Source organism: Tamandua tetradactyla, chromosome X (assembly GCF_023851605.1).
Source record: "Tamandua tetradactyla isolate mTamTet1 chromosome X, mTamTet1.pri, whole genome shotgun sequence".
NCBI lineage: Eukaryota > Metazoa > Chordata > Mammalia > Pilosa > Myrmecophagidae > Tamandua > Tamandua tetradactyla.
The window spans coordinates 5,998,952-6,139,322 of NC_135353.1; the positions used below are offsets into that span (position 1 = coordinate 5,998,952).

General features: G+C 49.3%; 5 protein-coding genes and 2 pseudogenes across 9 annotated transcripts; 4 read left to right on the forward strand and 3 right to left on the reverse strand.

Annotated features, from left to right (window-relative positions):
* Window positions 1–4,774: 4,774 nt before the first annotated feature.
* Window positions 4,775–22,481, forward strand: LOC143671661 (ER membrane protein complex subunit 4 pseudogene; annotated as a pseudogene).
* A 596-nt stretch (window positions 22,482–23,077) lies between these two features.
* PLXNB3 (plexin B3) lies at window positions 23,078–38,099 on the forward strand. Of its 2 annotated transcripts, none has more exons than XM_077145502.1 (36): window positions 23,078–23,187; window positions 24,581–24,701; window positions 25,931–26,983; window positions 27,374–27,553; window positions 27,906–28,034; window positions 28,111–28,211; window positions 28,606–28,738; window positions 28,910–29,066; window positions 29,161–29,269; window positions 29,373–29,487; window positions 29,592–29,717; window positions 29,799–29,915; window positions 29,998–30,091; window positions 30,199–30,368; window positions 30,580–30,731; window positions 30,923–31,028; window positions 31,484–31,614; window positions 31,873–32,049; window positions 32,137–32,338; window positions 32,443–32,682; window positions 32,773–32,934; window positions 33,113–33,264; window positions 33,427–33,527; window positions 33,638–33,861; window positions 34,040–34,218; window positions 34,340–34,406; window positions 34,725–35,034; window positions 35,145–35,248; window positions 35,342–35,435; window positions 35,723–35,895; window positions 36,183–36,343; window positions 36,656–36,803; window positions 36,991–37,055; window positions 37,129–37,204; window positions 37,352–37,426; window positions 37,713–38,099. In XM_077145502.1, the coding sequence occupies exons 2-36, from the start codon at window positions 24,642–24,644 to the stop codon at window positions 37,815–37,817; spliced, it is 5,748 nt and encodes a 1,915-aa protein (XP_077001617.1). In that variant the 5' UTR covers window positions 23,078–23,187; window positions 24,581–24,641; the 3' UTR covers window positions 37,818–38,099. The 2 variants fall into 2 exon arrangements, with proteins under 2 accessions (XP_077001617.1, XP_077001618.1); XM_077145503.1 differs by having other exon boundaries at window positions 30,019–30,091.
* Window positions 38,100–39,016: 917 nt separating this feature from the next.
* On the forward strand, window positions 39,017–43,857 carry SRPK3 (SRSF protein kinase 3). The gene is made up of 15 exons (XM_077145504.1): window positions 39,017–39,390; window positions 39,461–39,591; window positions 39,698–39,806; window positions 39,938–40,025; window positions 40,345–40,432; window positions 40,819–40,925; window positions 40,999–41,164; window positions 41,282–41,307; window positions 41,883–42,012; window positions 42,097–42,336; window positions 42,417–42,517; window positions 42,849–42,956; window positions 43,025–43,094; window positions 43,172–43,264; window positions 43,436–43,857. Exons 1-15 carry the CDS (start codon window positions 39,350–39,352, stop codon window positions 43,618–43,620), a joined length of 1,683 nt encoding a protein of 560 aa, XP_077001619.1. The 5' UTR covers window positions 39,017–39,349; the 3' UTR covers window positions 43,621–43,857.
* Window positions 43,858–43,917: 60 nt separating this feature from the next.
* Window positions 43,918–54,426, reverse strand: IDH3G (isocitrate dehydrogenase (NAD(+)) 3 non-catalytic subunit gamma). The gene is made up of 12 exons (XM_077145505.1): window positions 54,181–54,426; window positions 48,919–48,960; window positions 48,255–48,352; window positions 47,711–47,823; window positions 46,372–46,432; window positions 46,143–46,275; window positions 45,738–45,871; window positions 45,306–45,408; window positions 45,061–45,207; window positions 44,576–44,670; window positions 44,421–44,481; window positions 43,918–44,123 (listed from the first exon to the last, which is right to left on the reverse strand). The coding sequence occupies exons 1-12, from the start codon at window positions 54,259–54,261 to the stop codon at window positions 44,022–44,024; spliced, it is 1,170 nt and encodes a 389-aa protein (XP_077001620.1). The 5' UTR covers window positions 54,262–54,426; the 3' UTR covers window positions 43,918–44,021.
* A 22-nt stretch (window positions 54,427–54,448) lies between these two features.
* SSR4 (signal sequence receptor subunit 4) lies at window positions 54,449–59,260 on the forward strand. Of its 2 annotated transcripts, none has more exons than XM_077145507.1 (6): window positions 54,449–54,703; window positions 57,501–57,619; window positions 58,329–58,403; window positions 58,573–58,662; window positions 58,891–58,956; window positions 59,089–59,260. In XM_077145507.1, the coding sequence occupies exons 1-6, from the start codon at window positions 54,637–54,639 to the stop codon at window positions 59,191–59,193; spliced, it is 522 nt and encodes a 173-aa protein (XP_077001622.1). In that variant the 5' UTR covers window positions 54,449–54,636; the 3' UTR covers window positions 59,194–59,260. The 2 variants fall into 2 exon arrangements, with proteins under 2 accessions (XP_077001622.1, XP_077001621.1); XM_077145506.1 differs by having other exon boundaries at window positions 54,533–54,703; window positions 57,504–57,619.
* A 4,669-nt stretch (window positions 59,261–63,929) lies between these two features.
* On the reverse strand, window positions 63,930–97,301 carry PDZD4 (PDZ domain containing 4). Of its 3 annotated transcripts, none has more exons than XM_077144985.1 (8): window positions 97,216–97,275; window positions 68,791–69,026; window positions 67,914–68,004; window positions 67,371–67,469; window positions 66,473–66,535; window positions 65,889–65,990; window positions 65,595–65,690; window positions 63,930–65,462 (listed from the first exon to the last, which is right to left on the reverse strand). In XM_077144985.1, the coding sequence occupies exons 1-8, from the start codon at window positions 97,273–97,275 to the stop codon at window positions 63,930–63,932; spliced, it is 2,280 nt and encodes a 759-aa protein (XP_077001100.1). The 3 variants fall into 3 exon arrangements, with proteins under 3 accessions (XP_077001100.1, XP_077001099.1, XP_077001101.1); XM_077144984.1 differs by having other exon boundaries at window positions 68,773–69,026; XM_077144986.1 differs by lacking the exons at window positions 67,914–68,004; window positions 68,791–69,026 and having other exon boundaries at window positions 97,216–97,301.
* Window positions 97,302–135,413: 38,112 nt separating this feature from the next.
* On the reverse strand, window positions 135,414–135,894 carry LOC143671662 (cAMP-regulated phosphoprotein 19 pseudogene; annotated as a pseudogene).
* Window positions 135,895–140,371: the final 4,477 nt, after the last annotated feature.

The window sequence follows — 140,371 nt, forward strand, 5'->3', positions numbered from 1 at the left end:
ACTTATAAGGAAATGTATGGCTTTAAAATGAATGAGTAAGTGCCAACTCAGGAAGTTAGAAAAACCACAATAGAATGAAATAGAAGGAAGGAAATCATAAAGACAGCAGAATTTAATGAAAGACCAATAAAACCAAAAGTTAGCTACACAACCCTCTGGCAAATACAAAAGGATCCTCAAATAAATACAAATAAGCAATATTGGAAAGGGGAAAAGGAATATAACTACAGGTACCACAACAATTTAAAACCTAATGAGAGACTTGGAGTTACGCATGGTAGATTGACCTCAGGTTTGTCCTGGGCTTCCTCTAAACACATGGCTAAAATGACAGTAAAAGATTAAAGTTTTTTTTTTTCAAGTAGGCAGGCTAATTGGTTTATATATGCAAGCAAGAGAATCAGTCCGTGGATACATTTAAAAAGACACAAAAATTAATCTTTACATTTAGAAGTGAGTATAGAAAAGGTAGATTAAGAACATTTTTGGGATTCTGTTTTTTTCTATTAGAGTGGCAGTGGAGGTGCTTAAAGGAGACACATTATAATGGAAGAAGTTAGAAAAGTGGTTTTACAGTAAACTCTAGACTACCAAAATCAATCCAAAACATTGTTGTTTCATTCTTTTGGCAATTAGTCGTATGCTGCTTATATTTCTGAGGTTGTTATGTTGAATTATGCTTTAGTTCTTGAGGCTTTTAACTGTTCCCATTTTTAGCATGTGAGATTTGGGGAGGCAATAGACTGGAATGGTAGATTAAAGATTTTTAAAGTAGCATTTTTACAACAGAAAAATGAGAAGAATACCTACCAATAACATTTTGGAATCTGGAAAACAGGTGGAATAATAGTAACTAGCTTAGGAGACCATAGCAAGTTTTAAAAACACACAAAAACAAAGAATAACAGGAGGAAGGGAGGAAAAGCTGCCAGATTCCAAAATTGTCTGCTCTATTTCATGCAGAAGTCCAGACATGACTCTCTGGAGAGGTTGACGCCAAAGGTCTGTGGGTCTGGGGACACAGGCCCAGCTGAGGGTCACCACACTGAGAGCCACGTGTCCTCTGAAGAGCAATCCAAGGACTCTGACCTTCAACAGATATCAAATCACCCCGGAGTGAAGCAGCCCACGGGCCAACAAAACCCGCCCCACACGCAGATTCTAGTCAGCTTTTAGTGCCCCACTCTAAATATGAGTGCACAGCCACGGGTCCCACAAAATATTGGGGGAAAGCCTCTGGCACAAAAGAGAGCAAGGTGCATGGGGGGCTCAATGGTAGAATGCCCATCTTCCATGCGGGAGACCCAGGTTCGATTCCCGGACCATGCAACCCCCCAAAAAACAAATAAAAGAGAGCAAAGCACACAAAACAAGTGTAAACCCAAAGGAAACATGCAAAACACAGGAAGCAAAGGAAACTTACTGGGGATTATAGCTCCCCTCTTTGGACAGGTCAGAGTCTTTTATGTCTATAAAATAAGACTGGAAAAAGAAGAAGAAAGTAAATTTTTGAGAATTAAAAAGAACTCTTGAAATTAAAAATCTGAGAGCAGAAATGGGAAATAAATTAACAGTTGAGTTGGAAGATGAAGTTGAGGAAATCTCAGAAAAAAGAGAACATGCAAAAAAGAGATGGAAACTGAGACAGATAAGAAATTCAGAAGAGAAGGCTAGAGGTTCTGGTAGCCACAGATGTATTTCCAGAAAGAACTGAAAAAACACAGGGAAGGAAGTTATCAAAACTCATTCAAGAATGCGTCCGAATAAAATGAGTAAAAAATATGGATAAGAAATAAACACATAATAGGGGGAACAAAGGTTAAAATAAATTGAGTAGCTTGAAACACTAGTGGTCAATGAAAGGGAGTGGTAAGGGGTATGGCATGTATGAGTTTTCTCTTTTTTCTTTCTTTTTCTGGAGTGATGCAAATGTTCAAAAAAATGATCATGGTGATGAATACACAACTATGTGATTATATTGCGGGCCATGTTTGTATGTCAAGAATGTATGTTTGTTCATTGTTTATAATAAAAAATAATAATAATAAATTAAGAAAAAGAACATGTCCTGGGCAGTGGAACGGTGGCACAGCGGCAGCATTCTCGCCTGCAATACCAGAGACCGGGGTTAGATTTCCAGTGCCTGCCCATGTAAAAAATATATATATATTAAAAAAGAATATGTCCTAATGAAAACAAAACAGAGTATACAGCTACAGATGTATGGAAACTTGGCAGATGACAATCAGTGGAAAAAGGAGAAATGGTGCTGGCCCAATTAGTTAACAATTTGGAAAGAGACAAAAAAAAAGTCATTTTCAGGTGGGAAATAGACTTAAATTATGAAAGGCAAACCGATAGCACATTGAGAAGACCATGACGTGGAAATAAGAAAGGATTCTTAAATACAAATTATAAAGGAAAAACTTTTATCAATTTGATCACATTAAAATTAAGAACATCTTTTTGTGGAAAGACGCCAAAAACACGACCAGGCTCTTTACAGAAGAGGAAACACCATCAGCTAATAAATAAATGAAGAGCTACTCAATTTCACTGGGAATCAGGGAAATGCCAACTAAAGCCACAATGAAATATCCTTTTATTCCTACTGATTGGCAGAAATTAAAAAGGCTGACAATACCAAGTGCTGCCAGCGATGTGGTGCAACAGGAACTCATAATGCTGGGAGGTGTAAAAGGGTGCAACCACTTTTGAGGACGATGTGGCATTATCTAGTAAAGTTGAAGACACAGAAATGTATCATCTAACAATTTCAGTGCTAGACACACACCAGAGAAGGGCTTTCACAAATACACCAGGTTACATGTTAAAAAATATTCACAGAAGTTTAGTTTAAAAAAGGCAAAGGCCAGAAACAACCCAAATATCCATGAACAGAACAGATGAAATTAATTATATTAGGGCCATACCTTGGAATATTATACAGCAATGAAGAAGGCTAGGGTAGAGCTATAGGCACCAACTTTGATGTATGTCACAAACATAATGTGGCGTGAGAAAAGCAAGCTATAGAAAAGTAAGTCTAGTATGATGGCAAGTATATAAAGTGGAAAAGCATGCCTAACATATTGTTTAGGTATAATTCAAACAGGACACAACTGTGAAGAGTAGCAAGGAAAGGCTACAGTGGCCTCTGCAAGGAAGAAAGACGGGTTCTCAAGGATTCCAAGGCATTAGAATGTTCTGTTCTCAAGCTAATACTCGAGTCATAGGTATTCTCGTGTATGTATTAGTTTGAATGAGATGAAAATGCCATTTTGACGGGTCAAAAAACGGTTGAATATTAAGCGATTTCATCTGATTTTGACCTGCTATAATTCAATCATGAAATAAATAATGAGATAAAACAAAAGAACTTTGTGCTCATGGTTTGCAAAGCTTGATGAAATGGGCATTTTCCTAGAAAACTATTACTGATCAAATATTGACTCGTGAAGAAACAGAAACCCTGACCAGCCCCGTAATTATTACAGAAATGGAAGAGCAGTTTAAAATGTATGGGGGGAGGGGCCGGAGGCTGCCCAAACCAGGCCGAGATGGTTTTACAGGCAAATGCTATCAGAGCTTTAAGGAGCAGATAAGCCCTACGTTACACAAACTGTTCCAGGGAACAGCAAAACAGGAAATGCTCCCCGACGCATTTTATGATGTCTCAATACCAAAACCAGACAAGGATAATGGAAGCCAAAATGTAAGCCAAGCTAGAACAGAACGACATATTTTTAAAGTATATCACTATGAAGTCATGTTTATCTCAGAAAATGTGGGGGTAGGTTTAACATTAGAAAATCAATCAATTTTACCGCCTTAATGGATTAGAAAAAGAAAAGTCATGAGATCATTCTCAATAAATTCAGAAAAAGCGTTTGATAAAATTCACTGCACAGCAAACCAGGAATGGAAGAGAACTTCCTTAAACTCATACTCTAAAGGACTGAAAATGATGAGCCAATGGACATTGCTTGCAGGTGATGAGATTGTGTAAATAAAAGAGTGCAAAGAACCCACAAATAATTAGACTTAATTCGGGAGTTGAGCAAGTTATCTTGATACGAAGTCAATAGACAAAAAAAAATGTTTTGCTATATACCAGCAAAACACAATTAGAAAGTGAATTAAAAAGAATTTACAACAGCATACAAAGTCAATAAATCTAACAAAGGATATGCAAGTTCTTTGTGGGAAAAGTTATGGAAAGGGTTGAAAGGCTGTTAATACATAGAAAACGCAGTATGTTCACAGATAAGGAAACTCAACATTTTAGAAATGGTTATTCCCCAAAGTAATCTAAAATTCAAGGAAATTTGGCCCCACCTTCCCCCCCCGAAAAAAAATCCCAACTGAGTTTTTCATAGAACTTGACAAGCTGTTTCTTAAACTTCTAAGGACTACTATAGCACCTTGAAGGGACAAGATAGTTTTGAAAAATGAGGAAGGGAAGGAGCAATACAAGTAGGGGGAGAGCGAGGAAGAGAAAGAGAAGACGCAACTTCCAAGTACAGGATTTCCTTTAAAGATTTAGTGAACGAAACAGGAGTATATATTCATGATCTTGGGTAAGGAGAACTTCTTAAACAAGACAGACATTACAAATCATAAAGGACAAGACTGATAAATGTGACTATGTTAAAATTAGGAACTTCTGACTTGAAGCGGGAGACAGAGTAGTCGGTGGGGAGACACACTGGCACGCTGCAGTTTGGCAATCATTTTGGAAGAGGCTTCGTGGCTTTTGGAGGTGACTGTTGCCATGACAGCCCAAGGGCACCCGGTGGCCAACCAAGGCCAGTGCTTAAAATGGGCCATTGAACTGAGTGGTCCTGGAGGAGGCAGCAAGGGCCAAAGTGACTTCTGACAGTGGCCAGAGGGATCCTTGGACCCGGTCGGTTACTTGGAAAAGAAGTGCCCAATACCAGTGTGTAAGGGACGCACCAGATCCTGATGGAGAAACACTGCTGGGCCATTGCCTTGGGTCCCCTCGAACAGATTCCCATAAGCCTCTTCGTTATATACGTGACTGGCAATACTATGCCCATCATTCCTACTGTGATGGCGGGTATGATGGCCTGGGGACCCATTTCAGCCAACTTCAAGTTGTTAGAAAGTTCAAGCCAGGAGTTTCCTTGGTCTATGTCATTGGGAGGGAACCTTATGGGTTTGGCATTGGCTGGTGACAAGTGCCAGTCTATGGTCTACTGCCTACACGGGCATCAGATTGGTGAGCCTTCATCGAGCCCCCCGAGAGAATGGAGTGCAGTGGCGGGGGCGGGGGGGATTGCTTCTGTGAATCTGAGAAAGAAGTACCTGGCACCTTATGTATTTGGATCTCATTTACATACTTTAAACCAATGGCTCCTGAACATACGTGCCCTTGCAAATTGTTCTCATACTGAATAGAACATAAAGCTCTCTTTTCTCCATGATAAGGAAACACATCATAGAAGGACGATGTCCATATTGCTACAAACACAGAGAAACGATTCCACGATCCTGAGTAAAGATAATGTAGAAAGACTTATTTATGTTTCCAATGAAGAGCATGACAGCAAATAAAACCATAACTCTATGTAAACAAAGAATAGTTGCTGCTAAATGAAGAACCATGACAGTATCTCCTCTCAGTAAACTAAATGGCTGAGAATATAAAAAAAAAAAAAGGACTTTGGATCATCAAAGGATACCATAAGCAAACTGAGAAGAAAAGTAACAGACTGGGAAAGCTAACTAAAGAAGGATAGGTCTCTAGAATAAATAAAGAATGCCACTGAAATAATGAGAAAACCACAATTTTAAAAGAAATATTCACAAAGAAGTCCTGAAAGAATCTGTCAACAAGAGACCGGCCCTACAAGAAATACTAAAAGGAGTTCTGCTGGCTGAAAAACAAAGATAAGGAGAGGGAGGTCTGGAGGAGGGCACAGAATTGAAGAGTACCACTAAGGGTAATTTAAAGAATACAAAGAGAAAGAGGGAAAAGAATATATAGATCTTTTTAATTTTTAAATAAAATTAAAAAGATAAGATGGTGAACTCAAGAAACAACTTTTCAGAAATTTTTAATATTAATGGACTAAACTTACCAATTAAAAGACACAGATTGGTAGATGGATTAAGAAATGAATCCAGCTATACGCTGCTTACAAGAGACTCATCTTAGACACAAGGATACAAACAGATCGAAAGTGAAAGGATGGAAAAAGATATTCCATGCAAGTTGTAACCAAAAGAAAGCAGGAGTAGCTATACTAGTATTGGACAAAACAGACGTTAAATGTAAAGACATCATAAGATTGATAAGGCAGTCAAGCCAACTCACCTGGGACAGAACAGTCTCTTCAATAAATGGTGCCTAGAGAACTGGATATCCATATACAAAAGAATGAAAGAGGACCCGTGTTGCTTCCCATGAAACGGAGCTCGAACGATATTAAGGAATGATGAGAAAGAAAAAAAGAAAGAAAGAGACAGACGGGTTCAGGGGGTCTGAAGCTTAGCCATAACAGACAACAACAACTTTATTCTTAACTAGTTCCTGCTTATATAGTGCAGGGTTTAGGTAACTAAAAGCATGCTTACATTTCGTGAAAAAACAGAGTGCCTACTTCTCAGTATATCACTCTCTACATACAAGAGATAGCTAACAAGACCTTGGGGCTTAAGAATAAACATTCTCTCCCTCTCAGACTGTCCTCCAATTAAGCAGATAGCAGTCTCCACAGTTTACTGCCAACGCCACTCTGAAGCCAGTTGCTCCCAACAAATTCCGCAGGTTTTCCATTAACCCTGGCTCCTACAGACCCGTATCTCACACCCTATACAAAAGTTAACTCAAAATGGATCAAAGACCTAAACATCAGGTCTAAGAACATAAAACAATCAGAGGAAAATGTAGGGAAATATCTTATAAATCTTATAATTGGAAGCAGTTTTATAGACCTTACACCTAAAGCAAGAGCACTGAATAAATAAATAAATAAATGGGAACTCCTCAAAATTAAACACTTTTGTGCATCAAAGAACTTCATCAAGAAAGTAAAAAGTCAGCCTACACAATGGAAGACAATATTTGTAAATGACACATCAGATAAAGGTCTAGTATCCAGAATTTATAAAGAGATTGTTCAACTCAACAACAAAAAGACAGCCAATCCAATTACAAAATGGGAAAAAGACTTGAACAGACACTTCTCAGAAGAGGAAATACAATGGCCAAAAGGCACATGAAGAGATGCTCAACTTCCCTGGCTATTAGGGAAATGCAAATCCCATCTCACACCTACCAGAATGGCCATTATCAATAAAACAGAAAATGACAAGAGCTGGAGAGGATGTGGAGAAAGAGGCACACTTATCCACTCTTGGTGGGAATGTCAAATGGTACAACTGCTGTGGAAGTCAGCTGGCGATTCCTCAAAAAGCTAAATATAGAATTGCCATATGACCTGGCAATATCATTGCTAGGTATCTACTCAGAGGACGTGAGGGCAAGGACACAAACGGACATTTGCACACCAGTGCTTATAGCAGCATATTTATAATTGTGAAGAGATGGAAACAGCCAAAATGCCCATCAACAGACGAGTGGCTAAACAAACTGTGGTATATACATATGATAGAATATTATGCAGCTTTAAGACAGAATAAACTTATGAAGCATGTAACAACATGGATGGACCTTAAGGACATTATGCTGAGTGAGATTAGCCAGAAACAAAAGGATAAATACTGTATGATCTCACTGATATGAACTGACATTAGTGAATAAACTTGGAATATTTCATTGGTAACAGAAATCATCAGGAGATAGAAATAGGGTAAGATATTGGGTAATTGGAGCTGAAGGGATACAGATTGTGCAACAAGACTGATTGTAAGATGAATTTACTGATTGTAAAAACTCAGAAATGGACAGCACAACACTACCTAACCGTAATACAATTATGTTAAAACACTGAATGAAGCTGAATGTGAGAATGATAGAGGGAGGAGGGCTGGGGGCACAAATGAAATCAGAAAGAAAGACAGGTGATAAAGACTGAGATGGTATAATCTAGGAATGCCTAGAGTGTATAATGATAGCGACTAAATGTACAAATTTTTAAAATGTTTCTGCATGAGGAAGAACAAAGGAATGTCATTACTGCAGGGTGCTGAAAATAGATGGTAATTCATATTTTAAAACTTCAACTTATGTATGAAACTAAAGCAAAAAATGTTTATTTGGTACAAAATTTATATTTTGACTAGTGCATTTACTAATATAACTTATGTAGACAGCTTAATTGAACACCATGAGTACATGGAACCTTGAGTAGGGCATGACATTTTGTTGGTTTGTCCAACGTAATGCCCTGATAAATCCCAGAGTGATTTGAACAGTGAATAAAAAAAGTATTTGGAAAGTCCCCTTCGGGGAATGGTGAGAACCGGGGAAAATTCAACTTCCCCAAGTTGAATTCTTGATATTCTCACAAGCAGTGTGGACAAACAAAGCTGTAGGCTGAGCCCCCAGCCTTGGGGTTTGTTCATATGAAACTTAACCCCACAAAGAATAGGTCAAGCCTACTTAAAATTAGGCCTAAATCCAACTAAGTGATGATATTGTGAATTACTGATTATATATGCTGATGTTTTATTTGGTTTGTTAATTTTTTAATTAATAAATAAATTTTTAAAAAAAAGAAAAAAAATCTGGGAACTATACCCTGGCCAAACTGAAACATAAAATTAACCATCACATTGAGGTATAATTTACATACAATGAATTGTTCAGGATAAAATGTACCACTGATGAGTTTTGACATCTGTATGTGCCTATGAAACCCTCACTACAACCATAATGTGGACATTTCCATCACCTCCACTCCCCCCAGGCAGTAAAGGATCTGCTCTCTGTTATTATAGATTAATTTGCATTTTCAGGATTTTATAATAGGTGTTTTGGATGAATGAATGATGCACAGGGAAGTGAAATAACCTGCCCAAGGTCACCCCACTAGGAAAGGATAGTGCTAAGATTCAAAACCACATCTGGCAGGCTTCTGAGTCAATTAACAGATCCATATCATCTCCACCGTGAGGGACTCTTCTGGAACCACAGAATGTCAGCTCTTCAAGGATAGGGCCTGTCTGGTCCCTTGTGCGTTCTGATTTCATTTTCCCCCTCCCCAGCATCCCTAGGGACTTTATAAGACCAGGGACTTCAATAAATAGTCTCTTCTCTGTGTAAAAAAAAAAAAAAAAAAAAAAAGGCCTAAGAGTCATCCCCCAGAGAACCTCTTTTGTTGCTCAGATGTGGCCTCTCTCTCCAGCCAACACAACAAGCAAACTCACCACCCTCCCCCTGTCTACGTGGGAAATGAAGGTCCAGGGGTGTGGACCTTCCTGGCAACATGGGACAGAAATCCTAGAATGAGCTGAGACTCAACATCAAGGGATTGAGAAAAACCCTAGAATGAGCTGAGACTCAGCATCAAGGGATTGAGAAAACCTTCTCGAGCAGAACGGGGAAGAGTGAAATGAGACAAAGTGTCAATGGCTGAGAGATTCCAAACAGAGTCGAGAGGTTATACTGGAGGTTATTCTTACGCATTAAGTAGATATCACATCTTGTTATCTTACGCATTAAGTAAATATCACATCTTGTTATTCAAGATGTAATGGAGAGGCTGGAGGGAACTGCCTGAAAATGTAAAGCTGTGTTCCAGTAGCCATGGTTCTTGAAGATGATTGAATAATGATATAGCTTTCACAATGTGACTGTGATTGTGAAAACTTGTGTCTGATGCTCTTTTTCAACAGATGAGTAAAACATACGGAATTAAAATAAATAATAGGGGGAACAAATGTTAAAATAAATTTAGTTTGAAATGCTAGTGATCAATGAAAGGGAGGGGTAAGGGGTATGGTATATATGAATTTTTTTCTGTTTTCCTTTTATTTCTTTTTCTGAAGAGATGCAAATGTTCCAGGAAATGATCATGATGATGAATATGCAACTATGTGATGATATTATGAATTACTGATCATCTATGTAGAATGGAATGATCAAAAGTTAAGAATCTTTGCGTTTGGTGTTTTTTGGTATTTAAAAAAAAAAAGAATGGCTGGTATTAAACAAACAGGAAACTATAAATGTTGGAGAGGATGTGGAGAAACTGGGTGTTCTGGTTTGCTAGCTGCGGGAATGCAACACACCAGGGATGGATTGGCTTTTAATAAAAGGGGATTTATTTTGTTAGTTCTTCAGAGGAAAGGCAGCTAACTTTCCACTGAGGTTCTTTCTTATGTGGAAGGCACAGGATGGTCTCTGCTGGTCTTCTCTCCAGGCCCTTGGGTTCCAACAACTTTCCCCGGGGTGACTTCTTTCTCCATCTCCAAAGGCATGGGCTGAGCTGCAAGTGCTGAGATGAGGAATGCCAAGCTGCTTAGGCTGTGCTACATTGCGTTCTCTCATTTAAGCACCAGCCAATTAAGTCAAACGTCACTCATTGCAGCAGACACACCTCCTGGCCGACTGCAGATGCAATTAGCAACAGATGAGGTTCACGTACCATTGGCTTATGTCCGCAGCAACAAGACTAGGTATGCTCACCTGGCCAAGTTGACAACTGAATCTAACTATCACACTGGGACACTCATGCACTGCTGGTGGGAATGTACAATGGTGCAGCCAGTACGGAAGACAGTTTGGCGGTTCCTTAGGAAACTAAATATCGAGTTGCCCTATGACCCAGCAATAGCACTACTTGGTATATACCCAGAAGAGCTGAAAGCAGTGACACAAACAGCCCTTTGCACACCGATGTTCATAGCAGGATTATTCACAATCGCCAAAAGATGGAAACAAACCAAATGCCCATCATCAGACGAGTGCATCAACAAAATGTGGTATATACCTACGATGGAATATTATGCAGCAGTAAGACAAAATGAAGTCCTGAAGCACATGACAAGATGGATGAGCCTTGAGGACATAATGCTGAGTGAAATTAGCCAGACACAAAAGGACAGATACTGTATGATTCCACTTTTATGACCAGCATAAAGGTATAATCAGAGGCTTATAATACAGAATATAATGGAGTTAGAGATACAGAGAAGCTAGAGATGGGTGAACCATTAGCTAATGAGGTTGAACTCCAGTGTAAGGGAATAGATAGAAGCGAAGGTGATTCTCTAGTGGGTCTAAAAGTAATATTACCATATTGAAGATGAACAAGATTGAAAGGGGTTGTATAGACCTACGTGTCCCACGGACTTGTACTAGAAATATGAATGCGTTCTCGTAAGAATTATTTCAAAGATATGATTCTTATATAAAGAATGTTTAAGTCCAGGGTACAGGGTCGAAAACTGCTATTGCATGCTATGAGCTATGTTCAAAAGGAAACCATCAGCACTACCACAGCAACAGCAGAGGTTAAATAACGGGGTGAGGGACAAGAGTTAAGAGGAGGTTTAGATTTCCTATTTGGTGAGGGTGTGTTTATTGGTTTTCTGTCTTTTGGGAACAATGAAATTATCTAAAATTGAGAATGTTGATGGACTGTGGACCTTGGGCCCTCTACATGATGCCCGATGAATGCAGGTGGCTGAAGGATGCACTGATGGAGAAGTAGAATGGTGAACAATGGTGTATACTTATGAATGAAGGTTGTGCTGCTACAAAAAGGAACAATGTCATGAGGCATGCAATGATGTGAATGAACATGTGGGACATTTCGTGAGACAAAATGATCCAGAAACAAATAAACAAGAATGGTATGGTCACCTTTAGGAAATGCTTATAAGAAAACAGGGGCCTAGGTTGTAAGCTTTTAGAACAGACACATTAAGTCTGGAGTGGTTATTATTATTTCTGGATTTTGAGAGGCTAATTTATATATATATACGACCTGATATTTAGAGATAAGAACGAAGCCGAACAGGTTGGGGTCAAAGTAATTCAGAACATAGGGGCGAGGAAGACAGTGTCTATATTTTATAACCACACATACTCTGAGACCAATGGAAGAAAGGTTTATTTGATCTGGAACTAAAATTTACTGCAGTGCATAATCTAATACAATCTATCTGTATAGCTCATTTGAACAACTGAAACAGGGAGCCCAAAATAAGAAAGAGGTTCTATAATCCTGTATAGATTATTGTAACGCCTGGAAACATCCCAGAGTATACTAAGCAGATAATCAAAAAGTATTGGCAAAGTCCCCTCAGGGAGGGGAGAAAGTATAGAACTATTAAACCTTACTATCAAGGAAATCCCCTTATACTGTGTCAAACTTTTGGGATTCCCAAATCAAAAGGCCATGCCCTCGATCATGAGGCTTACTTACTCTTGTGAAGCTTATGTAGGTAGTGGAGAAGCTCAGACTACCTATAGGCATGCCTAAGAGTTACTTCTGGAGGACCTCTGTTGTTGCTCAGATGTGGCCTCACTCTCTCTAAGCCCACCTCTGCAAGTGAAATCATTGCCCTCCCCCCCCACCTGGGACATGACATCCAGGGGTGAAAGTCTCCCTGGAGACATGGGAGATGACTGCCACGGATGAATCCTGACCTGGCACCATGGTATCAGCAATTCCATCATGACCAAAAGGGGGAAAAGAAGTGTAATTAATAAAGTATCAGTGGCAGAGAGAGTTCAAACAGAGTCGAGAGGCTACTCTGGAGGTCGCTCTTACACAAGCTTCAGGTAGACCTTGCTACCTGTCATAACCTGCCAACCCCCAACCAGGACCATTCCAGCCAATCCTAAAGAACACCTAGGGCAATATATAAGATTCCACAAGGGTTCCAGGCAGTAGAGTAACTTGCCAGAAACCTACAACCTCCAGATGGGTCTCTGGTCCAAATAAGTCCTGAAACCTAGCCCAGCCTCTCCGGATCATCAGATAGTTCCATCTCCCTACCCCATATGATTGACAGACCCTTCCAATATCAAAAATTTAGAATTGCCATAGCCCAAGCAACCCTAAAGAGAGGTATGAAAATATCAAAGGTGATGGTGGAATTATACAGAGAAGATAGGACTTAACAAATGAATATTTGTTAAGAATGCTGAATGATTAAACTGGTATCTCTTTTAGTCTCCAGTATTTTAGAGCGGCTAGAAGTAAAAACCTAAAATTGTGAAATTGTAACCCATATCAAAGTCTGAAATATGTTCTACAACTAATTGTGGTGCTGTGCTTGGAAATGTATAGCTTTTTTGTATATTATGTTATTGTTCCCAAAAAAGGAAGGAAATAAAAGTTGATTGTGATGATAAAAAAGTATTTAAGCCCTCTAGCCTCCTATATTCTGGAACAGCTAGAAGGAAAGATATGAGAGAGGATGGTATGGTAGCCCATGACAAACTCTAGGATCTGTCCTGTAACCACTTGTTGAAGAGTGCTTTGAAAACTATTCCTTTTTTATTTCTTTGCTTTGTATGTTATACAATACAATAAAAAGATATTTAAAACAAAAAAGAAATATTGACAAAAGATGTGAATGGGCATTTCACAGAATAGGAAACATGAAAAAAGGTCAATATTACCAATAATTAGGAAAATGCCAAGTAAAAGTCCAGCAAAAACACCAATCCTGAGCGGTGCGATGGTGGCTCAGCAAGCAGAGTTCTCGCCCGCCATGCCAGAGACCTGGGTTTGATTCCCGGTCCCTGCCTGTGCTAAAAAAAATAAAATAAAAACCATCAATCCTTCTGAAATTCTCCTCTTAAAAAAAAGAATAGAGAGAAGACAAAGGAATACTTCCTAACTCGTTGTATGAGGCCGGCATTACCCTGTACCAAAGCCAGTAAAGACAGCACAAGAAAAGAAAATCACAGACCTATTATATTCAAACATACTCAACACAGCTAAGAGGAGGGGAGCTGTAGAACTGAGCTCAGCTTTGGCTACAAGTGTATTCAATTTGCCTCACTCAATACTTATTTACCTTTGGTTTGGCATTTGAAACCAGCCTCTCCTGTTCTCATTCATTCCGTTTTTCTACCTCTGGCCTTGGAGGACTTTGATTAGAATTTTAAATGTCCCAGCTTTTCCATATGCTTGACTTTGAGCTCCAATTCTAATACTGTTTGAATCCAGGCAAGTTCTCTAAATAACTTGAGTCTCAGGTTCCTTAATCTGTAAGTGATTAATTCATTCATCACAGACTTATTGTGATGGTTCTGTGAGGTGACATTTGTGCCCAACATAAGAATCTCAAGTAGACGGAACATATGCTTACTAACCAACCAACTCTTTTAACTCTTGCAGAAAGTTATTGCTTGGATTGGGGTGGGAAAGTGGGTTGGAAAACTGGTGCTATTAATCAATAGCTGCATTATTTACTCTACTGCCTTGCTTTGCTCTGACTTACAGTTTTTTTCTTTTTATCGTGACATACGATAAAAAGTCTGAACAAGGGACTTGCAAAAATAGCAGCGTTCTATGGACCTATCACCCCGCTTCCCCCAATGGTAACACCCTTTATCACTAGTATAGTATGAAACTCAGGAAATTAACATCGGTGCATGTATTAGAGTAACCGCATGTTTTAGGTTTACGTGGTGGCTGTGACAAATCACCACCAACTCAGCCCAAGGCCTGCCCCATCTCCCACCCCCATTCCCATCTCCCCCGGCCATGAACGACTCAGGTAAACTGAGGGCCTCCCACCTTCTCTGTTTTGGTATGGGGTTGGGTAAGTTCTAGAGTTGTTTTTTTGTTGTTGTTTTGTTTTTTTGGCATTTATAACCTAGAAGGCTGTTGGTTTAATTACAACAATGCCCTCCTTTGGAAAAAAAAAAGTTTATGCAAAATGGTTCCATTGTTGGTGATTTGATAAAGGCAAAACCGTCCTTTTTGGGGGAAGAGTGAAATGAGACAAAATAAAGTGTCAATGGCTGAGAGATTCCAAACAGAGTCGAGAGGTTATCCTGGAGGTTATTCTTATGCATTAAGTAGATATCACCTTGGTATTCAAGATGTAATGGAGAGGGCGGGTCGTGGTGGCTCAGCAGTTAAGAGTGCTCGCCTGCCATGCCCCAGGACCGGGGGTTTGATTCCTGGTGCCTGTTCATGTAAAAAAAAAAAAAGGCTGGAGGGAACTGCCTGAAAATGTAGAGCTGTGTTCCAGGAGCCATGTTTCTTGACGATGATTGAACAATGATATAGCTTTCACAATGAGACTCTGTGAATGTGAAAACCTACTATATCAACAGAAGAGTAGAACATATGGAATAAAAATAAATGATGGGGGAACAAATGCTAAAATAAATTTAGTTTAAATGCTAGTGATCAATGAAAGCAAGGGGTAAGGGGTATGGTAGGTATAATCTTTTTTTTTTCTTTTTCTTTCCTATGTTTGTTTTATTTCTTTTTCTATTGTCTTTTTATTTCTTTTTCTGAATTAATGCAAATGTTCTAAGAAATGATGACTATGCAACTAAGTGATGATATTGTGAATTACTGATTATGTACGTTGATGTTTTATTTTGTTTCTTAATTTTTTAATAAATAAATAAATTTTAAAAAAACGTCATTTTTTACCCACAAATTTCGTGTATCAGGCTTGTCGAATAAAAAGAATGATTTAAAAAAAAATCTGCAACACAATTCTGGCAAACTGAATCCAACAGTATACAAAAAGGATTACAATAACCACGACCAAGTGGGATTTAGTCCAGGAATATAAAGGTGGTTTGATGTGTGAGAATCAAACTATGTAATACACCACATTAATAACATGGAATGCAGGAAAAACTACACAACCATTTCAGTTGATGCAGAAAATCACTTGACGAAATGCAGCACCTTTTCATGATAGAAAACTAGGAATAGAACGGAACTTCCTCAACATGACAAAGGACATTGATGAAAAAACCACAGTGAACACACTCAGTGGTGAAAGACTGAACACTTTTCCCCGTTATAAGTTATAAACTTTCTCATAAGGAATGAGAAAGTGAGGATGCCCACTGTCACCACTGCTATTCAACATTGTACTGGAAGTACTAGTCACAGCAATTAGCCCAGAAAAAGAAATAAAAGGTTGCCGAATTGGAAAGGAAGAAGGAAACTATCTCTATTAGCAGATGCCATGATCCTTCATGGAGAAAAGCTCAAATAGTCCACAAGAAAGCTACGAGAGCTAATAAACGAATTCATCAAAGCGGTGGGGTACAAGACCAACCCATAAAAGTCTATTGTGTTTCTATAAACAGGTAATGAACAATCTGAAAGGGAAATTCAGGAAACAATTCCATTTACAATGGCATCTAAAAGAATAAAATATTTTATTTTATAAATAAATGTATAAATTTAATCAGTGAGTTGGAAGACATATACATTGAAAACTACAAAATACTGCTGAAAGAAATTAGAGAAGCAATCTACAGACTCAATGCAATCCCTATCAAAATTCCAGCAGTCTTTTTTATGGAAATAGAAAGCACGATCCTCAAATTTACATGGAATTACAAGGGGCCCTAAATAACCAAGACAATCTCGAAAAAGATCAAAGTTGGAAAACTGACATTTTACAGTTTCACAAACCACAAGGTTCTATTAAAGTCTTTTCGATGGGGAAAGAATAGTCTCTTCAACAAATGGTGCTGGGACAAATGGAAATCCACTTGCAAAAGAATGAAATTGGACCCCTACCTCTCACCATATACAAAAACTAACTCAAAGGGGAGCGATGACCTATTTGTAAGAGCTAAAGCCATAAAACTCTTAGGAGAAAACTTGTAGGAAATTTTCAAGACCTTAGATTTAGTGATGGATACTTAGATGTGACACCAAAGCATGAGTAGTAAAAGAAAAATGAGATAAACTGGACTTCATCAAAACGTAAAACTTTTGTGCAGCAAAGAACATTATCAAGACAATCAAAAGATAACATAGAATGGGAGGCAGTATATGAAAAGCATATATCTGATAAGGGTTTAATATCCAGAATATATAAAGAACTCTTACAACTCAAGAACAAAAAGCCAAACAACCCAAGTTTAAAAATGGGCAAAAGATGTAAATAGACATTTCTCCAAAGAAGATATACAAATAGCCAATAAGTACATGAAAAGATGCTCAACATCATTAGCCATTAGAGAAATGCAAATCAAAACCACAATGAGATACCACCTCACACCCACAAGAATGGCTTTTTTTTAAGGGGGGGCAGGGAATAATAAGTGTTGGCAAGAATGTGGAGAAGTAGGAACCCTCACACATTGCTGGTGGGAGTGTAAAATGGTGCACCCACTGTGGAAAATAGTGTTGTGGTTCTCCAAATGTTAAACATGGAATTACCGTCTGACCTGGCAATCCCGCATCTAGGTATACACCCACAAGAATTGAAAGCAGGGACTTGAACAGATATTTGCATACCAATGTTCATAGCAGCATAGAAGCAACCCAAGTGTCCATCAACAGATGAATGGATGAACAATCTATGGTATATCCATGCAATGGAATATTATTCAGCCACCAAAAGGAATGAACTTCTGATCCATATGACCAACATGGATGAATCCTGAAGACATCATGTTGAGTGAAATAAACCAGACACAAAGGGACAGATATTGTATGATTTCACTTACATGAAATATCTAAAATATGCAAATTCATAGAGACAGTATAGTTTATGGGTTGGGGAAAGGAGGAGAAATGGGGAGCTAAGGTTCAATGGGTGCAGAGTTTCTGTTCGGGGTGATGGGAAAGTTTTGGTCATGTGTTTCAGTTTGCTAAAACTGCCTAAACGCAATATACCAGAAATGGATTGGCTTTTACAAAGGGGATTTATGAAGTTTCAATTCTAAGGCCGTGAAAATGTCCAAATTGAGGCACCAACAAGAAGATACCTTCTCTGAGGAAAAGTGGCTGGCATCCAGGGTTCCTTTGTCACATGGGAAGGCACATGGCAATGGCTACTGGTCCTATGATCCCAAATGTCTCTATGGGTATTTTCTTTCTCTTAGCTTCTTTTTGTCCTGAGCTCTCTCCAAAATGTCTCTCCCGACTACAGCAAAAAAATGTTTATTTGATATGAAATCTATATTTTGACTAGTGCATTTCCTAATATAACTTATGTGGACAGCTTAATTGAACACCATATGTTCAGGAACCTTGAGTAGAGCATGAGATTTGTAGGTTTCTCCAGAGTGATGTCCTGATAAACCCCAGAGTGATTTGAACAGTGAATAAAAAAGTATTTGCAAAGTTCCTTTAGGGAAATGGTGAGAAAGGGGGGAAATTCAACTTCCCCATGTGGAGAATTCCTTATATTCTCACAAGCAGTGGGACAACCAAAGCAATAGGCTGAGCCCCCCATCTTGGGGTTTGTTCATATGAAACTTAACCCCGCAAAGGATAAGCTAAGTCTACTTAAAATTTAGGTCTAACAGTCACCCCCAAGAGAACCTTTTTCATGGCTCAGATGTGGCCTCTCTCTCTCAGCCAACACAACAAGCAAACTCACCACCCTCCCCCTGTCTACGCAGGACATGACTCCCAGGGGTGTGGACCTTCCTGGCAACATGGGACAGAAACCCTAAAATGAGCTGAGACTCAGCATCAAGGGATTGAGAAAATCTTCTCGACCAAAAGGGGGAAGAGAGAAATGAGACAAAATAAAGGGTCAATGGTTGAGAGATTCCAAACAGAGTCGAGCGCTTATCCTGGAGGTTATTCTTATGCATTAAATAGATATCACCGTTTTAGTTAAGGTATATTGGAGAAGCTGGAGGGAACTGCTTGTAAATGTAGAGCTGTATTCCAGTAACCATGTTTCTTGAAGACGATTGTATAATGACATAGCTTTCACAATGTGACTGTGTGATTGTGAAAACCTTGTGTCTGGTGCTCCTTTTATCTACCTTATGGACAGACAAGTAGAACATATGGATTAAAAATACATAAATAATAGGGGGAACAAATGTCAAAATAAATTTAGTAGATTGAAATGCTAGTGATCAATGAATGGGGGGTGGGCAGACCACAGTGGCTCAGCAGGCAAGAATGCTCACCTGCCATGCCAGAGGACCTGGGTTCGATTCCCAGTGCCTGACCATGTAAAGAAAAAAAAAAATGAATGTGGGGTAAGGGGTATGGTAAGAATGAATTTTTTTTCTGTTTTCTCTTTCTGAATTGATGCAAATGTTCTAAGAAATGATCATGATGACGAATATACAACTATGTGATGAAAAAAAGAATGTTCATATTTTATGTTGATTGGCTTTATTAATAAAAATTTAAAAAGGAAATTAGACCTAAGAGTCACCCCCAAGAGAACCTCTTTTGTTGCTCAGATGTGGCCTCCCTCTCTCCAGCCAACACAACAAGCAAACTCACCACCCTCTCCCCACCCTGTCTGTGTGGGACATGACTCCCAGGGGTGTGGACCTCCCTGGCAACGTGGGACAGAAATCCTAGAATGAGCTGAGACTCAGCATCAAGGGATTGAGAAAACCTTCTTGACCAAAAGGGGAAAGAGCAAAATGAGACAAAATAAAGTGTCAATGGCTGAGAAATTCCAGAGTCAAGAGGTTATCCTGGAGGTTATTCTTATGCATAATATAGTTATCACCTTTTTAGTTAAGGTGTAATGGAGAGGCTGGAGGGAGCTGCCTGAAAATGTAGAGCTGTGTTCCAGTAGCCATGTCGCTTGAGGATGATTGTATAATGATAAACCTTTTGCAATGTGACTGTGTGATTGTGAAAACCTTGTGTCTGATGCTTCTTTTATCTACCTTATTGGCAGAAGAGTAAAACATACAGAATAAAAATAATAGGGGCAACAAATGTTAAAATAAATTTAATAGATTGAAATGCTAGCGATCAATGAAAGGGAGGGATAAGGGGTATGGTATGTATGAATTTTTTTCTGTTGTCTTTTTTCTTTTTCTGAATTGAAGCAAGTGTTCTAAGAAATGATCACGATGATGAATATCAAGTATGTGATGATATTGTGAATTATTGATTATATATAGAATGGAATGATCATATGTTAAGAATGTTTTTGTTTGCTGTTATATTTTTTAAAAATAAAAAAAAGAAAAAGAATGTTTGTGTTCTAGTTTGCTAGCTGCCGGAATGCAACACACCAGAGACGGATTGGCTTTTAATAAAAGGGGATTTATTTTGTTAGTTCTTCAGAGGAAAGGCAGCTAACTTTCCACTGAGGTTCTTTCTTACGTGGAAGGCACAGGATGGCCTCTGCTGGTCTTCTCTCCAGGCCCCTGGGTTCCAACAACTTTTCCCGGGGTGACTTCTTTCTGCATCTCCAAAGGCCCGGGCTGAGCTGCGAGTGCTGAGACGAGGTATGCTGAGCTGCTTGGGCTGTGTTACATTGAGTCTCTCTCATTTAAGCACCAGCCAATTAAGTCAAGCATCATTCATTGCAGCAGACACGCCTCCTAGCCGACTGCAGATGTAATCAGCAACAGATGAGGTTCATGTACCATTGGCTTATGTCCGCAGCAACAAGACTAGGTATGCTCACCTGGCCAAGTTGACAACTGAATCTAACTAACACAGTTTGCATCGTAATATTTTTTAGAAAATTAATAAATTTTTTAAAAAGTCTCTCCCTTAAAGGACTCCAGCAAGTGGATTAAGACCCATCTTGAATGGGCGGAGTCACATCTCCATGGAAACAACCTAATCAAAGGGTCCCACCCAACAACAGGTCTGCCCTACAAGACTGGATGGGAAGAGTATGGCTTTTCTGGGGTACACAACTGATTCAAACCAGCACAGTCATGTATGGTGGTGGTAGTAACACATTGTAAACATAATAAACACCATCGGATTGCAAACTTCAAAGTGGTAAAAATGGGAAATTTTATGTTGTATATATGTTACCACAATAAAAATTTTTGTAAAATCTACATAGAACGATACAACATAATGAGTGAACCCTAAAAACTAATCAAGTATCAGTGGCAGAGAGAGTTCAAATAGAGTCAAGAGGCTACTCTGGAGGTTGCTCCTATGCAAGCTTCAGGTACACCTTGCTACCTGTCATAACCTGCCAACCCCCAACTAGGACCAGTCCAGCCAATTCTGAAGAACACGTAGGGCAATATATAAGATTCCACAAGGGTTCCAGGCACTAGAGTAACTTTCCAGAAACCTACAACCTCCAGATGGGTCTCTGGTCCAGATAAGTCCTGAAACCTAAAAGGTCCAGCCTCTCCAGAACATCAGATGGTTCCATCTCCCTACCCCATATTAGTGACAGCCCCTTTCAATATGAAAAAGTTAGAATGGCCACAGCCCAAACACCCCTACAGAGAGGGATGGAAAGATCAAAGGTGATGGTGGAGTTATACAGAGAAGATAGGACTTAATAAATGAATATGAATGCTGAATCATTTAATTGCTATCTCTTTTAGTCTCCAGTATCTTAGAGCAGCTAGAAGCAAAAACCCAAAATTGTGGAATTGTAACCCATGTCAAACTCTGAAATATCTTGTACAAGTAATAGTGGTGCTGTGCTTGGAAATTTGCTTTTTTTGTATATATGTTATTTTTCACAAAAAAGAAAAAAAAAGTTTTGTAAAAATATATATATATTCCTTCTAGCCTCCAATGTTCTGAAACAGCTAGAAGGAAAATCTGAGAGGATGGTACGGTAGCCCGTGACAAACTCTGGGATCTGTCCTGGAACTACTTGTTGAAGAGTGCTTTGAAACCTTGCTTTTTTTTTCTGTGTAGGCTTTGTATATATGTTATACAAATAAAAAAAAAGTTTAAAAAATTTCTTTAAGAAGTTAAACATCCAATTACCATATGAAACCAGCAATTTCACGCTTAGGTATATTTTACAATAAAGATGCTATAAATAAATAAAATCCAACCCTACCTCCCCCCCCCCCAAAAAAAAAGAAAAGCCCAGTGAGACACCATTTAACCTCAATCATACTGGCAAGAAGTAAGAAGTCCAATAATTAGGCCCAGTGCTGGAGAAGAGGGGGAAGGCAGATCGCTGTTCAGCCCAGCAGGAGAGCCAGGCAGGGCGGCCACCGCAGGAAGCGATTCCTGCACACCCGGGGAAGGCGAAGCCACGCACCCCCTGAAATGCCCTTCCCGCATTTGTTGTATACCCTGGGGGTCTCCAGGATTCTTCTGCCCTCGCTGCCCACGGCCCTTCCAGCAGCGAGTCTTCAGGACCCCACCCCGAATGAAGCGGGAACGTGTCCGTCTCCCTCTGCACTCGCCACCTGCCTGGGTCCTGGCCACGTCCATTCTTGCCAGGACCAGCCCATCACTTTCTGCACCCCAGGGCTTTCAGCTTCGGCTTGTTCCCCCTGCTAGGGCCTTCGCAGCCCCCCTCAGGCAACCGCCTGCTCCCATCAGGGGGCAACACCGGTTGTCTTCTCAGCTCACCTTGGGCAGGACAGTTCTTGGGCTGCCCCATTTCCGTTCCACCCGATGTTCCTGGTTCAAGGCCATGTGGCCTGACAGGTAGATGCGGGAGGGGCGCTGGGCCTACACTACCTATGGTTGACTCTTGGTCTTGCCTACTTACTAGCTGTGCAGCTCTGTGCATGTTTCCTAACCTTTCTGGGCCTCAGTCTCCCCATCTGTCAACTGGGGGAAAGAGCCACCTGCCTCATGGGATTGGTCAGTTAGCCTACACGACATGCTTAGGCCAGCGCCAGCTCCATCAGATGAAACCTCACTTCCTCCACGAAGCTCTCCCTGATGCCTTCGCCACCCTCCAAATTGACCCCGACGTCCTTGGTGACCCACGGTGCCCACCTTGGCAGGTGGTTCTGCCTCGAGACCTGGGAGATCTTTGGGACACGTGGCACTGGGCCTTCTCTCCAGAGTGGCCTGGCACCCAGTAGGCCCTTCGTAGAGGGTGAGGGAGGGCCTGCGTGCCTGGCACCTGGGAGGGCCCCGCCCTGCTCTCACCTGCTCTAGCCAGGTGCCCACGGCCGGCCCTGGGCAGTACCCACTGAGACCAGCAGAGGGCAGTAGCACCCTGCCCTGCCCCGTCGGGCAAAGTGGTGGGCGGGGAGGGGCCGAGCTGCCAGGCTGGGCCCGCGGGATGGGTCGGGCCGGGCGCGATTGCATTGTGGGGTTGGGAGAGCAGAGCTCCGCCGGGACGCGCTCCTGGCGCCGGCAGCTGCTCTCCAGGCTCCCCAGCCGGCGGCCCGTCCAGGTAGGCAGGAGCCGGGGCATGCGGGGTGCAGGGGCTTCCCAGCCGAGGGGCGCTGTGTCACGGGAAAAGGCCGGGGGGCGGCTGGTGGGCGGGCTAGGCGAGCCGGGGTCAGGCAAAGGCCCCTGGATGCCATCCCCAGCCCTTCGCTGGCACCTCACGATGCCTGGGGGACACGGTGCCTGCGGGGGCGGCCCCGGAGCTGGGAAGTGTGGAGCCGGAGCTTCTGCCACCCCCACCCCCCACCTCCCACAATGGGAAGGCTCGTGCCAGCCTAGCGCAGGGCACAGGGCAGGGTGGAGGCCAGCCTGGCTCCCCGCCCCCACAGCCACCCAACCGGCCTAGCCAGGTGGCAGGGAGCCCCACTGCTGCTGAGCGCCACCCGGGGTGGGGGTGGGGGTATCCCAAGACGGGAACACCCGGCGCTGGGAGCCCTGTGGCTCGTGGCCCCGTCTCTGCCAGCGTGGTGTGCAGATGGTGCCCTGGGAGGGTGGGAGGGGAGCCAGCTGCCACTCGGTCCCCATAGCAGAGCTTCACATGCACGGGGGTGCTCTGCAGAGAAGGGACGGGAAGGGTCTGGGTCCGTCTAGATGGGTGCTTGGATGGGGGCGGGGCTGGGGGGGTGCAGCAACCAGCTGCCACGCCTGAAGCTTAGGGCTGGGTCCCAGGACCCTGCCTCCCTGTGGGTGCTCTGTGCGTCGGACCCCCTCTCTGGAGCATCCCCCACTGGCACTGCCACCATGCTGTACCTGGCACGGCTTTGCCAGGCCCCGGAGACAGGGCTGGACAGAGACGGCCCGCAGCTTGCTCTCTGGCCAGTCTCGTTCAGTGGGGGGCAAGGGGGGGGCAGCGAAGGGGGGAGGCCCTTTGGATGTGCTGTCTTTGTCAGCGTCTCCCCTGCCCCCAGCCTGGACAAAGGCAGGCATTGAAGGCCCAGGCCGGGCCCTTCCGCCCGGCACCAAGGCTACCAAGGCCGAGGCTGGCATTTCGAGGGCTTGGCGCCTCTGGCCCTCCCACGGGGGACCCCGTGGTGTACCCGGCCCTTCTTGGCGACCCCCACAGGGGGGCAGGCTGGTCTCCTGGCCAATGGGGATGGGAACAAGCACGCTGGGCTGGCCCAGGCTGGAGGAAACCCTTGTCCCTTTGTCCCCAGATCCCAGGGTGGGGGTTGGGAGGGGGTGTCTTCCTGGGGGTGGGGAGTGGCAGGGAGCCCCCTGTCCAGGGCTGGCCCAGTGGGGGTAAGAGCACCAGATAACGGGTCCCTGTGCCTGGGCCTTGGGACAGAAGGGACATTGTTGGGTGGAGGCAGGGCTGCCAGCTGTGGGGATGGCCAGCCGCCAGCCCCTTGCCCCCACCCTCAGCCCCCGGCCTCCCTCCTCTGTTCCCTCCCCCTCAGGACAATGCCCCCCGCAGCCATCTTGTGCCCGCTGCCACTGCCCTGGGGCAGCTGAGCTGAGATGCGCCTTCCTCAGCATCCCACCACCTGGGACGCCCCTCAGTTGCACCCCTTTGCGGCGGTAAGTGCCCACTACCCTTGACCCCAAAGACGTCCCTGGGCAGGGGCAGGGAGGGGTCAAAGGGCACAGACCCGGGCCCAGGACCCAGCAGGAGGGGTGAGTTCTAATGTCCTGGCCCCCCCACCCCACTGCCACACACACACCCTGCTGGCACCGGCCCATAACGCACCCTGCAGGAGATGGATCCAGGGTCGAGAGGAAGTGCCAAGGCCCCAGGGAGGCTGGGGCTTTCCTGTCTGTATCCCTCTGATAAAGTGGCTCCAGGGGCACTTGCTCCGGCTGGGACTTCCCGGCGCCGCGTGGCAGGGGGACAGCTTTCACGCTCTTGCTCCTGGCCGGTCCAGCTCTTTCTGGCTCTCACTTCTTCTCACACTCCCCCTCAGGGGCTCACTCCCCCACCGAGGGGCTGCCAGGGCCTGTCTCCTTGCAACCCCACCCCTGGGCCTTCCCCAGCCACTGCCCTGCCCCATGCCAGCTGGGTGTCAGCCCCTTGGGGGCCCTCAGTCCAGCTCTGACCCCTTAGCTCCTGCTCCTTGGGTCCCCCTGCTTCCTGGCTGCCTCAGTTTCACCCTGGCTCTCCAAGTGCCTTCCACCGCCTCTCTCCTCCCTACGGCCTGCCAGTGTGTGGCTCCCTCCTCGCAACCTGCCCTAGTAGCCCCCCGGGCGGACTTCTGCTCCCTGTCCCCTGGGGGTCTACCCTTTGCTGCCTGCCCGAGTAGCAGAGCCCCAGCCTCCCTTCTCCCACGTCCTCTCCCCATCTCTGGGCTCCTATCCTCTTGGCTCCTCACCTGGGCACTCCCAGCCCCTCTGACTCTGGGCCACCTCCTGTCCCCTTCCTTGGTCTCCTCTGTGGCCCGCTTGTCCTCAGGTCTTTTTAGGCTGTGGCCCCCCTACAATCCAGACAGACATAAAGTGAGAGATGAAAGAACCCCACTTTCTTTCCTTGCATGCAGGTCTCTTTCTCCCCCACCCACCCTCTCTTCCCATCTGTCCCTCTAGCTGTCCTCCTCTCTCTGTGTCCCTCTTTCTTCTGTGACCCCTCTGGCTTTTGCTGTTTGGCACTCTCTCTCCCTCTCCCTCTGTCCCCCCCCACCCCCATTCTTCTCTGTCCCTCCCAAGTGCTGAGTTCTCTGTCTTCTCTTTCCTGCTCTCTCCTCTCTCCCCGCCCCCTCCTCTGCCTTGGCTTCCCCTCTGTCCTTGGGGCCCTTCACTGCCTCACTCTCCCCCAGGTCCGCGCCATGGCCCCCCGGCCTCCGTCCCGCATCTGCCTCCTGCTGCTGCTGTCACTGCTGTCGCCTCCGCCACCGCCCCCCGTGGCCCAGGCCCACCGCTTCTCGGCCCCCAACACCACCTTCACCCACCTGGCGCAGGCGCCGGGCCCGGGCTCACTCTACGTGGGCGCCGTGAACCGCCTGTTCCAGCTCAGCCCCGACTCGCTGCGGCTCGAAGCGGTGGCCGTGACCGGCCCCGTCCTGGACAGCCCCGACTGTGTGCCTTTCCGCGACCCGGCCGAGTGCCCGCAGGCCCGGCTCACGGACAATGCCAACCAGCTGCTGCTCGTGAGCGGCCGCACGCGGGAGCTGGTGGCCTGTGGGCAGGTACGGCAGGGGGTGTGCGAGAAGCGGCGCCTCGGGGACGTGGCCGAGCTGCTTTACCAGGCCGAGGACCCTGGCGACGGGCAGTTCGTGGCCGCCAACGTGCCGGGGGTGGCCACGGTGGGGCTGGTGGCGCCCGGGCCGGGCAGGGAGCTCCTGCTGGTGGCCAGGGGCCTGGCGGGCAAGCTGTCGGGGGGCGTCCCGCCCCTGGCTGTGCGCCAGCTGGCCGGCCCGCAGCCCTTCTCCAGCGAGGGCCTCGGCCGCCTGGTGGTGGGCGACCTGTCCGACTACAACATCAGCTACGTGGGCGCCTTCGCTGCCGCCCGCTCCGCCTACTTCGTGTTCCGTCGCCGCGGGCCCCGTGCGCACGCCGAATATCGCTCCTATGTGGCCCGTGTGTGCCTGGGCGACGCCAACCTCTACTCCTACGTGGAGCTGCCCCTAGCCTGCCGGGGCCATGGCCTCGTCCAGGCGGCCTTCCTCGCCCCGGGCTCCCTGCTGGGTGCGTTTGCCACGGGCCCGAGGGGGGCGCGGGCCGCCCTGTGTGCCTTCCCGCTGGCCGAGCTGGACAGCGCCATGGAGCTGGCCCGGAAGCTGTGCTACACGGCGGGCGGCCGGGGCCCCCATGACACCCAGGAAGCCACTGTGGAGTACGGTGTCACGTCCCGGTGCGACACCCTCCCCACCGTGAGTACCTGCAGTCCCCACGCCAGCCTCCCGCATCTCGGGCGACATCCCCTGGCCTTGCCTCTCTGTCCCTTTCTGTCCCCACTGGGCAGTCATGCTCAGCCTGGAGGGCAGGGAGACGCTTGCACGGGCTAACCTCTTGGCGCGCTCGACATCGGGGAAGGCGAGAAAGCCGCTTTGCCCTCCCCGAGGTGCAGGCATGGCTCGCTGTAGGGCTAGTGGCCGGGGACAGGTTCTCTGGGCCCTGCCCCTGCCCCGTCCCCAGCCCTGGCCAGCTGTGAGGTCTCCCTGCTCCACCCTCCAACCTTTGGCCACTTTCCCTACCCCGTGATTGCCTCTCTGGGCCCCACTGCCTTGGCGAACCCCCTCTCCTCTCCCCACCCCCTCCAGGACTCCCCAGAGTCATATCCCTGTGGAGACGAGCACACCCCCAGCCCCATAGCCGGCCTCCGGACCCTGGAGGCCGAGCCTCTGCTGCAGCTCACACAGCCCATCAGCGCGGTCGCGGCCCTCCAGGCGGACGGACACACGCTGGCCTTCCTGGGGGACAGCCAGGGCCAACTGCACAAGGTGAGGGACCCCTGTGCCACATGGGCGTGGCTGGCCGGGTGCCACTTCCCACTCCGGCTCCCGGACGTGCGGCCCTACCTTCCCCGACCCACTGTGACAGCAATGGAACGGGGTAAGGGGGAGGGACAGTGCCTGGCCTCACAGCCAGCCTGGCTCCAGAAGCTTCTCCGAGGCACACTCTTGCCTCTGTGTGACCTGGTGGGCCCCATATGGGCTGGTCCGAGGGCCTCTCCCAGGGGGCCCTGCACCTGTGGGTTGGGATGGGCGTGCTCCCAAGGAGCACCTGTGCCCTGGGTGGGTGGGGAGAGGGCTCTGCAGGCCGGCCCAGCCCTCCCTTCCCCTCCCCTGCCAGGTCTTGCTCAATGGCTCCCGAGGTCAGGTGTACCACTCCGAGCAGGTGGGGCCCGTAGGCTCAGCCATCGGCCCCGACCTGCTGGTGGACAGCGGCGGCACCCACCTCTACGTCCTGACACCCCAGCAGGTAAGGGTGGTGTGGGGGGCTGGGCGAGCGTGGCCCAAGGTTCCGTGCCCACATCCTCCCCCCTGCGCCTGTCCAGGTGGCCCGGGTGCCCGTGGCAGCCTGCCCCCAGTTCCCCGACTGCACCAGCTGCCTGCAGGCCCAGGATCCGCTGTGTGGCTGGTGTGTCCTCCAGGGCAGGTGAGCCGAGGGCCCCAGCTTGCCCCATCCCTTGAGCTGCACCTTTGCTGGGAACCCCCTTTCCCTACCTGCTTGCTTCGGGGCCTGGCCTCTGTGCCCTGTCCCCAGCCACCTGCACAGCCACCCTGGTTTTCTCCAGGCTCCTCCAGCCCATGCTCCAAACAGCAGGCTGCAGTGGGGCGTCATCGCCGTGTCCCTCCTTCTACCAAATACCCCAGCCCGGGCCTTGACTTTGAAGCCCTCTGTTCCCTCTCAGACCATGGGTCCCCTGTACTCACCCCCTGCCCAGGGCACTTTGGCCAAGCCACACTCCCAACCCTTTGGCGCTGGTCACCCAGGGATCCCCGAAACCCTGCCCCCCACCCCCTGGTGAGCAGGTGGCCCTGCCTGGCAGGTGTACCCGGAAGGGCCAGTGCGAGCAGGCAGCCCAGCCGGAGCAGTGGCTGTGGAGCTACTGGGGGGACAGCCGCTGCCTGCACATCCAGGCCGTGGAGCCGGCCCACCACCCCCGCCAGGAGCAGGGCCAGGTGAGGCGTCCCCCAGGCGACTGCTGGGGGCTCATCTGCCCTCCGGGCTTGCTCTGCTTCCACCCCGGCCCAGCCCTCCTGTGCTCCACTCAACACTGCTTCCAAGTCCCCTTGTTTGACGAGGGTCTGCACAGCCACTAGCTGCTCCATGTCCCTCCCATATGCCCCCAGGTCACCCTGTCTGTCCCCCGGCTGCCTGCCCTGGCCATGGATGAGTACTTCCACTGCGCCTTTGGGGACTATGACAGCTTGGCTCAAGTGGAAGGGTCCCATGTGGCCTGTGTCACCCCTCCCCAAGACCAGGTGCCACCTAATCCTCCAGGCACAGGTGAGGGGACTTGGGAGAGGGCGGGGGGGGGCAGTCAGGAGCTGGAGGGAACAGAGCCAATGACCTCCACCCTGTCCCCCCACCCGCATCCCAGACCATGTCACTGTGTCCCTGGCCCTGATGTTCGAGGATGTGGCTGTGGCCACTGTCAACTTCTCCTTCTACGACTGCAGTGCTGTGCAGGCGCTGGACATGGTGGCCCCGTGAGTCCCCAGCCTGGCCCCTGCTGGGTGGGGGTGGGGCAGATGGAACCCCAGAACGGCGCCTGGCGCCTGAGCAGCCCCCCACCCCGCCCTGCCCCTCCAGGTGCCGCGCCTGTGTGGGCAGCCTCTGGCGGTGTCACTGGTGTCCCCAGAGCAGCCGGTGTGTGCACGAGGGACAGTGCCCAGAGGGCGAGAGGACCGTCTACAGTGCCCAGGAGGTGGGTGGGGCTGCCGCCTGCCCCCCGGCTTCCTCCAATCTGCGGTGGTGGACGCCACCTTGGCCCCTGAGTCCTGAAGGGCCATGGGGTCTCGTTTCCCCCAGACGGACATCCAGCTGCGTGGCCCAGAGACTTGTCCCCGGGTAGAGGGCCTGGCAGGGCCCGCCCTGGTACCTGTGGGCTGGGAGATCCGCCTGGCCCTGCGCGTGCAGAACCTCCAGCACTTCCGAGTGAGTGGCCAGCGCCGGGCGGGGGGTTGAGACACAGGAAGGGGGCGCAGGGTGGGGGCGCTGATGGGTGTCCCACTGCAGGGCCGGCCCGCCCCCTACCACTGCTGGCTGCAGCTGCCAGGAAATCTGCTGAAGCTGCCCGCTGTCCTGGAGGAGAGTGCTGGGGATGCGGGTCTCATCCGCTGCCAGGCCCGGCAGGTGGGTGGCTACTCCCCGCCCCGGGCTCTCTTGCTTCCCAATCTGGGAAGGGGGCAGACCTGACCCAGCTCTCCTGCCACAGTTCCATCCCTCTACATCCCAGCGGGAGCTCCCAGTGCCCATCTACGTCACCCGGAATGAGAGCCAGCGGCTGGACAATGCGGGCCCTCTGCATGGTGTGAGGCGGGAGAGGGAAGCGGCTGGAGGGGGAGGGGACGGGAGGGGACGGGCACGCGGCCCAAGGGCCAGGGCCTCAGCGCACTGCCTGCTTCCCCCGCCCCAGTGACCCTGTACGATTGCGCCGCGGGCCACCCAGACTGCAGCCACTGCCAGGCGGCCAACAGGAGCCTGGGCTGCCTGTGGTGTGACCACGGCCGGCCCACCTGCCGCTACGGGCTCCTGTGCCCACCCGGGGCGGCCCAGCCAGTCTGCCCCACGCCCAGCATCCACTCGGTGAGCCGCCTCGCCCACCCCCATGCCACGGCTGGACTCCACGCACCCCCCCCCACGCCCCCGGCTCCACCATCCCATCCCTCCCCTGGGTCTGCGCCCCCTACTACCTCGGGACCCCCTCAGCCCCCCACCCAGGCCCACAGCTTGGCCCATTGAAGAGTGCACCTGTGGGTATGGGGGTGCCCACCCTGCCATCCTTCCCCTGCGACAGATCGAGCCCCTGACCGGCCCCCCTGAGGGCGGCCTGGCCCTCACCATCCTGGGCTCCAACCTGGGCCGGGACTTTGCAGACGTGGAGGACGCTGTGCATGTGGCCGGCCGGCCCTGCAGCCCCGACCCGGCTCTCTACCAGATCTCCGCCCGGTAAGGGGCCAGGGTGGGCAAGCGCCAACTAAGGCCCCTCGAGGCAGGCAGCGGGACATAAGGGGTCCCCTCCCACCGGGGCCCGCAGACACCGGCCACCTGGAGAAAGGAGGCTGGTGGCAGGCGACAAAGGAGGGAAGCCTGGGGGAGGGGGAAGCGTGCGGGGCGCTGACTGCAGCCCGACTCCCCAGGATCGTGTGTATGACCTCTCCCGCCCCGAATGGCACTGCTGGGCCCGTGCAAGTGGCCCTCAGGAGCCGGCGGCCCGGTATCTCCAGTCAGCGCTTCACCTACCAGGTCAGTGCCCAGCCTGCAGACTGTGGAAGTGTGGGCGAGAGGGGACAGACACTGCGCTAAGAATTTTGAACTTAACCTGGGCCCCCTCCCGCCGCTTCCAGGGCAGGAACAGTGGGGAGTGGGACCTGGTTAGCATCAAGGGTTCCGTCTGGCATGTGCGGCACCCCGAGGACAGATGGCGAGGAGGCAGCTGGATCTTGGGGTCTGGGGCTTGGGGACACCTTGCAGGTGGAAACTGTGGCAGAGAAGGGGGCCAGCCCCCGGAGGGAGAAGGGTGGTGAGGAGGGAAAAGGACCCACCACAGGCCAGGGGCTGCAGAAGCCAGGGTGCTTCGGGAGGGAAGGCCTAGCCAACAGTGAGCCCTAGGATAAAGCCACGACCCAGGCCAGCATCGGGGGGTCTTGGGGACCAGGCCAGAAGAGGAAGCACCTGTCCCAGCCCACCCTGTTCCCCAGGACCCTGTACTGCTGAGCCTGAGTCCCCAGCGGGGCCCCCAGGCAGGGGGCACTCAGCTCACCATCCATGGGCAGCACCTGCGGACAGGAAACAACATCAGTGCCTTCGTGGGGGGCCAGTCATGTCCCATGTGAGTAGCCCTGGCTCGGCAGCTGGGAGGCAGGGCACTTCCGGTGGGCCTCAGTGTCCTCTTCTGCACAGTGGGGGCAGGTGGATTCAGGGCTCCCTAAGCTCCCCCCCCACCAAGAGAAATGGCCTTTGTGCCACTGGTCTCTGCCTGGGTGAGGAAGGCCAAGCACGGCTCTTTGCGGGGCCTGGGGTGGGGGTGGGGGGCTGCCCAGGGCTGGGTCTCCAAGCTGATACCCCTATCCTCCCCTCTGCCCCACAGCCAGGAGCCTGTGTGTCCGGACACCATCGTGTGCCGCACAATGCCCCAGGCAGCCCCGGGAGAAGCCGAGGTTCGTGTGGTCTTTGGCCATGCCCAGCGCACGCTGAGCGCCAGCCCCTTCCTCTACACCGCGGACCCCCAGCTCCATGAGGCAGAGCCCAGCGCCAGCTTCCGGGGGTGAGGAGCGCCGTCCCCTGCGGCGGGCACCGGGCCCGGGCCGGCCCACCCACCCTCCCGGCCCCTCTGACTGCTGTCCCGGCACAGGGGCGGGCGGCTGATCCGCGCCCGGGGGACGGACCTGGACGTGGTGCAGCGGCCCCTGCTGTCTGTGTGGCTGGAGGCCCCGGCAGAGGCGCAGGCTGCGGGGACGCTGCCGGGACCCCAGGACCCGAAGCCGAGGAGGCGCTGCGGGGTGGCCGCAGCCGACCCCCAGGGGTGCACCCAGCTTGGAGGGGGCTTGCTGCAGGTGAGCTCCCGGGCACTGCGCAGCCCGTGAACGCGCGGGGAGCGGGGAAGGGGGGCGGGGTTGGGTGGGAGCACCGGCTCACCATGCCCCCCTGCCCCCCGCAGTGCTCCACCGTCTGCGCGGTGAACTCGTCGGAGCTCCTGCTGTGCCTGAGCCCCGCCGTGCCCGACGGGGCGCGCCCGCGCAGGGTCTTCTTCGCCCTGGACGACGTGCTGGTGGACTTCGCCCGCGCCAGCGGGGGCCACGAGTTCCGCTACCAGCCCAACCCCCGCCTGGCCCCGCTCAGCCGCCACGGGCCCGCCCGACCCTACCGCCTCAAGCCCGGCCACGTGCTGGACGTGGAGGTGGGCTGAACGCGCGCGCGCGGCGGGGCGGCCAGGGACGCACCGGGGACCCACCCGGGGCCTGGCTCAGCTCGCCCGCCCGTCCCCCAGGGAGAGGGCCTCAACCTGGGTATCAGCAAGGAGGAGGTGCGCGTGCGCATCGGGGCCGGCGAGTGCCTGGTGAAGACGCTCACGCTCACCCACCTGTACTGCGAGCCGCCCCCGCGGGCCCCGCGGCCGGCCAACGCCTCCAGCCCCCTGCCCCAGTTCGTGGTGAGGCGGGCCCCGGGGCCGGGGCGGAACGGGGCGCGAGGGGGCGGGGCCAACCGGCGCACGGCGCGGTGGGGCGGGGCCGAGCGCGGTTGGGCCGAGCTGGGCGGGCCAGTTGCGGTGGGCGGGACCAAGCGGGGCGGGGCGGGGCGGGACTCATGAGCTCTCCGTCCGCCCCCAGGTGCAGATGGGCAACGTGCGGCTGGCGCTGGGCCCGGTGCAGTACGAGGCGGAGCCCGCGCTGGCCGCCTTCCCGGTGGCGGCGCAGGTGGGCCTGGGGATGGGCGCCGCCGTGCTGATCGCCGCCGTGCTCCTCCTCACCCTCATGTACAGGTGAGAGCGAGGGGGCCCAGGCCCGCCCCCCGCCCCCGCGCCTCCCGGGACTCTCCCGCCTGCCCCGACGTGCCCACGCAGCTCCCCTGCCACCTCGGCGGGCCAGGCCCGGGCCTCCGGCAGGCCCGAGCCCGTGGCTGACACCTGGCACTTGGGCTCCAGGCACAAGAGCAAGCAGGCCCTGCGGGACTACCAGAAGGTCCTGGTGCAGTTGGAGAACCTGGAGGTCGGCGTGGGCGACCAGTGCCGCAAGGAGTTCACAGGTGGGGAGGAGAACAGCTGGGGCCCGGGCCACGTGGGGACAGAGGGTGACCTCCTCCGTCCACCCCACCCCCCACCCCGCCCCGTCCCTCGGCTGACACACTGTCTGCAGACCTGATGACTGAGATGACGGACCTCAGCAGCGACCTGGAGGCCAGCGGGATCCCCTTCCTGGACTACCGTACCTACGCGGAGCGCTGTTTCTTCCCGGGACACAGCGGCCACCCGCTGCAGCCCCTGCCCGACCGGCCTGAGGAGGAGGGTCGCCGCGCCACCGTGCGCCAGGGTCTCACGCAGCTCTCCAACCTGCTCAACAGCAAGCTCTTTCTCCTCACGGTGGGCATGGCCGGGCGTGGGCCAGCAGCGGGGGTGGGGGTGGGGGGTGGGGGGGTGGGGGGGTGGAGGAGCCCAAGGGGCAGGAGTCGCAGTGCACGGGTGGGGTTGGCACGGGGGCGAGAGCAGGGGCTCCCTGGGTGTGCACGCCCCCATCCTCCATCCCGCTGGCCCTGTCTAGCTCATCCGCACCCTGGAGGGGCAGCCCAGCTTCTCCCAGCGGGACCGCTGCCACGTGGCTTCCCTGCTGTCCCTGGCGCTGCATGGCAAGCTCGAATACCTGACGGACATCCTGCGGACCCTGCTCAGTGACCTCGCGGCCCACTACGTGGATAAAAACCCCAAGCTCATGCTGCGCAGGTAGGCCTTGGCCAGGGATGCCTCCCGCAAGCCACTGCCTGTGATGGAAGTAGGGGTCAAGGGACAGGGGGGCTCCACAGCACCCACCCATCCCCCTCTGACCCGGGCCTGCTCCCTGCAGGACTGAGACCATGGCGGAGAAGCTGCTCACCAACTGGCTGGCCATCTGCCTCTATGCTTTCCTGAGGGTGAGGGGCTCGTCCGGGGCCCTGCTGACCTCTGCTGCAGTCCTGGGCAGATCAGCATGGCGAGGGTCGTGGTGGGGCACGACGGCGTGGCCCTAGAGGACAAGGTTCTCCAAGCCCAGGAGAGGAGGACAAGAAGGGCTGGGCACCTAAGTCCAGTGGCCTGCAGCGGTCCAAGCCTCTTGTCCGCAGGCCTGCCATCAGCCCCCCGTCCCCACTGGCCACCTGCCTGCCTCTCCCGTGGCCCCTGGGTCCTGCCAGCTGGCCCTCCGCCCGGCCTGCGGGTCCCTGGCTGATGCCCGCCCATCCTGATTGCTCTAGGAGGTGGCTGGGGAGCCACTGTACATGCTTTTCCGGGCCATCAAATACCAGGTGGACAAGGGCCCCGTGGACGCCGTGACAGGCAAGGCCAAACGGACCCTGAACGACAGCCACCTGCTACGGGAGGACGTGGAGTTCCGGCCCCTGACGCTGATGGTGCTGGTGGGCTCCGGGGCTAGCGGGGAGCAGCGGGTGCCAGCCCGGGTGCTTGACACGGACACCGTGACCCAGGTCAAGGAGAAGGTGCTGGACCAGGTCTACAAGGGCATGCCCTTCTCCCAGAGGCCCTCGGTGCACACCCTAGATCTTGGTGAGAGAGCCCTCCCAGGCCCGCTCCTGCTGGGGCCCCTCAGCTCTGCCCTGCTAAGAGGGGGTCTGGGCCAGCGGGCTGGGGGCTGACGGCATCCCTGTGTCCCCCAGAGTGGCGCTCCGGCCTGGCTGGTCACCTAACCCTGTCTGATGAGGACCTGACTTCCGTGACCCAGAACCACTGGAAGAGACTTAACACTCTCCAGCACTACAAGGTGCAGGCGGGGCTCAGGCGGGGTGGGGGAAGAGGTGCCTATGCCTTGGCCCCGCTAGTGAAGCAGTGGGGCCCTCCACTCCCCTCCCCGCAGGTCCCAGATGGGGCCACAGTGGGGCTCATCCCCCAGCTGCACAATGGAGGCGCCGTCTCCCAGAGCCTGGCGCAGAGCTGCTCCTCCGGGGAGAGTGAGTCCTGCGGCCCTGGGGCAAAGCTTCGGGGGCCGGCGCAGGGGGTAGGGGCGCAGGGGGTGAGGGTACAGGGGGTGAGGGCAGGAGCCCCGCTTGGTCCTGGGCCCTGGAGCCAAGGGACAGTAGGCTGAGCCAGGTTCCGGCTGCCACCCCACTCTGCCCTGCTCTCCTCGCCACCTTCCCTCCACTCTCCCCCCCACCCTCCCACCCTGCCCACCCCAATGGGTGAGTGGGCCGGAAGGGTAGGGCCCCTGGGAATGAAGCCCTGGCTTCTGTGCCCTCAGATATCCCCATGCTCGAGGATGGCGATGAGGGCGGGGTACGCCTCTGGCACCTGGTGAAGGCCACCGAGGATTCGGAAGGGGCCAAGCCGCGGCGCAGCAGCCTGCGGGAGCGGGAGCGGGCGCGGGCCAAGGCCATTCCAGAAATCTACCTCACCCGCCTGCTCTCCATGAAGGTCCCGGTGGCCGGGGGAGGGGGGTGTGTCCTCGAATGTGCCAGTGGGGAGGGCCACGTCCCAGAGGGTGGCAGCCGGTTCCGCCCCAGCCCCACTGAGAGAGACGCCAGAGGCTCGTACCCACATGCCCTGCCCCCACGTGCCCCGCCCCCACGTGCCCCGCCCCCACGTGCCCCGCCCCCACGTGCCCCACCCCGTCCTGCACACACCCTGCCCCCAAACCCCATGGGCACCTGCCCTCCATATGCCCCACCCAACTGGTGGGCGGCCCACCCCCCACTGTGCAGGGCACACTGCAGAAGTTCGTGGACGACACCTTCCAGGCCATCCTCAGCGTGAACCGCCCCGTGCCCATCGCGGTCAAGTACCTGTTTGACTTCCTGGACGAACTGGCAGAGAAGCACGGCATCGAGGACCCAGAGACCCTGCACATCTGGAAGACTAACAGGTGCCCTGTCTGCGCTCCCCCCCACACACACATACACACACGGGGCAGGTGGGGACATTGAGTCCCAGAGAGAGCTAGGGCCATGCCTAGGCAGGGGGCGTCTGGGCAGGGCCGGACACCCAGGCCTTGTATGGCCCACCCTCAGCTTCTGGCAGGCAGATCTGGGCCTGGGTCCCTGCATCACGAGGAAAGCTCCTGGTCCACTGGCTCCTGAAGGCCACACGCACTCGAGGACAGGGGCTAGCTGGGGTGGGTGCCCCGCGCAGGAGCTGGGGTGGCAGCCCTGGGCCTGGGCCCGGCCTGTGTCCCCAGCCTGCTGCTGCGGTTCTGGGTGAACACGCTGAAGAACCCCCAGTTCATCTTCGACGTGCGGGTGTCGGACAACGTGGACGCTGTCCTCGCCGTCATCGCGCAGACCTTCATCGACTCTGGCACCCTCTCGGAGCATAAAGTGGGCCGGGTGAGAGCTGGAGGCCGGCCAGGGACGGCCTCACTGGGGAAAGACGCTGGCTGGCACCTGGTGCCGAGCCCTGGGGGGGGCGATTGGGGGGGGGCTGTGGCAGTGTCCGGGGCACGGGGGAGGAGGAACATGGGCAGCTCCTCCGCTGCCCTGCTCAATCTGACCCTGTCCCCCCATTGCGGAGCAGGACTCCCCCGTGAACAAACTGCTCTACGCCCGGGAGATCCCTCGCTATAAGCAGATGGTGGAGAAGTAGGTGTCCAGCCAGGTGGAGGGTGGGGGCTGGGGCACGGCCGGTCCCTAACTGTCCCCACGCACGCCCCAGGTACTACGCCGACATTCGCCAGAGCTCCCCCGCCAGCTACCAGGAGATGAACTCGGCCCTGGCTGAGCTCTCCGGGGTGAGGCGTGGCCCGGGGGTTGTACCCCTCTGTATTTGGATGGGGACAGAGGGGAGCGTGATGGGAAGCGGGAGCCCCAGGATGGTGGCAGAGAGGAGGGGAGCCTCATTCCCACCCTATCCCCCACCTGCCTTGTGCTGTCCTCAGAAGTACACCTCCGCGCCCCACTGCCTGGAGGCCCTGCAGGAGCTCTATGCCCACATCCACCGGTACTATGACCAGGTGAGGCCCGGGCACTCGGGGCGGGGGGGGGGGGGGGCAGAAAAAATCCCTGGGGGTGGGAGGAGGTGGCTAAGGCCAAATCCAGGCAAAGGGGAGAAAGGGTGCCTGCTTGGTGCTGCAAGGTGGGAGTTTGGGGTGGCAGTGGGGGCAGATGGCTCAGGGAGCCCCCAGCGATCCTCAGGTACCCTGCCATGACGGAAGCAGGGCCAGAGGCCCTGGACCAGTGGGGGTAGGGGTGAAGGTGGGGGCGGGACCTGAGCTGGGGCACCCTCCTCTGGGGGAGCAGATCATCAGTGCGCTGGAGGAGGACCCTGTGAGCCAGAAGATGCAGCTGGCCTGCCGCCTGCAGCAGCTTGCCGCCCTGGTGGAGAACAAGGTCACCGACCTGTGAGCTGCAGCCAGCAGCACCCCCCACCACAGTGCCTTATGAGCCCCAGATGGAGCCAGGGCTGGGGAGGGGGTGCAGCCAGGCGCTGTGCCCAGCTGTGGGCTCCCTGCAGCCACCTCTCCGCTCCAGCCCGCCCCGCACCTCCTCCTCTGGGCTCATCTCTTAAGTTATAGCAATCTCTATTTCCTGTTTTTCAGCCTCCCTCCACTGTATTTATTTGCTTGCTGGGAAAAAAAAAATTCACATCTGGAAATAAACTAGAAATACACCTTTGTAGAAAAAGCCCAGTCCCTGCCTCCCCTCGACCACCCTCCACCACCCTAGCCTGGCTGGCTGGGAGTCCCTGCCACCCCACCTTGGCTATGACTGTGATGCCTGCTGCGCCTTGGCGCCTTTCTCCCCAGCCCCCAGCTCCCTCCACCCCTTCATTATTGTTTGCCCTGCCCCCTCCCAGGGCTTTCCTGGCACACGAAGGCAGGACCAAGTCTCTCCCATCTTGGGATAGCCACAGCCAATGCCTAAGCCCCCTCTGCTTCACGCTGACAGCCCCGACGGCCCCCTGAAACTGGCCTCCCATCTCCACTCTTGCCCCCCACTCCCACTTCCCCGAACAAGCAGCTAGAATAATCAGATGAGCAAGAGTGCCTGTTAGCCTGGAAAGTCCAGGTTCCAGGTGATATGACACCCCGGAAGGTAAGCCCCGGAGGCTTACCTTCCCTCCCCCCTGTGCTGGGACCCCATTCCTCTCGCCTGAAGTCCCCGGATGCCTGCATCACTGCCCCACTCGCAGGGCTGGGCAGTGCTCATGTGCTGGTGGCTGCCGCGAGGACGCGCCCCTGCAGGCAGGGTGGGGGACTCCGTGCTGCAGCTCCAGTGTGCACAGCTCACGGTGGCACTTTCCAGATGCCAATGGAGATGGTGAACCCCGCCGGGGTGGCAGGCCCTGGGCAAGGCTGCCCGTGGGCTCTCCTGGGGAGCTAGGAGGGAGAGCGCGTGGGGTGTCGGCGAGGCCCCAAGGCCTCCACCCGGCAGACCGGGCACCTCTGGTGGGAGGAGCGAGGTGCCCTCGGCTCATGCCCTTGCTGGTTCCTGAAGCATCCCCGCCCCACCCAACCCCCAGGGCTGCAGGTGGGGAAGGGAGGGTGCTGGGCCTCTGCCAATTTCAGGGGCCAACGAACGACAGAAAAAGCGGGAACCAGGTTGGGAGGGGACAAAAATGGGGTTCCGAGGGAAATGAGAAGGGTCGCCCCAGGAGCTTGGCTCCCTCCCCAGGGGGCCAAGTGGAAAGCCGGAGAACGTTCCACGAGTGACACTCGCGGGGGCTCGGCCTGGCCACCGGGTTGCTGCCGGGCGACAGCCTGGGGCCGGGGCGCTCCCGGGCCCTCCCCGCGCCCGCATACCTTGCCCACAGCCGAGCAGCTGGGAGGCTATTTATAAAGGCGGGTGAGATCAGCAGGCGAGCCTATAAATGCTCAGGCCACGGCCGGGCCCCAGAGGAGCAGCCGGCCCCGGGGGCGCCGGAGCTGTGGGCCGGGATGAGTGCCAAGGCGGGCGGCGACAGCGGCAGCAGTAGCAGGTAGGGCCGGGCCGGGCACCCCAGGGCCCTGGGCGCCTCTCCGACCTCACGCCCCCGCCGCCCCCCGCAGCTCGCAGACCTCGTGCGGGCCCGAGTCCTCGGGCTCCGAACTGGCCCTGGCGGCGCCGGGCCCGCAGATGCTGCAGGGGCTTCTGGGCTCCGACGACGAGGAGCAGGAAGACCCCAAGGACTACTGCAAGGGTGAGGCCGGGGAGGAGGAGGGAAGCCGGGAGGCCCGGCAGCGGGTGCGGGTGGCCGGGATGGGGGCCGAGGGGGCCCGCCGCCACCACCCGCCTCCCCTCGCCAGGCGGCTACTACCCGGTGAGGATTGGCGACCTGTTCAACGGGCGGTACCACGTGGTGCGCAAGCTGGGCTGGGGCCACTTCTCCACCGTCTGGCTCTGCTGGGACATCCAGTGAGTGGGCTGGGGGGCCGCCCTGCGCCCCCACCCGGCCACCATCCTGCGCCCCCTCGGGTGGGGCGGCCTCGGCGCACCCCGTTGGTCCAGCCGGGGCCAGCAGCCCGACGCGGGCCTTGGCGTTGCAGGCGCAAGCGGTTTGTGGCCCTGAAAGTGGTGAAGAGCGCCGGGCACTACACAGAGACAGCTGTGGATGAGATCAAGCTCCTGAAATGTGTGAGGCGCCTCCCCTCCCCGCTCACAGCCCCCCTGGAGCTGCCCGGGGCCTGGCAATGCGGGTCCAGGGCCTGCTGGGATCCGCGGGGCGGGGTGGGTCGGCTCCAGAAGGAGCAGGGCTCCAGCTGGCCGAGCCGGGGTGGGGGGGGGGGGGGGAAGGATTTGGAGAAGCAGGAGAGAGGCAAGAGATGGCCTGTCTCCCAGCCCGGCCCCGACGGAGTGGGAGAGGGGGCCAGAGGCAGGGTGGGCAGCACCGAGAGGTGCAGCTAACTGGCACTGAGGGGCTTGGAGCCATCATGGCCCTTGGCTTTTGCTCCAGGTCCGAGACAGCGACCCCAACGACCCCAAAAGAGAGACCATCGTCCAGCTTCTTGATGACTTCAGGATCTCGGGGGTTAATGGCGTCCGTATCCTTGTGGGGTGGCAAAGGGGCCCAGCATGTGCCCTCCTAGCTCCCCGGGCCTCGGTTGGCTGATCTGCACAATGGGACTTGCCCCTTCCAGAGCTGTTAGTCTTTGAAACAGCCCCCACCACTTTGGGGATTTGCTTACAGGGGTGGGGAGCAGTGTTGGGTCATGGGAGGTGCAAATGGCAGGGGCCGCCCCTGTGGCAGCAGCTTCCCTTCGGCCTAGGAGCAGAGCTACCCTCTCTCCAGGATGACCACCAGATGTGCCATCCCAAGGGGCAAAGCCCTGGGAGTGACAAGGGATGCTCTAGACAGTTGTCTCCCAGCCCGGGCCCCGCCAGACGCCCCCTCGCCCACAGCCCCATGCCCTTCACTCGCTGGCCCCAGATGTGTGCATGGTACTGGAGGTGCTGGGCCACCAGCTCCTCAAGTGGATCATCAAGTCCAACTACCAGGGCCTGCCCGTGCCCTGCGTGAAGAGTATTGTACGGCAGGTGAGTGCCGCCAGCCGCCAGCCACCTGCGCCACCTGGCCAGGCTGGGGGAGTTCAGGTATGGCTCTCCCCAGGTGCTGCACGGCCTGGACTACCTCCACACCAAGTGCAAGGTCATCCACACCGACATCAAGCCCGAGAACATCCTGCTGTGCGTGGGCGACACCTACATCCGGCGCCTGGCTGCCGAAGCCACGGCATGGCAGCAGTCGGGGGCCCCAGCGCCCTCTCGGTCCACAGGTACCAGGGGCTTTGCACAGGGGGGGAGGCAGGGGCCTCAGCCCCACCCTGACTCTGTTTCTCCGCCCCCCCTGCCCACCCACCTCCCGGCTGCTCTCCTGCCCCCCTCCTCCACAGTCAGCACTGCCCCCCAAGAGGTTTGGGTAAGTTGGGGCACCCCTCTTCTGTTGCTCTCTGTCTCCCCCATCTGAGCCAGCTGGAGAACCCCTCACTCAGCCACATGGGTCCACCATCCCCCAATTTCCCTACCCTCTACTCCCCCGACCCCAGGCTGAGTGGCCTGGGTGCAGGGGCTACCGGGGCTGCTTTCCCCTGCCCAGCTGCCCTCCGTGGGCAGAGAGGAGTCGCTCAGGAGAGGAGTCGGTGCCCTCCCTTGGAGCTCCCGACAGGACAGGGCCACTCCCGTGGGAGGACAAGCTCCACTGGTGCTGGGCTGCGTGGGAGGGGGCGGGAGCACGGAGGGAGCTGGAGCTGGCGAGGGAAGCGGGCACCTGGGAGACGCGTTTGGGCTTTCCCTGCTGGGGGGTTGTGAGGAGCAGCGGGGCTTCCGGGGGGGGGGCGTGAGGGTGCGGATGGGAAGGAGAAAGGTTGGGGCTGGCCCCAGGGCTGGGCAGGTGTCCACGGGATCCCCAGGGGCCGTGGCCTTCTCCATTGTGCAGGGCAGGCTGGCGGGGTTGGGTGATGGGCGCTCTCGGGGTGACCCTGGCCCTGCCGGCAGACGGGCAGGCTGTCCAAAAACAAGAGGAAGAAGCTGAAGCGCAAACAGAAGCAGCAGAAGCGACTGCTAGAGGAGCGGCTGCGGGACCTGCAGCGGCTGGAGGCCATGGAGGCTGCGGCCCAGGCCGAGGGTGAGGGCAAGGGAGGAGGAGGGCAATGCCCGCCGGGGCCCAGGGCAGGTCTGCTGACCCCCCACCTCCATTCCATGTCTGCAGATGCCAGCCCGAAACTGGAGGGGGGCAGCGGCTCCACCTCTTCATCTGGCTGCCACGCTGGGGGCGCCGGGGCGGGCCCCTCCCCAGCCTCCTCATCGCCTGCCCTGGGGTGCGAGCGCAGCTTCAGCCCGGGCTCCCAGACCTCGGGCTTCTCGGGCTCCCTCTTCTCCGCTGCCTCCTGCTCCATCCTCTCGGGATCGTCCAACCAGCGGGAAAGTGGGGGCCTCCTTTCCCCCAGCAGTAAGTTGGGGCTGGGCCGGCCGGCAGGGCCAGGCGGAGGTGGGCCCGGCTCACCTCTCCCCTTTCTCTTCCTCCCCCAGCCCCATTTGGTGCCTCAAACCTCCTGGTGAACCCCCTGGAGCCCCAAAATGCAGACAAGATCAAGGTCAAGATCGCGGACCTGGGCAACGCCTGTTGGGTGGTACGTGAGGGGCAAGGGGAGAGGGGAGGCCTGGCCCTGGGAGCCAGCGGCACCCACCATTCATTTGTTCAGTTGGGGGCTTGGCTAGCAAATCCTCTGGCCAGCCCTGACATACAGGGCTGTGAAAACCTGCGGGGCCAAGCAGGTGGGGGACCCCACAGGAGGGGAACCTCCCTTGGCTCGCCCTGCCCGATCCCTCCTGGGACGTGGGGACCCACGGGCTTAGAGCAAACCCTGCCTCGTTCCTTGTGGGCTGTGCCAGGGGCCAGAGGAGGCAAGGGCCGGCGGGGTGCAGACCCGGCCCCCAGCTCCTGTCCCCTGTTGTCTGCAGCACAAGCACTTCACGGAGGACATCCAGACGCGGCAGTACCGTGCAGTGGAGGTCCTCATCGGCGCTGAGTACGGGCCACCAGCGGACATCTGGAGCACAGCGTGCATGGTAGGACGGGCTGCCCGTGGGCTGCCTGGGGCCCCTGCTGGCAGCCTCACCTGCTCTCGCCCCTACAGGCCTTTGAGCTGGCCACCGGCGACTACCTGTTTGAGCCTCACTCTGGAGAGGACTACAGCCGCGACGAGGGTAGGTGGAGGAGGGCCCGCTCCTCGCTGTGGGCTCTCCAGCTGCTGCCCAGGACCTAACAGGCTTTCCGCCCACAGACCACATCGCCCACATTGTGGAACTGCTGGGAGACATCCCCCCGGCGTTCGCCCTCTCGGGCCGCTACTCCCGGGAATTCTTCAACCGGAGAGGTGAGGCCCATGGGGGCTCAGTTGGTGCAGGCCCCAGAGACGAGGGAGGCGGGAGCAGGGCCCCGGGGCTCTGAAACAGGGGGCAACAGTGGGTCCCAGAAGCCTTCTGGGCTGAGCGCCACACCACCTGCCTGGGGGCAGAACCTGATGCCAGGCCCCTCCACCTCACAGGGGAGCTGCGGCACATCCACAACCTCAAGCACTGGGGCCTGTACGAGGTGCTCATGGAGAAGTACGAGTGGCCCCTGGAGCAGGCCACACAGTTCAGCGCCTTCCTGCTGCCCATGATGGAGTACATCCCCGAGAAGCGGGCCAGTGCCGCTGACTGCCTGCAGCACCCATGGCTCAACCCCTAGGGCTCCCCACCATCCTGGGCGGCCCCCAGGCCCGGCTCTCCCTCGGCTCTCACTGCTTTGAGGTGCAGCTGACTCCTGCCGCCCGCAGGGTGGGGGCGCTGTCCCCTCCCTGCCCTGTTGTGTGTGCACATCTCACCCCTCACCGGTGGACATGCTGGGGCCAGGTCTGATTCTCTGAGGTTGGTTTGTGTCCCCAATCCCCATGAGTTCCTTTTCTTAATAAAGTCTGAATGGGAACACCAGCGTCCTGGAAGGGGGTAAACTCCAGCCCAATAGAGGCCACGGAGACACAGCAGCCTGGAACTGGGGCAGGAGCTCGTTTATTGAGGCTGCTCTCCAAGCCGCCTGGGCTTGCCAGGGAGGGGCTCCAAAGCACAGGCCGAGGGCAGCCCTAGGACAGCCTAGGCCTGTGCAGCCCGGCCGTTTATGATGCGGATGTGGCGGATGACGTCTTGGATGGCTTCGGACGTGGTGCCCTGGCCCCCAATGTCTGGGGTATGCATCTGCAGGAGAAGGACATGCTGGGGTACAGGCTGGGGCTCCTCCGATGCCCAACCCCTACCCCACAGGCAGCGTGGGGTGGGGGTGGGGGGGGCTGTCTCCTGTGGCTTGCAAGGGCCAGAATGCCACCAGGAGGGCAGTGGTTCCAGCTACTGAGCCCAGAGGCTCTGTCCCACCTGGTAGCACCCGAGGTGCCATCTCCAGCCTTTCCAGCCAGTCGCACTGGCTCAGCACAGGCTGGAGAAAGGCGCCATGGGGCGGGCAGGGCAGGGCAGGGCAGGAGGGAAGAAAAGCCTCACGTTTTCATTGTCCATGGATGCCAAGACAGCCTTGCGGATGGAGGTGGCATAGGAGTGGAGCCTGGAGGAGGCAAGAGGCCAGCCTTGGGTCCCCAGGCCCGGGAGGGCAGCCGGGGTGGGGCTGGCACCGGGCAGGGCCGCGAGGAGCCACTTACTTGAGGTGGTCCAGCATCATGCAGCTAGCCAGCAGCGTCGCCGTGGGGTTGGCGATGTTCTTGTTGGCAATGCTCTTGCCTGTGTTCCTGGTGGCCTGGAAGAGGCAGGAGGAGAGGAGGGTGAAGGGAGAGCACGGGGGCACAGGGCTGGTGAGTCCGCTCCCATGCCATGTCCAGACTGTGCCAATCCACTGAGCAGGGAGCAGGGGGGACGGACACCAGGGGCTGGGGGCAGGAGAACAGGGAGTGAAGGCTCCATGGGCACAGAGTTTCCTTCTGGGGTGAGGAAAAGGTCCGAAATCTAGACAGGGCATCGGTGGCACTCCACTGTGACCACACTACCAAGCGCCACTGAGGTTTCACTTTAAAACAGTGGATTCTACGTCATGTGACTTTCACCTCAATTTAATAAAACACAGTGCTGGAAACAGAGGGCGGAAGGCTGCACAGGGTGCCGAGGGCCAGGCCCCACTGAGAATACTCACCGTCTCGAACACCGCGTACACGTGGCCGTAGTTGGCTCCAGCCACGAGACCCGGGCCCCCGACCAGCCCTGCGCAGACGTTGTTGACTATGTTGCCATAGAGATTAGGCATCACCATGACGTCAAACTGCTGGGGGCGGGACACCAGCTGCAGGACAAGGAGGGGACTGAGTGGCAGGCTCCAGGGACAGGCACAGAAGCCCGGGGTACTCAGGGCACCAGGGGGCAGGGGGACGGGCCAGCTACCTGCATGGTAGTGTTGTCCACAATCATGTTCTCGAAGATGATGTGGGGGTAGCGGGCCGCCACCTCCCTACAGCACTGGAGGAAGAGCCCGTCACCCAGTTTCCTGTGAGGAGACACAGGAACCTGGCTTGACCCTTCTCAGCACTGAGCTGGAGGGACGGGACCTGGAGGGGCCATGGAAGTTTCGCTTGGGGTCATCTCTAACGTGCCCCACATCTGCAAAACGGGCAGGACCCTGTCCTAGCTCCCCACAGGGTGGACAGCTGCGAGGATCACGGCACGGACAGGGCATGCACTTGACCCTTAGGGCCAAGAGTGCACAGGCCCCCAGACGTGGCACCCTGGTGGGGGGCTATGGCCCTGGACTGAGTTCCCAGGGACAGGACCCCACCGGCTGCTCTGCGCAGGCAGGAGCATGGGGGGCGGGCATACATGATGTTGGCCTTGTGCACAGCTGTCACTTTCTTGCGTCCGGTCTCCTGGGCCAGCTTGAAGGCGTACTCAGCAATGCGCAGAGACTTGGCCTTGGTGATGATCTTCAGACTCTCCACCACTCCCGCCACACTCTGAGAGCAGGGGGAAGAGACGTGGCCCCCACTGCGACTGCCACGGGCCCCCAAACTGCCCCAACAATGGGCCCGCACAAAGCCACCCACCACAGAGGCAGTGACAGGGGCCCAATGGGAGGTGGCCCTGTCCTGAGTCCTTTGGGCTCCTCCCTTGGGTGCAGCCCTTCCTGCCCTTTCAGGGGACCGCCCCCTCCCTCAGGCCCAAGGATGGCCCTGGATTCCCCAAGACCAGAGACAGGGCCACAGGCTCAGCCCAGGCCATGCCCACCTCATGCTCCAGGCTGCTATACTCGCCCTCAGTGTTCTCCCGGACAATGAGGATGTCGATGTCCCTGTGCCGGGTCACCACCCCTGGCAGGCTCTTGCAGTGGATGACGTTAGCATAGAGGTCCAGACTGGTGCTGGGGGTAGGGAGAAAGAGGGAGAGGCAGCCTGGACCTGACTGCCTGGGTACACCCCAATCTCCCCACGCCACCCCCTGGACACCCAGTTCTCACCGGAGGATGTTGTTACGGGACTTGTGGGACGGGGGCAGGTTATGGTTAGTTTCAATGTTGCCTGTAAAACCAAAACAAGACAGGTGGGCTGGCAGGGGGCTGCAGGCTCGCCCAGGCTACAGTATTCCCCTTCCTGACCCAGGGAATCTGTTTCCAAGGAACTCGCATCACCAGCAGTCAGAGAAGAAAACAAATTTTGGCAGCAGAAATAGTCCACGCAACACTAGACAGTTGTTTCAAATGTCAGCTCCACGAGAGTGGAGTCGTGTGTGTGTGTACATGTCTGCTTTATTCACTGATATATTCCAAACACCCAGAAGGGTATCTGGCATGTGGCAGGTGCTCAATAAATGTTTACTGAACAAACAGTGAATGATGGGTGGCAGGTGGCCAGCAGCCCCTGCCATTTCCCTCCCTCCTTCACCCAGACACAGAGCCTGGCTGTATAGAAAGTGGGTGGGCAAGCCAGGCCAGTGCCAGCAAGGTGACCTTGGTCAGGGTAGCTGTACAGCAGGAGCTTAGTGAGGCCAGAGGCCAGAGGGCCACTGGCTGCTGGAGGAAGGTAGTCAAGAAGGGGTCCCGCAAAGGTCGGCTGCAAGGCCTTTCCCAGCAGCCACCAGGGATGTCTGGCTGTCTGAGCTGCATCCCGCCCTGGTAGATTGTGCCTAGAATCCCTGGGGCACCCCAGAGTTGGCACATCTGCCCCTCACTAGCCTGCCAGGGCCCTAAGGCTCAACCTATGTGTATCTTGCACACAGCACCTCACACGGAGCAGGCGATCAGCTAAGGTTTGCAGAACAAGTGATGGAAGCAGTTTAAGGAGCTGGCCCACACCAAACCAAACTCAGAGGGGCTAAGGCCACCGTCCATAGATATCTCTGGGCTCTGCTTGCTGGAGCCAGGGGCAGCAAACAGAGGCTGAATGGTCCTAGATGGTGGATCCTGGGCTAAAGGTGGGGCCTGAAGAACACAGGAACACCTAAATAAGACACTGATGGGGCATTGCAAAACCATTTCCCAGATGGCTGAAAATCCTTTGTGGAGCTCTGGCTCTAAGACAGCTTGTGTATGAAGGATGAGCGGTGCCTCAGGAGGAGAAGGGGGTGGAGGGAACCTGTCACTGGCCAGGCTCACAGTCTGGGGCCACCCAGATCTCAGAATTGGCTAGTGGGAAAGCCCTTGGAAGCTTCCGGCTGGTCTCTAAGCACAGGGCTCTGAGGTCCTCTCTAGCCAGCAGAGCCTAAAAATCTGCGTCACAGGGCTCCTGGGGCCAAAGGTCAGCTTACAGCTGAAAGCAGCTACACATGGCACCATCCTCACACTGGGCCCCTCAGCTCACCCTTCAGGGCCACACGGTTTCGACGGATGGCCATGACGGCGTTGCGGATGTCCTCTTCATCGGCATTGGAACTCACGTGCACCTCCTCGAAGTCCACTGGCACACAGGCATGTCTAGGGCAGTGGGTCATATCAGGGCTGCCGGCAGGCAGGCCCGGACCACCCCCCTTCTCTTTAGGAAGCCCATCCTGATACTGAGTGGTAGGGGCCTTCCCCCGTCACTTCCCACCTGATGGGAGGGGACCGGGCTGACATGTGATGGGGAAGCACTTGGAGGCCACCACACACATTCAGCAGGGCACTGCCACCTTCCCCAGGCCCAGGCCAGCCGTGAAGGACCAGAGGCACTGGAACGAAAGGCCTGGGCTCAAGTCCCGGGCTCAAGTCCCGGGCTCAAGTCCCCTCCCTCCACTGAGTGTACTGGGGGCCCCTGGGCAAAGCTCTGGCCGGCGTGCTTCTGAGCTTATTTTCCCTCTTGGTACAGAGCTCTCATGGCCCTCCCTGGGGAGACAAGGCAGGGAGGGCAGGAGTGGGGGCCTCCGTACCTGAACACAGACTTGACGTGCAGCATGAGCTCCGGCCCGATGCCATCCCCAGGAATCATTGTCACGGTGTGCCGCCCCCCATACTTAGCTGAGGGAGGCTGGAAGGAGTGGGAAGGGTGAAGGCTGGCTCTCGGGTGCCCCCTGAATGCTCTCCACCTCAGTTCCCAGGGACTCAAGCCAGCTCCCTTCTTCCCACCTATACCAATCCCACCAGCCTGGCAACTGCAAAGCACCAGGTCAGGACACTTTGCCCCCGACTATGAACAGGGTGCTTCCAGGGCCACCGCCAACTGGAGGACAGCAACAGAGCCAGCTCCCACTCCCAGCCTGGACTTCGGCCAATTCAAATACAACTAAGAGTCCCAAACCCAACAGGGAGATAAAAAGAATACTCACAATTGTCTGTTGCTACAGAAGGGACAAGAAAGAAGATGACACAAGTGAGCCAAGGTTAGAGGGACAAGGGTAAGATTTGGAGACGTGGGGCCTGAAAGGAAGAGGTCACACACAAGGAACTGGGGCCTTTTCCTCGGGGACCCTGTCTAGTAAAATTCAAATAAGGCGTGGGGGTGAGCATGACCTTTGGAGACGGGACCTCAGAGGAGACACAGGAAAGCGGGGAGGAAGAGGGTACGCCCGCACCAACGTATGGGGTGGGACTTACCGAGGAAAAGCTCTGTCGCCGGGCCTCGTGGGCTCCTAAAACCTGACAAATGAAACCCAAATGCCAGTGTTTACTGTCTAGCCCAGAGCATCCTTTGCAGCCGAGTTCTCAGCCGCATGGTCACAGGCCCTGCACATCTACCGCACACCACAGAGCACATGATGTGCCCCCCAAATAAACAGCTCCTGAGCCCCTGTTTTCCAAGGACTGGTCCTTCTGACGCACTACAGAAGGCTTTTACAGCCCTTTATGCCTCATTAAGCTCTTTTGTCAGATTTTTTTAAAAAACCTTTATGTGCTTTCCTTCTTTTTTGCTTCCAATTCTTTTTCAGTCAAAGATTCCTGCTCAGCAGTGTTTCTACCACTGAAAAGTTGGCAGACTGAATGTGGTACCAGAGGGAAAGCACTAAAATAAACCACAAGTCCATGATGATAATTTTACAATTTATGTATTGCTATACCTTATTACAAAAGCAACATATGCTCACTACAGAGAAACTGGAATGCTGAGATGAGAAAATAATCACACCCAGCATCCATCTAAGCTGAAACAAGCAGTTTTAGCTCCCTGGTACCCCCCAGCCCTTTCAGAGTTCTAAAGCAGTAAGAAATACAGGGAGAAAGAGAAATGGAAACATTGTTGGAGACTGAATCATGTGCCCCACAAAAGGCATGTTCAGGTCCCAACCCCTGCCCCTGTGGGTGGGAACCCATTTGTAAATAGGGCCTTTGAAGATGTTATGAGATAGGCTGTGGCCAAACTGACACAGGGCAGACCTTCACCCAACAGGGCTAAAGTCCTGAGCCAAGGAAAGTGGACACGGAAAAAGTTACGGGGGCAGGGTGCTGACAGCCAGAAGCTGGAAGTCAACGGAGTCCAGAAAACAAAGGAGATGTCACCACATGCACTGCCATGTGGCAGAAAAGCCAAGGGCCAAGGACTGCCAGTAGCCAGCCCCAGAACGTCAGTCTTCAGGGAGAAAGCGTCACCTTGCTGATTCCTTGACTGTGGACTTCTCCTAGCCTCAAAACCGTGAGCCAATAAATTCCCATTGCATAAGCCAACCCACTGCACGGTATTTCTTTTAGCAGCCAGAAAACTAACTCACATATGTTCATAACAAGATTTGTCCAAGAAGGCTTTGTAGCCACCTTATTTGTAATAGCCAAAAACTGGAAACACCCACATATTTATTAACTAGGGAATGGATAACCAAATTGTGCTAGTCATACAATGGAATATTGCTCAGCAATAACAAGGAGTGGGCTGATACACATGGGTGGATCCAAAAACATTACCAAGCTAATGGTACCAAATGCAAAAAGGACATCCTGTACAATACTATTTATGTAAAATTCAAGAAGAGACAAAACCACAGTGAAACAATTCAAGAAGTTGCTGGGGGAGTGGTGGCGGGTGCATGGAAATGGATGATAAACGGGCATGAAGGAACTTCCTGGGGGATGGAAATGTTCGGTATCTTATTTGGGGTATTGCTTACAATGGGTGTCTGATGTTGGGATTCATCAAACAGAACACCCAAGATCTGCCCATTTAATTATATGTTAAGGATACATCAACGAGAAATATTAGGCCCCTATGAAACTTATTTCTGCAAACGACAGGCTAAGCCTACTTAAAATTAGGCCCAAGAGTCATCCCGAGAGAACCTCTTGTGTTGCTCAGATGTGGCCTCTCTAAGCCGACACGGCAGGTAAACTCGCTGCCCTCCCCCCTACATGGGACATGATTCCTAGGGGTAGATGTCTCCCTGGAAACACAGGACAGAACTCCCAGGATGAGCTGGGATCCAGCATCACAGAATTGAGAAGCCTTCTTGACCAAAAGGGGGAAAAGAGAAATGAGACAAAATAAAGTGTCAGTGGCTGAGAGATTTCAACAGAGTCGAGAGGTTATCCTGGAGGTTATTCTTATGCATCATATAGATATCCCTTTTTAGTTTATGGTGTATTGGAGTGGCTGGAGGGAAGTACCTGAAACTGTAGAGCTGTGTTCCAGTAGCCTTGATTCTTGAAGATAGTATAGAGATAAAACTTTACAATGTGACTATGTGATTGTGAAAACCTTGTGTCTGATGCTCCTGGATCTTTATCCAGGGTATGGACAGATAAGTTAAAAAATATGGATAAAAAAGAATAAATAAAAATAGGGGGGACAAAGGTTAAAATAAATTGGGTAGATGGAAATACTATGGTCAATGAGAGGGAGGGGTGAGGGTATGGCATTTATGATTTTTTTTTTCCTTTTAATTTCTTTTTCTGGAGTGACGCAAATGTTCTAAAAAATGATCATGGTGATGAATACACAACTATGTGGTACTGTTAGCCACTGACTGTATACCATGCATGGAATGTATGTGTGTGAAGATTTATCAGTATCAATATCAATATCAATAAAAATATATATATATTAGGGAAAAAAACAAAATTTTAGAATAAAAATAACAGGGGCACTAATTACAAGGCTTGCAAAGCTGCTTCATGGGCAAACACCCTGACTGGGCAACAGCCGCGTTCAAACACATTGACTCCCTGATGACACTAGAGTCATAGGGGACAGGGGCTGAGAAGTGACCCTTGTGCAGTTCCCAGGTTGTTCTGAAGTGGAGAGAGAAGTCCAGAGGCAGAAGCTGGTGTCCCAGGTCCTATGCAGGAGGGCTGAGGGGAGCAGACCTGGATTGCTGTTTGCTAGACCCCTCCCCACTGTGCCCACCTGGACAGGGTGTCCCTGTCATCCAAGTAAGTGTGGGCAGAGCTAAGGTCCTCCCTGTCACTTGGGCATGCCCTGCCACTTGCCTATCTGGGCAGCAATACAGTTCTGGCCAACGGTAAAGGCTCTGTGGCCATGTGCCAAAAAGCTGTGACTTCCAGCTATTAAAGGCCAGCTGGAGAGGAGTCTGAATGCTCCTCACCTGGGCCTGCCTGGCCAGGCTTTACAAGGTGCACACCTGCACAAGGCCTGGCTCTTCCAGCCAGGGGCCCAGAGGTGGGGGGAATGTGTGTGACTACAAGGACAGAGTGCGGCAGGCACCTGGACCTGGGTTCCTCTGCCCTCCAGGTCAAGAGGCAGGCGCAGACACACACAGAGAAGTCTCTGCTTCCTTTCTAGCATCGTCAAGATCTGAGTTCCTCTTATTCATAGGCCCTCAATTGATGCTTGAGGAAGGTTCCTCCAGGTGGCCTTTCCTGACACAGAGCTGACCCCACCTAACCCCTGGGATCCCAAGGCCTTACTACTCCCAACCATGAGCTCCCTCAGTTGGCACTGCCTTGCTCCCTCTCCACCCCCTGAGCCCTGAGAGCAGAGGCAAGGATGTCTGGTCCCTCCACTGTCAACCCAAGATCCAGTACACTGCCTGGCCCAGAGCTGGGACCCAAGGAGTATTCCTGAATGAACTAGTAAATCAGAAACTGAACTGAGGGACTGAGGGCTTTGGGGTCAATCCAAACCCACTACTTGCTACTCCTGGACTTCCAGCCAAAAACTCAACCTTGCTGAGCTTCCCACCCTCCTCTGAAACCCCTGGAGCAGAGGCGTGTGTGACTGTTGGAAGGATTATGCGAAAGGAGGTATGCAAGCTATTCAGTCCCTAGCAGGGAAGACAAGGCTATGCCAAAGCATGCCCACTCCTTTACCTCACCCGTCCCCTCAGGTCAGCGCTCAAGGCTGGTGTCAAATGGGGGGCCAGCGGGCTGGCCCTTTCAGCTCCCAGCAGGAATTTCTCCTCACCTTTGGCCCTTGAAGTTCACAGGTATTGGGTGTATAACTCAGCTGGCCTCATGGTTAGTTCACTACCACCAGCTTCGCAACAAGTCTGGAGGTGAGCTGGTCCCCTCAGGTCCTGCACCAGGCCTGGCTCTCTGTGCACCCTCTCCAGCCACCATGAATCACATTATTGCCACCAGAGCTGAACCTCCATCACTGGCCCCTAGAACTTTGGGCTTTGGCCAAAAACCCTGAAAGAGCTCTCAGGACAGATAACTTTCTGAACTTGCTTTATGCAGATATATCTTCTTTCAGGGAGGGACAAAGGCTTTGACCCTCACCCATCTGTCCTGTGAAGCTACCCATCAGAGTAGTCCAGCAGAAAGCATGATGGCATATGCTTGCAGAGAAGAGTGAACAGTTAGTCCTCTTCCTGGGATAGTGCCCGAGAAAGAAAGATGTCTGGCCTAGTGGGTGCTACCCCCACCTGCCACATCTCATGGAGGCTTCTCTCATTGGAACACTGCTCTGTTGGACTGCATGTCAATGGTGGCTGAATGTCTTCCTAGAAGGTCCCAACCACTGGGACCAAAGACCTGGAATTCATCTCTATGGTCCCCACAACCGGACAACCAGTCTCAAGCAGGGCTCTGCCTTGATCCCAATCGTTCACTGTCCCCGTCCCCCCACCCCACCCCCACAAGCAGGGGAGGTCAGGGAGGAGACAAATATCTTCAAGGGCCTGTGAGAGTCTCGGTGTCAGAACCATCAGGGCCTCTGGAAAATCTATACGTCCTAAGCAGAGATGTCCGTGAGGAGTGTCGGCAAAGTCACAGAGCTCTGGAAGGTCAGAGCTGGACAGAGGGGAAACGGGAGCCCTGAAAGGGGAGGGAACTGGCCCAAGGCCACCCAATGGGTCAGTGGGGGAGCCAGGCCTGGAGAGCAGATCTCCTAGCCCCCAGGGACAGGGTCGGCTCTCTGCCGCTTCATCAAGTGCTGCATGGGATGGGCTCCGAACCGCCTGGGGCCTAAGTGATTCTCTTAGAACTGACCAACCAAGGTCCCCGCGGCCTCCCCGTCCTCGCCCGGTCATCCCGGGCAACCGCGGGGGTTGGCTTCTGGGGGTGACTGGCCAATTCCCCTCCTCCACCTCTCCCGAGGACAGGGGGCAAAACGGTGGCCTAAAGAGCAAACCGAGGGTGTATGGACTCCGGGAACGGACCTCCCGGGGAGGCAAGAGCACGTGACCGCTTCGGGAGGGCTCCCACCCAGGCAGTGGGAGAGGTGACACCGGGTCCGGGGCCCCCTGCCGCAGGATGGAGAGCCCTGGGGAAGCGGGGCCCTAGCTGACAGCAGAGGAGGCCAATCAACGCCAGCGCCCAGCCCTCTCCCCGCCCCTCACCGGGCCCGCAGCCAATCGACTTCCAAGCCACTCCGGGAGCCGCGCCCCCCCAATCCCGCCCCGGCCGCCTGAGGGCCGAAGTCCCACAATGACCCCGGCGGCTCTCTCCCGGGGGCTCGCTCTCCCTTCTCACCTCCCAAGGACGACAGAGGATGGCCGGCCTGCAAACGGCCTTGGCGACAACACCGGCGGCCATCGCCACCTTTAACGCCATGACAGAAAACGAGGACCGCCGCCCGATCCCTACGCGTTGCCACCACTCTCGCGATAGTTGGGCAAGGAGTGAAGGCCGTGTGCGGCCGCAAGCTCGACACTGCGCACGCGCACGGCCCAGCCGGTTCCCACGCCCTCTTCCGGTGCTGGCAGTACCGCCGCTGCCGCCGCCGCCGCCATCTTGGGGGCGGAGGCGGGCCGCCGGGCCACTGGTCCCGGGAAGGGTACACGTCAGTGCCGCCAGCCACGTCACGTGGGCCGGGCCAGCCCGCCGGCGCTAGATTGGCTCCCGAGGCCGCCTACGCGTCGCACTTCCTCGTCGGCTCCTCATGCTCAAGGGAGCTCGCTCTCTTGTTCCCTCGGCAGAGAAGAGGCGATGGCGGCGGTGGCATCGCTCGGGGTCCTGGCCCTGCTCCTCCTGTCCGGCCTCTCCTGCTGCTCAGGTAGCGGCGGTGGCCGGACCTCGTTTCTGGCGCGCCTCTTCTCTCCCGGCCGGTCGTGCGGGGCGGGTGTGGGATGCGGGCGTAGGGGCTGTTGAACCCTCCTCGGGGCCCGTAGCGGCGGCCTTGGTTTCCCCTCCGTGGGCGGAGGCCGCAGCCCGCGTTCCCGCCGCGCTCACGAGTGGCCCCAGCAGCGAGGCTGCTGCAAGAAACGGCTGAAGCGGTTACTCTCCTGCTCGTGAAGACGCACCCCAGAGTCCCCACCGTGCGCCCGGCCGGCCTGAGCTCCCCGAAGTGGGGTCAGACCAGAGCCAGGCGCCCAGGCGCAGAGCCATTGGGGAGAGGCAGGGCTGGTGGGGAGGTGCCCCCTGAGCGGTGCGGGGTGGGCCAGGGCTGCCCATGAAGTGGGAGCTAAGTGGAGCCCTTGGCGAAAGTGAAAATCGGCAAGTAATGCGTGGAGAAGGGACGGAAGGCAAGGAAGAGAGCAGGCGTAGGGCAAGTTAGATAGGGCTGGAGTTAGGGCAGAAACGTGGAGACGCAGCTGAGGGTCAGAGCCAGAGAGTTAAGCAGGGGCCTTGAGTGCCAGGCCAAACGCTGGGGCCCGCTGTTCCTCAACTGCCTTGGAGCAGAGCTGAGCCACAGTACAAGCATTGAGGGTAGAGCTCGAGCTGGAATTCTGGTTTGTTTAGGGGTTGTTTACAGTGGGAGGAGAGAGGTCTGGGGGTCTGGGCAGGCAGGGACCTCTTTATGCACATTCACCTGCCCTGCCTCAGGCCGGCGCCCTGGGTCCCTGGGGTGTTTCGACAGCCTAAGTGGCCTCCCTGCCTGTTATCTTCTCATGCACTCCTCAGTAATTCTCCTAGTATCGTCTGTAAAGGACAGACCTGGATATCAAGCCCTTCAGGGCCTTCATGATGCCCACAGGGAAAAATCCAGGCTTTGTGACAGGAGGCACAGGAGGGCCTCCCTGACCAGGTCTCCCATCAGCCGGAGTTCCCTGGCAGCTTTCTCCTGCTGTCCAAACCCAAAGCCACTGCTGTATGTGCTGTGCTCTGCCAGGACATCACGTTTATAGAGCAGCTGGCTGAGAACTTTCCCGCTTGTGGTAGCTTTTCCTTAGGTGGCATCCTTCCTTTCCTGTGGCCTTTTGGGATGGTAGATGGTAGAGATGGCTCAGGGTGCTTCTTGATCCACAGCTTCCCCCATTTATTTTTTTTTGATAATTTTTATTGACAAAACAACATGCACAAACATTCTTAACATATAAATGTTCCATACGATCAGTGGCTCACAATATCATCACATAGTATATTCATCACCATGATCTTTTTTTTTTTTTTTTTTTTGCATGGGCAGGCACCGGGAATCGAACCCGGGACTCCGGCATGGCAGGTGAGAACTCTGCCTGCTGAGCCACCATGGCCCACCCACCATAATTTTTTTAGAACATTGGCATCACTCCAGAAAAAGAAATAAAAAGAACTCATACATACCATACCCCTTATCGTCTCTCTCATTGACCACAACTATTTTCATCTACCCAATATATTTTAATCTTTGTTCCCTCTATTATTATTATTTATTTATTTTTACGTGGGGAGGCACCAAGAACCGAACCTGGGTCTCCAGCATGGCAGGCTAAAACTCTGCCACTGGGCCACTGTTGCCCGCCCCCCTGCCCCCATTATTTGTCTAGTTTTTTATTCATGTTTTTTACTCATGGGAACATCAGACACAAGGTTTTCGCAATCATACAGTCACATTGTAAACATTATATCTTTATACAATCATCTTCAAGAATTGAGGCTACTGGAACACAGCTGTACAGTTTCAGGTACTTCCCTTTAGCCACTCAAATACACCATAAACTGAAAAGGGATATCTCTGTAATGCGTCAGAATAACCTCCAGGATAATCTCTTGACTCTGTTTGAAATCTCTCAGCCACTGACACTATTTTGTCTCATTTCTCTCTTCCCCCTTTCAGTCAAGAAGGTTTTCTCAATCCCTCGATGCTGAGTTCCAGCTCATTCTAGGATTTCTGTCCCATGTTGCCAGGGAGGTTTTCGTCCCTGGGAGTCATGTCCCACGTAGCGAGGGGGAGGGCAGTGACTTGCTTGCCATGTTGGCTGAGAGATAGGGGCCACATCTGAGCAGCAAAAGAGGTTCACTGGCCTCCCCCATTTCTTACCCTCAGGAAATGCTGGGGCCTGGTCTTGGCCTCCTGTCAGCTGGGGCTGGGGGCAGAGTGGCAAGAACTGAGTCCGGGCCAGATACTTCCCCTCATCTCTTTAAGCCTCCCAGGTGTTGCTAGCACCATACTTGGAGTCTGCTGAGGAGCCCTTCAGTAAACCAGGGGATGCATGTGAATATGGAAGCAGGCCTGGCCCCTGGAGCTTTCAGCATGCTCTCTACCAGGGCAGACTACAGCCCTAACCGTGCTTGGCTTCCCCATCCGTAGGTCCTGGCCCTGACGGGGTTGCACAGTGAGATCAGCCACCCCTCCCTCTCCCCCAGTGCATGTACGCTCAGTTGTCCATCTTGCCCAGTGGCATCAAATAAAGTCTTCCCCAGCCCTTCGCTGGCCTTCCTCCATGGGCATCCCACTACCCTTGCCATTGTACTTCTCACTGATCACTTAGATTTGTCTCCCAGACCTCCCAGCAGGGTCCGAAGGCCCTTCTGTGTCCTCGGCTGACAGGGTCTAAGAGGCTGGGCACGGGCGCTCCACTGTGCCCCACAGTCCAGCGCGGACAAGCTGGTCCTTGCCCAGGAACATGGTCTCTGCCTTCTCCCCACAGCAGAGGCCTGCGTGGAGCCCCAGATCACCCCTTCCTATTACACCACCTCTGACGCTGTCATTTCCACGGAGACCGTCTTCATCGTGGAGATTTCCCTGACGTGCAAGAACAGGGTCCAGGTGAGCTGTAGGGGTCCAGGGAGGAGGGGGGTGGGCTTGGGGCTTCGGCTTGCTCATACCTTGCTTGCCCCATGACCCTGGGTGTCAGCTCAGTGACATTTGTTGGGGCTGGACCAGGAGATTTTTGTGTTGATGGATGGAGAAGGAGTCCAATTAAAAGAAGGTGCAGGAGAAATCAGAGAATAGTGAGGCCAAGTTGTAGCAAGTTAACCTTTCCTGGCCAGTCCTGGGTGATCTGACTACGTGTCGTAACATCACTTGGATACCCGAGTATTTCTTGAATGAACATATGGGGAAAATGAGAACCAGTTTGGACTATCCCCTTCAGGGTCCCTTCCTCCCTTTTCTGATTGTGGTTGCCACAGCGTGTCCATGGTTTATGTCCAGTCCTCAGCTCCTGACTTGACCCTGTGTTCCCAGAGGTCTAGGTGTGCAGTGGGTCAGGTTGGGCTGGGCCACAGAGGGAGATCTGGGCCTTGCCCTCCAAGGAAGGAGATGCAGAGGGACAGTGACAGCATCAGTGGGTGGCCATCTCCTAGCATGGCCCCAGGTGTCAGCAGGCCCATTCCCATGGGGCCCCAGGGAACACACTGCAGCCCTCCCCCATGCTGACCACCCTGCCCTCTGCTGTGGAAGCTGCAGGCAGCCCCAAGTTGCCTGTGCCCTGTCCAGAGGGGGAGAAGGTGACTCCCTGCATCTCCTCACACAGAACATGGCTCTTTATGCCGATGTCAGTGGGAAACAGTTTCCTGTCACCCGGGGCCAGGATGTCGGGCGTTATCAGGTGAGAGGGCTGGCCTTGTGGTCACTGGGGGAGGTGGACGTGGACTTCCACCCGGCCCTGCAGCTCCTGGGCCTGAATCGAAGGCCTAGAATGTCCCGGCCGAGTGGTTAGGGTCGGAGGCCTTGGGGTGTGTCTGCCCTGAGTGCCCTGCTGATCACCCATTCCGCAGGTGTCGTGGAGCCTAGAGCACAAGAGCGCCCACGCGGGCACCTATGAGGTCCGGTTCTTCGACGAGGAGTCATACAGCCTCCTAAGGAAGGCAAGTATTGCCTGGAGCCCTGTGTCCGTGCACGCTCCACAGCCCCTCTTTCCCAGCCTCAGGCCACCAGGGGCCTGACTGAGCCCAGCTTCATGTCTGCCCCTGCCTGTTCCTCTACCTTCCTCTTCTGTGACTCAGGCCCATGGCGCCTACTTTTTCTCCCTCACTGCTTCCCGCCCCTCCCCGCCCCTACGCGGAGCCCGCCTGAGCCCAGCGTCTCCCTTCCAGGCTCAGAGGAATAATGAGGACATTTCTGTCATCCCGCCCCTGTTCACGGTCAGCGTGGACCATCGGGTGAGTTGGCTGGAAGACTGGCTTGGTCTGGGGGGTGGGGGCTGAGCAGAGGCCCCTGTCCTCTCCGTGTGCTGGCTGGGCCGGTGTGGCTGGCCCACGCCCCCTGAGCCAGCTCTGCTCACCTTCTCACAGGGCACGTGGAACGGACCCTGGGTCTCCACCGAGGTGCTCGCCGCGGTCATCGGCCTGGTGACCTACTACCTGGCCTTCAGTGCCAAGACCCACATCCAGGCCTGAGGCGGGAACCCCCGGCTGTCCTAAGATCTTTCAATAAACCGTCACGGGCCATGGCGAGCACATGGGACACGGGCCTCCTTGCTTGCATTTGCTCTGCCTCCTCCACAGGGGCAGGGCTGGGGGTGGTCATCCCTTCTTAGACCTGCTTAGAGGAGGCTCTGCCTGGGGAGGGGGCTGGAGATCCTTCGGGAGCCAGGCCTCCGAATCGTGTCCTTGGCGGCCTACCATCTCATGACCTCATGAAGCCTTCCTGTCTGGTAACCCTCTGTGCCCACCTTCCCTGTCTCTCTCCCGTTCTAGTCTGCTAGCTGCCAGAATGCAATACACCAGAAGCGGAAAGGCTTTTTTAAAGGGGAATTTAATAAGTTGCTAGTTTACAGTTCTAAGACCATGAGAATGTACAAATTGAAGCAAGTCTGTAAAAATATTCAAATAAAGGCACCAACAAGAGGTTACCTTCACTCAAGAAAGGCCGGTGAAGTTCAAGGTTTCTCAGCTGGGAAGGCATGTGGTGAAGTCTCTCAGCTTTCTCTCCTGGCTTCCTGGTTTATGAAACTCCCTGGGAGGTGTTTTTCTTCTTTATCTCCAAAGGTCGCTGGCTGGTAGACTCTGCTTTGCGGTACTCTGGCGTTCTGCTGTAGCTTTCTTGTGGCTCTAAAAAGGGACTCTCTCTGAAATGTTTCCTCTTTTAAAGGATTAATGGGTGGAGTCACAACTCCATGGAAGTTATCTGATCAAAAGTTACCACTCACAATTGGGTGGGTCACATCTCCTTGGAACAATCAAAATGCTCCCAGCCAGTAATACTGAATGAGGATTAAAGGACATGGCTTTTTTGGGGTCCACCACAGATTTGAACCCGCACATCTCCCAAGTGGCCTTCATGGCTTTTTGGGGTGGCCCTGGGATCATCCCCCCCCCCCAAACCCATGGCCTCTTCTGCCTCATTCTCTCCCTGCCCTCACCAGCTTTTCTGCCATGTCTCTCTGGCCCTCCTGCAGGGTGAACAGGCACCCAGACAGCTTCCTGTGGCCCACCTGGGGAAGGGCCCACAGAGCTGGGGCTGCAGGGGAAGGAGGGCCCTGTGCTGCACAAGCTGTACAGGGCTGCACCTGGTGGGGCCTGGCTAGGGAAGGCAGGGAGCCCTTTTCTAACTCCCCCAAATGTCCTGTCAGGAGCAGCAAGGCTCTTGTGTTTGGAGTCCTGGGCACAAGCCACACTCTGTCGAGGGCTTCGGTTGCCCTGAGTCTTGTCACGGTGACCCACTGCAGTAAGGATCCATGACTGCCACCTATCTGCTTGGTCTTTCTGGGCACTGCCCTAGCACACTGCTCTCCGGGGCTTTGATCTCAGCTTAGGACCTTGTCTGTCCCATTCCAGACCTCATCCTCCTGCCTGCCTGCTGTTGCTTCCCAGCACTTTGGCATTTCATGGTGTCAGGTTTAATTGGGACACTTAGAGAATACAGGGAAGGAGTGGAAACCACCTGGAATCCCATGTGTCTGAGGAACCTATGGCTACCACCGCTATACTTTCTTCCTCCTAGGCACCCCTCTCCTGCCATCTGGTGCCCTCAGGATACCAGATGGGTGTCCCATGTGCATACATTGTGCTCCAGGATCTGTGGCCACTGCATGACGTGTCTCAGTAGGCAGCTGGTGAGACAGCCCTGGGGGCCGAGGACCCCAGGTGCCAACCCCCATAAAGCCTCCTGGCTGTAGGACCCAAGGCAGTTTGTCAGTTATATGTGGTAGCAGTGCTTATGCCAGGGTGGCAGTGAGGGGATCAGCTGGCAAAGCCACTGGCATTCAGTGCATGCTCAGCAACCACAAACTGTTAGTACAAGAGTAATGAGGCTGGGTGAGTGACCCTCTAGAACATTCTAGAGATGGTGTTTGATAAGGCAGGCCCAGGTGGGCCTAGGAGGATGAGTTCTTTTGATACTTGTGTTGGTTCAGCCTTGCCCTGGGGGTTCTGGCCTTTGAAGGGGCAGGGAGGTGTGGGAGAGTAAAAGGTGCTTTGTCAGTGGGGGCTGCCCGGTGCCAGCTGTCTCTACACCCCTCTTCTGCTGCAGGCCACTCCCTCCTCTCCACCCCCAGCCCCAGGCATCTTCCCACACTCCCTGAGCTCTGGGCTGGGCTGGGGGCAACTACCAGGAACAGGGAGGCTCAAGGGAAGAGCCGGATCCCCAAAGAGGTATACAGGGGGAGCCTTGGGACCAGAACTCCTGAGGGCCAGGTGAGGCAGGTGGGCTTTCTAGAGTTAAAAGAAAGCTAAAGTGTGGAGGCTCAGTGGACCGGGCCAGGCAGGAAGCCAAGACAGGCACAGTGCAGGAGTTAGGGCTGACACTGACTACTGCTCTGCTGCCCTCTGGGTCTGCCCTGCTGGCAGAGGGCCCCCATTTGAAGTGGCCCTTCCTGTGCACTGCTGCCCAGGGGGTTCCAAGTTCCAGGCCTGTCTTGGCCCCCATCTTGCAAGACCTGGACCTCTAGTCCCCTACCAGATGAAGAGTGGGAGGTCTCTAGAACCATCAGAGTGAGCCCCTGGCAGCTGGCAAGGGGTGCCCAGGGAGCCATTTGCCTCGGTCTCCAGTCAACTCCCGCCGTTTCTCTGCGCCCCACTGCTCATCTCACCACCTCTCCCCGCTGCCTTTGCCAAACCACTGTCCCCAGGCCTGCTGGATGACACACGTTCCCCTCCCGCAATTGGAATTCAGACCTCCCTGGTGGCCAGGGCCCAGCGCCCTTCGGGTCCCCTTCCGTCAGCTGGGTACCACGCGCTGATTCTCCTGTCCACCTCGCCATCTCAGCCAGCGCTGCGTGCATGCGCTTCCGGGTTACCACCAGGGCCGGGCTTAACTCTTTCAAAGAGACTTGACCGCATATGGACTGTATGTGTGCGAAGACTTGTCAAAAAAAATAATAAAAAATAAATAAAAAGAGGAATCTGAGCACAGCCTCACCCAGCTGGGCACAGGCGGTATTGGCGTCTGTCTACAAGCCCACCCTACCCCCTGGGGTGCCTGGGAGCCCCTGCAGGGCAGCACTCCAGGGTGCCACTCCAGGGCAGCCCTGGGTTCCTGGTGTGGGTCGGATGGCTTGCTGCCCTGGATGGAGCCGCGTGCCTTTGCTGCTCCTGGGGAGTTTTGGGGACGGAGGGCCCTCGAGTTGCCTGGCCATTCACTGCTGGGGTCCCCAAATGCGGCAGGTGGTTTCTGCTTCCAGCAACTTCCAGCCCCTTGCCCCCTGCCAGGCCTCTTCCTAGGCCATGGGTGGAACCCACCTCTCTCTCCTGCTCCTGGAACTGGGACCCCAGAGGCTTCCCCGCCAGCAGAAGGCCCTGTCCTCAACTCTGCCTGTGGAGATGATGGGTCCTCAAGCCAGCGTCCGTGCATCTGGGCACAATCCCCATGGCCAGGCCACACCTCTGAAATGAAGGGGTGACTCTCCACAGAATGAACTCGGTGGTCTCCAGGTGCTCATTCCAAGTGGAGGCCAGTCATCATGGGAGTATAGGGACCCACACTGCCACCGTCCCTCGTGCCAGGACTGGTAGCAAGGAGGCCAGCTGCCCCTAAGGCACCTTGGGACCCAGCCACCAAGAGAGATATCTTACCCACAGCCCCCACTCTACCCTGGTGTCACTGCCCCCCACCCCCAGTGCCAACTAGAGGACAGTGGCTTCAGAGGCCCTAGTGAGAAAGACGGGTGGCAGAGCTTTCAGTCGGCCCCAGCTCCCTGCCCTGTCCTTACCCCGCCCCAAAAGACGCCCCCAAGCACCAGATGCCACGTTGGGAATTAATACAAGGAGGCCAAAATCCAAGCGTAAAAAGGCAGCAGGCTTTATTGTCGCAGTGCAGGGGGTGGGCAGGGGTGGGATGGGGGACTCTCCCTGCTTTGCATGGGCACCCACCAGCTCTCACGGGGCTGCCAGCACAGGGACCAAGCCAAGGCCGAGGCGAGCGGCCACCCCCCTCCCTCACCCCAAGTCCTCTCCAGCTCTTGCTCCAGGGACCCGGCTTCTAGAGGCCCTTGTTTCTGAGCCCCCTCCTTGGCCGCTCAGACGTGATGTCCCGCTCCGGGCACAGGCCCGGGCTCGCTGCTCTCCTCTTGGATGTCCTTTCATCCCTGCAGCCTCGGCTCCTCATTGCTCACCCGGGGAGGAGAGCCTGTGAGCCCATCAGGGGGTCCCATCCCCTCACCTCAGCACAGCGCAGGCCGCCAGGAAAGCCACTTCCCTCTGCCCTGCCTCTCCCACCCCTTCCCTCCCACCCCCCACCCCTCCCGCTCTTCCTCCCCTCCCCTCCCCTCCCCACCTCTTCTGCAGCCAGCCCTCAGGGGCATCCTCCCCCCTTTGTCAGGCCACCTGAAGGTGCTGCCAGCCCCGGGAGCGGGGCCATGAAACCCAACAACTACCCGCAAGCACAGAAACGGAGAAGCACGAGACATCAGGACTGCTTTCTGTCCACGGAGAACCCGGAGCCCCGCAGAGACCTGTTTTGTGCTCAGGACACTCCAACTCCTTGCCTCCCCTTCCCACGGGGACCTCCGGGCTCCGAGGGCCCACGGGGAGCCGCGTGCGGGCACGGGGGGGGGGGGGGGGGGCGGCCACAGGAGAGGAGCGTCCCTTCACCTCAGGGCCTTCTCTGTCACCGAAGCCCCGTGCACGCACACACAGACACACACTAGACGCTAAGGGAGGGGGGCGGGCGCGGGAGGGGGAGGGGTCCCGGCAGCTCAGACAGTGGTGACCGAGAGCAGGGGGTTGTAGACCCTCTTGCCGTCGGCGGAGCGCGCGCCGTGGGCCAGCATCTCCTGGATGGTGATCCAGTTGTCCAGAATCTTCTTGTTCCGCTTCTTCATGGTCTTGCGGTGGCTCAGGGCGATGATGTTGAGCTCGGCCTTGCTGTCGCCGCCCTGCTGCTCCCGCAGGCACTCCAGCCGGCTCTGCATCATGAACTCGCGCCGCTTCCGCTGCTCCCGGGCCCGGATCAGGTGCTGCTTGCGCTCCTCCTTGCTCCAGTAGCGGCCCATCTTCATCTCGCTCACGGCATCGTCGTCGGTGGTCATGCCGCTGCGCTCCTCGCGGATCTTCAGGGCCCGCGCCTTCAGGAGCCGGTCGCGCACGGGCCGCTTGGCCACGTAGCGGGTGCCGTCGCTGCGCACCTTCACCTTCCACTCCATGCGGGGCGCCTCGGCCGCCACCCGGGGGCCGTCCGCCAAGCCCGCGGGCCCGGGGCCCAGCTCCTCCAGGGCCCGCGGTGGGGCCAGCTGCACGCAGCTGCGGTAGCGCTCGGCCTCAGGGCCCGGGACGCTGCGGTGGCGCCGGGAGAGGTAGGGGCTGCCGTCGGGGGCCACCCGCTCCAGGCCCGCCCCGGGCTTGGCGCCGCGGCGGACGCGGTCCTCCCCGGGCTGTCTCCGGCCCACGTCGGGATCCCGGGCAAGGGATCGGAACTTGGCGGGGACCCCCAGCGTGGGCGCCGCCTGTGGGGGGCCGCCGACGGGGGGCCCCGGGGTGGTCCGGTTCAAGTTGCAGTTGCCGGCGGCGGCTCGCCGCAGGGGGCTCTCGGGCAGGGGCTCGGTGAGCAGCGGGGTGCTCCGGCAGCTCTCCCCGGTGTTGTAGGCACTGGTGCTGTCCTTGTCGGACTTCTCGGGCAGCTCGGAGATGTCGGACAGCTCGCGCTTCCGGGGCTCCCCGGCCGCCAGGTCGTACAGACCCTCCTCCTCCAGCAGCCAGGCCTTCATGCAGCGCTCCCGCAGCTGCTGCATCTTCTGGGCGCGCAGGATGTTGCGGCACTTGAACTCCAGGTGCCGCAGCTCCTCCTCCAGCACGGCCATCTCGTGGCCCAGGCTCTCATTGCGGTTCACGTCCAGGGCGCCAGGGCCGCCCGAGGCCCGGGAGAAGAACAGGCCCAGCTGGTTGCCGTTCTCCAAGTGGCACTTGATTTCCAGCAGCTCCCGGTAGCGCTCATACTCCTCATCGGTGAGGCCCGGGACGTCGCCTGCCCCCAGCCCCGCGCCCTCGGCCAGCAGGGAATCCATGCTGAAATGGAAGTCGCGGCTCTGCAGGGCGTCGCCTTGGAGACCGAACTTGCGAAGGCTCCTGGGGGTGTTGTTGGTGCTGGGGGGCTCGTCGCCCAGCAGGTCGTGCTCGGAGCTCTCCTCGTTGCGCGTGCTCTCGTCTGTGCGGCCCACCCCGCTGTCGAGCTCCTGGCTGTTGGTCAGGCCGGGGCCCCCCTCGGGGACACCTTTCTCCTCTTCATTGCCAGGCTGGGGGCGGAAAGACAAGGGGCATTGGCCGTCAGCCCCGTGGCCCAGATGGGGACAGGTCCAGACGTTCCGTTTCCGCAGAACGCGCATCCTGGCCCCTCCCCACCCCCACCCCCTGCCCCACCCTCTCACCTGCTGGGCAGGGGGCGACTTCAGCTTCCCCTCCGTCTCAGAGCCAAAGTCATCTAAGAAGTCATCTCGGTCACTGTCCTTCCACCGCTTCGTCAGCTGCAGAGACAGGCCGTGTGTTGTTGTCCCGTCGCTTCAAGGGCCTCCCCAGACACCCCGCCCAGTAGAGAGGGGCTGGCCCCACCTGGCCGTGGGCCGCCAGCTCTAGATTTGCAGGCATCTGTCTACTTTCCCGGCTCAGCTGCTTCCCAGAAGGAAAGCTCCCCGCCCTGCCCCCGCCCCCACCAGGGGACGTACCTCACTCTCAGGCCGGGCCACCAGCAGGGAGATGTTGGTGCTCTCCTCCTGGCTCAGGATGGCCACCGCCTCCTCCCGGTTCTGGACGTCGACGCCATTGATCTGTGGCAGGCCAAGGGGGTGGGGGCAGCAAGGAGGCAGGGGTGGCCCACTCGGGCTGCAGGGACCCTCTCCCAGCAGTCTGCCCACCCCCACATGCACTCGGGGGCCTCAGGGTCCCAAATAGATGGGGCAAGGACAGGGCCTGCAGCTTGGGACGGGATGTCAATAAGTGGAAGTTGCCAGAAGATGGCAGGGTCTGGCCTGTGCAGGAGCACAATGTGTGGACAGCATGGAGGGGGCGCTGAGCGGCTGGAGCCAATGCGCTTGTGTCTGGGGGGTGGAGAGAGAAGAGGCTGCAAAGCAGCCCCTTGTAGAAGCTAGACTTTATCCTGTAGGTACGTGGGAGCCACTCCAGGTGTTAGAGCAGGAGAGGCGAGACACAGCCCAGGTTTCAGCTGGATAGCTGGCTGCAGGCTAGGCATTTAGCAGGCAAGAGCTTGGGAGTAACGGAGAGGTGGTGGGGCTGAGGCAGGCTGGCTCACCTGGATGATCCGGTCTCCCTCACGGATCCGGCCGTCCTTGGCTGCAATGCTGTTGGGATTTACCTGCAGGATACATGCGACGTGGGACTGTGCCCTCCACTCGGAGGCAGCGTGATGGTGCTCTTTCAATGGGAAGGGGTAGCCTAGCTGCAGGGACTCCACGAACGAGCGGAAGGCTCTTTCTTGCTCTGCCGACAGCTCAGAGCAGTGCCTTCCAAGCTCCAAGGAACAGGGGCAGAAAGAAGGCAGTGGGCTCTGGGCTTGTCACCTCTCCCAGATCAGGAGATGGGTGCACAGGGCCTCCCAACGGGCCGGCCAAAAGCTCCCCAGCTCCTCCCCGCCACCCTCACGACCACAGCCTGGCTGTTGATCATTTGCCCATTTACTCGGGAGCCTGTTCTTTTCTGCCTGGGGGACTGGGGGGAAGCCAGGGGCTGCATACTTTCCTATGCTGGAAAGCTCAGCACTGGGGGACCATGTGTGTGACAGGAGAGCCCCCATCCACTTGGGGAAGCTTAACTATGACCCTGCTAGAGTGTAGAGGCACAGCTACAGCTTTCCTTCCTCCTGTGGCCTCGCAGCTGGGGGAGGAGGTGCCGCCCTACAAAATTCCAGAAGGGCTGGTGGTAGGCAGGGTCCCAGGCACCCCTCTCATCCTGTCTCGCCAGCGGCCCCGCCTGCCGTCCCACCCTGGGCACAGTCTCTTTGTGCAGAGGATTTGCCTTGTCAGACTCCAACGGAGGCCGCAGGTCCTGGCCCCAGGGACCGGCAATGCTGCGCGGTCTCAAGGAGCAACCTAAGGGCCCACAGCAGGCAGGGTGGAGAGGCCACGGGTGGAGGCGACTTGAGGGCGCATGCCAGGTCGATGGGCCTGGCTTTGAGGTCCTGGCCCCTGTACCTCTCCAACGTAGATGCCCAGGTCTTCCTCATCGTCCGTGCGGTAGCACACCGTCAGGCCCAGCTTGTCTCGGTGGCTGGTCTTGTACAGCTCCACCTCCTGATGCGAGGGGAGGGGAGGAAGCAGAGGTAGAAAGCCCGGGAGGCGGGTGAGCAAGGAAGCAGGCCGGGCAGACGGATGGCTGCGGCCAGCCCCTCGACGGCTCCTGCAGCACCCCGCATTTCCCCGCACGGCCCCCGAACTGTATTTCTGTCCCCCTAGCTTTGACAGTTTGACTTACACGTATGTTCGATGGTCTCCCCGTACCGTGAAATGTCCAAGATACACACGAGACGTACAAGACACAGACATGCGTGGACGCGACTCACCGACAAATGAAACGCGGGGACCTCGCCCTGCCCTCCCAGCCTCGGCCCCGTGTGGCCACAAGACTGATTCACCAGCCGAGCACGAGGAGTGGCCCCAGGGCCCCCACTGCCGCCGCCGGATGGGGTGGGGTGGGGTGCAGCAGCACCCAGGCCTGAGCAGGGCTGGCCCGCTCACCTCGTACTCCAGCTCGTCCATACGGTCTGCCTCCTGCTGGCTGCCCTCCATGAACTCTGCTGGGTCATAATACTCATGGCTGATCGGGGGGCTGCCCAGGAGAAGGTGGGATCAGGCTGCCTCCCGGGGTGGGGGCAGGGGCACCCTCCTTCTGAGCTACATGCACCCGTGCAAAGGCATTGGAAACAGTTCGCGGACCACGCCGGCAAGGACCGACCCCTTCCAGGGTGCCGCCACCCCTCTCGCCCAGGGAATGAACCCGCTCATGCAGCGCCCCCAGGAGTTATCCAGGCCCCAGAGGACTTCAGCAAGAGCAGAACAGGGACTCACTCTACATCGGGGCGGGGGGGGGGATGTGCTGCTCGGCCCGAGGCTAAGGCTGGCCACCGGCCGCCCTGCCCTGCCCTGCCGCCTACCTCTAGGCTGAGGTGGGGGATCTTGGGACCTCGGGGCCCTGCGATCCGGGATGAAAGGCCCTCGTGGCGAGGGAGCTCAAGAAAGAAGCCGAAGAGATGGAGGAGATTCAGAGCGGGTGGCGGAATGGGACAGGCACGGGATGCGAGACCAAAGGAGTGAGGCCTGAGATGTAGAAGATGATGGGGCGAGCGGAGGAGAGAGGATGAAGGGGGGGGGGGTCGAGGCTCCTCCCCTGACCCTAGGGGCAGATACCACGGGGAGGCCCCGCTTGGCCGGCCCAGCCTGAGGCTGGAGGCCTGGAAGCTTCTGGAGGCCGACGGCGAAGCCTGCTGGTTGGGGAGGGGTGCGGGTGGCATCTCCCTGCCAGGCTCAGAGCTGCTTGGGCGCGGCCTCTGGGTGCCCGTCCAAGGCAGGGCCCGGGGCCCTCCTGAGGGCGACTCACAGCTCGGCAGGGACGTACGGCTCCAGGACGACCACGGGCGGGGAGGGCGGCCGTAGCTTGCCCAGCGCCATGATGTGCTCGAAGGAGATATCGGTCTGCGTGCCGCTGTCCACCAGCTGCAGGTCGTGGCCGGAGCTGTCCCCCCGGAGGCGGGGGCTCCGCCTTAGCACCTGGATCACCAGGGGCTCCTTGGAGGCGCGCAGGGCCTCCAGGGTTTGCTCCTGAGACAGCCTGGAGAGTTCCTTCCCGTTCACCTGCGGCAGAGACACGCCCCCACCCCGTGAGGACCCCCGCCGGGTGGCTGCCTGGTTCTCCAGAGGCCCAGCAGGCCCCCCAGCCCCAGCCTCGGCCGGCCGGCACCCCATGGGTCTTCCCCAGGGCTCTCCCGGGCACCCTCATTCTCTGGCCGACCCCCGGGTCCAGAGCTGGCCCGGGACAGCACGTGGCAAGGACCAGCAAACCCTCCGGGACAGGGAAGACCGAGTCCCCTCCCCACTGGCTTCCTCCATCAAAAAGCCATCGCCAGGTCCCACTAGGGCCAGAGGGTCGGGGAAGGGTGGGGAGAAGAGGAGCACACAGTCTCTGCCCTCAGCACACCCAGAGAGCCTCCTGGAAATGCCTACGAGACATGCCAGGGTGACCCGTGACCCCTGACAAAAGCCACCACTTCCTATTCTAGGGTGCCTGCTAAGGGCCAGGTCCCAGGCAGGGCACCTGGATGTGGGGCTCCATTGAACTGTCACTCCCCCACAGCCCCAAGGGAGATGCTGCAGTGACAGATGAGAATACTGAGGCTCTAAGGGGCCGAGTTGGAGTCACGAGCTGGCAGGACTGCCAAGCCTCGTGGGAAGAGCAGGCAGAGGCAGGCTGGATCCAGGGGGGGGGGGCAGAGAAGCAAAGTCCACACTGGGCAGGCATAAGGGGTGCCCTTAATCAAGGCCACCATGGGGGAAAGCCAGGCCCAGCCCAGCCACTGGTTCTGGGGCACCCAGCAGGTATTGGGACTGGGACAGTCGCCTGCAAGCTGGCCAAGCCAACCCAAAGCATCACTGACCTCAAAAAGCTCCTGGGGGCACAGGGGAGGGCAGGGTGGGTAGGGAAGATAGGACCATCTGTCCACTACAAATAAGACAGGTGGAGGAGACGCCTCCAGAATTCGAGGGGCAAGTCATGGGATCCACAAGAAACAAGCAGCAAGGGCCAATGAGGAAATACTTCCTGGAGGAGGTGGCACTCAAGGAAGCTTGCAGGCTTCCTCATCTGCTTAGCAGCTTCTAGAAGGCCTCTTCTGGGCCTGGGGAGGTGAGGATAAAAGCAGAGGGCCTGACAGAGCAGGAGAGCTGCTCCACCTGCCACAGTCCCTTCTGCAAAGCCTGGGCCGGCAGAGGTAGCAGCTCAAGGCAGGGTCAGAGTCCTTAAGTGGGGAAGAGGCTAAGGCTGGGGGGCTGCGGGCGGGCACCATGCAGCGCTCTACAGCAGGGCTTGGCAAACTGCGGCCTGCAGCCCAAATTGGGCCTTTAGGCTTGTTTTTGTATGACTTGCAAGCTAAGAATAGTTTTTACATTAATAAAGGATTTTAAAGAGTATGACTCAGAGACAGTATATGACCCACAAAACTTAAAATATTTACTATCTGTAGTATCTGGTTCTTTACAGAAAAAGCTTGCTAACCCCTACTTTAGAGGGTCTGCTTCTGAACAGCCTCGTGGAGCCCGTGGAGTGAGAGGTAGAGGCGCAGAGCCCTCCCTTCTGGTTCGCTCTCCTGACCCTGAGCACAGGAGACCCGGCAGCCATTGTCCGCAGGGACTGGTCTACACCATCTTTTCCACCTGTGGTGCTCGAATGCGGAATTTCTGTGCTGGGAAGGCTCCTGGGCAGCCACAGCGCGGAGGCCAGCTGGGGCTCCTGCTCTGAGAGGGGTGGTGACCTCCTCAGCCTCACTCCTGGGGCTGCCACTGGAGTCTCGGACACAGCGCCGCTCCCCCCCCCACCCCCTACGCTCTGCAAAGCCTGAGCGAACATGGCCTCTTCTGGTAGAGTCTACGTTGCGTGATTTTTGTGCTCTTGTTTATAATCTGTGCAAACCACCAAGAAACCCAAACCCTTCTGGTGAATGAGAATCTTACAGATGCTGTATCGCGCCGCCAGCTGCTGTGCTCGAGATGAGGTGGAGAATGTAGCTGACACTATGTGAGTGAAAGTCAACAGAGATCCTGATTCCACTCCTTAGTAACATACCAAGATGAAATTAAAAACCTCTTACAAAAAAAAAAAAAGCAGAGGGCCTGGCCACACCCTGCCTAGGGGAGGTGGGTAATGGAGGACTTCCTCAGCAAAGGAGAGGAGCCAAGAAGGCAGGCAGGACGCTGGGGTGCTACCCCAAGCAGAGCTGAGGGGGGCAGCGTGGAGCAGGGGCAGCGCTGGGAGCGGGCGTCACCACCTGCAGGGTGGGAGAGGGGGGCCGAGCAGGCGGGAGCTTCTGTGGGATGAGAGGGGCGGGCACAGGCCGATGGGGCTATGTCATGACTGTGTCTGCCTCTCTGTTCCAAGTATTTGCCGTTCCAAGGCTCCTCTGACACGCACGCTCTCAGCAACCGTGGCTCCCTATCCTCTTCCTTCTCAGGGGAATAAGGTGCTTCACAAAGATGCCAAATCCTGGGGCAGGGGCTTGCTCTGTCTTGGCAAAATCATGTTTTCCTGGCTGCAACATAACAGAACAGCCCTGCTGATTTCTTTCCAGGAAGACAGACAGACTGTCTTTGAAAAGCAAAGGGAGTCCTAGGGCCATCCTGGCCACCCAATTCCTCTCAGCCCCTGTAATCCAAAGTCCTGGTGCCCAAGCTTCCCATGGGGGGGAAGGGAGCTTTATTGTTATTTTTTAAATCAATTTTGTCTGATTATGAAAGGTTCATTGTAAAATAGACCATTTGGGAAATACAGAAAGCCATAGGAAGAAAACAGAAATCACAGGAGCTCTCAGGGCTGCAGAATGCCAGTGCTATGTTGGCATGTTTCCTTCCAGTCTTTCCTCTACATCTATCATTTTGGAGCAGCAGGCTCCTGAGGACCCAAAAAAGCACCAGCACCTGCTAAAATTGACTGCAAATCTTGGCTATTACAAAGAAGGGTGCAAAGACACATTTTGTTACATAGACCTACAGCTGAGTCAAAGGTTCTAGAAGTGGAATTATCGGCTCAGAGAGTACAATGGCCGCAGAGTTTTTAGGACAAGAAGGTGTTGTACAGAGGCCCTTGTCAGGGGACACTGGAGCCAGCTTTCTAAACTTACAGTGACATAAACTGTATCCAATGCAAAGGTGAGAAATAAAACCGATCGCTTTCTAATGATTTGATGTTTAGCCATTTTCTGTGCTCCGGCAGCTCTTTGAGATGGAAATACTTATATAATTGGGTGTGGCTGCGCCTCTCTTCTCCACCTCCCATCAGCCACTGTGGGAGAATTTACACCCCGGAGATGGGAAAGCAGCTCCTTATCAGAGCTTTGGGTCTGGGAGCATTTACCAGCTGGCTGTGCCTTTAAGGGTAGGCAAAGTGGGAAGAAAAAGGCTCGGAGCTGTCCTCAGGGCCTCTGTGGGGGACACTCCTGGGGACGGGTGACAAGCACATCATGGGATATGCAGGTGACACTGACAACCGCAAGAATGTCTTTCTCCAGGGAATGGTTACCCAGCAGCAGCGTTGCTGTGGAAACCGGTCCCAGGCACTGGGGAGGGTGGCGCAGAGCTAGCTGGCGAGGGCCAGGGTGGCGGGAGGGGGGCGGGCCCGGAGCACACGCAGCCCCTCAAACCGGGGGCCCAGAGTGGTTGCCCGTGCCAGCCAGGCAGCCTTCCCCTTGCCCTTGGGAAAGAGGCGCGATTGTGCCACTCTCCCCTTGGGAAGGCGAAAGCTCTTTTTGTCCTGCCTTCGGCCTTGTCCCCCACCCTGCTGTCACAAGGAAGAGAACGCGACAGCCAAGCCCAAGCCACCAACACCGCTAGTGGCCTGTCCCTGATCTCCAGGTGCCTGACTCAAGGGGGCCACCCTGACATCCAAAAGGCACGTCCATGTCAACGGGTCCCAAGGCAGACCTACTGCCCCTCCAGCCCCGCAAGCAAATGCCACGCTTAAGAATTTCTTAAGATTAAAAAAGTATATACAGGCAAATCCTAATGGGAAAGATAGACACAATTGACCAGGCTGAAACATAAAACTTCCATTATACAATACCAGACACAATGCACAGGATGGATAAGGGATTATCCAGAACCCGGAGAGAAATTCCTACAGAACATTCAGCAAATATGAGCAACTCGATAGGAAAATGGGCAAAAGGGAAGCAACAGGCAGTCCTGGAGCCGAAACCCGAGCAACAAGTGCTGGAGAGGCTGCCACGAGCTGCCACTTCGGGACCCTGGGACGCAAGCAAATGAGAACAGCTGCCACCAGGCAATGGCCCGAGAGGATGCAGGCACAGCTGCAGTCTTCCGAACAGGCCCTGGCAACAGCCCAATGCCTGTCGATAGGAGAAAAGAAAAAAACGGTTGAGGTACATTCGCGCCCATGGTTTCTGGAAACAAGCATATTTATTACCAGCACAAACAGCATAAACAGTAGGCGGCGGACGTTTGAGTGCCCAGCAGCAAGTCCCCCTGGAGAAGGAAAGAGGGCAGTGGGGCAAGGTGGATGCACAGGAAGCTTCGAGACTGTCTTTAAACACTTTGAAAGGGAAAATGCCGAGACCAATGGGGCCAAATGTCATGCTTGGGTGACAGGTCCACATGCAATGCAAAAATTACACCCACTATTTTCCTGGATCCTGGAAATGTCTCACGCTGAACCCCATGGGAGGGTGGGGCATCGGGGACACGGCAGCTTTTGCTGTCCCCTGGGCGAATAAAAGGTGGGATCGGTGGAGTGTGAGGTGCAGGTGCAGATGGGGTCTGAGGGTGGGTGGGGAGGGTGAGCCCTCCACCCTCCCCTGCCCAGGGCCTCACCTTCCCTGTCACTTCCCTTCTCTTCCTTTGTCCCCTGCCTCAGCCTTCTCTCCCCTCTCACCCTCTGCCGTGCTCTCCCGGGGCGGAGAGGTGGCGCCCTCCTTCACCTGGGCTTCCTCTGCACCTGCCCACCACTTCCTGCCCCTCCTGGGCCCCCACAGGGGATATCAGCACCTAAGGGGTCCGCAGGCCTGGGGCCTGTCCTCTTTTGCTACTTTGAAGGAACATAAAGTTAGGGTCATGGTTCCTTGTGGATCTGTGGGCAGCAGCTTCCCCTGGAGTGAGCGAACCAAGTTCACTGTCAGAAAACTCTCACTATTACACTAAAGCGAGAGATGTTTACTGGGTGCAACATTTACACTTTGGGCAGTGCATTTCCTAATTTAACCTGTATGGTCAGCTGAACACCGTAAGTACATGGAATCTTGAATAGGGCCATGAGACTTTGTTGGTTTGTCCAGGTTAGTGTGATGCCCTGATATATCCCTGAGTGATATGGACCATGAAGAAAGAAGTATTAGCAAAGTCCCGTTGGGGGAATGGGAAGAAAGGAGGAAATATTCAACTTCCCCATTTGGAGAATTTCTGATATTCTCGCAAACAGTGGGGATGAGCAAATCAATAAGCTGACCCCTCGATCTCGGGGTTCTACCTATGAAACTTATTCCTGCAAAGGATAGGTCAAGCCTACTTAAAATTAGGCCTAAGTCACCCCCAGAGAACCTCTTTTTGTTGCTCAGATGTGGTCTCTCTCTCTCTAAGCCTACATGGCAGGTGAACTCACTGCCCTCCCCCCTACATGGGACAGGACTCCCAGAGATGTAAATCTCCCTGGTAATGTGGGACAGAAATCCTGGGATGAGTCGGGATCCAGCATCAAGGAATTGAGAAAACCTTCTTGACCAGAAGGGGGAGAAATGAGACAAAATAAAGTGTCAGTGGCTGAGAGATTTCAGAGTCGAGAGGTTGTCCTGGAGGTTATTCTTAAGTACATATCACCTTGTTAGTTAAGGTGTAACAGAGAGGCTGGAGGGAACTGCCTGAAAATGTAGAGCTGTGTTCCAGTAGCCTTGTTTCTTGAAGATGATTCTATAATGATATAGCTTTCGCAGTGTGACTGTGTGATTGTGAAAACCTTGTGTCTGATGCTCCTTTTATCTATCTTATCAACAGATGAGTAAAACATATGGAATAAAAATAAATAGGGGGGCGGGCCGCGGTGGCTCAGCGGGCAAGAGTGCTTGCCTGCCGTGCCGGAGGACCCCGGTTCGATTCCCGGCCCCAGCCCATGTAAAAAACAAATAAACAAACAAAATATAATAAAACAAGAAAATGTTTAAAAATGTTTCCCTTTCTTCCTCCCTTCCTTCCTTCCATCCTTCCTTCCTTCTCTGTCTTTCCTTCCTTTCAAAAAAAAAAAAATAAATAAATAAATAAATAAATAAATAGGGGGAACAAATGTTAAATTTAATTTGAAATGCTATTGATCAATGAAAGGGAGGGATAAGGGGTATGGTATGTATGGATTTTTTTTCTGTTGTCTATTTCTTTTTCTGAATAGATGCAAATGTTCTAAGAAATGATCATGATGATGAACATGCAACTATGTGATGATATTGTGAATTACTGATTATATATGTAGAACAGAATGATCAAAAGTTAAGAATCTTTGCGTTTGTTTGGTGGTTTTTGGTATTTTTTAAAAAATAATTAAAAAAGAGGGAAAAATCTTCCCTTCAAACCTTGTGTCTGATGCTTCTTTTATCTACCTTATGGACAAATGAGTAAAACATATGGATTAAAAATAAATAAATAATAGGGGGAACAAACGTCAAAATAAATTTAGTAGATTGAAATGCTGGTGGATCAGTGAATGGGAGGGGTAAGCGATATGGTATGTATGAATGTTTTTTGTTTTGTTTTTTATTTCTTTTTCTGAATTGATGCAAATACTCTAAGAAATGATCAGTGATGAATATACAACTATGTGATGAAAAAAAGAATGTTCATATTGTATGTTGATTGGTTTTATTAATAAAAATTTAAAAAATCTTTCCTTCATCGAATGCCAAACTGCCTCCTTTGGAACAATCTGGAAGAAATCCACTGTGTCTTCTTCCATGCTTCCCGAATCAAAAGGCCACTTGAATGGGCCACGGCCATCCCTCGGCCCAGTTGGCAGCCTCATCTCCAGCAGGCTTCGGGCAGGGGCGGGGCGGGGCTGGCCACGTGGGGAACCCCCACACCATCCCCCAGGCATGGGCATGCAGCCTGCTCCTTCTCCAGTTCCCAGCACAACTGATTGGGTAAAAACGTGCAGCTTTGTCCTTCTAATTGGAAAAGTACCACATGCTGGAAGCACCAGGCTAACGAAACAGAAGGGCACAAAAATGAAAATAAATGTGTCCAGGGACAGCACAGCAGCCAGCCTCCAGCCCAGGGCTTTATATCCTCCCCGCAGCGTCCTGGCAGCATCGGGAGCTCTCTCCTTTCTGCATTGCTGCCGGGGTGGGCCCACACTGGCCACTGCAGCTCAAGCCCCTCTCCCGAGTCGAGCTGAACTTCCTTTAACGGAAGGTTCACTGTCTACTGCACACTCTGGCAAAGAGTGCCCTGGCCCTGCCCTCCAGCGGTGAGGCCAGCCTCCGGCCCCCCGCCCCCTGCCGGGAAATGTGGCCCAAGGGACCCTTGCACCCCACTTGGGGGAGGCCGAATGCCCATGTGCACCCCAGAAGCCTACACTGCCCTGGGCCCCGAGTACTGGCTGTTGGAAGCTTCTAGAATGCAAGAGGCCAGCCAGCTAGTTTGAAGCTTCTAGATCGCTGTTCTCAAGAGCAGCAGCCACCTCCAGGCCCCAGGGCACTGAGCAGCCCCCATCACCCTTTGTAGGCCCACTCTCAGTCTGAATCTTACCTCAGGAGTGTAAAATAGTTAAAAAAAAAAAAAAAAAAAACTCTGGAGGGCAATTGTCAAAAATTCTAAAGAGTCTTGAAAACCTTCCTACCCTCTGACCCTGTAAATTTGCTCTACTTTATCTGAAAGCATAACACTAAATCTTTGCATGACTTAAATTTCAAGGACTTTCAGGCAGCACCACTTTCTGTGGGGAGTAAAATACACCTAAACGTAAAATTGACATCTTTTAGCCATTTTACACTGTGCCACGATCACCACAATCAATTTTAGAATATCTCATCACCCCAACAAGAGACCCCATAGCCATTAGCAGTCACTACCCCTGTCCCCTCCCCGCAACTACCCAAAACTCCTAGCAACCACTAATCTGTTTCCTATCTCTATGGATTCATGTATTCTGGACAATTTCATAGAAACAGAATCATATGTTATTTGTCCTTTTGCATGCTTGTGTCGGCATAATGCTTTCAGGTTTCCTGCCTGTAGTAGCACGATCAGAACTTCCTTTTTACAGCTGAATAATATTCCATTGTATGGAAAGACCATAATTTGTTTCTCCGAAAGGATATGAAACTATACATGTGCTATATTGTACCATATAAATAGCCACGTATATGGGAAAAAGGCTAGGAAAGAATATCTAAAAATGCTGGGTAAGAGTGTGGGAACCTGGGAGACTAGTTCTCCTATATTCCAAAGTTTATATAGTTTGGATTCATTGTTTCGTGAAAAAAATAAATGTTTACCACCACCACCACTTCCAAATAGAATAACATCACGGGAAAATTCCCGCAATTAAAAAAATGAAGCAAAATAGCCTGCTTCCATCTAGCATGAGCCTGATGTTGTGAACTCACTCTCTCGGCACTTCTGTGATTCTGGAAATGCACTAGTGCAACAGCTTTTAAAATCACTTTTCTTTCCTTCACAATATGTTATGCGTCATCCAGTCGATGGAATTGGAGGTATTAATTATTACACAGTAATTTCTTTAATGTCTGGAAGGAAATACTTACAAATGTAAAAATGTTAGCAGTGCTATTTCCAGGAGATAGTATTTATTGGTGAGTTCTGTTTTCTTTATTCTCTGCAGTATCTTCTCAAATTTCCTACACTCAACATGAGTTTTAGAATCAGAAGGAAAACATACAAAACCATCTAGCCTGCCAGATGCTCTCAGTTTTCCTTAGTTTCTCTGAGGCCCCCAGAGTTGGTGGCCATTAGCTGGGTTGTACTCTGGGAACCACCCCACCCACACCCCTGGCTGGGACTGTGGCCAGCTGGGCGGGCCTCGCGGCTTGGGCCCCTTGGGTGCCATTGCAGAAACAGTGCCAGGAGGCAGCGACAATGAAGGCACATCAGACCTGGTCTGGGCAACCGCGTGCAGGCTCTTCACCCCTCTGCGGCTTTAACTTCCTTCCCAACTGCACTGACCTTCAAAACAGGAAGGAGTGCTTTCTAGAGTGATGCAAATGGTCTAAAAAAGATCACGGTGATGAATACCCAACCACTGTGATGATAGTGTGAGCCACTGATGGTACACCATGTATGGGCTGTATGTGTATGAAGATTTCTCAATATTTAAAAAAATAATAAATAAGGTATCAGTGGCTGGGAGAGTTCAAATAGAGTTGAGAGACTACTCTGGAGGTCACTCTTACTCAAGCTTCAGTTAAACATTGCTACCTATCATAGCTTGCCAAACCCCCAACCAAAACCATTCCAGCCAATCCTAAGAACACCTAGGGCATTATATAAGATTCTACAAAGGTTCCATGCACTAGGGTAACTTTCCAAAACCTACAACCTCCAAATGGGTCCCTGGACCAGATAAGTCCTGAAATGCAGAGGGTCCAGCCTCTCCAGAACATCAGCTAGTTCCATCCCCCTTCCCCATATTATCAACAGCCCCTCCCAACATGAAAAAGGTAGAATGGGCATAGCCCAAATAGCCCTAAAGAGTGGGAGAAAGATCAAAGGGAGTGGTGGAGTTGTACAGAGAAGGTAGGGTTTAACAAATGAATGTGATTGCTGAATCACTATACTGATATCTCTTTTAGTCTCCAGTATTTTACAGCAGCTAGAAGGAAAAATCTGAAAGTGTGGAATTGTAACCCATACCAAACTCTGGAATCTGTTCTACAACTACTTGTTAAAATGCACTTGGAAATTTTGAGAAACAGTTGCCCCCACAAGATTGGACCAGGATTAAAACATCATTTTTCTGGGATGTATAATAGTTTTAGACTGATACACCTTCCAAAACTTTTCGTATATATAGAATCCTGGGGTTTTGCCTCCTAGATTTCATCACTCATGCTATATGTTTTATTTTACATAATAAAGTATATGAATTTTGTCATATTATTAAAAAATGTTTGTATGTCAAACATTTTTGTACAGTATGGACAGAGTAAAAATATGGGTTAAAAATAAATAAATAATAGTGGGAACAAATGTTAAAACAAATTGAGTAGATTGAAATACTAGTGATCAATGAAAGGGAGTGGTAAGGGGTATAGAAAAAAAATAGGAGGAACAAAGTTTAAAATAAATTAGGTAGATAGAGATACTAGTGGTCAGTGAGACAGAGGAACAAGCGGTATGAGAAGCATAAGTTTTTTTTTCTTTTTATTTCTTTTTCTGGAGTGATACAAATGTTCTAAAATGATCATGGTGATGAATACACAACTATGTGATGACATTATGAGCCACTGATTGTACACCATGTATGGACTGTATGTGTGAAGATTTCTCAAAAACAACTAATTGTGTTGCTGTGTGTTGAAATTTCTAGCTTTTTTCTTTATGTGTTATTTTTCACAAACAAGAAGGAAAAAAAAGACGATTGTGATGATAAAAAACTATTTAAGCCCTCCAGCCTCCCCTATTCTGGAGCCGCTAGAAGGAAAAATCTGAGAGGATGGTATGGTAGCCCATGACAAACTCTGGGATCTGTCCTGTAACCACTTGTTGAACAGTGCTCTGAAAACTATTGCTTTTTTATTTCATTGCTTTGTATATGTTATACTCCTCTACAATAAAAAAGCTTAAAAGAAAAAGAATGTATGTTTGTTGTTTACAATAAAAATATTTTTAAAAGATGTATAATACAATTTAAGTTTACATTTTATGTTTAATATATTCACTAAAATATGCAATATGTTTTTTGAAGCTTTTTTATTAATTAAAAAAATTAACAACAAACAAAACAATAAGATATCATTCCATTCTACAAAATATGCAATGTTTTTTAAATATATATGCATTTTTCAAAAAAGGAGGAAGGAGTGGCCCTAGAAACCGAGAGTGGAGGAGGATGTGGGGACCAGGGTTGGGGTGGGGGCCTGGCTGGGGGCTGCAGGGTGGGGGAAAGGCCTTCACCTCCAGGATGTGGCCAGAGTCTGCCCACCTGGAAGGAGGGGCCGGGCCACAGTCCCCCTATCCCCAGAAGAGGGCGCCGAGTGGGCCCCATGCCCACCCCAGGAAATGCTGGGAAGCTGCTTCTGGGAGGGCCTGGCGACCCGGCCTCAGTGGGCCTGGGGCTGGGGGCGGGGCTGAACAGAGCTTCCTCCCGGCTGCCTGCCCCCCCCCTCCCAGCGCAGGCCCCTCTGCGCCGCCCCCCACTGGCTCCCTCTAAGAGGGCAGAAGGGCTTGTGTGGGTGGCCAAGGTGTGGGCTCGGAACTCCCCAGCCCGGGGGACTGAGCAGAAGGCGGGAGGTCCCAGCCCACCTGGGGAGGGGGAGGCATAAGCAGAGGCATGTCCAGGGGCATCAGAGCCAGGCTCCTCCCCGGCTTTCTTGATTTGGACAAGAACTTGGTACCACTGCCACTCCATACCCACTAGAATGGCTAAAGTTTAAAAATCGGAAAATAAGCATTGAGGCTGCAGAGAAACTAGGACCGTCGTGCATTGCTGGTGGGAATGTAAACTGGCACAGCAGCTGCGGAAAACACTTTGGCAGTTCCTCAGAACGTGAAACAACATTGCCATAAGACCCAGCAATCCCATTCTTGGATAAACACCCAAAAAGAATTCAAAACAGGGATTCACTTGTCAAGTAGACTGAAACAACCCAAGTGTCACCAATGGATGGATGGACACATAAAGTGTAGTAGATACACACACAGAGAGGTATCACTCAGCCACTGAAGGGAAGGAAGTACTGACACATGCTACAGTGTGGACTGTCCTCGAAAAAATAACGGTAAGTATAAGAACCCAAGCACAAAAGGCTACATATTATATGAAATGTCCAGAATAAGCAAATTCATAGCACATTTGTGGGTGCCAGGGGCTCGGAGAAGAGGAAAGGGGAGTGACTGCTAATGGGTACAGGGATTCCTTTTGGGCTGATAAAAATGTTCCGGGCTTCTCTCCCTAAGCCAGCTCAGCAGGTGAACTCACTGCCTTCCCCCCCTACATGGGACATGACTCCCAGGGGGTGTAAATCTCCCTGGCAACGTGGGACAGAAATCCCGGGGTGAGCCAGGACCCAGCATCATGGGATTAACAAAAACTTCTTGACCAAAAGGAGAAAGAGAACTGAGACAAGATGAAGTGTCAGTGGCTGAGAGATTTCAAACACAGCAGAGAGGTTATCCTGGAGGTTATTCTTATGCATTATATTGATATCCTTTTTTAGTTAATGGTGTATTGGAGAGGCTGGAGGGAAGTACCTGAACTGTAGAGCTGTGTTCCAGTAGCCATGTTTCTTGAAGATGGTTGTATAATGATATAGCTTTTACAATGTGACTGTGAAAACCTTGTGTCTGATGCTCCTTTTATCCAGGGCAAGGACAGATGAGTAAAAAACATGGATAAGAAATAAATGGGGGGGGGGGGGAAGAAAGAAAGAAATAGGGGGGATAAGGTGTAAAAAAATAAAAACTGGGTTGACTGCAATACTAGTGGTCAGTGAGAGGGAGGGGTAAGGGGTATGGGATGTATGGGGTTTTTTCATTTTATCTCTTTTTATTTCTTTTTCTGGAGAGAAAAAAATGTTCTAAAAAGGGTGCATGGGTGGTTCAGTGGTAGAATGCTCGCCTTGCATGAGGGAGACCCGGGTTCGATTCTAGACCATGTACCCCCCCCCCAAAAAAAAGTTCCAAAAATGATCATAGTGATGAAAACAGAACTATGTGATGATATTGTGAATCACTGATTGTATAATGTGAACGGACTGTATGTATGTAGAGATTTGTCAATAAAAATATTTTTTAAAAAGATGTTCTAGATTTAGATTGCCAGGCAGGAGCTGCTGGGCCGAAGTGCTAAGCTGCGGGAGGACTCACGGGTGGGGCGCAGGGACCCGGAGTGTTTCACCCAACACACAATTTTATCTGCACCTTGGAGTCCGCGGTACCTGCGCACATCCCCGTGCTCCTGCCCACCCCCGGGTGCCAACCCCAGCTCCCCAGTCGGCGGGTCTTTCACTACCAGAGGCTGTTGAATTTCACCGGGAATTGCTCTGGACTTAGTCGCGACGTGGAAGATGGTCCGGGAAGCGGGTGTAGACGAGAGAAGCGGTAAATGAATGATGCACAATGCCAGGGGCGGCGTGGGAGGTGGGGGTGGGGGTGGGGGTGGGGACAGGAGCCAAGGAGCGTGGGGGACAGGGGACCGGGAGGCGGGGAATGCGGATGGGGGCTGGGCTGGGACGTGGGCGCGGTCAGGTCGCGATCGCGCGGCGGGGGGCCCAGGCGGGGGGGGGCGGGTCAGGGTCCCCGCCACGCCGGAACCGGGACGCGGAGGGCGGGGCCCCGTCGGCGCTCGCCCCGCCCCCGGCCCGGGAGCCGCAGACAAAGAGCGCGCCGAGGCTGCGGTGGCGGAGGAGGGGCCAGGCCGGCCGGCCGCAGTTGCGCGCTGGCGACCCGCCACCCCCATGCCACCCCCAGGCCTCGTTCGAGGGGACCCTCCCGTGGCCCGCGGGGACGGGGAGCCCCCAGCACACGGGCCCCATGCATTGACGCTGACTTGCTGGCACACGGAGAATGGACCGAGGGGGGCAGAGAAAGAGCCCTGACCTGGGGGACTGGGGTGGGGGTGGGGGGACCCTGGTCCCAGCCCGGGCGGGGCCTCCGCTCCCCGTTTCACTCTCATTTGTAACAAGCGGGCAAAGGGGCTTAAACTACACAATGTCCAAGCCCCTCCTCCCTCCCCAAGGTTGCCACATTCCGAGGCTCCTTGCTCCCACTTGACAGATGAGGAAACTCAGGCTGGGGAGAACGGATAGCGGGAGCTGCCCTCTAACCCAGGATCGCGGCTTCGGATCACCGGCCGGCTGTCAGGCTCTGCTGTCCAGGGCAGTGGGGAAAGGCCGAGCGGCTGCACGAGACCCACACCGGGGGACTCGTGGCAGGGACTTGAAGGACCGATCTGTAGAACGCTGAGGCCTGTCTTAGTTTGTGCTGCCCCCTCACTATCTGCCCTGGTTGCTTGGCCTGGAAACTTTCATCCAGGCCTCCAGAAGCTTCCCCAGTGGCGCTATCCAGCGCCCCAGCGGCAACCTTGCAGGGAGCTGGTTTCCGGGGCCCAGGCAATTTATGGTGCCCCCAGACCCGGAGGGAGCATCGGAGGAGAGCAAAGAGCCGCGGGACCCAAGCTCCAGGTTCTCTGCAGCGCTGTCCTTTCTCAGACAACAGAAGTCTGAGTCCCTGCTCTGGATTTTGAGAAGTGTCACCCCCCAGAAGCGCCGGCCCATTTGCCTTCCCTTCACCCGGATTTCTCCCGAGGGCACATTTTTACACCTGTCTTCTGGCTTCCCTCCCAAGCACATCTGCAGTGACATCTGAAAGCAAGAAGCTGACACCTTCAACCCCCCCCCCGTTCTCCTCGAAACCACAGCACCATACATGACAAGGAGATACACTCATGGGGTTCCACATGATGGGCCACACTGCATCTTCAGATCTCTCCACTCACACCAGCAGGGCCTTTGCAGCTCTTGATTTTTGTTTTTGTTCCAGGATACAATCACGGATCACACGCTTTTGGTTTGCTAAAAGCTGCCAGAATGTAATGTACCAGAAATGGGTTGGCTTTTCCAATGGGCATTTATTAATTTACAATTTACACTTCTAAGGCTGTGAAAATATCCCAATTAACACATCAACAGGATGATACCTGGACTCTGAAGACAGGCCGCTGGCATCTGGGACCTTCTGTCGCATGAGAAGGCACATGGCCATGTCCTGCTGGTCCTGGCTCCCGGGTTTCACTGCTGTCAGCTTCTGGTTCCAGTAGCTTCTTCGGTGGGTCCCCTCTTAGCTCTTCTGGGGCTTTTCGCTCTAAGCTCTCTCCAAACTTCTCTGGGTGTTTCTATCTGAGTTCTCTGGGCTTTTGTAGCCATGTATTTATATATATACCCCCCCCGAGTCCAGGCCACCTCGGCCAGCCACCCATCCATGTCCATAACTCTGAGCCCACCTTCACCTGCCCAGGGGCGGGTAAGCCAGAGGAAGCCGGGAAGGGCTCCATGGCAAATGCCTTCTTGTTGGTTTGATGGTGTCTGCATGCCTGTCAGCAGGAGAGGGGGGCGGGGAAAGGACGGTGAGCTGGTGGCACGTGATACGGAGGGGGGTGTGTCCCCCAGAGTCCCACTTGTGCAGTGACCCCTGGAAATTCTGCTTGGCTAGGTCCAAAGTGAAGCTGCTACCTTTATTTGTGACAAGTTTGGTCCCCCAGTGCAGATGGGCTTTGGGCCTCCATTCATTTATCTCCAGTTCCACGGGTCAGCAACATCCACATCAGGAGAGTTGTTAGAAATGCAGAGTCCCTGGACTCCATCAGAACCCGCATTTTAACGAGCACCTTGAGGTGGAGGGACACTGAACAGGAAGGCGTCCCCTGAAGGACCAGGGAGTACTTCCACCACCCCACAGGCAAGCACTTAAGAGGTGCTCTTCAGAGAATAAAAGTGTTTGCAAAATCCTCTTGAGGGACTGGGGATAAAGGGGTAAATATTCAACTTCCACCTTTGGGGAATTCCTGATATTCTCGCAAACAGTGGGGACAATCAATTCAATAGGCTGAGCCCTTGATCTTGGGGTTCATCCCATGAAGCTTATTCCTGCAAAGGATAGGCTAAGCCTACTTAAAATTACACCTAAAAGCCACCCCCAGAGAACCTCTTTTGTTGCTCAGATGTGGCCTCTCTCTCTCTAAGCAAACTCTGCAGGTGAACTCACTGCCCTCCCTCCTTTGTGGGACATGACTCCCAGGGGTGTAAATCTCCCTGACAACGTGGGATAGAAATCCTAGAATGAGCTGGGACCCGGCATCATGAGATTGAGACAGCTTTCTTGACCAAAAGGGGCAAGAGAGAAATGAGACAAAATAGTCTCAGTGGCTGGGAGATTTCAGAGTCGAGAGCTTATCCTAGAGGTTATTCTTATGCATTATATAGATATCCCTTTTTAGTTTATGGTGCATTGGAGTGGCTGGAGGGAAGTACCTGAAACTGTAGAGCTGTGTTCCAGTAGCCTTGTTTCTTGAAGATGATTGTATAATGGTATAGCTTTTCAATGTGACCGTGTGATTGTGAAAACTTTGTGTCTGATGCTCCTTTTATCCAGGGTAAGGTCAGATGAGCAAAAAAATAAGGATGAAAAATAAATTAATAATAGGGACAATAAAGGGTAAAAAATTGGATAGATTAAAATACTAGTGGTCAATGAGAGGGAGGGGTAAGGGGTATGGATTGTATGAGTTGTTTCTTTTCTTATTTCTTTTTCTGGAGTGAGGCAGATGTTCTAAAAATCATGGTGATGAATATGAATACACAACTATGTGATGATGTTATGAGCCAGTGATTGTACACCATGTGCGGACTGTGTGTATGTGAAGATTTCTCAATAAAAATATTTTCAAAAAAAGAATGAATGCAAATAATAAAAACTCATTTGCATATTTTTTTAAAAGAGGCTCTCTGCCCCCTGCCTTACTCCTCCCCTCTCTGCACCAAAGCTATGGAGCTGGTGGTCCTGTAGACAGCCCTGGCCCCCTCTGCCTTCCCAGGCCGCGGGGGCATGCTTGGAATGGACAGGGACACGGGATGCCCCCCGCCCCCCACCCCCCACCATGTGAACAAGCAAATCTGTTCCTGAAATCATCCAGACCAGCCTCCGGCACATGCTCCCGTCTTCCCAGGCACCCGGTCCCAGCAGCTGAAGGCGCGAGCCGCGGCCACAAATAATCAGCACAACCGTTCACTCTTGCGGCTGTGCTTTCCAGGCCCGCTGCTCAGGGCGGGCATCAGGGAAGGCAGGGGGCACCATGAAGTCAGGGGGGCTGCCTTGTCGCATCCCAAAGCCAGCGCCCAGCAGCAGCCCCCGCCTGCCTTTTCCCTGGTGACTTGGCTTTTGTGCAAAAAGACCAGACACGCCTTCAATTTTATCACCGTCCATGGCCTAACAGGTCGCGAACGTTACACCCTCCACTACCCCGGGGTCCTTTGCTTTTGTCTCTCTCTCGAAGTAATATCGGAGACACAGAAGTGTGTATCAAAAATAGTAATATTGAAGAAAAACAAAAAAAAATAATATTGGATATTATGTCTGTCATTGGACATCAATTTCCACCCCTCTAACGACGGATGGAATGGCTTGGGGACAGCAACCCCCCCCCCCCCACTGCCCTTCAGATGCAACCCCAGAGGCCTGTTAGGATCAATGATCATCCGATTTCCTTGCTGGACGATGTTTCTGTTTATCCCCATTTCAGAGACAAAGAGACTGAGCCATGGAGAGAGCTGGCCCTGGCTGCCAGCTGGTCAGGTGGCAGAGCTAGAACTGGACCCCAGCTGTCCCCTCTCTAAATGATCACCACACACTGCTTTCCCTGGCAGGGCCCCCGCAGCAGGCCAGGCAGGAAAGGACACGCGCTCAAGCCCCGTTAGGGACAGGGGCTGGGCCAGGCGCTCGCAGAAGCCTTAGCTATTTCTCTCTTTGGAGTGCATGAACATGAATTTCTTGGTTTTAAAGCTTTACTGAGGTATCACGGCCACAGGCACATTTATCAGAGTGATATACTGTATCATACACCTGTGACGCCATTAAATACTAGTGGTCAATGAGAGGGAGGGGTAAGGGGTTTGGTATGTATGAGTTTTTTCTGTTTTCTTTTTATTTCTTTTTCTGGAGTGATGCAAATGTTCTAAAAAGTGACCAAGGTGATGAACACACAGCTATGTGATGATATTGTGAGCCATTGATTGCACCCCAAGTATGGAATGTTCATATGTTAAGAATGTTGGTGTTTGTATGTTGTTTTGTTTAGTCAATTAAAGAAAAAAAGATCCACGCCATTGCAATTAGAGATAAGAATGAAGCTGATGGGGTTGGGACTAAGGTAATTCAGAATACAGGGGTAAGGAAGACATTGTCTGTATTTTAGAACTTCACCTACTGTGTGAGACCAAAGGAAGAGAGGTTTATTTTGTCCAGAACCTAAATTTTCTGTAGCACATAATGTCACTCACCCTGTCTGGAGAGATCGTTTAAACAACCCAAACACAGGGAGTCCAGAATGTGAATGAAAGCTTGTAATTCTGTGTAGCTTAATGTAATGTCTGGATACATCCCAGAGTATATTGGACAGATAATTTTAAAATATTGGCAAAGTCCCCTGAGGGATGGAAGGAAAAATATGGAACTATTAAGCTTTACCATTTGGGAAACCCCTGATATTACCTCAAACATTAGGGACTTCCAAATCAATAGGCCAAGCCCTTGATCATTTTATTTTTCAGTTTCTCAAGTTTATTTCACCATAGTCCCCCTTTTAGTTAATATCACCCTTATTATGTCACAGAATACACTTTTTAGTTCTCTTTTTGCTTGTGTTTGTTTTATTTACTTTTAAGTTTTGTTTAATATTTTTATTGACAAATCTCTTCACATATGCAGTCCAGCCATAGTATACAATCAATGGCTCACAATATCATCAGAGTTGTGTAGTCATTACGATTATTTTTAGAACATTCGCATCACTCCAGAAAAAGAAATGAAAAGAAAAAAGAAAAACCCATACACCCATACCCCTTTACCCCTCCCTCTCATTGACCACTAGCATTTCAATCTACACAATTTATTTTACCCATTAACCCCCATTATTTATTTATTCTTTGTCCTTATTTTTTTACTCATCTGCTCATACCCTGGATAAAAGGAGCATCAGACACATGGTTTTCACAATCACACAGTCACAATGCAAAAGCCATATCATTATACAATCATCTTCAAGAAACATGGCTACTGGAACACAGCTCAACAGTTTCAGGTACTTCCCTCTAGCCTCTCCAACACGCTATAAACTAAATCTCTCAGTATTTCATCTTCTTTCTCTTCCTCCTTTCAGTCAAGTAGGCTTTCTCAATCTCATGAAAAGCCCTTGATCTTGTGAAGATTATTTATGTAGCAGAAAAGCAAAGCCTACCTACAGCTATGCCTGAGAGTTGCTTCCAGAGGACCTCTGTTGCTGCTCAGATGTGGCCTCAGTCTCTCTAAGCCCAACTCTGCAAGTGAAATCATTGCCCTCCCCACTACATGGGACATGACATCCAGGGGTGAAAGTTTCCCTGGCAACGTGGAAGTTGACTCCCAGAGATGAGTCTGGCCCTGGCACCGTGGGCTTGACAATGCTGTCCTGACCAAAAGGGGGAAAAGAAGTATAACTAATAAAATATCAGTGGCTGAGAGAGTTCAAATACAGTCAAGAGGCTACTCTGGAGGCCACCCTTACAGATGCTCCAGCTAGACACTGCTATTTATCATGGTTTGCCAAACCCAACTAAAATTATTCCTGCCAACCCTAAAGAACACCTAGGGGGTCATCTGAGATTCTACAAAGGTTCCATGCACTGATAACTTTTCAGAAACCTATAAACTCCAAATGGGTTCCTAAGTCAGGATGGGCTCCTGAATCCCAGAGGGACCAGCCTCTCCAGAACATCAACTAGTTCCATCCCCCTATCCCATGTTACTGACAGCCCCTTCCTTCCAACATGAAAAAGTTAGAATGGGCATAGCCCAAATACCACTAAGGAATGGTAAAAGGATCAAAGGTGATGGTGGAGTTATAACAGAGAAGGTAGGGTTTAACAAATGAATATGATTGCTGAATCATTACATTGATACTTTTTTTAGTCTCCAGTGTCTTGGAGCAGCTAGAAGGAAAAACCTAAAATTGTGGAATTGTAACCCATACCAAACTCTGAAATCTGTTGTACAACTATTTGTTCTGATGTGCTTTCAAATATATTGCTTTTTTGCATGTACTTTATTTTTCAGAATATAAAAAAAAAAGATCTGGGTCATTTCCATCATCCCTTCTGCCCATCCCTGCCCCCTCCTCTCCCCAGGCAAATGCTGGTCCACGTTCTGACACTATCGATTCGTCTGAACTTTCTTGAGTTTTATGTCAATGGGTCATTGAGTAAAACTCAGGAACTCTTTACTTCAGGAAGCCTGAAGTAAAGGAAGAGGGTCATTTAAACTGCAGGGACAACAGTGCAGTGTGGTGGCCTTGTCTAGAGGAGAAGCTGTTGAAATTTAGTGCCTCTCGGCTTACCCCACCTGACAACTCTTTCCCGGAGGTACTGAGGCAGTGCTGTTGCATATTGGGTAGAGAGAACCGCTATGGGGGACAATGACAGAGGAGAGGGGAGGAAAACACCCTCTGCCCACACCCTGCTGCCCTGCTCTCAGCAGCACCGTCCACCCTTCTCCACTACACAGTGGACTCTATGCTCCGTTATAAGAGGCTCCAGAGGGAGGCGGCAGGAGTTTGGCCAGTAGAGCTTCCAGGATGGTGAGGGGCACAGTGTGTGCTCAGCAACAGTTGACTCTTAGCAAGGTGGAAAGATGTCATGTGACCTCTCCTGATGTGGGCTGAGGGGAGAAGATGGATGGTGGGACTCTCTCCTTGAAGCTGGAGGAAGAGCAGGGGCCCCTCTGCACCAGGAAGGAATGGGCTGTGTGGGTTGGAAGCCTGCTTTTGTTTATCACATATTTATGAGGACCAGAGGACCTCACGAATGAAGTCTACCAAACATTCCAAGAATTAACAAGCCTTCTCGAACCCTTGCAAAAAAAAAAAATTCAAATGGAAGGAATACTTGCTAACTCATTCTGTGAGGCCACTATTACCCGGATACCAAAGCCAGATAAAGATATCAGAAAAAAATTACACACCAATATCCCTCATGAACATAGATGCAAAAATCCTCAATGAAATATTAGCAAAACAGAATCTGACAGCACTTTAAGAGGTTTATACACCAAGATCAAATGGGATTTATCCCAGGAATGCAAGGGCGATTTGACATAAGAAAATAAATCAGTGTTAAACTGAAGGTTCTTTTCCATTTTATCATTAACAGAATGGTGGAAAAGAACCACATGATCATCTTGGTTAGGGCAGAATTGAACTTTCTCAAGATGATAAGGGACACATGGAAAATTCACAGCCAACATCATACTCAATAGAAAAAAACTGAAGCTTTCCCCTTAAGACTGCAACAAGGATGCCTGTTTTCACCACTGCTATTTAACATTGTACTAGAATTACTAGCCAGAACAATTAGGCAAGAAAAGGAAATCAAAGGGCAGGCCACTGTGGCTCAGCAAGCAGAGTTCTCACCTGCCATGCCAGAGACCTGGGTTCAATTCCTGGTGCCTGCCCATGCCAAAAAAAAAAAAAAAAAATAGGAAATCAAAGGCACCCAAATTTGAAAGGAAGAAGTAAAACTATGTCTATTTCCTGAGGACATCAATGTATATATAGAAAAATCCCAAAGAATCCATAAGAAAAGTGGCAGAGCTAATAACCAAATTCAGCAAAGTGGCAGGATACAAGATCCACATGCAAAAATCTGTCATATTTCTATACACCAACAATGAACAATCCAAAATGGAATTTAGAGAAATGATTTAATTTACAATAGAATCGAAAAGAATAAAATACCTAGGGATAAAATTAACCAATGATGTGAAAAATTAGTACAAATACTGCCAAGAGAAATTAAAGACTTAAATAAATAGAAAGACATTTCATATTTATTGATTGCAAGACTTAATATTGATAAGATGGCAATATTACCCAAAATGATCTACAGAGCCAATCCAATACCTATCAAAATCCCAACAGCTGGGCGGGCCACGGTGGCTCAGCAGGCAGAGTGCTCACCTGCCATGCCAGAGGACCTGGGTTCGATTCCCAGTGCCTGCCCATGTAAAAAATAAAAAAATAAAAAATAAATTAAAAAAAAAAATCCCAACAGCCTTTTTGGAAGAAAAGGAAAAGCCAATCCTCAAATGCATATGGAATTGCATGGGCAGTGCAATAGCAATGCAATCTTGAAAAAAACAAAGTTGAAGTATTCACACTGTACTATTTCAAAACTCATTATGAAGCTACAGTAATCAAAACAGCATGGTATTTACAAACAGCTAGACATATAGACCAATGGAATAGAATCAAGAGCTCAGAAATAAACCCATGCTGATGAATACACTACCATGTGATGATATTGTGAGCCATTGACTGTACACCATACACAGAATGTTTGTATGTTAAGAATGTTCATGTTTGTATGTTGTTTTGGTTTGAAAATACAAAATAAATTATTAAAAAAAAGAAAGAAACCCATGCATCTATGGCCAAATAATTTCGACAAGATTGCCAGCTCCACTCAACAGGAAAAGAACAGTCTGTTCCACAAACGGTAGTAGGAAAGTTGGCTGTCTACATCTAAAAGAATGAAGATGAACAGCTACACTCAAAAATTAACTGAAAAATGGATCAAGAAACTAAATAAAAGAGCTAAAGTCATAAAACTAAATGAAAACCACAATGAAATGCTATTTCACACTCACCAGAACAGCTACTATCAAAAAAAACAGATTTACGTGGCAGAGGATACAGAGAAAGAGAAACCCTCAAACATCATTGGTAGCAATGTAAAATGGTGCAGCCACTGTGGAAAACGGTTTGGCAATTCCTCAGAAAATTAAGTACAGAATTCCCTTGTGGTCCAGCAATCCTACTTCTAGGTATATATCCAAAAGAACTGAAAGCAGGAACTCAAACAGATATCAGCACACTGATGTTCAGAGCAGCACAACCCAAGTGTCCATCAACCATTGAGTGGATGAACAAAACGTGGTATATAAATACAGTGGAATATTATTTGGCCGTAAAAAGGAATGATGTTCTGATACACAGGACAACATGGATGAACCGTGAAGACATCATGTTTGGTAAAATAAACCAGACACAAAAGGACAATGATTATATTATCTCACTCATATGAAATAAGTAGAATATGCAAATTCATACAGAGAGAAACTAGAATACAGATTGCTGGGGAAAGGGGAGTTAATGCTTAATTGGTACAGAACTTCAGTTCCAGGTGACGGAAAGATTTTGGCAATGGATCGTGTCGATGGAGGCACAACTTTGGGAATGCAATTAATTAATTGAAAGTGGGTAAAATGGAAATTTCAGGTTGCATAAGTTATCAAAATAAAAAAAAAACAAAAAACACAGAACTGTATAACACAAAGAGTGAACCCTATCATAAACTATGGACCATAGTTAAGGGTATAATAATAATATTGTTTCATGAATTGTAAAAAAAGTTGCCACATTAATGTAAAATGTTAATCGGAAAAATTATATGTGTATGGGAGGGGTTATGTGAACTCTACTTTCCGCATGATTTTTTGTGAACCCCCAACTGCTCTAATTAAAAACAAACAAACTCAGGCCCAAGGAGGATAAGCGTTTGACCAAGGTCATACAGCTAAATGGTGACAAAACTGTGACCAGGACTTAAATCTACCATGTCCCAAGTTAGTGATGCCTCTGCTCAACTTTACTCTCACAGCTTATCCCATTCAAAAACTTTCAGCACGTGCCTGGCAGACACATGGTTTACATTCTACCAGTCAGCAGTCTTGTGCTGGGGCAGACATCACTACTCATCACCCTCTTCTCAGCTGATTGCATGTGGTCTCTTAAGCCTTCTTGATGCACTGCCAATCTTTAAGAGCTGATGCTTGAGCTAAAAACCTACTTGCCATCCCAACTGTAGAGAATCCCCACTACCTACCAAACAAAATTCCGCATCACGCCTTAGTCTGGCATCCCACAATCACACCACAATGGCAACCCAAATTCCAACCCTCCTCTTAGTTACATGAAGCTTCCATCCAAGCAACCATGCCTTCTCCATCCAAGCCTTTAATTTAGCCCATAAGGCCCTTAAATGAGCAAACCAGCTCACAATTAATTGGTGAGGTTCCTAAGAATAGTGAAAGCATCAAAGTGCAAAAAGATTGATTCTTGAAAAGAACTGCAATGGATGCAGGGTTATATTTACAATTACACCCTCTCCCTTGCTTGGATCACTGACCTAAATGTAAGAGCTAAAACTAGAAAACACTCAGAAGAAAACATAGGGGAATGGCTTGCAGACCTTGTATTAGGCAGTGGATTCTTAGACTTAACATCAAAAGCACAAGCAACAAAAGAAAAAATACATGAGGTGGGCAAGAACTCCTACAACTCAGTAACTCAATCGGAGAATTATCTACTCAAGTCCTTTGCACATTTTTAATAGGACTTTCTTTTTGTCATTGCATTGTAGCAGCAGTTTTTTATATATTCTAGATATGAAACTCTTATCAGATATATTTAGTTAGCATATCTTTTCACTTTCTTGATAGTGTTCTCTGATGTACAAAAGTTCTAAAATTTCATGAGGCGTAAGTTATATATTTTTTCTTTTGTTCCATGTGCCTTTGAGGTCATGGCTAAGAATTCATTACCAAGTCCCAGGTTATGAAGGTTCCCCCTGCCCCCATGTTTTCTTCATCATGTTAGCTATGATGTTTAGGACTGACTATTTAGAGTTAATTTTTATATATGGCGTGAGGTAGGGGTCCAGCTTCATTCTTTTGCAAGCAGATATCCAGTTTTCCCAGTACCATTTGTTGAAGAGACCATTCTTTTCCCCAATCAATGTACATGGCATCCTTGTCAAAAAGCAGTTGGTCATCTCTCTCTAAGACAATCTGACAGGGGAACTCACTGCCCCCCCCCCCCATGTGGGACATGACTCCCAGGGGTGTAAATCTCCCTGGCAATGTGGGACAGAATCACGGGATGAGCAGGGACCTGGCATCAAGGGATCAAGCCTTCTTGACCAAAAGGGGGAAGAGAGAAATGAGACAAAATAAAGATTCAGTGGCTGAGAGATTTCAAACAGAGTCTAGAGGTTATCCTGGAAGTTATTCTTACACATGATATAGATATCCCTTTTTAGTGTATGGTGTATTGAAGTGGCTAGAGGGAAGTACCTAAAACTGTTGAACTGTAATCTAGTAGCCTTGATTCCTGAAGATGATACTATAACTATATAGCTTTTACAGTTTGACCTGTGATTGTGAGAACCTTGTGACTCACACTTGCTTATCCAGTGTATGGACAGACAAGTAAGAAAAAAAAAGACAAATAAATAAATTAAAATAAATAAATGGGGGAGGGATAAGGGGTACAGGATATTTTGGGTGTTATTTTTCATTTTTGTTTGCATTTTATTTTGGGGGTAATGAAAATGTTTAAAAATTGATTGTAGTTGGAAAATGACATTGCTAAATTTGAGAATTTCTTTTACATTACTAATGCAGATTGATTTGTATAATCAAACAGGGTTTGGAAGGTTTTGTTACAGGGAGCATGGTCTGTTGAAGATTTTTTAAACTGTATTTTTCTAGATTAACTGCTGTATATGAAATGTCTAATCCAAATCAAGAAAACTATATCAGAAGTTTAAAAAACTGATTGTGGTGATGAATGCACAGCTATATGATAACATTGAATCATTGTATACTTTGGAAGATTATATGGTATGTGAATATATATCAATAAAATTGCATTTTAAAAAATCAGTTAACCGTACATGTAAATATGGTTTATTTCTGAACTCTCAACTGGATTCTATTGGTCTATATTGATGGCTCACAGCATCATCACATAGTTGTGCATACATCCCCATGTGCTCTTTGTTTTGATTGTATTTGATCAGCTCAGCTCCACTCCCACTTTCAGCTCTGGGTCTGCAGCTCTGTGGCTCAACTCCCCCCTCTCCCTGCTACTTCCCCTACCCCAGGGAACTTCTGAATTAGGGGACCCAGACCTGAGACCTGAGTCTGTCTTCCAAAGAAGCAGCTTGGATGGATGTACAAAGACACCCAATATTTTCATTTAAGTGCATGAATAATCAGGCCCCTGGACTCTGCATTGGAAACGCTCCTGGCTGCCAAACTGCCGCCGCTGTGGGGAGGTGAGGTCTCAGGAACCCAGACTTAAGTGTGCACAAGCCACCAGGCCACTACTGAGGGCCAGTCAGGTCCCAGGGACCCATGGTTGAATTCAGCCTGATCTGCTGAGCCACCACTAGGAGTCAGACAACCTGCCCCATGGACTGAGCAGGGGAGAAGAATCTGGAAGGATAAATTCGTGGCATTACTTATTTATTTATTTTTATTTTTTTCTGATTCAGCATTCTATTGAATTGTTCTCTAGTCTCAATTGTCTTCCATAGTTGTGAGGACGTTGATTCTGCCCTTTGCTGCTTCTTGAGGGGGGAGAGGGGGACACATACAGCAGCATGTCTTCTGATGCCATCTTGATAATGTCACTCTCCTAGTTCCTCTTCTAGAACTCAATCCCACCTGGCTCATGCCAAGGGGCTATGAGCAAAGTGAAGGTTTGCGCCCAAACTGCAGCAGGAGCTTGAAAAGGGGGGAAGGGTCGCCCTAGGAGCAGGTCCGCACCCACCAAGAAAGAGCGCCGAGGTGGCGGGCCAGCAAGGCCCCTCTCTTGAGGACCCCCTGCCCCAATCCCTCCCTTAAGCGCGGAGCACTACGCCCATCCTTCTCCAAGAAATTAAGACACTCGGCCCTAGAGGAATCGCTTGCCACGTGATAGAACGATCGCAGGAGCAGAAACAGCCAAAAGGGGAGCTGGCTCCCCATCAATGAAATAGGCCCGGCCCGCCTACTGCCCGCACCCCAGCCCCAGCCTCAGCCCCAGCCCCTGGCTTCCACACGGCGCCTCTCCGGACCGAGGCTGGGCGATTCCTGAACCCCCGACTCACCGGGGGCAAATGGCATTCGTCAAGACGAGGTTTCCCAAAGGCGGGAACAAGAGAGAGAAACGCAGCGGGAGGAGAGAATGGGGGTTGGAGCAGGGGGAGGGAGGGCAGCGGGCGGGAACAGCAGAGGCTGTGCGCGGGCAGAGAAGGAATTGGGATTGCGGGCGAGGAGCGTACCGGGGCTAAGCCGGAGCCGCCAGGGACCGGGGCGGGCGGGGGACGAGTCCGCTCTTTGCAGGGCCCCCACCGCCACCCCCACGCGCTCGGGGTCGGCCCAGCCCGAGGCAAGAGGCACCGCGCTCCGGGCGCGGAGTGCTGGGCTCCCTCGGCGTCCCCCAGACCCAGATTCCCATCAGTTACCCAGTCCCCGCCGACGCCTACAGCGCTTTTCTCCTCTCGATCTGATGAGCCTACTGCACTAGCGGGGCGCGACCCCCCCGCTCTGGATCGCACCCAATAAATCCAACCTGGGGGCTCGCACCTGAGCGCCCTTACCTGTCTGCGCCCCGCCCGGCCCTGGGTTCCCGACCCCCTCTTTCTGTCGTTGACCCCCTTCCCCTCGACCCTCGAGGGTCTCCGCGCACAACATTCCCGACATTTCTCTAGACAGGTAGCAGCGTCTGCACAGAAAGTAGACACGCGCGGGGCCGGAGGGGCCTCCGCACACACACACACACAGACGGGGCACACTCACGCACTCACGTAGTCAGGCCACGCACAGGCAGAGAAGCCCCGCTCGGTGTCGCCGGTCTGGCCTCCCCGTCCCCGGGCGCGCGGCCAGGTGTCCCCTCGCCCCCAAAGCGCCCCGGCGGCCCAGGCCTGCGGGGCCGGGGATCCGGCCTCCCCCCCCGCCCCGCCCGCGCCCAGCGCCCTCCCCCGCCCCGGGTCCGGCGGGGAAAGCGTGTGCAGGGAACGCAGCCGGTTGCTACGCAACCTCCCATCCCGCTCCGGCCCGCCCGCATCTCCCGCGCCCCACCCCCACCCCCACCCCCGCTCCCCGAGGCCCCGCCAGAGCGCGCCGGGACCCGGACCTAGCCCAACTTCCCCGGCCGGGCCGATGTGGACCCGGGGCGCCCAGCGCCGCCGACCGCCCGCCACTCCCCCACCAGGCCCGCCCCGCTTCCCACCCCCACCCCCCGGCTTGCGGCCGGTTCCTCGGGAGCACCGACACCCAGCGGAGCCCCAGATCCGGGATGAGGAGGGTCCCCGAGCCCTGCCTCCCCGAGCCTTCCCCTTCTCCCCTGCGCTCCCACACCGTGCGGGGCCCCCCCAACTCCACCGGGCCCTGGGGGAGGGTGGCCCCACGCGGCTGCTTGTTCCCCCGCACCGAGACCCCCGCCCCCGTCGCGCCGGCGGCCCGGCCTCCCTACCTGAAGCATCACTTTGTACTGCTCCTCCGGCTTCTGGACCACGCACATATTACATCCCATGGTGCTGGCCGGCGAGGGGAGGAGGAGGGCGGAAACGCGCGGACAACCTCTCACTGGGCCCTGCGGGGACCCTCGGGTCCCGGGCCGGGGCCGGGAGCCATAGCCTAGGCAGGTGGGCGGGGGCCTAGCGAGGGAGGGGGGCGTGCCCCCCAGGAGGGGGCAGCTCCGGGCCCCTCGGGTTAACTCTTAGCTGCCTGGGGCCAGGCGCGAGCATGCTCCCTCGCACCCGGCCAGGAGAAAAGGGCAGCGGGCGACGGGCGGGCGCGCCGGGCGTGGCCTGGCTACGGCCCCCCAGGAGCGCGGGGGCGCGCCGGGCCGTCAGGGGCCGGGGGCTGCGCGCCTCCCCGCCCGCGGGGCCCGCCGCTGCCGCCTCGGGCTCGCGCCCATGGCCGCCGGCCCCGGAGCCCGGCCCGCCGAGTGGGGGGCGGCGGCGACCCCCGCCCGCGGCCAGGCCCTGCCCGTGCGCTCCGGCCCTCGTCCGCCCCGCCGCGCCCCGGCGCCTGTCGTCCGGCCCGCCGCCGCCCGGCCGTCTCCAGCTCCCGCCCGGGAGGACGGGCACGCGCGCGCGCCCGCGGCGGGGACGGGGGCGGGGCGCGGGCACGGGGCGCGCGCGCGCGCGAGCGGGGAGGGGGGCAGGGAGCTGGCGGGGTGGGCGCGGGGACTGCGCGTGGGGAGCCCCGGGCCCGGGGGTGGGGCCTCGGCCGGGGGGCGGGGATGGGAGATCTCAGGCCCACACCCCGCACACACCCCGCGACCCCCGGCGCCGGCCCGCCGCCCCCTCAAGTCCCCCGAGAGCTCGGGGCCTCGGGAGGGGGGCGCGATTCCAGCCCCTTCCCCAGGTCCCGGGGGAGCAGACCGAACGCGGGCCCTTTAATGACTTCTTTCCTCCTTCAACTCGGCGGTCCCCTCCCTGTCACTGAAGCGTACACCTTTGTTAACCACGAGCAGATAAATGAATAGATGAAGCAAATGCATCAAAGCGCGGGGTCCAGCGGGGGCGTGGGGGGAACCCGCCGGGCGGCTTCGGGGGCCTCGGGGCCCTGGAGGTGCTGCCGCCTGTACCTGCATCTTGCTCGGCCCCAGCCCGGTGCTCAGGCCCACCCGCCTTCATGTCCCCTCCACCTCCTCCTGCCCGGGCTCCCGTCCCCTCTTCTTGCACGGGCGCGGAGAGAGAAGGCCTGTGCCTGGAAAGCAGCAGCCGATTGCGGGCTGGGTTCCCAGGGGATGCCCGCGAGGGCCGCCGAGCCGGAGCCCCCCGGCCGCAGCACATCCCTTGATTAAATTGCTGCACGCTTCATTTCCAGGCCTTGGCAAGTGACGGACTAATTAACCAGACAGGGCTGTTTAATTAGACAACCGCGGTCGGGGAAGGTCCTGCAAAGCCAGCCTTTCCTCCCCGACGAGTCGGAGAGAGGACGGGAATCAGGGCTGGTGGGCCTGCCCCCGAAGCTGGAGGAGGGATGCGCCTTATCCCGGGTTTCTCCCAGCAAGCAGAACTTTGGACTGGAGCTGGTGGACAGGTGGAGAGAGGGATAACCAGTCCCGGGGTGCATTCTCTAGTTGGTGGCCCCTCCCTCTTGTTAGAGTTTTGGACTTGAAGTCTGTTTCCTCTGGTGTTAGTTCAGCCACGCCTGAGATCTTGTGGTTACTGTTTGCATGGATTGTTTTTTCCCTCCTTTCCCCTTCAACCTATGTGTGTCATTGGCTCTGAGATGAGTCTCTCTTAAACAGCATCTGGTTGGGTCCTGCTGTTTTATCTACTGGTCCGACTTCGGCCTCTTGATTATTTTCACAAACGTTGTTTATCATATACACAAGCATAGAAAGAAAAAGCAATAATTTTCAAAGCACACTTCAACAAGCAGTTACAGAACTGATTCCAGAGTTTGTCATGGGCTGCCATGCCACCATCTCAGATTTTTCCTTCTAGCTGCTCCAAAACACTGGAAGCCAGAAGGAATATTAATATAGTGATTCAGCAGTCATACTCGTATGTTAAATAGTAATTCAGCAGCCTAACTCGTACGTTAAATCCTATTCTCTGTGTTCTACGTCCTCCTCCTTTGATCCTTCTCCCAATCTATGGGGATCTTTGGGCAATGACTGTTCTGCCTTTCTCGTGTTAAGAAGGGTGCCCACAACTAAAGGATAGGTCTCTTTATATTTGCATTCGACTTAGAAGGGAACTTTATTTTTATGTATTGGGCACCAATTCAGAACACCGTGTAATATTAGAGATGGTGGGGAGGCACAGAAAAGAATCGGCAGAGCTCAAGCTATTTCAAAAGTATTGGGTAAATAAAACATATATTACACCCGAACTTTCAGGACACTGCGGAAGCAGCACACATTCCAGTGTAATTAATACACTATGAGGGAAATATATGTGTTCAAGATACAAAGAGGAAGCTGATGAAAAAAGGATACATAACAAACCCAGCTTTACAATAAGAAGTCCATTAAGTGTAGAGGAGGGAGCCCAAGTTGAAGAAGATGGGGTTTGAAAAAGATGGCCCTCCCACCTCTCTGCAGAATGAGCTGGAATTGGGAGGGTGGGTTGTGCAGGGGCTAAACGGTCAGACCTGGACTCATGGCCTTGAAAGGCGGGGAGCCAGGGGCTGGGTTGGGGAACCTTCAACTTGCCAATTACCTAATCTCATCAGACCTCAGTTTCTTCATTTGAGAAATGAGGGCGTTCTTATGAAAGTCTCTCTAAAGGTCTTTCCAGCCCCACCATGCTGGGATTTGTATGGCATCAGCTGTGGGAATGCAGGAGTTGAAGCTAAAAGACACATGGCCTGGGAATCAACAGGAGCTTAGTGACAAGGAGATTTGGGAAGGATGAAGGAAGGACAGGAAGGAATTACAGGTGGATGGGGAAGCACTTTTAAAAACCTCAAGCCTTCTATGATACCTGGAGCGTATCATCACTAGTAATCAAATACGATTCCAAATCCGGAGGACCTGAGAACTGGGGAGTGACTCAACTCCAAGAGAACTGAGGGTAAGAGAGGAAGTGGCCTTTGCTTTCACATGCTGATTTACTCACCTGCCCCTACTTCCCTAGGGTATTGAGATGGATTTTTACCACCAATGTGAGTTCTCTTATTTTTATGCAATTTGAGGCTCTCTTCTCATTGTCTAAAAACACTTCCTAGGAAGGCAAAGAAAATAGCTATTCAAATGTGGTAATTACCAAGATTTACTATCTTGTAAAGGCTGTTGTGATAGTGGATCTGATTCATAGTACTGTTCTCTGAAAATCGAAAGCAGAAAATAAATTAGGAAGAAATTGACACTTAAAACTGATCAGAGAGGAAAATATATTTAGAGCTGCATTACGAATAGACTATAAATAGAAAAAAAATCCTATGTATTTCTAACCTAATGTTAAACCTGTATGTAAGTTGGAAATATACACCTATAACGATGCATCCCGCAACCTAAAATGATGAAACCTTTTCTCCTGGCTTTTTATCTTCAGTCACCTCTTCTCAGTCCCTGATTTTATCCTGATTTATGATGATATCGCCGCAGACAGTAAAATAAGACTCACCCTAGAATCTAGTGGGCAAAGGACCAAAAAAGTCATAAGATATTCATGAGTGAGACGCTCCATGACTTTAAATTACGAGAATCCATAACTCCTAAACCATGGGTTATTTCTTCATTGAGTCACTGCCCAGAAGTAACCTACTCCAAACCAATCCTGTCTCCTCTCTAAAGCCAGAGTTGCCCATCTCCGCTTTACAGAACTGCTGTAAGGATTAAATAAATAAATGCATGTAAAATGCCTAGCACGTGGCACTCTATCAATGTCAAATCTCATTAATACTGTCAAAGAAACAAATTGCACCGGACAAGGTGACGCTCATGAAGACTTTATTCAAAGCTACATGCAAGAGGGAAGAGAGAACCAGGCCAGAAGGCCATCGGGATGGGAGAGAGACCAGAAGCAACTCTCAATTCCCCTGCAGCAGAAGCTAGGAGGGTTTTTAAGAACTGGATTAAACTAGTGGGAAAGTCCTAGAGGACCTTTGGGGAAGGTCAAGCAATGGCATGGGGTGCTCACATGGAATACATTCTATGGGGATTCTGGGAGGACAGGGAGGTCAAGGGCAGGTCTTGGAGTTTGGTCACACTAAAGGGAAGTTCTGGCTCTCTTGGTCATGGGGGGGGGTCTTAAACTCTACTGTTTTCCGGGATCACAGGGGTTCAGGGAAAATTCAACATTACTTCCAGTCCCCCCACCCCTTTTATTCCAGATAAATAATATTTGTGGGAGGGGTCATACATCTGGGGTAACTGAAGTCTCTTAAGGACTGCTTGGCCTCTCTCCTGCAAGATCAGTTGAACCACCTGTAAAAAAGAGGTGGCAGCATGTCAGTTGTTTAGGGTAAAATCTTTGGATTATGCAGCACTGCTCTTTGAGTTTCTTTTCTTTCTTTCTTTATTCTTTTTTTTTTTTAACTTATTTCAAAATAATTTCAAACTTCCAGGCCAGTCACAAAAATAGTATAAAGCCCATAAAGAAAACTCCAACATATTCCTCTCCACGTCTGCCCAGATTTGCCATATCATCCTAGCTTTCTATCCATCTATCTTTCTATCTATCTTCTAAATATTTGAGTAAGCTGCAAACATTATGTTCCTTGAGCACAAAATACTTCCATGTACATTTCCTACAAACAAGGATATTCACATGTGACCATCTTAAGTGCAGTTATCATGTTCAAGAAATTTAATGTTGATATAAAGCTTGATATAAAGCTTGCAAGCTATAAGCTTTATAAGCTCACAGGGCCACAGGGACCAGGCTGGTTTCCAAGAAGACTTTGTAAGCCTTGGTTCCATAAACTCAACCTTAGTTCCCTGAAAGTGTCTGGTCATATCTGATTCAATGGGTATCATTTTATTTTATTTTTATTTTTATTTTTTGGCATGGGCAGGCTCCAGGAATCAAACCCGGGTCTCCGGCTCGGCAGGCGAGGACTCTGAATGGGTATCATTTTAAATAAGACATTCCAGTCAAAGTCTTAGTATTATAACCCATGTCTCCAATTATGTCCTGCTAAGCAGGAGGACAGATTCTTAATGCACGAAGCAAATAATTATACTGACCTGAAAATAAGAATACGCAATAAGACTTTCCTAATTCTGGAGCAATCAGGCAGAAAGAAAAACATAATTGCTTTTGAGTTATAGATGGTTTAAGGGAAAAGAGAAAGGAGTTCCTTATTCTCAGCAAATAGAGCATTAAAGCCTCAGCCATATCCAAACAAAGCCCATAAGCATCCTGGATCAGTTCAGCCAGTCCTGTGTCCCCTGCACTGCTCCATCTTGGGTTTCATGAACACATCAGCTTCTCCAGTAGTGTTCAGGAAATCTGGACTCAGTCCAATGGATGGTCTCAAAGTTACTTAAGCAATGTCATTAGAAGCCTGGACCTCAGAGTACCTGGTCTAGTCCTTACCATGCGTCTCTGAGGGTGCCCTTTTCTCTGTTTTTGTTGGAGACGAGTGCTCTAGCCTGTACCTTTTTAAGAATTTTTTTTATTAATTTTTAATTTAAAAAAATATATGACAATAAAGGAACACAAACATTCTTAACACATGATCATTCTGTTCTATGTATATAATCAGTAATTCACAATATCATCACATAGTTGTATATTCATCATCATAATCATTTCTTAGAACACTTGCGGCAATTCAGAAAAAAGCAATAAAAAGACAACAGAAAAAAATTCATACACACCATACCCCTTACCCCCCCTTTCTTTTTTTTAAATTTATGTATTTTTTATTTATGATACATAACCACATACAAACACAAACATTCTTATCATATGATCATTCCATTCTTGTTTTATAATCAATAACTCACACTATCATCACATAGTTGTATATTCATCATCATGATCATTTCTTACATCTGCATCAATTCAGAAAAAGCAATAAAAAGAAGACAAAAAAATTCATACATACCCTACCCCTCCCCTTCACTGATCACCAGCATTTCAATCTACCAAATTTATTTTAACATTTGTTCCCCCTATTATTTATTTATTTTTAATCCATATGTTTTACTTGTCCATCGATAAGGTAGACAAAAGGAGCATCAGACACAAGGCTCTCACAACCACACAGTCACACCGCGACAGCCATGTCATCATTCAATCATCTTCCAGAAACATGTCTGGCCTGTACTTGATTGCAAATGTTTTCAGCAAAGCATCAGAATAAAACAACAACAAAAAATATCCAGCTTATGACAAAAGACCTAAAATAGCCTTGATTCACTTATTACTGTCTTACGAAAGTGAAAGATCTGATGAGGGTTTACTCCCCCAAAATAAGGCAATTGACCAGGAAATTTTGTGGTTGCTGTACATGTAACATTTGAAAAGAATAACCGAAATTCTGACTGATAACACTCTGCTACTGTCTGCCATCAGGCACTGAGGACTTGACAATGTTTCCTCCACCACCCCTAACATAGCAAATAAACCTAATTTCTGGCACCCCCCTTTTGGCAAGGTGAAGGATGCTTTGGGATTTTCCCGGAGCCCTCAAGGAAATCGCAAACAGGATTTGAGACCAGGAAGAAATCATCGAGGACAAGATCCCTCTTTTGCCTTAAAAGAAATGCATCTGGCATGCCTTACTTGCTTAATGCAGCATAAGTTAAAGATTTCAAGTTACAAAAACGATCTTGGAAACTGTCTTTAAGCTGACATATTATGAAACTTAAACTTAATTAATGTTGAAATAGAGTTTGTCAGAATGACTCAATCTAGTTAAACACAAATTTACATTTTGCATCATCTTAAACATCTAGTAGGTGTAATACTAGCTTATTTGATCTGTAAACCTGTATAAGTTTAGGAAGAACATGTCAATTAAGAATAAAAATATGCTTGTGTTGTCCTTATCACTGCTAACTCAGAGGACACAGCTGTTTTGATTAAACTAACAATACTAAACTAGTTCTGTTTGCCAAGGACTTACCTTAACTCTGTGAACCTAATTTTGAAGCATTTGAGCTAGTTTCTATAAGGATACTTTTTCCTTTTTTTAAATATTGGAACTATTAGACATTCAGTTTTCTTGATTTCAGGAATTTTAGGAATATTTCATTTTTATAAGTTCTCATTTATTTCTAAGCTAAGTACACATACTAGAACCCTTTTCGGGGATTTTATAAGTTATTTTCTAATACATCCAAGGTAAGAAAATATCATGCGTACATAACATATATAAATATATAAAAACATACGAGGTGGGCAGTGGTGGCTCAGGGGCAGAGTTGTTGCCTGCCATGCTGGAGACCCGGGTTCAATTCCCGGTGCCTACCCATGCAGGAAAAAAAAAAGGTAGGTAGGCAGGCACACCTAGAGAGTTTATAGCTCTAATTTGAAATTTTTCAACCATAACTCAGACATAAAGGCAGAAAGAATATAAAACACACTGATTTATATTACAAAGTTGGCTTTTCATCCCGGCCCTGGTATTAGTCGGGATTCTCCAGAGAGACAACCTAACCAATAGGAAATAAAGAGAATCATTATAGGAACGGGTTCCCATGGCTATGGGCACTGGGAAGCCTGAATTCCATAGGCCTCAGGTTGGAGACCTGATGAAGGGGATGTTGGATTCCCCAGAAGCTGGTTGGCTGAAATAGAGTAAGACATTCTTTCTTACTGCTGAAATCCTCAGTTCCCCCTTTAAGGGTTCCAATAGTTCAGGTGAGGAGGCGCCTCTCACTGCTGGGGACCATCTCTTGTTGCTGATGCAATGAGCCAAAGATGCCATTGTAACCGAGAAATCAGGATTTAAGGGATGATTTTGATCACGGAATCATTATATAGAAGCTTCTTTTTTGCTTTCTGATATATTGGAGTAGACAGAGGGAAATTCCTGAAATCTCTAAATTGTAACCCAGCTGCCTTGATCGCTGATAATGATTGCATAGCCTTTATCTTCTGCCCCTGTGATTGCAAAAACCTGTGACTAACCTTCATTTGTACCCAGTTATCCAGTGTTTCAACTTTCGAGTCTTGTGATCACTAAAGACAGCCTCTAATATTTGTTAATGAAGGATCTTGGGTCAGCCCAGAACTAACCCACCCCAAGTCCAAAGCTACCTTTACCTTTACAAGTCACACAGACCTCATTACACCATTTCCTTCCATACAGTCTGTGACTAAGCATGGAATCTATCTGCACATGCCCAATAATGAGATTTCCCCTCTAATCACAGCACCTGGGGCCACTGTGCTCATTATCCTAAGCCCTGACCATCTTTTCTCTAATAAAACTACCAGAATTACTGCAGGTCAGGGAGACAGATTTTGGAACGCTAGGCCATCTGCTGTCCTACTACGCGCCTAGCAATAAACTCATTTTCTCTTTGAAACCCCAGTGTCTCAGGAATTGGGTGTTTGAGCGCGTCAGGGAAAACTAACGACATAAATCCATCAAGGAAATGCCTTCTCAATAACGAGCAGGCCAGTGCTTGCTTGACCAGTCACGTGGACTCCATAACCTAGCCAAGCTGGCCCATGAAATTAACCATCACTACCACTGTACATTTTTATCAAGACTGTGTTTTTATCAGATGAGGCAAGGCAATATGAGGCTTAAAGCACCTCCCCCCCACACACACACAGAATGGCATTCGTGGAGGAGAGTTTCTTTGCCCTGGTGTGCAATCTTACGGAGGGGGTGTAGTAAATGTGGGGCAAGGGACTGAGAAGACAGCAAGTGACCATCTGGTGTCTTCCAAGTACATCTGGATGGATACAATATCGAGTCTACTTCCAATGACGTTTTTCAGCCTCAGGTGGTTGCTTTTGGAATCCTTGAGCTCGACAAGAGCCCAAGGAGCTGAGGGCTGGGGTGGGAAGGAAAAGGTGTGGCAGAGCTAGAGAGAGGGAGGGGGAGGAGGGAGGGGCTTGAAGGGGGACAGATCAAAAGATTCAGGTTGCTGAAGGGATGGGCTTAGGTGGTGAAAAGCAAAAACAAAAACAATACAACCACAACAAAATCTACAAAGAATGAGGAGCCAGGGGTGTTGTCACTTTGGGAAGATCTGAAGTTTCCCGGAGAGGTCTCTGAAGTTTCAAATTGCCTTACATCTGTGGAATTCCTTGCCCAAAGTGAAATTAGAATCTTTGCTGAAAGGGCACAAAGAAAATTATTTTAGGCATGGTCAGGAATAACAGCACAGAAGAACTGAGAATAGTCAGATAAAGTGGTAATAAGGGGAGCACCAGAGGTTAAGCATTTGTCCTTGGCAATGGGGGGGTGGGGTGGGGTTGAATGTGAATGCCCCAATTCATAAGCAAATTGCATTCAAAGGAGTTAACTGGAGGGTAGTAGAGCTGCGAACATTTTGCTGAGTGGTCAGAGATTTTAGAGAAATGGATAAGGCTTCTGAGAAAGAAGGGCAAATCACGTGGTAAATTGTCAATTCCCACCACGAGCAAGGTCTTCTGACTCAAGAAAGCATCAACAGCCAAGTGGCTTGTCCTGAGTCAGTCAGAAAGGTGTTGAGTGTCCCCCACCTGCAGGAGAGTTTCTCCCCAAAGATTTCGAGATACCTGGGGATTCAGGAGAGCCATTTCCTTGGAAGAGAGTTACTGTTTGGTTTTGTTTTTTTTTTTTTGGAGGAAAAGGTGGTTTTATTTACATCAGTGGGAAGGCTGGAGAAATTCCTAAATTTCCCAGCCTCGTAATGATTTTTCTTGTGACTTTTATACACGTTAGAAACAAAGGAAGTCAATCAACTTTGGATAACATGTAACAGGTCTGGAGAACTTCATTAGTTCCTTATTTCAGTTATTTACTACGTCCTTTAGGATTAGAATCTCTTTTTAAAAATTTTTATTGAGAAATCTTCACACTCGTACAGTCCATTTATAGTATACAATCAGCGGTTCACAATATCGTCACATAGTTGTGTATTCATCACCATGATCATTTTTAGAACATTTGCATCACTCCAGAAAAAGAAATAAGAAGATAAACCCCAGATATCCCATACCCCTTGCCCCTCCCTCTCATTGACCACTATCATTTCCATCTACCCAATTTTTTTACCCTTTATCCCCTTTCATTATTTATTTTTATCCTTTTTTTTTTTCACTCATCTGTCCATACCCTGAATACAAGGAGCATCAGACACAAAGTTTTCACAATCACACAGTCCCATTGTAAAAGCTGTATCGTTATGCAATCATCTTCAAGAATCAAGGCTACTGGAACACAGCTCTACAATTTCAGGTACTTCCCTCCAGCCACTCCAATACACCATAAACTAAAAAGAGATATCTATATAATGCATAAGAGTAATCTCCAGGATAGCCTCTTGACTCTGTTTGAAGTGAGAGTTATTTATTGTTCTTAAAAGACAATCTCTTCAGTGGGAAAATGGGTCCAGGGCGAATCGGTCACTGCAATGCCCCATCAGGAAGGCCAAATAGAGGGAGCAGCGCTGGAGTTCAAGGAGGAGGGGGTGTAGGGGTGGGGGGAAGGGGCGTTCACAGGGGTTCCAGAAGGGAGTTTAGATGACAGAAGGGAAGATTAGGCAGATTTCTGTAGTACTGTTTTAAAACTTCAATGGTTCGGTTTAGATTAGATTTAGTTTCTCTTTTCTCAGCCTCCTACCAAGAAAAATATGCAGATCACTAAGTCAGAAATCTTACAGCCCTTGTTTCCTAAGGCACCAAAATAAAGCCCAAAGGACCAAAATTCAAAGGAGATCCCAAAAGAGGCCACACAAAAAAAGCCAGGAATTTCCTACTAGAAGCCAGGGGGTAAATTCCCACAACAAAGAGAGCCAAGAAGACTTCCATCAGGGAAGTTTCACCCAGAAAAAAAGTCAGTAAGAGTCCTGCTCAAGGGACAGAAAAGAGCTATTATTTTGTATATGCCATATTTTGTCTATCCATTCACCCATCGATGGAGCAGCCAAGTTTTTTCCCCAGTGGCTGCATGATTTTCCATTTCCACAAACAGTGCAGGAGGGTTCCTATTTTCCACAGCCTTTGTAACACAAGTTACTTTGTTGTTGTGTTTTAATAGCCATTCTAGCGGGTGTGAAATGGTATCTCATTTCGTTTTTGATTGGCATTTGGAAAACAGTTTGGTGGTTCCACAAAAAGTTAAATGTAGAATTATCATAGGACGTGGCAATCCCACTTCTAGGTATACACCCAAAAGAATAAAAATCAGGGATCTGACAGATATTTGTGCACCAATGTTCATAACAGCATTATTTACAGTAGGCCAAAGGTGAAAGCAAGTCAAATGTCCATCGACAGATGAATGGATAAACAAAATGCGGTATAGACATACAGTGGAATATTAGCTTTAAAAAGGAACAAAGGTCCATGTTACAACATGGATGAATTTCGAAGACATCATGTCAAGTAAAATAAGTCAAGGCACAAAGGGACAGCTATTGTATGATTCCATTTATAGGAGATAGTTATAATATGCAAATTCATAGACACAGAAGGTCGAGTACAGGTTGGAAGGCGATGGGAAGCTGACGTGGGTGTAGGATTTCTGTTTGGGGTGATGGGAAAGTTCTGGTAATGGATATTTCAATTCATGATCCTGAACTGGATATAATAATGGAAGAGAAAAGGCTCAAAAGGGCATTATTAGGACGTATGAAAAAATTAGACTATAGACTGAAAACTTTACATCAGTGTTAAAAATCTTAAACTTGATAACGGCACATATAGGTGGTCAAATAAATGAATATCTTCATTCTTAGGAAATGTGCATGGGAGTTTTATGTGTTCAAGGAGCATGATGTATGCAATCTATTCTCAAATGCTTAGAAAATGGATAAATAAATAGATATAGATAGATAGAGATACAGCAAATGTGGCAACTGTTAAAATTAGTTGATCTGTGTTTCTGAAAGGGGGATATGTTGGAGTTTTTTGTATGGGGTTTGTGTTATTTTTGCAACTGTCCTATAAGTTTGAAAAATACTTCAAAATAAAAAGTTTAAGGAAGGAAAAAGAAAAAAACACTTTCCTAAGGATAAAGCAAAGGTGGTAAATGTTAACAGTCACTGAACTTTGGACAGGTCTTCATCGAACTATTCTTTTTACCTTTTTGTAAATTATTTTTTATTAACATATCATTCCATTCTACATATACAATCAGCAATTCTCAATATCATCACATAGTTGCATATTCATCATTTCTTAAAACATTTGCATCAATTTAGAAAAAGAAATAAAAAGATAACAGAAAAAATATAAAACGATAACAGAAAAATAATTAAAAAAAGATTATGCATACCATACTCCTTACCCCTCGCTTTCGTTTATCACTAGCATTTCAAACTAAATTTATTTTAACATTTGTTCCCCCTATTATTTATTTTTATTCCATATGTTCTACTCATCTGTTGATATGGTAGATAAAAGGAGCATCAGACACAAGTTTTTCACAATCACGCAGTCACATTGTGAAAGCTATATCATTGTTCAATCATCATCACTGGAACACAGCTCTACATTTTCAGGCAGTTCCCTCCAGCCTCTCCACTACATCTTGAACAACAAGGTGATAGCTACTTAATGTGTAAGAATAACCTCCAGGAGAACCTCTGGACTCTGTTTGGAATCTCTCAGCCATTGACACTTTGTCTCATTTCACTCTTCCCCCTTTTGGTCTAGAAGGTTCTCTCAATCCCTTGATGTTAAGTCTCAGCTCATTCTAGGGTTTTTCTCAGTCCCTTGATGCTGAGTCTCAGCTCATTCCAGGATCTCTGTCCCACGTTGCCAGGAAGGTCCACATCCCTGGGAGTCATGTCTCACACAGAGAGGGGGAAGATGGTGAGACTGCTCGTCATGTTGGCTGGAGAGAGAGGCCACATCTGAGCAACAAAAGAGGCTCTCTTGGGGGTGACTCTTAGGCCTAAATTTTAAGTAGACTTGACCTATCCTTTGTGGGGTTAAGTTTCATATGAACAAACCCCAAGACTGGGGGCTCAGCCTATAGCTTTGGTTGTCAACACTGCTTGTGAGAATATCAAGAATTCAACTTGGGGAAGTTGAATTTCTCCCCGCTCTCGCCATTCCCCGAAGGGGGCTTGCAAATACTTTTCCAGTCACTGATCAAATCACTCTGAGATTCATCGGGGCATCACCTGGACAAACCAGCAAAATCTCATGTCCTACCTGAGATTCCAAGTACTTATGACCTTCAATCAAACTATCTACATGCGTTATATTAGGAAGTGCTCTAGTCAAAATATAAATTATGTAACAAATAAACATTTTTTGCTTTAGTCTCACACATAAGGTGACATTTTAAAGTATTAATTATCATCTATTTTCATAACCCTGCAGTAATGACATTCCTTTGTTCTTCCTCATGCAAAAACATTTTTAAAATTTGTACATTGTTCATTTCACTATTATTATACACTCTAAGCATTCCTAGACTATACCATCTCGATCTTTACCATCTATCTTTCTTTCTGATTTCATTTATGTCCCCAGCCCTCCTCCCTCTATCATTCTCACATGCAGCTTCATTCAGTGTTTTAACATAATTACATTACAGTTAGGTAGCATTGTGCTGTCCATTTCTGAGTTTTTATATTCAGTCCTGTTGCACAATCTGTATCCCTTCAGCTCCAATTACCCAGTATCTCACCCTATTTCTATCTCTTGATGGTCTCTGTTACCAAGGAAATATTCCAAGTTTATTCACTAATGTCAGTTCATATCAGTGAGACCATACAGTATTTGTCCTTTTGTTTCTGGCTAATCACACTCAGCATAATGTCCTTAAGATCCATTCATGTTGTTACATACTTCATAACTTTATCCTGTCTTACAGCTGCATGATATTCCATCTTATGTAAACGTCACAGTGTGTTTAGTCAACTCTCTGTTGATGGACATTTTGGCTGTTTCCATCTCTTGGTAATTGTTAATAATGCTGCTATAAACATTGGTGTGTAAATGTCCATTTGTGTCCTTGGCCTCGTGTCCTTTGAGTAGAGACAGCATATAGATGGGTCCTGTTTTTTAATCCATTCTGCCAGACTATGTCTTTTGATTGGAGACTTTAATCCATTAACATTCAGTGTTATTCCTGCATGGGTAGTACTTTCTTCTACTATTTTGCCTTCTGCATTTTATATGTCATATCTAATTTTCCTTCTTTTTACCTTTACTCATAGTCTTCCTTTCTACACTCTTCTCTACCCCTCTCTCTTCTGTCTTCGTATCTGTCTCTAGTGTTCCCTTTAGTATATCTTGCAGAGCTGGTCTCTTGGTCACAAATTCTCTCAGTGATTTTTTGTCTGAAAAATGTTTTAATTTCTCCCTCATTTTTGAAAGACGATTTTGCTGGATATAGAATTCTTGGTTGGCAGTTTTTCTCTTTTAATAATTTAAATATATTATCCCACTGTCTTCTCGCCTCCATGGTTTCTGCTGAGAGATCTGCACATAGTCTTATTGGGCTTCCCTTGTATGTGATTGTGCTGGTTTGAAAGGAAGTATGCCCCCTAAGAAAAGCCATGTTTTAATATAAATCTCATTTCTAAAAGGTAGAATAATCCCTATTCAATACTGTATATTTGAACCTGTAATGAGATCATCTCCCTGATTGATGTGATTTAGTTAAGAATGGTTGTTAAACTGGATTAGGGGATGACATGTCTCCACCCATTTGAGTGGGTCTTGATTAGTTTCTGAAGTCCTATAAAAGAGGAAACATTTTGGAGAATGAGAGATTCAGAGAGACTCAGAGAGGGCAGAGAATGCTGCAGCACCATGAAGCAGAAAGTCCACCAGCCAGTGACCTTTGGAGATGAAGAAGGAAAACGCCTCCTGGGGAGCTTCATGAAATAGGAAGCCAGGAGAGAAAGCTAGCAGATGACGCCATATTTGCCATGTGCCCTTCCAGCTGAGAGAGAAGCCCTGACTGTTTGCCATGTGCCATCTCACTTGAGAGAGAAACCCTGAACTTCATCGGCCTTCTTGAACCAAGGTATCTTTCCCTGGATGCCTTTAATTGGACATTACTATAGACTTCTTGTAATGGGGACATTTTCTCGGACTTAGAACTGTAAACTAGCAACTCATTAAATTCCCCTTTTTAAAAGCCATTCCATTTCTGGTATATTGCATTCCAGCAGCTAGCAAACTAGAACAGTGATGGATTGCTTTTCTCTTGCTGCTTTCAAGATCCTCTCTTTCTCTTTGAACTCTGACATTCTGATTATTAAATGTCTTGGAGTATGTCTATTTGGATCTATTCTCTTTAGGGTACGCTGCACTTCTTGGATCTGTAATTTTAAGTCTTTCATAAGAGTTGGGAAATTTTCAGTGATAATTTCCTCCATTAGTTTTTCTCCTCCTTTTCCCTTCTCTTCTCCTTCTGGGACACCCACAACACGTATATTCGTGCGCTTCATATTGTCTTTCAATTCCCTGAGTCCCTGCTCATATTTTTCCTACAGTTTCTGTTTCTTGTCGGATTTCAGATGTTCCATCCTCCAGTTTTGAAATCCTATGTTCTGTCTCTCGAAATCTACCATTGTAGGTTTCCATTGTTTTTTTCATCTCTTCTACTGTGTCTTTCATTCCCATAAGTTCTGTGATTTGTTTTTTCAGACTTTCAGTTTCTTCTTTTTGTTCTTTCCTTGCCTTCTTTATATCCTCCTTCAATTCATTGATTTGGTTTTTGATGAGGTTTTCCATGTCTGTTCATACATTCTGAATTAATTGTCTCAGCTCTTGTATTTCATTTGAATTGTTGGTTTGTTCCTTTGACTGGGCCATATCTTCACTTTTCCTAGTGTGATGTGTTATTTTTGCTGGCGTCTAGGCATTTAATTACCTTAATTAGTTTATTCTGGAAATTGTTTTCCCTTCTTTTATCTAGGGTTTTCTTGCTGGATGAATTTGTTGTCTATCTGTTCTTTGACATTCTGTTCAGCTTTATCTGGACCTTTAGCTTGTTTTGTTTAACAGAGGAGAATTTTTCAGTTCTTGTTTTCTTGTTTCTTGCCCTGCTTGTGTGGTGCCTTTTACCCCCTCCACACACACTTAGGAGGGTCTACTTAGATATTATAGACCCCAGCCAGATTTTCCCAGACCAAACTGGCCTCCTATCAGAAGGAAAGAATCACCTGCATTGGTTTTCCCGAGGGTGAGACTCAGCAGGTTGAAAGACTTTCCTGTGAAGTCTCTGGACTCTGTTTTTCTTATCCTGCCCTGTGTGTGGCGCTTGTCTGACTGCAGGTCCCACCAGCATAAGATGATGCGGTACCTTTAACTTTGGCAGACTGTCCCTGCTGGGGGCCTGGTGGAGACAGAGGAGAGGTTATAGGCTGGTTTTAATGGCTTCAAATTACCAAGCCCTGGGGTCTGAATTCCTTAATGGAGGGATTCCACCTGAGTTGGGCTTCACCCCTCCCCTGGGGAAGGCACAGGCTCCAGACAAGCCCCCCAAAGAGCTCACTTCTGCCTATGCCTGGGGCAGTTGCAGCCTGAGAAGTCCTGCCGCTTTATCCAGAGGCAGTCAAGCCTTTATAGATACACAGCCACAAAAACCTCTGTTTCCTTCTTTTTTTTTTCCCCCTTTTTCTGTCAGCCCTGTCCCCTTGGCGCCAGGGCAAAAATGAGCAACCTCCGCTTTGTTCAGGTTAACCTAGGCTGGGGGCTTATTTTTAGTAGTCAGAATTTGTTAATTAGTTCCACAATTGGCGTTTGATTGTGCCCAGTCCCTGCTGCTGGTAAAGTCCTTTCCTTTCCCCTCTGGGAAGTGGCCTGTGGGGGAGGGGCGCTGGCCTCCGCAGCTTTGGGAACTCACGGTTCTGGGGGGTGCTCACAGCTGGTCCAGCTGGTCCAGACTGGGGTACGCTGTGTGTCTGGTCACTGACGTGGCCCCCGGAGCTGTTCTGTACTGTTTCTGGTTATTTAGTAGTTGTTCTGGAGGATGAACTAAAATGCGCACGTTGTTAAGCCGCCATCTTGACCCGGAATTCCAACATGAACATTCTTAACATATGAACATTCCATACTTGGTGTGCAATCAATGACTCACAATATCATCACATAGTTGTATATTCCTCATCATGATAATTTTTCAGAACATTTACCTCATTCCAGAAAAAGAAATAAAAAGAAAAATGAAAAAACTCATACATCCCATACCCCTTACCCTTCCCTCTCATTGGCCACTAGTATTTCCCTCTACCCAATTTATTTTAACATTTGTTCCCCCTTTATTTAGTTTTAGTCCATATTTTCCACTCATCTGTCCATACTGTAGAGAAGAGGAGCATTAGAACAATCTTCAAGAAACTGGCTACTGGAACACAGCTCTACAGTTTTAGGCACTTCCCTCTAGACTCTTTAATACACAAACTAAAAAGGGAATATCTATATAATGCATAAGAATAACCTCCAGGATAGCCTCTCCACTCTGAAATCTCTCAGCCATTGACACTTTATTTTGTCTCATTTCTCTCTTCTCCCTTTTGGTCGAGAAGGTTTTCTCAATCCCTTGATGCTGAGTCTCAGCTCATTCTAGGATTTCGGTCCCAAATTGCCAGGCAGGTCCCCACCCCTGGGAGTCATGTCCCACATAGACAGGGAAGGGCAGTGAGTTTGCTTGTTGTGTTGGCTGGAGAGAGTGGCCACATCTGAGCAAAAAGAGAGGTTCTCTTGAGGGTGACTATTAGGGCTAATTTTAAGTAGGCTTAGACTATCCATTGTGGGGTTGAGTTTCATATGAACAAACCCCAAGTCTGGGGACTCAGCCTATTGCTTTGGTTGTCCCCACTGCTTGTGAGAATATCAGGAATTCTCCACTTGGGGAAGTTGACTTTTCCCCCTTTCTCACCATTCCCCCAAGGGGACTTTGCAAATACTTTTTTTTTTATCGTTGCTCAAATCCTTCTGGGATTTATCAAGGCATCACTGTGGGCAAACCTACAAAATCTCCTGCCCTACGCAAGGTTCTGTGTACTTATGGTGTTCAATTAAACTTTCCATATAAGTTAAATATAACTTTCTTGAAACCCAAAAATAACTTGAAAATAGACAAATTACCATTTAAAAAAAATTAGAGGTGATTTTCCAGAAAAATGACGCCAGCATTCTCACCACTAGGTCTCTACCCAAAAGAATTGGAAGCAATGGCTTGAACAGTTATTTGCACAACAATGTTCATAGCAGCATTATTCACAATTGCTAAATAGATGGACACAAACCAAATGCCCATCAACCAATGGATGGATAAGCAAAATGTGGCCCACACATACTAGGGAAGAAATGAAGTAAGAAGGAATGAAGTCCTGATGCATAAGACAACATGGGTGAACCTTGAGGACATTATGTTGAGTGAAATAAGGAAGGCACCAAAAGACACATATCGTATGACCTCACGGATATGAAATACTTACAATAAGCAAACTCATCGAATTAGAATCTGGAATATAGGTTACCAGGGGGCTGGGTTGGGGGTAGGGAATGGAGAGTTAAATGCTTAATTTGTGCAGAATTTCTATTTGGGTTGATGGTAAAGTTCGGGGGTGGATAGTAGTGATAGTACAACAGGGTGAGTGCAATTAACAGCCCTGAAGTCTAGGTGTGAATGTGGCTGAAAGGGGAAATTTTAGGTCACATCGATGTTACTAGAATACAAATTAAACCAATAAACCTAGGATTGTACAACACAATGAGCCCTACTGTGAACAATGGACTACAGCTAGTACCATTATAAAAATGTTCTTTCATGAATTAGAACAAATACACCACTGATTCATGCAGTTAACAATAGGGAGGTATATGGGAGAAAATATGTCCTAATGCAAATGATAAGCAAGAGTTAATAGCACAATTATTATGTTCTTTCATCAATTATAACAAGGGTACCACACTAACGTAAAGGGTTAATAAGGGGTGGTATATGGGAACTCTGTATTTTCTAGATGATTTTTTTGTAAACCTACTTCTCTAATTAAAAAAAAATTTTTTTTTAAGAATGAAAAGATAATCAAATAGACTCCGGTAATCTAGTCCCAAGTGGGAAATTATGCATGATCAAGTAGGTTCTAATCTAGAAATATAAGGAGGGCTCAGAATCAGGAAATCGTTCTGCAGAATTCACTACCTCAGTAGGTGCTGATAAGGCATTTGATTCCCTTCAACAGTCAGCCCTTAAAAACAAAACAAACACCGCATCTAAAAGCAGACTGGGCACGTGGCATTGGGATGCAGCTCTCACACAGAAGCAGTGCTGTGCATGCAAACCCCCCACCAACTCCATTTCTGTAGGACCCTGTACTTCCTATAAGTACAAGATTTTCTCTGAAGTGATAAGCTCCCATCCCTTGCACACAAGACCTAAAAGGACCCAAGGTGGGTCAGGAAGAGATGGAACTGGAGCTTTCCAGGGCTACATGTAATTAAAATGCAAGAATAGCAAAATAGCCAGGGGGCAGCAAATCTCAGGAAACACACCAGAAACAACCTATAAAGCAAGAGCCGTGAGAGCTGAAGCCACGTTGTGGGGTGTGGGTGGGGTACAGTGAAGGCAGAGATAGAATAGCCGATTGATCATGTGATGGCAGAACTCAAAAAACACTAATTTATCAATATTTTCCCTGAGGGTTAGCAGTTTCTGTGTCCCATTTGAGAAATCTTTCCCAACGCCAAGGTCATGAAAATATTCTCTTGCTGTCTTCTGCAAGCTTCATTTTTTTTGCCTTCCATTTTTCAAGTCACAATACACCTGGAATGGATTTTTCTGTGTAGTGGCAGGAGGTGATCATGATTTTTCTCCATATGGATATTCAATTGTTGTAAGTGTCCGTATATGCATATTTCTTCCTCTGGGCTCTCTATTTGAATCCCTTGGTCTATTTATCTGCCCTTGTGTGAATAACTCACTATTTTATTTACAATGGCTTTAGAGTGAGCTTTGAGGTCCACTAGCATAAGTCTTCCCACCTTGTCTTTCTTTTATAAGAATGCATAGGTTGGCAATTGTTGTGGTATACTTTGAATGTCCCGCTTTTTTTGTATATATGTTATTTTTCACAGTAAAAGAAAAGAATGTATAGGTTGAAAGTCTTAATATTAAGATGACATTTCTCCCCAAATTGATCTATGCTGTCAGTATACTCCCTCTCAAAATCCTAGCTGGCTTCTTTGCAGAAATGGACAAACTGATCCTAAAATTCATATGGAAATGCCAGGGACACAGACTAGCCAAAATGATCTTGAAAAACCAAGAACCAAGTTGGAGGGCTCCTACTTCTCAGTGTCAAAACTTACTTCAAAGTTACAGGCATCGAGTCAATGCAGTACTGGCATAAGAATATAGGATCAAGGGTATAGTGTATCCTGAATACAGAGAGAATTCCCAAACCTCAAAAATGAGAAAACAAAATAACTCCATTGAAAATGAAGGGCAGGGCGGGCCACGGTGGCTCAGCAGGCAAGAATGCTCGCCTGCCATGCCTGAGGACCCAGGTTCGCTTCCCAGTGCCTGCCCGTGTATAAAAAAAGAAAAAGGAAAATGAAGGGCTCCTGAGGGGATCGAATCCAGGTATTTCTCCCTATTCCGCCAGCTAAGTGCACCTAAGAACTCTGAACATTATACAGTAAACAAACCTAAGACCAGGAACCTCGGGACTCCGGAACAGCACGGTGGTGAATTCCCTGGGTTTTCCTTCAGCAGAGCTTGTTCTTTGGCCACAGTGGAGTCAAACCAGAAATCGATAAGAGAGAGAACAGGTAAACCTCCGAACATTTGGAGACTAAACAACCCACTTGCAAACACTCCACTTGTAAACAACCCATGGATCAAATAGAAAGTCTCAAGGGAAAGAAAAAGAAAATACATTCAACTGAATGAAAATGGAAATAGACCAGAGCAAAAATGTGTGGGACATAGCCAAAACAATGCTGAAAAGGACATTTGTAGCACTAAAGGCATATGTTAGGAAAGAGGAAAAGTCGTAAATCAATAACCTAAGTCCCACTTCCAGAACTTGGGGAAACAAAGAACAAGATAAACCCAAGGTAAGCAAAAGGAAGGAAATTAAAAAAAAAAACCTCAAAATGGATCATGGGCTTAAACATAAAATGTAAAATTATAAAACATTTTTGTTTTTAATCATAGGGAAAAATCCTTAGGGGCCTGGGGCTAAGGAAAGGGTTCTTAGACTTGACACCAAAAATGTGATCCATAAAAGTAAAAATTGATAAACCGAACTTCATTAAAATAAAAAGCTTTCTTTCTCCGAGAGACCCTGTTAAGAGGATGAGGGGACAACTTAGAAACTTGGAGAAAATATTTGAGAATCACATATCCAACAAAACACTGGTATCTAGAATACCTAAAGAACTCTCAAAACTCAACATAAGTAAAACAAACAACCCAATTAGAAAGTAAACAAAAGAGATGAACAGACAACTCACTGAAGAAGATATATATGAGGCAAATAAACACAGGAAAACATGTCCAAAATCATTAGCCGTCAAGGAAATGCAAATTAAAACCACTACACTTTTATCAGAACATCTAAAAAACAGTGACAACAGCAGCAAATCCTGGGAAGGATGCAGAGAAACTGGATGGCTCAGGCATGACTGTTGGGAATGGAAAATTGTTTAGCCTCTCTGGAAAACAGTTTAGCAGTTTCTTACAAAGAAATAAAGACTTATGTTCACACAAAAACCTATATGCATTCTATTAGTTTCCTGGCTGCTAAAATAAGTGCCCTACAATGGGTTGGCTTAACAGCATTGTTCTAGTTTGCTAGCTGCCCGGAATACAATATACCAGAAACTCAATGGCTTTTATAAAGGGGAATTTAATAAGTTGCAAGTTAACAGTTTTTAGACCGTGGAAAGGTCCCAATTAAAGCAAGTCTATAGAAATGTCCAATCTAAGGCATCCGGGGAAAGATACCTGGTTCAACAAATCTGATTACGTTCAGGGTTTCTCTCTCAAGTGAGAAGGCACATGGCGAACAGTCAGGGTTTCTCTCTCGGCTGGAAGGGCACATGGCAAACACAGCATCATCAGCTAGCTTCCTCTCCAGCTCCCTGGGAAGCATTTTCCTTCTTCATCTCCAAAAGGTTGCTGGCTGGTGGATTCTCTGCTTCGTGGTTCTGCAGCTTTCTCTGTTGTGGCTTTCTTGGGGCTCTGCCATTCTTCTCTGCTCTCTCTAAATCTCCAGCTCTCTCCAAAATGTTTCCTCTTTTATAGGATTCCAGTAAACTAATCAAGACCCACCTGGGATGGGTGGAGACATGTCTCCACCTAATCCAGTTTAACAACCACTCTTGATTGAGTCCCAGCTCCGGGGAGATGATCTAATTAAAGTTTCAAGCATACAGTGCTGAATAGGGATTAGAAGAAATGGCTGCCTTTACAAAATGGGGTTAAGATTAAAACATGACTTTTCTAGGGGACATACATCCTTTCAAACCAACACAAGCATGAATTTATTGATTTACAGTTTCAGAGGTTAGAAGGCTGGCTTCCTCCCATCTTCTTGCTGGCTGCAATCTTTGGGGGTCCTTGCTTTTCTCTCACGTGGGGATGCACATGACAGCATGTTCTCTCTTCTCTTCCCGGTTCCATTGACTTCCAGCTTCTGGCTGCTCCCCAGGGCTTCTCCTTCTGTGCCCAATTTCCCTTTCTTATAAGGACTTCAGTCATTTTGGTTGAAGGTCCACCCTCATTCAGTTTGGGCATGTCTTAACTCATAACCTCTTCAAAGGTCATATCTACAAATGGATTCACACCCACAAGGCCAGGGGTTGGGACCTAAGCATGCCTTTGGTAGGGGACACGGTTCAATCCCCAACACAAACGTTTGTAACTCGTAACAGCTTTATTCATAATAGCCCCACACTGGAAACAATTCAGATGCCCTTTAATGGGTGACTAGCTGAACAAACTGGTGAGACATCTATACCATGGAATCCTACTTAGCAATGAAAAGGAATGAACTATTGGCACATGCAACAATTGAGATGACTCTCCAGAGAACTGTGCTGATTCAAAAAAGCAGTCCTTAGAGGTTTTAGACTGTACGATTCCTTTTCTGTAATATGCTTTTTTAAAAATTTATTTATTAATTAAAAAATTTAAGAACAAACAAACAAAAACATTAACATGTAATTCCGTTCTACATATATATTCAGTAATTCTCAATATCATCACATAGCTGCATATTCATCATTTCTTAGAACATTTGCATCAATTCAGAAAAAGAAATAAAAAGACAACAGAAAAAATAAATAAAACGATAACAGAAAAAAAAGATTATACATATCATACCCCTTACCCCTCACTGTCATTTATCACTAGCATTTCAAACTAAATTTATTTTAACATTTGTTCCCCCATTACTTATTTTTTAATTTATTTAATTAAAAATTTAACAAACCAAATAAAACATTAACATATATAATCAGTAATTCACAATATCATCACTTAGTTGCATATTCATCATTTCTTAGATCATTTGCATCAATTCAGAAAAAGAAATAAAAAGACAATAGAAAAAGAAATAAAACGAAAACAGAAAAGAAAAGATTATACTTACCATACCCTTTACCCCTCGCTTTCATTGATCACTAGCATTTCAAACAATTTATTTTAGCATTTGTTCCCCCTATTATTTATTTTTAATCCATATGTTTCACTTGTCTGTCAGTCAGGTAAATAAAAGGAGCATCAGACACAAGGTTTTCACAATCACACAGTCACATTGTGAAAGCTATATCATTATACAATCATCTTCAAGAAACATGGCTCCTGGAACGCAGCTCTGTATTTTCAGGCAGTTCCCTCCAACCTCTCCACTACCTCTTGAATAACAAGGTGATATCTACTTAATGCGTAAGAGTAACCTCCAGGATAACTTCTCGACTCTGTTTGGAATCTCTCAGCCATTGACACTTTGTCTCATTTCGCTCTCTCCCCTTTTGGTCGAGGAGGTTTTCTCAATCCCTTGATGCTAAATCTCAGCTCATTCTAGGTTTTTCCTCAATCCCTTGATGCTGAGTCTCAGCTCATTCTGGAATTTCTGTCCCATGTTTCCAGGAAGGTCCACATCCCTGGGAGTCGTATCCCATGTAGACAGGGGGAGGGTGGTGAGATTGCTTGTTGTGTTGGCTGGAGAGAGAGGCCTCATCTGAGCAACAAAACAGGCTCTCTTGGGGGTGACTCTTAGGCCTAAATTTTAAGTAGACTTGACTTATCCTTTGTGGGGTTAAGTTTCATATGAACAAACCCCAAGTCTGGGGGCTCAGCCTATAGTTTTGGTTGTCCACAGTGCTTGTGAGAATATTAAGAATTCAACTTGGGCAGTTGAATTTCTCACCGTTCTCAGCATTCCCCAAAGGGGACTTTGCGAATACTTTTCCACTCACTGATCAAATCACTCTGGGACTCATTGGGGCATCACTCTGGACAAACCAACAAAATCTCATGTCCTACCTGAGATTCCAAGTACTTATGGTGTTCAATCAAGCTATCAACATAAGTTATATTAGGAGATGCACTAGTCAAAATATAAATTTTGTACCAATGTAATATGCTCTTAAAAAATAATTTTATTGAGAAATCTTTACACATATACATTCCAGACATGGTGTACAATCAGTGGCTCACAATATCATCACATAGTTATGTATTCATCACTATGGTCATTTTTTAGCACATTTGCATCACTCCAGAAAAAGAAATTTTAAAAAAAGCTCATACATCCCATAACCTTACCCCTCCATCTCATTGACCATTAGTATCTCCATCTACCCAATTTATTTTAACCTTTGTCTCCCCTTGTGCTGGTTTGAAAGGATGTATGTCCCCCAGAAAAGCCATGTTTTAATCAAAATCCCATTTCATAAAGGCAGAATAATTCCTATTCAATATTGTATGTAATTAGATCATCTCCCTGGAGATGTAACCCAGTAAAGAGTGGTTGTTAAGATGAATTAGGGGAGATGTGTCTCCACCCATTTGGGTGGGTCTTGAGTGATTTATTGGAGTCCTATAAAAGAGGAAACATTTTGGAGAATGAGAGATTCAGAGAGAGCAGAGCAGAACGACATAGCCACAAGAAGCAGAGTCCATCAGCCAGCGACCTTTGGAGATAAAGAAGGAAAATGCCTCCCGGGGAGCTTCATGAAACAGGAAGCCAGGAGAGAAAGCTAGTAGATGACGCTGCGTCCACAATGTGCCCTTCCAGATGAGAGAGAAACCATGACTGTGCTCACCACTTGCCTTCTCACTTGAGAGAGAAACCCTGAACTTCATTGACCTTCTTAACCAAGGAATCCTTCCCTGGATGGATGCCTTTGATTGGACATTTCTATAGACATGCTTTAATTGGGACATTTTCTTGGCCTTAGAACTGTAAACTAGCAACTTATTAAATTCCCCTTTTTAAAAGCCATTCTGTTTCTGGTATATTGCCTTCTGGCAGCTAGAAAACTAGAATACCCCTATTATTTATTTTTTTGTTTTTCCGTATTTTTTTTTCACTCATCATCCATACCCTGGATATAAGGAGCATCAGACACAAGGTTTTCACAATCACACAGTCACATTGTAAACTTTATATATTTTTTACAATCATCTTAAAAAATCAAGGCTACTCCTCTCCAAGAACATCAACTAGTTCTATCCCCCTATCCCATATTATCGACACCCTTTCCAACATGAAAAAGTTAGAATGAGCATAGCCCAAAAACCTCTAAAGATTGGGAAAAGGATCAAAGGAGACGGAGGAGTTATAAAAGAGAAGATAAGATTTGGCGGATGAGTGTGACTGCTGAATCATTATGGCAACATTTCTTTTAGTCTCCAGTGTCTTGGAGCAGTAGAAGGAAAAGCCTGAAATTGTGGAACTGTAGCCCATACGAAACTGAAATCTGTTTTCTAACCGCTTGTTATATGGTACTTTGAAATTTATTGCTTTTTTGTATATATGTTGTATTTCATAATAAAAAATGTTAAAAAGAAAATCAAGGCTACTGAGAAACAGCTCTACATTTTCAGACACTTCCCTCCAGCCTCTCCAATACACCATAAGCTACAAAGGGATATCTATATAATGCATAAGAATAGCCTCCAGGATAACGTCCTGACTCTGTTTGAAATCTCTCAGCCACTGACACTTTATTTTGTCTCATTTCTCTCTTCCCCCTTTTGGTTAAGAAGACTTTTTCAATTCCATGATACCGGGTCCTGGCAAATCCCAGGATTTCCGTCCCACGTTGCCAGGGAGGTTTACACCCCCAGGAGTCATGTCCCACGTAGGGGGTGAGGGCAGTGAGTTCACTTACTGAGCTGGCTTAGAGAGAGAGGCCACATCTGAGCCACAAAAGAGGTTCTCTAAGGGTGACTCTTAGGCCTCATTTTAAGTAGAATTAGCCTATCCTTTGCAGGAATAAATTTCACATGAACCAACCCCAAGATTGAGGGCTCAGTCTATTGATTTGGTCGTCCCCACTGCTTGTGAGAGTGTCAGAAATTCTCTAAATTGGGAAGTTGAATATTTTCTCCTTTCTCTCCATTCCCCCAAGGGTACTTTGCACATACTTCTTTATTCACTGCCCAAATCACTCTGTGCTATATCGGGGCATCACTTTAACCTGGACAAGCCAACAAAATCTCACACTCTTTTGAAGATTCCATGTACTTATGGTGTTCAACTAAACTGACCATACAAGATAAATGAGGAAATGCACCACCCAAAATATAAATTTTGCACCAAATAAACATCTCTCCCTTTGGTCTCACACAGAAGTTGAAGTTTTAAAATATGAATGATATCATCCTTTACCAGTTTTCTGGTTTACCTTAGTCCTATCCAGATCCCCTTCATTCATATTTTTACTCAATGTCTGATCACTTTTTCAACTTTTAAAACAGTTCCTGTATGGGGTAGTGCTGACTTTCATAGCTTCAGAGCTCTAACTGTGAGTCTCAAGTATCATATATATACCAGAAGATTCTATGAACAAGCATGTTATATAGAAACAGCTCAGTATCTCAGAATTTAGAATTAACAGTTACACATCCTGAATATATTGTGACTGCTGTAAGAGCTTGGGAACACTCTTGAAATGACAAAATTATAGTAATGGGGAACAGATTGGTGGCTGCCAGGAGTTGAGTGAGTGGGGACTAGAAGGAAGCCAGTGTGGCTATAAAAGGAAACATGTGGGTAGCTTGTGGTGATGGAAATGTTCCAGATCTCAACTGTATCCTTGTCAATATCCCTGGATATGACATTGTCCTACAGTTTTGCAAGATATTACTATAAGGGGAGCTGGCTAGAATACACAGGATGTCTCTGTATTGTCTCCTACAGCTGCACATGAATCCACATTTTTCTCAAAATAAAAAGTTTAATTTGTAAAAATGGGCAAAAGGTTTCAATAGACATTTCACCAAGGAAGATACATGAGCTTTCTTTTTGGTAGAGCCACGTGAAAGCCAGCAGATGACGCCGTGCTCACCATGTGCCCTTCCAGCTGAGAGAGAAACTGACTGTGTTCGCCATGTGCCTTCTCACTTGAGAAAGAAACCCTGAACTTCGTCAGCCTTCTTGAACCAAGATATCTTTCCCTGGATGCCTTAAATTGCACATGTCTATAGACTTGTTTTAATTGGAACATTTTCTTGGCCTTAGAACTGTAAACCAGCAACTTATTAAATTTCCCTTGTTAAAAGCCAAAAAAAAAAAGAAGATGAATGGCCAATAAGCTCATGAAAAGATGTTCATCATATAGGTCATTGAGGGAATGCAATTAAAAACCACAATAAGGGGTGCAAGGGTGGTTCAATGGTAGAATTCTTGCCTGCCATGTGGGTTCCATTCCTGGCCCATGCACTCTTCCCCCCGCCCCCCCCAAAAAAGTTTTCAGTAAATGGTGCTGCAACTGTGGGTAGTCATGTGGGAAAAGAATGAAATGTGGCCCTCCCCCCCCACACAGTGTCAAAAAGAAAACAAACCCACAGTGAAATACCACTTCACACCCGATAGGATGGCTGGAATAAAAAACAAGTGTTGGGGAGAATATGGAGACACTGGAACTCACATCGTCGGTGACGTAGTCACTTTGAAAAAACAGTTTGGCAGTTTCTTTAAAAAGTTAAGCATAAACTTACCACATATATATATATGTAAAGTACCCTAAAATCTAGCAATTTCATTTCCATGTCTATATCTAGGAGAGATGAAAACAGATGTCCACAAAAGACTGGTACAAGAATGTTCATAGTCACACCCTATACAAAAGTTAACTCAAAATGGATCAAAGATCTAAACATTAGGTCTAAGACCATAAAACAGATAGAGGAAAATGTTGGGAGATATCTTATGGATCTTACAACTGGAGGTGGTTTTATGGACCTTAAACCTAAAGCAAGAGCACTGAAGAAGGAAATAAATAAATGGGAGCTCCTCAAAATTAAACACTTTTGTGCATCAGAGAACTTCATCAAGAAAGTAGAAAGACAGCCTACACAATGGGAGACAATATTTGGAAACGACATATCAGATAAAGGTCTAGTATCCAGAATTTATAAAGAGATTATTCAACTCAACAACAAAAAGACAGCCAACCCAATTACAAAATGGGAAAAAGACTTAAACAGACACCTACCAGAAGAAGAAATACGGATGGCCAAGAGGCACATGAAGAGATGCTCAATGTCCCTGGCCATTAGAGAAATGCAAATCAAAACCACAATGAGATATCATCTCACACCCACCAGAATGGCCATTATCAACAAAACAGAAAATGACAAGTGCTGGAGAGGATGCGGAGAAAGAGGCACACTTATCCACTGTTGGTGGGAATGTCAAAGGGTGCAACCACTGTGGAAGGCAGTTTGGCGGTTCCTCAAAAAGCTGAATATAGAATTGCCATACGACCCAGCAATACCATTGCTAGGTATCTACTCAAAGGACTTAAGGGCAAAGACACAAACGGACATTTGCACACCAATGTTTATAGCAGCGTTATTTACAATTGCAAAGAGATGGAAACAGCCAAAATCTCCATCAACAGAAGAGTGGCTAAACAAACTGTGGTATATACATACGATGGAATATTATGCAGCTTTAAGACAAGATAAACTTATGAACCATGTAATAACATGGATGGACCTAGAGAATATTATGCTGAGTGAATCTAGCCAAAAACTAAAGGACAAATACTGTATGGTCCCACTGATGTGAACGGACATTCGAGAATAAACTTGAAATATGTCATTGGTAACAGAGTTCAGCAGGAGTTAGAAACAGGGTAAGACAATGGGTAATTGAAGCTGAAGGGATACAGACTGTGCAACAGGACTAGATACAAAAACTCAAAAATGGACAGCACAATAATACCTAATTGTAAAGTAATCATGTTAAAATACTGAATGAAGCTGCATCTGAGCTATAGGGTTTTTTTTTGTTTTTGTTTGTTTGTTGGTTTGTTTGTTGTTGTTGTTTTTTACTATTACTACTACTTTTATTTCTTTTCTTTATATTAACATTTTATATCTTTTTCTGTTGTGTTGCTAGTTCCTCTAAACCGATGCAAATGTACTAAGAAACAATGATCATGCATCTATGTGATGATGTTAAGAATTACTGAGTGCATATGTAGAATGGTATGATTTCTAAATGTTGTGTTAATTTCTTTTTTTTTTCTTTCCGTTAATAAAAAAAAATAAAAAAATTAAAAAAAAAAAAAAAAAAAAAAAGAATGTTCATAGTAACCCCAAACTGGAAGCCACGTCAACTGTCCATCAACTGGTGAAAGGACAAGCAACAGGTAGCATATCCATGCCACAGAGTGTGCTCCAGCAATACAAATAAGTGGAGTCCTGGGAATGCAGACACATGCCACAAGGTGGATGAATCTCAAAAACAGTATGCTAAATGAAGGAAGCCACATGCAAAGGTCACATATCGCATGAGCCCCTTCCCATGAAATATCCTGAAAAGGCAAATCTACAGAGACAGAACATAGAGTAGTGATTGTCCGGGACTGAGATTGGAGACAAAGAGCAACTGCAATGGGCATAAGGAATATTGTGTGAATAATTATAACTGTTCTCAAATTGAATTGTGGAGACGGTTGCACTGCTCTGTAAATGACTAAAAATCATTTTTTAGTCATACATTTTAAATATGTGAATCTTATGGTATGTAAATGATACCGCATAATACTTTTTTTTAGTGTGTAGGTTTTTCTTGGCCCTTTGCATTTTGGGATGAATGTTAGAATCAGTATTACACACACACACACACACACACACACACACAAACTTGGGAAATTATATTGGGCTTGTTTGCACTAATTTTTTTTTCTTTTTTTGTGAAAAAGAACATATATACAAAACAGCAATACATTTCAGAGACATTGCAACAGTTAGTTGTAAGACAGATTTCAGAGTTTGGTATGGGTTGCAATTCCACAATTTTAGGTTTTTACCTCTAGCTGCTCTAAGATTCTAGAGACTAAAAAGAAATATCAATATAATGATTTAGCACTCATACTCATTTGTTAAACGCTATCTTCTCTGTATAACTCCACCATCACCTTTGATCTTTCTCCCACTCTTTAGGGGTATTTGGGCTATGGCCCTTCTAAGTTTTTCATGTTGGAAGGGGGCGTTGATAATATGCGGTAGGGAGATGGAACTAGTTGATGTTCTGGAGAGGCTGGGCCCTCTGCATTTCAGGACTTATCTGGTCCAGGGAGCCATCTGGAGGTTGTAGGTTTTGGAGAGTTACCCTAGTTCCTGGAACTTTTGTAGAATCTTATATAACACCCTAGGTGTTCTTTAGGATTGACAGGAATGGTTTTGGTTGGGGTTGGCATTTTACAGTAGGTAGCAATGTCTAACTGAAGCTTGTGTAAGAGTGACCTCCAGAGTAGCCTTTTGGCTCTACTTGAACTCTCTCTGCCACTGATACTTTATTAATTACACTGCTTTCCCCCCTTTTGGTCAGATGGCATTGTTGATCTCACGGTGCCAAGGAGGCCCCTGTTTTCTTATAAGTATTTTCTAAACGAAACCATACAATATTTGCTTTTGTGTTTCTGGTTTATTTTGCCTCACCAACTCTCCCACACGTTTATTCACAATGTTACATGCTTCACAATTTCATTCCTTTTTGAGGCAGCACAATATTCTTCTCAAGAGAAAGAAAATAAACACACCCTCACCAAATAGGAAATCTAAATCACGTCTTAACTCTTGTCCCTCACCCTATTATTTACCCCTGCTGTTGCTGTGGCAGTGCTGATGGTTTCCTTTTGAACATAACTCATAGCATGTAATAGCAGTTTCCCCCTGTACCCTGGACTTATATACGCTTTATACAAGAATCTTATCTTTGAAGTAATTCTTACACTCATTCATATTTTTGTGACTCACTGGGACACGTAGGTCCATACAACCCCTTTCAATCTTGATCATCTTCAATATGGTAATACACTTCTAGAACCACTAGAGAACCACCTTCACTCCTGTTTATTCCTTATAGTAAAGTTCAACCTCATTAGCTACTGGTTCACCCATCTCTAGATTCCATGTATCTCTAGGTCCGCTATATTATGTATTATAAGCCTCTGATTTTACCATGGCCACAAAAGTGGAAGCATACAGTATCTGTTCTTTTGTGTCTGGCTTATTTCGCTCAGCCTCATGTCCTCAAGGCTCATCCAGCTTGTCATGTGCTTCAGGACATCACTTTGTCTTACTGCTGCATAATATTCCATCGTATGTATATACCACATTTTGTTCATCCACTCGTCTGTTGACAGGCATGTGGTTTGTTTCCATCTTTTAGCGATTGTGAATAATGCCGCTATGAACATCTGTGTGCAAATGTCTGTTTGTGTCGTTGCTTTCAGCTTTTCTGGGTATATACCAAGTAGTGCTATTGCTGGGTCATAGGGCAAGTCAGTATTTAGTTTCCTAAGGAACCGCCAAACAGTCTTCCATAGTGGCTGCACCATTGTACATTCCCACCAGCAGTGCACAAGTGTCCCAGTTTCTCCACATCCTCTCCAACATTTATAGTTTCCTGTTTGTTTAATAGCAGTCATTCTTATAGGTGTGAGGTGGTATCTCATTGTAGTCTTGATCTGCATTTCCATTATAGCTAATGAGAATGAGCATCTTTTCATATGCTTTTTGTTTGTTTCTTTGTATGCTGTATGGTTGGGTCATATTTAATTATTTCTCCATGTGACTATCCTGTTATTACAGCACCATTTGTTGAATTTTTGTTTGTTTGTTTGTTTTTGGGTTTTGTTTGTTTTGCTTGTGTGTGTGTGTGTGTGTGTGTGTGTGTGTGTGTAATGCATGAACTGGGAATCGAACCCGGGTCTCCCACATGGCTGGCGAGAATACTACCACTGAACTACCCTTGCATCCCCTCTTCATGTGCTTTTGAGCCATCTGTATTTGCTCTTCAGAAAAATGTCTATTCATATCTTTAGCCCATTTTATAATTAGGTTGTTTATTATTTTGTTGTTGAGTTGTATGATTTCTTTGTATATACAGAAAATCAAACCTTTATCTGATGTGTGATTTCCAAATATTTTCTCCCATCAAGTTGCTGCCTCTTCACGTTTTTGAAAAAGTCTTTTGAGGCACAAAAACATTTGATTTTGAGGAGTTCCCATTTATCTGTTTTTTCTTTTGTTGTTTGTGCTTTGGGTATAAAATTTAGGAAGCTACCTCCTATTACTAGGTCTTGAAGATGTTTCCCTACATTTCCTTCTAGGAGCCTTATGGTGCTCGTTCTTTTTTTTTTTAATTTTTTTTATTAATTAAAAAAAATTAACAAACAAAACATTAAGACATCATTCCATTCTACATATACAATCAGTAATTCCTAATATCATCACATAGTTGTATATTCATCATTTCTTAGAACATTTGCATTGATTTAGAAAAAGAAATAAAAAGACAACAGAAAAAGAAATAAAACGATAACAGAGAAAAAAAAGATTATACATACCCTACCCCTTACCCCTCGCTTTCATTTACCACTAACATTTCAAACTAAATTTATTTTAACATTTGTTCCCCCTATTATTTATTTTTATTCCATATGTTCTACTCTTCTGTTGCTATAGTAGCTAAAAGGAGCATCAGACACAAGGTTTTCACATTCACAGAGTCTCATTGTGAAAGCTATATGATTGTTCAATCATCATCAAGAAACATGGCTGCTGGAACACAGCTCTACATTTTCAGGCAGTTCCCGCCAGCCTCTCTGCTACATCTTGAACAAGGTGATATCTACTTAATGCATAAGAATAACCTCCAGGATAACCTCTCAACTCTGTTTGGAATCTCTCAGCCATTGGCACAGTTTCATTTCACTATTCCCCTTTGGTCGAGAAGGTTCTCTCAATCCCTTGATGTTAATTCTCAGCTCATTCTAGGGTTTTTCTCAGTCCCTTCATGCTGAGTCTCAGCTCATTCCAGGATCTCTGTCCCACGTTGCCAGGAAGATCCACACCCCTGGGAGTCATGTCCCACGCAGAGAGGAGGAGGGTGGTGAGACTGCTCGTCATGTTGGCTGGAGAGAGGGGCCACATCTGAGCAACAAAAGAGGCTCTCTTGGGGGTGACTCTTAGGCCTAAATTTTAAGTAGACTTGACCTATCCTTTGTGGGGTTAAGTTTCATATGAACAAACCCCAAGACTGGGGGCTCAGCCTATAGCTTTGGTTGTCCACACTACTTGTGAGAATATCAAAAATTCAACTTGGGAAAGTTGAATTTCTCCCCGCTCTCACCATTCCCCAAAGGGGGCTTGCAAATACTTTTCCAGTCACTGATCAAATCACTCTGGGATTCATCGGGGCATCACTCTGGACAAACCAACAACATCTCATGTCCTACCTGAGATTCCAAGCATTTATGACATTCAATCAAACTATCTACATGAGTTATATTAGGAAATGCTCTAGTCGAAATATAAACTTTGTAACAAATAAACATTTTTTGCTTTAGTCTCACACATAAGGTGACATTATAAAGTATTAATTATCATCTATTTTCAGCACCCTGCAATAATGACATTCCTTTGTTCTTCCTCATATGGTGCTCGTTCTTATATTGAGGTGTTTGATCCCCTTTAAGTCAATTGTTGTGTAGGGTGTAAGCTAGGGGTCCTCTTTCATTTTTTGGCTATTGATACCCAGGTCTCCCATGCCCATTTACTGAAAAGACTATTTTGTCCCAGTTCAGAGGATTTGGGGGCCTTGTCAAAAATCAGTTGGCCATTTAAGAGGCACATATAAATCTATATTCTCTTGTTGGCAGTGGATTTTTTTTTCCTTTTTCCTTTTCTTTTTTTTTGTATGATACACTGATATGTACTTTTTTTTTATTGTATGATTCCATTTATATGAACTATTTAGAATAAGCAAATTCATAGAGGACAGAAAGAATATTAGAGACTACAGGGGTCTGGAGTGAGGGGGTAATCAGGTGTTATTGCTTAATGGGTAAAGAATTTCTGTTTGGGATGATGAAAAATTTTAGTAATAACAGGTAGTGATGGTAGTACAAACATTGTAAAAGTAATTAAGGCCACTGAATTGTACACTTAAAAATGGTCAAAATGGCAAATTTCGAGTTTTATATACATGGTACCACAATTAACAACTTCAACAGCATACATAAACTATGTTCCTGTACCCCTCCACGCTCCCACTTTCATGAAGTTCTTGTCACAAATTACATATTTCTACATTACAAGTCCCCAAACCATTACTATATCATTACATTTTATGCATTTGTTGCCTTTTAGATCGTATAGGAAGTAGAATATGTAGGTACAAATAAAAAATACAATAGTACTAGAATGTCTTTATCTCTTTCTCATTTTTAAAAGGCTGTTTGCCAGATAAAGAATTCTTGGATCATAATTTTTTGCTTTCAGCACTCGTAATCCTCACTTTAATTTAGGCAATTGACATGGCATGGCCTGATATGTACTTTTTAATAGGGGTTTCATACCTAAGAAATGTGCTAGCATTATTCAGAAAACTATTATACTTCAAAATGATACATATTAAGGAGAATGGGATAATATATGTTGCATATCTGTTATCAGTTGTAATTTGTCTGTATTATGAAAGATGTAATGGTTTGTCAGCTGTCATTATTGTTTTTTTGTGTCATTATATGGAATAAAGTGTAGCAGAATCTCTGTAAAAAAAAAATCAGTTGACCATAGATTTGGTGGTCTATTTTTGTACTCTCGATTCGATTCCATTGGTCAATGCTTCTGTCTTTGTGTCAGTACCATGCTGTTTTGACCACTGTGGCTTTATAATAAGTTTTAAAATCAGGAAGTGTTAATCCTCCCACTTCATTCTTCTTTTTTAGTATGCTTTCAGCTATTCAGAGTCTCTTTCCCTTCCAGATGAATTTGGTAATTACCTTTTCCCAGTCTTCAAATTAAGTTGTTGGGATTTTTATTGGTACTGCATTGAATCTGTAGATCAAGTTGGGCAGAACTGACATCTTAACTAGATTTAACCTTCCCTTCCATGAGCAGAGAATGTCTTTCCACCTATTTAGATCTTATTTGATTTTTTTTAGCAATATTATATAGTTTTCTGTGTACTGTTTGCACTAAATTTATAAATCAATCTGGGCTGAATGGTCATTTTAACAATATATAAACTTTTCAATCCATGAATATAATATAGCCTTCCATTTATTTAAATCTTCTCTAATTTCTCTCAATAATGCTTTACAGATTTTGTAGGGGAATTTCTCATCTTTTGATATTTTAATTTCTAGGTATTTATAATTTGTGGTGGTATGACAATGGTAATCTTTAAAAAAGCATGTTCTTACAATTGTTTTTTTTCTTACAACTCTTAGGCCTAATTTTAAGTAGGCTTGAGTTCTGTCAACTTTTGCTTTATATATTTGAAGGCTATGTTATTAAGCACAATCAAAATTATGAATTGTATCTATTCCTGGTGAACTGAACTGCTATTTATTATGAAGTGCCCGTTTTTATGTCTAGTGAAACTTTTCTGCCTTAGAATCTCTTGGTTAGTGTTTACATGACAATAACTTTTTTTACATGACAATAACTTTTAAATCCTTTTTACTTTAAGTCTTTTGGTACCCTTATAAATTAGATGTATAAGCAGCAAAAAGTTAGGTGCTTTTTAAATCCCATCTGACAAACTTCGCGCTTTCATCAAACCATTTAGTCCCTTCATATTTAAAATAACTACTGATTTATTTGGTTTAAATACACCATCTGTGACTTGTATTACCTGTTCTCTATTCCTTTTACTGTCCTTTCTTACCTCCTTTTGGATTGAGGCTTTTAAAAATAAAAAAATTGAGGCTTTTTTCTCTATTAGTGTGGAAGTTTTTAATTATTTTACTGTTCTTTTGGTGGTTATCTAGAGATTTTCATGTGCACCCTTGTCTTTTCAAATTTCTCATTTAAATGAATACTTTTGCTAGTTTTGAAGCAATGCAAGAACCTTAAAACAGTTTATTTCCATTTACTCATCTCCCAAATTGTGTACTAGTTTATGACTATTTTAACAGATATGTATATATTGCTACATATGTACATGTCCCACAAGACATTATTATTGTTTTATAAGTCACTATTTAATTTACCCATGTATTTATTTTTTCATTCCTCTTCATCAGTTTTCCTATCTCTGTGTTTCCATCTGGGATCATTTACCTGCTGGTTAAAGTAGTACTTCTTGAACTATCTGTGGTGAGGAAACTAGTTTTATTTATTTCCAATGCATCGTAGACCTATACTTTGTAAAATGCCATTGAAAGGAATTTCCAAAAAAAAAAAACCCAAAAAGGCAAAGGTATGTTAAATACAAGCCCCAGTTTTATTATTAGAGTCAACCGATGAAAACAATACATTTTAATAAATGAAATCAGAACAAACAGAACATAGGAAAAAAGAAAAGCATTTTAATACTGTACACAGTGTTCATTGCATGTGCGTGAGCAGACAAATAATACAGAAAGCTGCTTTCACACTCATAACATTCCCCCTTCTAGAATCATAACCAATAAACAGTTATGAATAAAATAGAAATTCCTCAATTTAAACGTCTATATCCACATTTTGAATGAATATCATATATTACTACTTAAAGCTCTTAATTTGATAAAGGATCTTGCTTCTTGTTTATTATCTTATTGAATTTAAGGTGGATTAACAACCACCGACTCTGGCTGATGTATATCCAAGACTTTTTTTTGTTGTTGCTTTTTTGTTTTGCATGGGAATCCAGCCCGGGTCTCCTGCATGGCAGCTAAGAATTCTGCCACTGAGCCACCATGCCACCACCCTCTAATCCTGTTTTTATCTTTGCTTTAATAGTTCTCGTGGTGGACTAACAACGACCTATTGACAGGAATTGAAGAAAAGAGTTCAAAGCAAAATTTTCACAAACTCACGATATTTGTTTATTTTTGTTTGTACAAAACTACTGCATTTACAAAAAATGGCGCGAAAGTGAATTTAATTCTATTGCTAAAGCCGAAAAAGATTCAAGGTCATGCAGATTCAACCACAGATATCCAAGCCTTTCAGAGCCTCCTCTATTTGTCTGTGTCTGAAATTCGTGATCTGTCTCCCACCTTGTGATCTTAAATATCTGTTTTACAAAATCTGAAAGAAATCCAGACCATAGAGGTTCTATTAAATAAGAGCAACATACAGAGCTGTAATTAAGATGAAGGAAGTAAAATCTGAAACATTACAATTGTAACGCTTGGTTACCGGTTGGAATCAGCCCTGCACTGGGTGTTAAGTAACATTGACACAGTTATTTTCAAGGAGATTGCTTTATGTGACTCTAACATGTCCCTTCCCCAGTGCACGGTTAAACTAATCAAAACTCTTTGCTTGTATATTCCCTTAACGATCGCAGCACACACTCCCGCTGCCTGCAAAGCTGTCAGTCTCAAATGAGACTCCGTGGACGAAAGGAAACACGAAGCTGAGGAGTATCATATTAAAGGGAAATTCTGGGAGTTAGAAAGCTGCTGCAATTCAGCCCTTTGAAAAGCCAGCCAGCCTGCTAGCAACAAGGGATGGTTTCCATTGAAGAAGGCCCTGGGTGGTGGCACTCTGGGTCCCTAGTGACATCCATCTCAGCCAGGGCTGCAGTAGGAAGTGGCTTGTTCTTCATTTTTGCTTGAGCTGTATTGTAGTCCCCAGAATCAAAATATTTTTGCCCTTTCTGTCATTGTTTTCTTAAGAAACCTGAACCTGCAGGCATTTGTCCCAGGTGTGCATACCTTGCTCTGAGTTTCGATTCTTCAGCTTTTTTGGTACCAATCACTTGACCTTCCCTCTCCTGCTGCTCCACCGCGGAGGCGGCCGTGGGGATTCCTGCGGCCACAGCGCTCCCTAGAGCCGGGTGCGGCCGGCCGGGTCTGCAGGGCGAGCTTCCGGGTCTCCTCCATGTGGAGCAGAGACGCAGCACTCTCCTGGGACCAAGGTGTGTCTTATCGGTTGTAGATGCTCCCATAACATACATTTATTTATTTTTAACTTTTCTTTTTTTACTGTATAATACAACATTTACACAAAGCAGAGAAAGACGAAAGCAGTGGTTCTCAAAGCCCTCTTCAACAAGCAGTTGCAGGACAGATCCCAGAGTTTGTCATGGGCTACCATACCATTTTCTCTGATTTTTCCTTCTAGCCACTCCAGAATATAGGAGACTTGAAGGAATAAATGTTTTTTTATCGTCACAGTCGACTTTTTTGTTATTTTTTTGTGAAAAATAACATATATACAAAAAAGCAATAAATTTCAACACACATTGCAACGATTAGTTGTAGAGCAGATTTCAGAGTTTGACATGGGTAACAATTCCTCAATTTTAGGTTTTTACTTCTAGCTGCTCTAAGATACTGGAGATTAAGAGAAATATAAATTTAATGGTGCAGCAATCATATTCGTTTGTTAAACTCTATCTTCCCTGTATAACTCCACCATCACCTTTGATCTTTCTATCCCACTGTTTAGGGGTATTTGGGCGATGGCCATTCTAACTCCCATGATATTTATTTCTAACTTGTATCTAAAATGAAGCAAATGGGCGGGCCACAGTGGCTCAGCAGGCAAGAACGCTTGCCTGCCATGCCAGAGGACCCGAGTTCGATTCCCAGTGCCTGCCCGTGTAAATAAAAATAAACAAATAAATAAAATGAAGCAAATGATGCCATATGTCATGGTCAGGTTCATGTGTCAACTTGGCCAAGTGGTGTCTGGTTGGCCAAGGGCCGGCCTGTCTGTTGCTATGAGGATATTTCATAGAATTAAATCATGATCACGTTGGATACATCTACAGCTGATTCCATTTGTAATCAGGCAAGGGGAGTGTCTTCTTTAATGAGTGATACTTAATCTAATCACTGGAAGCCTGCTCTCTTCCTGCTTCAGCCGGCGAACCTTTCCTGTAGAGTTCATCCACACCCTCCACTGGAGTCATCAGCTTCACAGCCTGCCCTGCGGATTTTGGACTCAATGTTCCCAATGTTAAGTGAGACACTTTTGTAAATTTTATATTTATGGATATTTCCTGTAGATTCGGTTTCTCTACAGAACCCTAACTAATACACCATATTTCCAAAATTCATCTTCAATCTTTCGCCAATAGCCAATTCCAACAAATTATCATGTTCGTGTTTAGATGAAAGAAATGGATTCCAGATTTTATATCCTCTTAGCTTTCCAGTTGAAAGTGTTACCACGGTCCTCCTGTGCACAGCTGCTATGCACCTTATACCACCTGTGAGTCACCACACCTATTCGGCACCACCAGACCTGATTCTTATCCTGGTCAGCAAGGCAAGTCCGCTGACATGTCACCTGGATATCTCAGCACTGTGAACTTACTCTTAAAGTTTCAAAAGCTTTCTCTCAACTACACAAAGGTTGCACAGAAAGTTCAGATTGTCCCTTGTCGATAATTATTTGTTAGCTCACAGTCATGTAGGCCAGCAATTACGTAGGGCTGGGCTTAGCTGGCTGGTTCTTCTTTTGGTCCTGCCCTGGGCTCACTCATGTGGCTGTGGTCAGCTGGCAGGTTGGCTGGAATAAGGGTGACTGGGGTGAGTGTCCCTCTAGCAGACCAGCCTAGGTGTATCCACCTGGTGGTGGTCACGGTATTAAAAAAGAACAACAAGACAGAAAGCAGCTGTGTACAAGCACTTTTTTAGCCTCTGTTTGCATAATGTTTGTTAATGTCACATTGACCAAGTCCAGATTTGAGAAGTGGAGAAATGGACTCCACCTTTTGATGGGAGGAGCTGCAAAGCCACACTGCAAAACGGTATACATAGGTGGATGAGAAGAATTTATGGCTATTTCTGTAATTTTTCATTGGGTACCAAATGCAAGGCCAGCACTTACTGTCAGCACCTTGAATGTACCATTGCCTTGTGTTTTAGTTTCCTAGGCTGTTTAAGCAACTACCATGAAATGAATCTGGTTAAGCAATGGGGGGATTTACTCACTTGTTGTTCTGAGGCTGGGAAAAATATCCAAATCAAGGCATCATCAAGGTGATGCTTTCTCCCCAAGATGGGGTGGCTGCTGGCGAGCCTTTGTTCCTCTGTCACATGGCAAGGCACATGACAGCATCTCCTGGTCTCTCCCTTCTCTTCTGGATTACATTTCAGCTTCCTGCTTCTCTCTCTCTCAAGTCTGAATTCATTCTGTTTGTAAAGGACTCCAGTAAAAGGATTAAGACCCATCCTGATTGGAATGGGCCATGCACATCAGAAGGTTCTCCTTACCGGGGAGTTCACACCCTCAGGAATGGATTAGATCTGGGGACATGTTGAGAAACAGAACAGTTGGCTGTCAGTCTAGTTGCATTACTTTAAAAGAAATCTTTAAAGGAAACCCAGCTGGTTTTCATCAGTTTTACTGTCATGTACCTAGGTGTGGTTTTCTTTTCTTTTATCCTTCTTTGGGTTCATATGACTTCTAGAAACTGTAAGGCTGTGTCTTTCATCATTTTTGGAAATTGTTCAACCATTATCCCTTCAGATATTATTTGTGCCCAATTCATCCTCTCCTTTCCTTCTGGGGCTCCAGTTAAATGTGTATCAGACTTTCTCTCTGTATCCCTTATGCCTCTTCACTCATTTCACACTCATTTCAAACTGTCTGCTGCATTTATCAATCTTGTTTTTTATTTCTTTGAATGTGTTGAATATAATTATTTTAAAATCTGTGTCTGATAATTCCATTAGTTGGCATCCCTGTGTCTCTGTTTCCACAAAGTATGTTGTCTTTCCAGTTTTTAAAATAACATTGTTTCTCTTCCCTATGGCCTGGTTATTTTGGCTGGAGCAATGGACATTGTATATGAAAAACACTATAGCAATCATTTGAGGCCTAGAGAAGATTTGCACTTGCTTCTGGCAGGCAGCCGGGGCACTAGAAATCCTGGGTCACCTTAATCCAATTTACGGGGATTGAAATGGTTCCTATCTGGGCTATGTTTCTTAGACGGCATGCTGCAGTCCTTCAGAGGATTGGTCTATCTCCAGTTTACACTTACTCCTCAGCCTTTGGGTTTCCAATCCGAAGCATGGGGGATTTACCTTGGGGAGTCCTGAACTCCAATCTTTGACCACTTGCCTTGTGAGTTTGTCAGCAGCTCTGCTCAGCAAATCAGCCTCTCAGCTGCCTGTTCTGGAATCAGTAGGTAGCCACAAGGGATAAGCAATCTTAAATGCTGAGCTCATTCATCTCTCTCATTTTCTTCCTTCTCCCATATCTTGGCCCCATAATTCTTACTGCCTGTTAACACACTTGGATGCTTTAAACAGATGTTTAATATATTTTGTTGAGCTGGTCTAGTTGTTCTCAGCACTATGTTCTGTCTACTTCCTCCATGATGGAGCTCTAGATTGCCTCCAACTTCCACAGGTACCACCTACCAACCCATGTTGAAAATTTCTTTGTGATATAAATGCAGGAGTAGAATCACCCAATCATAGGCTAGGTAAGCACTTAGTTTGACTAAGTTGACATATTATTCTCCAGCATGGCTGTGTCAATCTATATTCCCATATCCCTATATCCCATATCCGTCATCCCTGCCAGCATTTGGCATTACCTGCTTTTTTAGGTGTGTGATTGTTTTGTTTTGTTTTGCCAATATAATGGTATGCTGTTTTGAATCTGTGATGTACCCCACAAAAGCCATGTCCTTTAATCCTCATTCACTGCTTCTGGGTGGGAGGTTTTCGATTGTTTCCATGGAGATGTGACTCCACCCATTCAGTGGTTCCCTTTAAGAGTGAACCATTCTGGAGAGAACAGACAGATCCCACACAACCAGACACGTTTGGAGATGAAGAAGGAAAACACCCCTGGGGGAGCTTCAGGAAACAATAAGCCTGGAGAGAAGGCTAGAAGACATTGCCATGTTTGCCATGTACCTTTCCAGTTTACAGAGAAACTCTGAACGTCATCGGCTTTCCTTGAGTGAAGGTATCCGCTTATTGATGCCTTAATTAGGACATTTTTATAGACTTGCTTCAACTGGGACATTTCAATTGGCCTTAGAACATGTAAACTTGCAACTTAATAAGTTCCCCTTTTTAAAAGCCATTCCATTTCTGGTATATTGCATTCCAACAGCTTGCAAATTAGAACAAATGGGTATGAAATGTTATCTCACTGTTGTTGTAACTTGCATTTATCTAATAAACAAGAGGTTTTTGCATCACCTTGTATGCTTCTCAGTATTTGGAGTTTTTCCCCAGTAAATTCCCTGTTCATACACCTTTCCCATTTTTCTGTTACAGTATTCTGTAGGTCAGGGTCCAGCCAGGAATACAGAAACTACACAAGGTGTTTCAATAGTGAGAATTTAATAGAGAGAATTGGCCAAACAAGCATCAGGAGACTGAATGTAAAAAGAGGAACTGAGATGAAAATAGAGGTCATAACTGCAGGAAGCAGCTACCACTTTGAAG

Excerpts from the sequence above, each read along its gene's own strand:
- PLXNB3 (XM_077145502.1), top strand. The coding sequence starts at position 24,642 with ATGCGCCTTCCTCAGCATCCCACCACCTGGGACGCCCCTCAGTTGCAC. Across the intron at positions 28,212-28,605 it reads TGGTGTGTCCTCCAGGGCAG|GTGTACCCGGAAGGGCCAGT; the intron begins GTGAGCCGAGGG and ends CCTGCCTGGCAG. Across the intron at positions 30,732-30,922 it reads CTCTACCAGATCTCCGCCCG|GATCGTGTGTATGACCTCTC; the intron begins GTAAGGGGCCAG and ends CCGACTCCCCAG.
- SRPK3 (XM_077145504.1), top strand. The coding sequence starts at position 39,350 with ATGAGTGCCAAGGCGGGCGGCGACAGCGGCAGCAGTAGCAG. Across the intron at positions 40,026-40,344 it reads AGATCAAGCTCCTGAAATGT|GTCCGAGACAGCGACCCCAA; the intron begins GTGAGGCGCCTC and ends CTTTTGCTCCAG. Across the intron at positions 41,165-41,281 it reads AGCGCCCTCTCGGTCCACAG|TCAGCACTGCCCCCCAAGAG; the intron begins GTACCAGGGGCT and ends CCTCCTCCACAG.
- IDH3G (XM_077145505.1), bottom strand. The coding sequence starts at position 54,261 with ATGGCGTTAAAGGTGGCGATGGCCGCCGGTGTTGTCGCCAAGGCCGTT. Across the intron at positions 45,208-45,305 it reads TGGACAACACTACCATGCAG|CTGGTGTCCCGCCCCCAGCA; the intron begins GTAGCTGGCCCG and ends CTTGTCCTGCAG. Across the intron at positions 44,482-44,575 it reads ATGATGCTGGACCACCTCAA|GCTCCACTCCTATGCCACCT; the intron begins GTAAGTGGCTCC and ends TGCCTCCTCCAG.
- SSR4 (XM_077145507.1), top strand. The coding sequence starts at position 54,637 with ATGGCGGCGGTGGCATCGCTCGGGGTCCTGGCCCTGCTCCTCCTGTCC. Across the intron at positions 57,620-58,328 it reads CGTGCAAGAACAGGGTCCAG|AACATGGCTCTTTATGCCGA; the intron begins GTGAGCTGTAGG and ends CTCCTCACACAG. Across the intron at positions 58,404-58,572 it reads AGGATGTCGGGCGTTATCAG|GTGTCGTGGAGCCTAGAGCA; the intron begins GTGAGAGGGCTG and ends CCCATTCCGCAG.
- PDZD4 (XM_077144984.1), bottom strand. The coding sequence starts at position 97,275 with ATGGGATGTAATATGTGCGTGGTCCAGAAGCCGGAGGAGCAGTACAAA. Across the intron at positions 65,691-65,888 it reads TGGCCCGGCCTGAGAGTGAG|CTGACGAAGCGGTGGAAGGA; the intron begins GTACGTCCCCTG and ends CTGTCTCTGCAG. Across the intron at positions 65,463-65,594 it reads AGTCGCCCCCTGCCCAGCAG|CCTGGCAATGAAGAGGAGAA; the intron begins GTGAGAGGGTGG and ends TTCCGCCCCCAG.